Below are 144,179 nucleotides of genomic sequence, written 5' to 3' on the forward strand. Positions count from 1 at the left end.
AGGGCAGGAGTTTCATGCTTTTACCAAAAATAAAAAGAGGTGTAGAGGTCAGTCTGAATGTATCGTGTGGGGTTAATATCAGTTGCTTTCTCTTCAGCATGTTCAAAAAGTGACTTTTATGAGGCTTTACATTTTATTAAATAAAAGAATTACTCTACTAGCTTGTCTAATGAATCACATCTGTGAGAAATGTGCTTAGCTGCATCACCAATGAATATGATACAGGCAATGCAGCTACAGAGTTCTCCCTGCCCAGTTCAGTGGATTAAGCCAGTGAGGTTGTCCTCTACAAATATTACTAGTTTTATAAGTCTGATATGTTTTTGCCATATAATCTTGTTAAAGTTGTCTGCATTGCATTTCCTGTGGTTATAGAGATCAGTGTATTTGCGGCACCATTTGCATATTTTTGCAGAAGCTTTTTGTTTTAAGAAACATTCCATTAAAATCAATATTTTCTGTAACTGCTGCTGTACTTCTACAGATGAGCATTACTGTGATTGATCTTTAAACAGAGAAGTGTCTTTAGAGCTCATGCGTCAGGTCTAAACTGGTGTTTCCTTTGGGAGATTAAAAAATGGTAAAAATGTTCTTCATGTTCTAAATTCATTTTGCGAGTTGATATTTAAAATTCATTTTAGCATTGTATTTCATTGTAGGTAATGTGACTTTCTAGCATGGACACTGTTGCTAGCCATAGTTGTCATCTACTCCAGCAGCTACATGAGCAGCGCATTCAGGGTCTTCTCTGTGACTGCATGTTGGTGGTAAAAGGTGTCTGCTTCAAAGCACACAAAAATGTGTTAGCTGCTTTTAGTCAGTATTTCAGGTACGTGGCGGAAATTTCTTCTGTTTTTTTTAAAAAATGAACTAAATGCTGTTGTTTGAGATTTTACCTGAGAAGTGTTTTGGGTTTTTTTTATTATTTTTTTTTCTGGTAGTTGCACACAAAGTAACTATTTGAGTGGAAGGTAAAAAGTTAAACTATTTGTCCAGAGATTAACCTACGTCAAGTATTATACCTAACAAAACAGAGGCCATCCTAATTTAATTTCTGGATATGCATCATTAACTACTACAGAGTTTGAGTTTGGAATTTCCTTGTTCTTATTTGCTTACAGTGCTTCATACAATGGATTCTAGCATGAAATACTGCAATCTCTATTTTAGTATGCAAAGATAACTATTTTCATGAAGTGTAGTACTGAATATGACCTGAGCCAGCCAGAGGGTATCATGGATGAAACAATTCATGTTGTCCATTTCTGTTCAGTGGTGTACAAAACAAAATTTGATCACATAGGTAATATTGAACCTCTGCGTAGAAGAAATTGTCGGAGAGACAGTATGTGTTTTTAAGAATACAAGTAGCTCATGAAGCAACATTAGTGTTTTTCTCCACTCGCTATATATAGCCCACCCACCCTTGATCTCCCAGAGGAGATCCGTTCAGAGGATTCTGGATCACTGATCATGGTGTTTACCTTAGTTTATGAATAAGCTGTTGGTAGATGTGGCAGTTTTTTTGATCTTGCTTCTTGAAACATTTCAAAAGCTTGACTACCAATTTGTATGTAAGAAAATGGTTTTCATGTTACAAACAGGGAGAAAAGAAGAGAGGTGTTTTTTTTCTCCTGTAATGTTATAATCCTAATGATGAAGTGGAATTATGCTCAAAGATTGAATTTTTGAAGTTGTTAAAAGGGGCTAGGCACTCGATTCTTGCTTGAATTCCTTAGAATGTGACTAATTCACTTAGACTCCTCCACTCAGAACAATTTATTATAGTTCTGGTTTTAATTTAGGTAAGATGAGCTGGATTTATGAAAAAAGTAGCTACAGACACTTGCTTCAGAGTAGCATGTAAGTATAAGGATAGGACCAGCTAGACTCAAGGATGCACCCGAAACTGCTTTTCATTAAGCCTCAACTTCCTTTTGCGTAAGGTTCACTGCTCATTGATGTTATGCCCACCTTTCAACAAACCTAATTTGTGAGTTAACCCAAGAAGATGATATGTACATCATTATTTACTGGGGGAGTATCAGTTTAGAGACTGGGGATATTAATGGAAAGGTGTGAAGGTCCTGACTGAGGCAGAGCCTAGCCACTCAGTCTAGGACTTGTTATGCATACAAAGAGCTACAGCTCTGATGCTGTCTTGTGAATTCAGATACTTTGGAGGTACAATTCAGTGTATTGGTTGGACTGCTTGGCTCTCATTCAGTACCTGGTCATTCAGCACCAAACTTTTTTTGGTGTAAGCCAGAAAGGATTTGAAAATAATGAAAAATAATGCTGTTTTGTTTACTATTACCATCCTCTTGTCTACTTGCAGAAAAAGAACTAACGGAACAGTCTTTAATAAGATTCACTGATAATGATTGATAGACAAACTCAATTGCCTGGAGAGAGTAATTTTGCTCACTTTGGGGTCTGTCTTCTCCTTTTTACCAGCAAATTTCTCATGTCCTAATTGCTATAATAGAAGGGGAAACACCATTCTGGGTCCATCGACTGTTGCAAACAGTCCATAAATACATCTTGCACCAAATATTTAAAGATCATTGGATAAGAAATGGCGAGTATAGGATGTGGTTTCAGAATACTAAAGAAAAACAAAAAACCAAAACAACAACAACAACAACAAAAAGAATCTTCTGCTTTAGCTTCTACTTTAAGTGTAATAGTGTAGGGGTAATAGTACAAAACAAGTATTTGAGCAGTTTTGAGAAGTTCATCTGCAAAACCACAACAAATTAGATAAGACCATATAGCACAAGTTTTTTTATTCATACCAAGGCAGTCTGTTTGAGATGTGTGTGTCTATATGTATTTTTTTTTCCTACAAAATTGTTGTAAATTATTTGTGTGTTTGAACATTTGCCTTATTTTATCAGGACCCTTTTTCAGAATTCTTCAGGCCAGAAGAATGATGTCTTTCATTTGGACATTAAAAATGTAGGCGGGATAGGCCAGATCTTGGACTTCATGTATACCTCCCATCTGGATCTTAGTCAGGACAATGTACAAGCTATGTTGGATATCGCGCAATGTCTTCAAGTGCAAAATGTGCTGAATATTTGCCACACCTTTTTAAAATCTTCTACAGCCATAGAGCAAGCTACCGGCATGCCTTGTAATAGTGTATTTTCTCTGCAGAATAGTTTGACTGCGGATACTAGTTGTGCCAATGACAGTTATGGAACAAACCTGTTGCAAGAATGTTCATCTGACACACAGGCTAACAAAGTCTTGGCTGACCACCATTCTCATGCATCGCAGTCTGTTAATCTTCATGCACCCTCAGGTGATTTACAGAAACAGTCACACAGCTCCTTAGATGGCAACTGTGCAGAACATCCATTTAAACAGCCAAGTTACTATTATAAACTGCGCAACTTTTACAGCAAACAGTTCTATAAGCAAAATGCTTGCTCTAATAATGAGAGGGTAGCAGAACAATCCTTTTCTTACAATACGTCTACAGAAGTAAACGCAGTACAGAGTAATTCTTGTCCTGTCAGTCACCCTGAATGTATTCTGGAAACCTCTGAACATTTACCATCAAACTTTCTGGTTCAGTCCTTGAATGAAGCCGCTCCAGATCAAGATGCAGAAAGCATGCTTTTGCAGCCCACCAAACAGATGAGGCTGAAAAAGGCAGTACACCTCAAAAAGTTGAATTTTCTGAGATCTCAGAAATCTGCAGAGCAGCCCCCCGAGCCTAAAAGAGATGACAGCAGAATAACAAGAGTAAATGAATCCGTAAATGAAAGTAGCACTCCTGTGACAAATGTCAGAGTTGCTGAAGAAAAAGAAGCTGAAGACTTGGTAAATTCTGAGAATTTTGAGCAAACTGTTGAAATTGAAAGATCTCAGGGTCCTTTGGAACAAGAAGGACAGTCACAGACTCTTCAGTCACAGAAGCAATATACTTGTGAATTGTGTGGGAAGGCTTTCAAACATCCAAGCAATTTGGAGCTCCATAAAAGGTCCCATACAGGTACAGTTACCAATAACTTGGTCTGCAGACCAAAAATTTGGATTGAGGAGAATGTCTTGTATCTCTTGATTCAGAAATGTTGGTTAAGGGTATGCTTTCAAAGGTGTTTTTGTGTTTTTTTTAATTATTTTTAATGAATAATCATGTAGTAATAAAGACTGTAAGACTAAGTCTAGTTTAGTCTAGAGTTTTAATTGTATTAAAGATTCCTACCTCATATTTGTTTCTGGGGTTCTTTTTCAAGGATGTTGTGTGTTATTTCAATGAAATGTAATTTTTTCCATGCATTTCAAAGGGTCAGGTTGTCCAGAAGTCTTTAAGGCAGATAACAACAAAAGTGCAAATGAGTAGAAGAAAACATTTTAAGAGTTCTAGGCAACTGCGGTTCTTTCTAACCATATATTCATTGTAAAACTGAACTGATCAGAGCTTGGTAGTCAATTCTTTTTAACCTGTAAAATATATTCTTTTATGATATTTATCTACAAAGTAATACTCCTGTAAACAAGTAAGCTACAGAACGAATAGAAATTTTGAACTTGCTTTGTTCTAAATACTTACAGGTAATATTATTTTTAAACCTAACAGATTTAAGTACCTTCTCATTTTAGTGAAAAGCAAGACTGTCTAATTTTGAATTAACGAATTTGTCTTTTCAGTTTAAATAGCATATTCAATTTTATTTCTACAACTAGGAATGCTTTGTAAAAGAGATTTTAAAAGATATTGTAGTTAGTCAAGTAACGCCATTGATTCCATGTCCTTGAGATGGCATTGTTCTTGGTCAGTACTGTAGAATGCTTTTTGCCTTTCTCTTTCCTATGTTAAATACACAAATGTGTCTGCCTAGATCTTGTCGGATAAACATCTCTTTACAAATGAACATAGAATACCATAGCTTGATGGTAAATGAGTCCTTAGCAAACACTAATTGCTTTTATTAATTGATCCTGAGTACTAAGAATTTATTCATCCATGTGATTAATAGAAAAAAAAAGCAGAACCTGAAAATAAGAACAATTTCCATTGGTCTTTTGAACTTTTTATTCAGTGTCTTTGAGTGCATCTGTATGTGTATATTACTAATACTTTTCTAATTTGTTCTCCTGTTAAACAGTTGCATGTGTTTTAACTCCATCTTCTCTTTCTTCGTTGTGTATTGTTTTGAATCTGTTGTTGAATTTAAACTGACGTTACCGAGTATATTTTAAAATCTTATAAATTTCAGGAGAGTAGGTGGTCAGATAAAAGATAGAGCATCTAGAGAAGTCCCAGCTGAGGGAGAGACTCTGAAGTTGGTAAAATGTGAGTTTTTGCTAGGGAATAAATGCGGGAGAGAGAATCCAACTGTGAGAAACCTGTTCTAATTTGCCCTTAGATATCTTAGTCACTGGGAGGAATCTACACTTCATGAATTCTGGTGCCCATTAGACTTCTTGATTGTTTTAAGAGTGCATTGCTTGTATAATGGACTTGTGTTATTGTATGCTTCTGAGTCTGGTAAACCATATAAAATAATTTTAGAAGGTGTAAGGTTAACTTTGAACCTTGTGTAATGCATTGTAACTTAAAGGTTAAGTAAATGGACTGGGTACTAAACTTTATATAGGAATCACTTTAGGGCTCGTGATAGAAGTGTTTCAAAATTTTCATTTCTGTAGATGCAGCTGCGTATCAGTGAAGGAAATGGAAATATGAAGAAAAGGGTTGCAGTAGCTTTCCAAGGTTATTTTGTTGCTGTTCATTTCTTCTTTTTTGACCTCTGTGTATTTTGTGCACCCTTAGACTTCATTTGAGCTCTGACGGATATTTTATGTTCCACAAATCATGGAATGAAACATTGTATGCCATATAAGAAAAGTGATCCTAGAGTTGGTTTTGTTGTTGCTGTCCTCTCTACTAGTCTGGGTTTATGCCAGATTCAGGAATTCCATGCTGGTTCTCATATACTATGTTCTTCCAACAGCTTTCCAGAAGTTTCAAACTTGAATGTCACTTAACATGGCATTAACATTCTTCTGTATGTGTGATAAACTCTCAGAGTTTGAGAACATGGATTTAACAAATAAAAATGATATCCAAGAAGGATGAAAAAATCATTGCAAGAATATAACTGGATATGCCTGTTTGCTCGCCTGTAACTTTTTGGTCATGTTAATTTGTTTTTTTTAAATGCCAACTTGTGTGAAAAGAGTATTTGGAAAATTGAGGTGTGGTATTGGAAGTCCTTCAAATGTGGCTTTGGTGAACAGATAATGGAAGCAAGTTACTAAAAATGACCTTTTACATTAGGAAACCGGGTTTGAACTCATAAGTGGCCATTCCAGTGTAAGTGACAGGCTGTGATGGCCTGCTTATCGAGAAAGCACATGAAATTCTCTGTCCCTGAATGCTAGAGCTAATAAAGAATTCACAGATTAATGTGGTTTCATTGATGAGCTGTCTGTGTGAAGCACAGGCATAATTTGTTTCCAATAGAATGACTTATGTTGTTGTGTAGCTGTTTTAAATGTATTGCTAACAGCTGTTTAAAGGAATCTCTAAATAGAGTTTATTGGATTTGACTTGATTGAATCTTGTGTTCTATTTTAATTAGTATGACTTCTGTAGTAGAACCTGTCTGGTTCCCTCTTACATGTTCCTTACTTACCTAGTAAAAAACCAGTTACTTAAAAAAAAAAAAAAAAAACCAACAACAACAACAAAAAAAACATTTTTCATTTTTAAAAAGTGGAAAGAACTCATAATGGGCTTGAAGAAACCAGAAACATTTACCCTGTCATGGAATATCATATTGATCCTCAACCTTTTCATTCTGAGCTTTGCTTGAGCAAGTTGCCAGTATTCCATGCCTAGTGGGTTATGTTCCTCACCTGTACGTTCTGTTCAGGAACACTGTTTCTGCCTTTCTCCTCTGGAGCTCTGATCTCACTATTGTGCACTTTTGTGCACATCATTTCTTCTTGCAGTGTTGAACAGGAAGGATATAACAGATGATAAAAAGCAGAAAGCAGTCCAAGGGTTAAGAAGTCTCCTGGATGTTTGTTTAAGCATTGTCACAGCTGTAGTTCAGTTTCTTTCCTCGCTCCCCCCAAATTTCTCTGCTGCTGTTGATCCATCAGTGGTCCTTGAGGAGATGAGTGTTGATCTCAGATAAGGTTTTCAGTTTGGAATTTAATGACAGACATAGAATCATAGAATAGTTTAGCTTAGACGAATCCTCCTGGAGGTCATCTAGGCCAAATGCTGTGCTTAAAGCAGGTGAAACTAGGTTAGGTTGTTTAGCTCAAGACCTTGTCTAGTCAAGTTTATAGCATCTTTGGGGGCAGATTCCACAGCCTTCCAGAAAAGCAGTGCCAGTGTTGACCACTCTTACGGAGTAAAGAGTCTTTACCTATATCTGATAATCTAACTCGTCTCTGTTGCCCCGTGTCTTATCACTTCAGGTACCTTCAAGAAGAATCTGGTTTCATCAGTCCTCCTATTAAATGATTGTAGACAGCACTAAGATTTCCTGTTTGCCTTTTTAAGGCTTCAGGTATGGTCTCACCAGTGACAAGCAGAGGAGAATCATCTTCAGCTTCCTAGCTCAGTTACTCTTAGTAACTGAGCCTAGGAAGTAGTTATCCATGCATTACCTGAGGGATGCTACAGCACTCAGTAGTCCAGCATTTCTGCTAGAATTTGTTCTTGCAATAGGCTGCTTAATATGCCTGGTTGTTTGGTGTTTTATGCAGATGTAGAAATGATCTCTGAAAACTGGTTGGATGTTTCTTTTACAAACCAAACCTTTTTGTTCTGTCTTTATCATGGGACAAAGAAAACTCTTAAATTCTTTGAAGCAAAGAGAATGTGCATCAGTACAGTTCTAAGGAAATTGCATACAGACTACAACAATTGTTTTGAGGAATTTGAGCCTTTGACTTCTACCTTTTCCCTTCCAGTTTTTTTTTCAGGGTGGATTTCTGTTCAGGTAATAATCTTTGAGTCAACAGTAACTTTTTTTGTGTAGGTCATTTCTGCAGGAATCGCCACTAATGTTTTTTGTGTTCCATTCCAAATTACCTCAGTGCTTTTATGGTTGTCAGAAACCTCCCGAGCTGCCAGAGTTCTGATACCCTGTTGGTTTCATTTGTATTTGCTTTTTCAGTATCAGAATTTCTAGCGTTCTGCATATTTAGAACCATAATAAAGTCAAGCCCCTCTGCTATTTATTGTTGAGTTATTGGTTTATTTTTATCTTATCTTTGGATAAAAGCTCTCTTGAAACTTTTTCCATTCTTCAGTAAGTAGAAAAGATAGATTTAGGCTTAAGTTTTTTTGCATAACCTGAAGACTGCTGCCTGTCTGTGAGCTCGTATAACTGTGTTCGCTCTGTGATTTAAAATCTGAGGCAATTGCTCAGGTCCTTGATGCTGAAATGATATCACATATATTTGGCAGCAGTGATGGAAAATGGAACCTCCACACCTGGATATTGCAGATGGTACTCGTAACACTTCCAAGGATGGAGGAAGAATCACAGTGCAGAGAATACTTGCTGGAAGATAATGCTACAAATGGCCAAGAGGTGTTCTGGAAAAATCTGGAGAGTGTATATTAGAATACATAAATACAAATTGTTAGACCAACTTTTTGATTCATCATCAGGAAGTAGAAATACTTAAAGTTTTGTACTGTCACTTTCTAGGTGGAACATCAAGTTATTTTCAAATACTGGAGGGGGCAGTTTCAAGAATAAAAGTTTTAGATACACAATTTCAGAAATATTATGGTTAATTATCAGATACTCGTACACAGGCTGAAAGGCAGATATACATTTGAGGTCAGTGAATGGCTGTACGCTGATTGGAGATGTATGGTACTCACTGAGCAGAGAAAACTGAATCCTTCCAAATTAGCTTCTCTGTATTCCGTATTCTTTTTTTAAGCAAGGGCATTTGCGTGTACGAATGGAAGGACTGGTGCACTATCTATAGCTTTTGTTGTTGTAGTAGGAGCCTGTCATCTATTCTGTTCCTGAAGGTATGGTACTCCTTTCATCTGGAAAAAAAAAGTATTAAAAAAAAAAATACAAAGCACTCCTCTTCGTACCAAAACTCTTCTATTTATTTTGAAATGTAAATTCTGTTTCTGAGAAGCCTGCTGTGAAAAGCTTCATGGTAAATGCTGTACTTCCTTCTTAAATTTCCCCTTAAATATATGGGTAAGTGTCCTTTGGGGGATTATTATTTTTTTTTTTTTTTACATTAAATGCATTAAAAGGAAGTGTACAAATTTGAAGTATTTGTATTCTGCTGCAGCTATTAGAAGTTCTATGTTCTGTTTCTTCTTTTAGGTGAAAAACCTTTTGAATGTAACATTTGTGGGAAACACTTCTCACAGGTGGGAATATTTTATATTATAGTACTTACACTTGAAAATTAAATGCATCCGTGTACTGATTCTAAAAATAAACTTGGTTTTGTGTCTGTAGATTAGATACCTTTTGCTCAGACAGACTTGACTTTAGAGATAAAGTATTTAAATATCTTATCTGAAAATAACATGTTAAGTGCTTTGGATGTCTTTGATGCGTTTTGTACCTTTGATTCTGTCTGCTCTCAGTAGATGCCTGTTATGTATTTTATCTTCAAATGAATATTTATCTGTATGGAGCCACAGCCTGTTTGAAATAGAACTTCTGTTCTCAGACTGTGCTTTTGCCTTATGTTTAGGCATAAACATAAGCTCTGAATAGCATTTTTACATAGATGTCCAAAAAACATTAAAATTCCATATAATACATTGTATTCACAATGTAATTTAATCTTCCTAAATGACGTATATTAAGCAGATTTTTTTTGAATCGTCTAAAGAAAAAGTGTGTCTATATAATTGGGCTCCATTTTCTTCTATAAATGAGTACAGCATCGTCTGTCTAAAGTTACAAAACTCAGAATTTTTAAGAAAATTCTCATGAAATTCCCTATTTACACACAGGGCCTACACTGTAATTGTCTTAACTTGCCCTTGTGTGCTCGTTTGCTATTCTGAGTACAGCTCATTTGTACTTCTAGAAATTAGGTGCCTAGTTGTCTTGTGCTTCCAAAATTTCCATTTCTTTTCTGTTTTCTTATTTGGAATATTTACGCTGAACTATGGGAGTCAGTAGTATGTTTTTATACTAAGATTGCATCATAATTAGCAAATAACTTTGATCTTTCCTATGGGTCCTGGTTTAAGGATTAGACTTGTGGGGTCTTTGGCTTACCACCCACTAGTGCTTTGCTTCTCTGGCCCTAGATTTGCAGCCGACCAGGGGGTTCTTTGATCCCTGTACGTGATGCAGTTGCACAATCTGGTCCAGAACTAAATATATACTGCAAGTGAGCAAGCTATTATCAAGCTATTTTGAGCAAATCTGGGTCTGCTTGTTAGCCAGAAAAAGTTACCTTTTCATTCATTTTGATGGCTGAACAGTCACTCATTAAAAGAAGTGGGTATTCACAAATTCCTTTAAAAGCACTTCTGGCAAACACGGTGCTTTCCTGTGCTGTAGATCTTTACCTTGGGAGAAGAGGGAATGAAAACTTCACATATGCAGTGTATATGACAGACTCTAGTGCAACATGCATTTTTCCTCTTTAATTTAAAATGAAAAAAAACACAGAAATTTCTGCCTTTTGATTAAATGCTGTTAGTGAGCTTCCCTCCCCTTTCCGCTACTGTTCTTGTCTGAAGGTATACTCTGGAATCTGTAAACTTCCAGAGTATGAACCACAGCATTCAATTTGTGTATTACACTTCTTGTCACAAATAGGAACTTGCATACTTCCGAGGTGCTTGCTTCTGAATCATGCAAATAAGCAACACCAAAATAAGATTTGAGGATAATTATTGTCTATTTTTTTGCTGAAAAGGCCATCTCTGATCTTGTTCTCTGTTAAACTTCTCAGCCTGCAGACAGAGAAATAGTAATGCTTTTCTTATTTAAGCTTTCATGTTCTGGGCTTTGGAGACAATGCAGTTGTACTTAATTAAACAGGAGCTGGCATACTAAGCTGGAACAGTGTTCCATTTGATGGAATGTGAAACAGAAACTGAAGAAAGCAGGGAAAATTGAAACAGCAACTCATAGTCTGTAACAAATAACTATACATGATTTTTTGAGATAAAGGATTCTTCTGAACTTCCAAACCCGCGTCTTTCCCTACTAGTAAGCAATGTGTAGCAGCGTGGTCCTTCTCTTCCTCGTGATCCAGGTTACCCTGTCTTACTTCCTCACTGCCTTCTGCAGAGCTCCTTTTGGGAGCTGATAGGCATTAGTTCCTTCTCTTTAAAAGCATGCCACTTGCAAATAGAGCAAGTCTAGTGTATCTCCAGTCTCTGAACTTGTGAGGAATAGTATGCAACCAAGATCAGTAAGAATATTATTCTAAACATTTTCTTCTACTGAAATCCTCTCAAAAGTTCCCTTGCACCTTTTCATTTGGATGGCATATTGTGCTTTAGCCAAGGTTGTGTGCCATCTTACAGGTTTAGGAAAGAGACAAGGTACAAAATTTTTTACTTTTTGAATTGTCTTGGAGCAGTTAATAACAAGCTTGTGCCCTCATTAGGAAGAACTGATACAGCATTACAATTAAGAAATAGAGCTGCTTGCTGCTATCTGTTAAATACTTTTATTCTGGACCAAAAATGCCTGAACTGGAGGCATTTCAGAAAAAATCATTGCACTTCATATTCAGACTCTCTCCTAATCCAGAATAAAACATGCATTTGTCATATTTTGTTTTGTGGCATGGATAAAGGTTAAGGTTCTGTCTCTTGCGTGCTGCTCTCAGAAGCACCTCTGCAAAAAATCCTCAGTCTTTGCAGAGCATAAATTACTTCTTGGAGAAGTCACTTCATCCCATTATCTCCTACAGAAGTAGGTAACCAATGCCTCTCTGTTTCCATTTCATTGTCTGCCTGAAAAACCGTACAGGGTTAAAGAAAGTTCTCTCAGGGTGCACACTCATCCTTTTAGTATTGTCTTGCATGCGTGTCTACAGTATTTCTGTTCTGTATATCGTAAGCTGTGATTACAGTGATTGATTGTTAAAGGTAATTTATATCTGAAGGAGTAGGAAGAAATTATTGAGGTTTGCATTTTTGCTGACTTGCTGTGACTGAGGAGGATGTGTTAATCTTTGCATTCCCGTTTTTCTTTCTGATAGAAATATCGCTTTAATGTACTTGGATAAAACTAAGCAATTATCCATCAAAGAGAACAGAAGTGTTAGAAACGGACCCTGCAAGAATTCACGCATTTTTTTCTGAAACATCTGCAGCTCTTCTATGAAGATTAGTTGTATCTTGTTCTTTGAGTACTGGACTCTTGGTGGATTAACCACTCATAAGCACTAAAAAAATAAGTTGGCATTAGTGACATGGTTTTGTCTAATTGTCATTAGCTGGCTTGCTGGCAGACTGGCATGATTTTTACAGGACTGGGAGAGGAAAGATATATAATGAAAATTAGTTACCAGTAATCCTATTTGTTCATTTCTATACATCCTGCTCTATTTTCTTCTGCTGTGGGTAAATACTTATGGCTTTGGAGCACTTAGCTCTAAGTCTTTTGTGGATAGAAAAGTGTTTTTTCTTTTCTTTTTAACCTGCTAGGTGAATTCAGGCATCCTGTTATAACAGTGCTTTGTTTGTAGGTCAGGGAAGATGAGACAAACATAAGCCATATTGCTAATAAGTTTTCTTCTTGACTGCAATGTAGTTAGTGTCATTTCTATTTATGGTTGGATCTGTTTTCCTGAATGTTAGATTCCAGACTCTTTTTCTCTGTTCATGTCAATATATAATTGCATACATATGCAATTTGGACTAGAAGTACATGGTAGTCTTAATTCGCTGCTGGAGTTTCTACATGCCTTGTAGTCTTAACTGCCTCAGAGTTAGAAATAAAAAGCTTGTCTCATAGGTAACGTAATTGTCTGTTTATCTGAATACAGCAACAGGATAGTTGAGTTTAAATGTTCAAATTGCTGTCCCTTCAGGCAGGTAATCTCCAGACGCATTTACGTCGACATTCTGGTGAGAAGCCGTACATTTGCGAGATCTGTGGGAAAAGGTGAGTGGAATTGTTCATTCCAGTGAAGCTACCGTGTTAAAACTTGTTTGTGTTTTCTTTAGTCATCATGATAAAGTAAGGGTCAAGAGCTAAGGCAGCGTGCTGCTAAATTTTGTTTAGGAGACATTGGGTTTAAATACTAAAACATGTAAGCCTTTTGTTGCAGGTCTCATTAATAAGATAATATTCACTGCATATAGTCTGTGGCCTTACATAATTTTTTTACATTGGCATCTTTAGTTAAGGATATATATATGTATACTGTTGTGTATATTTTGAACAGTCTGAGGCACAATAAATCATGCCTTTCTGTACCTTAACCTCAAATTCTGTTTTCATTACTTGATCATATCATTTCAATTTTTGTTCCATTATATGAGACTTACACAGTATGGGACCTTGACAGATTTAAGCAAAGTATTAAATATTTGTTCCTTCTGCTAACAGGTGAAAAAGAACACTAATTTAGGAATGTTATTGGTACTTTAGACTATGTTAAGTGGAGAAAATTAATAACATTTATGGTGAAGAGGTTTGGGTTTTTTTCTTCTTTTTTCTAGCATACATTTAATTAAATAGCCATTGCCAACTTCAAAATGTTTGTTTTAAATGTATTAATTTGGGTATGTGTGGTTTAGACCTTTTTCTTTGGAACATCAGATGTTCATTATATTTGATTTCCATATGATACTCAGTTTAGGAGAAGAAAGGGTCTCGTAAACCCAGTTACACAATTTATATATTCTGTTACAGATTTGCTGCTTCTGGTGATGTTCAGCGTCACATTATTATTCATTCTGGAGAAAAGCCTCATCTGTGTGATATCTGTGGCAGAGGTAGGTAAGAACCAAAGCTTCTGCCTCTGAAGGTCTTTTGATTGAAACATGAGAAGTCATAGACTGTCTCTGTCATATTTTTCTAGGATTCAGTAACTTCAGTAATTTAAAGGAGCACAAGAAGACTCATACAGCAGATAAAGTATTCACCTGTGATGAATGTGGGAAGTCATTCAACATGCAACGAAAATTAGTAAAGCACAGGATTAGACATACTGGAGAGAGACCATACAGCTGTTCAGCATGTGGTAAGATTTACTGTGCATAGGCTTGCTATATCTTAGTTTTTTGAAATAAGTAAAGTTTACAGTGTCAGCAGAATAGCAATGAAAATGATTTTAAATTGAAGTACCACATTGCAAAGATTTCTTACAAGATCTTCTAGTGTATTAAACTGTTGCAATTACCGTAAGTTCACAAGTGAATTTCAGTTGAAGAATACAGAAGAGAAATAGGGAATCAGCATGCATACGTTTGCCATAGAAATACTGATACTGGCTGCTTCAAAAATATGTTTGTTTTCTAATTGAAAGCTAGATTTGACAGCACTTGGCTATCGGTGGCATCTTTCTTCCTTCCTTTCTTTTTTTTTGCCAGTTGAATGCTGTTGAGATTTAACTGGAGTCAATCATAGAGTTGATAGTAACATTTTGCTACTTTGCTTCAACTTCTGGAATAAAATCAGAACTTGATCAAAGCCTCATAGCAGAGAACATCCATTTTCAAAATCTGCTGGGTAGATTTTACTTCCAAATGGTTTGAAAATTGCTCTTTAATCGGTGATTCATCCTAGTATAACATGGTTCTGAGAAATTGCAGCCTATCCGTATCTCATATATTACTTAGCATCCTGCAGGCTACTTACTTTTCTGCCCTTAAGTGCTATATTGATATAATTTCTTTCATGTTCTGAGGAATCAGCTTTGGAGGAAGGTACTTACCATATGATGTCTAACTGTGGTATGTTTTATTGGTAATGTCCTGAGGCAGCAACAAAAGCTATAACTGTTAGATCTTGCATCAGTGGGAGGAAATACAGACATGCAGGATGTGAAAGAATAAACAAACCTTTGCTTTGCTATTATTTAAGTGGATTTATTTTCCTCTTGTCTTCTAGTGGTCTTTTGATCATTTTTCTGTTTTAGCCAGGTAGTCTTCTGAGAGTAAGAAATGCACAAAGAAGTTCTGATCAAGTGTTACGAAATCATTTGCATAAGCAAAAAGTCCATATGCACTATTCCAGTAATTTGTAATCTTAACTTTTACTGTTTAATGGCTTTTCTGAAAAAAAGAAAAGCAGAGTGAAAAGTATGCTAAAATCAGACTGCAGTTGCACTGGGCTTTCAGATAATATGATTGATTTTAGTTGGTATCTGTCCATACGAAACAAAATAATCTTCAACCTAGGTGAAATGAGAAAATCATAAAGAGGTACCAAGTTATTTTTATTCTTCCGAAGAACGTGAGATGTCTGAATCATATTCTGGAAATTAATGTTTCCTCATTTTATTGTGCTTCTATACTTTGCCTTGGTTCACCCTTGGTCATTGTTTTTTTATTATAATGTGGTAATTGAGTTATTTGAGCCCGTGGTTCTTAAAAAAGCAAACAGTTGGTTATTTTATTGTACTTTAATATTTACAGCCATTAAAAATAGCTTTGATGCATTCTTTGTGTAAAAAATGGACTGCTGCATTATGTTAGCTCACAGTTAACAAAAAAGCTAACTTTATGAGCACTGTAAGAATAGTTGCTCTCTAATGAACAAATCATTACTTTCTATGATGTAGTTCTAGCTGGAAGAATATAATTAGAAGCATGCTGCTTTACCAGGCAGAGGAATCCTACTGATCTTCATTTTACGCTTTTTTTTCCTACCACAAAGATTGAAACAAATTGAGAGTGCTCACAGTTTTCAAATATTAATGGATATTCCTGTCTCTGGAGGCAAAACTAAAGCACTGGAAACACAAGACAGAACATCAGTTCAAGGAGAAGAAACAAGTAATTGTTTTGTAGAAACAGAAGGAACCCTATAATAAAAGTACCACAACCACAACTGGGATGTACCACAGCTCGTCACTTGATACTTTCTCTAATTAGAACTTGTTTATGTGCTTGTATTAAGAACAAAATCATAATGTTATCACTTCTGTCTTGTAGGGAAATGTTTTGCAGGCTCTGGTGACCTGCGTAGACATGTGCGGACGCATACAGGAGAAAAACCCTATACCTGTGAAACTTGTAACAAATGCTTCACTCGCTCTGCTGTTTTACGACGGCACAAGAAAATGCATTGCAAAGCCACTGATGAAGGTCCAAACACACTAGATGAGTTTACTCAAGGGATTGAAACTTCTGATCTCGACAAATCTCAGAGCTCTGACTCTTTTGGCCAAGAAATGTCTGTCACTTTGTTACCAGTGTCAGTTAAATTTCCCATTCGTCCAACTGCAAATTCAACTGAATTTGGTAATTCTGCGGATTCTTACTGTAAGCTGCGATCAACGATTCAACACCATGACTCAGCAAACCAACAGAAATTGAATGTGGATTCAGCTAAACTCCCAAAAGCTCAGACACAGCAACCTCCGCCACCACCATATGCTTATGCAGATGTAGATGGATCTTCTGCAGAAGAAACGTTGGAGTCTGATAATATTTCCATGATTCGTTCCTCTATGGTTAGTTTGGACAGTCATTGTAATGAGCCACTAGGCAGTCGAACATCATCTGTTGCATACAAGAATAGTGAAGGACCATTCTTCTCTAGCATGACCCTCTGGGGTTTAGCTATGAAGACTTTGCAGAATGAAAGTGAATTGGAACAGTAAAGGCGCAAGTTACTAAATCAGAATTTCTTAGAGGCATTTCATGCAATAGATATGTCTGTCTTGTGATTACACTGCAGTGTAAAGAGGTCTGAGCTAGTTTTTAAACCCCTAGCTTGAGTACTGGTAGAAATCAAGGTACATGCCCAGAATCCAATGTAGGCTGCCTTTACACTGCTGCTCAGCCAAGTTCAATTCTGGTTTTGAGGATCTTTGTTCTTCTGTGACTACACTGTGTAGCTGATGTACTAAAACTAACCATTTAACTATTTCTTTAAATCTGATAATAGAGGAAAGGAGGGGCCAATGTCTGATTTCATTATATGAGTGCAATTCAACTGCGGGCCATCAGAATGATGTGAGGATATACACAGGTTACTCCCAAAGTGATGTCTCCTATTTGTTTCCATAGAAACTTCAACAGATAAAAAGAGCACAAGAACACTGTATGATAGAGCAAGCAAATTCTCAGTTACCTTAGACTTTTTTTTTTAGCATTAGCTATGCATTTTTTGCAAGCAATGGACAGAGCCTGCATGTCACACTCGTAAAAAGTCTGCACGGATGTCCAGAACGTGGGCTGTCTTTCATATCACTGTTGCCACTGCTGAAATGCACCACCCACTGCTTCACTGTGCTCACATCCACTGTTTGGTCTCCATGTATGTTTAGCAAGTATCAATGAATGCAAATGGGCTTAATTTTTTTCCTCGCGGAGGAAGTCATTGACACATCTTCGCTTCATACACACTTCTTTGTTAAACACCATTTTGTCAGACTGTACCTCTACTGCCATACCATCAACATCTGACATCATAGGCTGATATCATAAAGTAGGAGGCATTACTTTTGGAGCAACCCTCAGAGATGTGACAAGTGGAAAATATTGAACAAATCCCTGGTGAACTTGGGTTTGAAAAGTGGTTTTCTTACCAGTAGGACCATTGGTTTACATGACTTGAGTATTGTGATATTAAAATTAAATGTTAAATACTGGATAATATTTGTGATAGTGCAAAGTAACTGTATATCTAGAAACTTTATTTTTTTTACAATAAAATCTTTTTTAGTATTTTATAAACTATTTTGCATAGAAGATTATTTGTACAATGAAGATCAAGATCAGGAAATGCTAACTTAATTTGAATAAAGGGAAGATGTTTTACGTTGTATCTTAATTGCTCAGTGTGTTTCATCTTTTATGAAAGCTTTTCAATAACATAATTCCATCTATTCTAAGTACCTTTACAATGCTGATGGGAATATAAAATAAGTGCAGTCAATGCGCCAGTAAATTGCCTTGCATTTCATTGAATTTGTGTAAAACATCTGCTAATTAATTGAATGAATAGCTTGAATGAAAGATAAAAACTTTGCTTACAGGCCTTTTCTGCTTTGGTGCTTTGAATGGTTGTATTCATTTTCAGTACTGATCTGCTGCTGCTTTTTTTGACTGCTTGTCTCTGCTAGTCTTTTTCCAACCTGTCAAAAAGTTTTAGCAGCGTGCTGTCAGGCTTTACAGTAAAACATTATTTAGATACTGCAGTTTCTGAAAAGAGAACATCCCTGTACTAACCTTCCATTTTCTGAAGTTCATTCATAGGCTGGAAAGTCTGTTGGAAGTACATACCTGTCGTTTCCTATAAGGAGTCTCAGTGTTCACCCCTAGCAAGACAGCTGTAAGTACTGGATCTCTAGTATTATGTGGTAGCACTGCAAGACTTCAGAGTTGCACTTGCATGAAAAATAGTCCAACGTTTATTGGGACTACGTAATCACACAAATCCCAAACAGCTGGTTAAAAAATTTTTCCTTGTGAAAGGAAGCAGTTTGTAGGCTGAAAAGTCGATTTCAGTGTTTGTGTGACAGCTAACAAGGTCTGATATTGCCACTAACTTAAGAACATCGCAGTTCCCCTGCTGGAAAAAAAAAAAGTGTTGTAAAACTAATAGCTGGAATATTCTAGTAGGTAATATGTGATGTGTCATTTTTCTGCTGTTAGAAAAGATGTTGTCAGTGGTCTGCCAGTAAAATGTAAAGATTCAAATCTATTATAATGAAATAGTTCTTGGGAGAGCAAAAATTAGTTCTGCTAGAACAGGATTGTAGGCCATCGATGACTTACAGTCTACTGCTTTTTAGAGCCAGGTAAATACGATATTTTTCAAAATTTTAAAGGTCTTGCTACTTTTTATTCAGGAATACCAAACTAGCTGCTCAATTTCCTGTTAACTTTATGCAATACAATTTATGCCTTTGCTTCCTTTACTTGTGCTTCCTTTTCAATACATGCTTTCAACCTGAATTGAAGTAAGAAAGATGATACTGTTGGCCAGAGATAGCAGCCTTAAAAGGGGACAGAACATTATACTTTGTATGCTTGTCTTAAAAAATAATAATTTATTTCAGTAATCATATCATGTTCTGAAAAACCTTTAACTGCATTAACAGACCAGTTAAATTACACACAGCTGCGGTGGAGGGCATATTAGGAATTCTTGGTTTACCTTTCTTTTCCTGTAGTGCATGTATACTAGGAAACTAAAATACCTACATCTTTCCAGCCAGCAAAGTCAAAACAAAGAGGCATTTTCAATGCCAAATTTTAAAAATAGCAGGCTAAGTTCTGCTTAGGATTATCCTAAGTAGGGAACATTTTATGTATTTGAACCTTTAATGTTTCTCTCATTCTTTTTCTTTTACGTTATTTCCTGGTGAACACTGTGGATCTTCGTGGAAATTTTTAGCACGCTGCTCAAAAATCCATGTATTACGATGACCAAATGTACTCATGCATGCTCTCACTCTTTTCCTTGCACTAGCGCCAGAGGCAAAATGTGGATATCTGCCAGTCACTAGACCTCTAGTTCTCCCCTTGTCAGAAATTGTTTTTAGATTTACGTATCCCCATAGAAATTAAAAATTTGATTCTGTTCCCACATGGGTTCTGTTGCTTGGCAAGGACTGATCTAGAATTTGTGAACCCTTTTGCTTTCTCTGTTGTATTTTGGCGGAGTCAGTACAGAAGAGGAGATTTCAAAAGAGACTGTGTCACAACCTTTGTGCTCTTCTAGCAGTGTACTACTAGGGGTCAGCACACTTCACTTTTGGAGGAACATGTTACTGCTGAAGACTGAACGTCATAAAGGGAAAATGGTATCTACAGTGCTGCTGGAAATGTATAGATGAGACTGCTAGCTGTCACGTACTTATGGCTGAAAGGACAGTCATGTATGGAGGATAATTTCTCTGCTTGGCAGCATTTCTTTCTGTGAGTGCTTCACACCAAAAACATGAACGTTCTCAAACTTGCTGCTGGGTTGTGAATACTGTTTGCGATTTGGGGTGTTTGATAAAACACCTGTTTTCAATGTGGCTTACCTACCTGAGAAGGAAGTAGAGAAAACACTGGTAGGAGAAAGCAGTGTGTGGTGAGTCTGCACAGCTGGGACTGGAAAAAGCAGGAGTTGTGGTGACAGACAGGAGATAATGCAGGAGCAATTCTTACTACTTTGCTGTTGCTGATTGGCTTGAAGGAAGGGCTATGCAAGAGAGAGATTTCAAGAGATGATTAGTTGATGGGGTCAGATGGAAGAGAATGAATATTTATGTATGGAGTAAGAAGTTTTGGATTAAGACAGCCTTTCCCTGCAGCTGCAGAGAGACTATTGCTGCCTGACTTGTAAGAGGTATTTTGTATCCACAATCAGGTATAGCACGTCATGCCAATTTAGTATCATCTAGTGCTTCTCTCAGTGAAACTTCTGTAGGACGTGACCTTGAAAGAGGAGCTGTCTCTATATCCAAACAATTTTCCTGCCAGCCTGTAGGTAAGCAGTGAAGAGGATGCTTGGGAATAGCAAATGTGGTCTGATAGGCCTGATGCTGCCGTAAAACCAGCACAGTTGGAAAACAGCAGCTACCCCGTGACTTTGAAGAACAGGTGGAAACTGTGGCACCGTTAGTGAGCCAATAGTATTCTTCCACCAGCAGATGCTCAGCCATAGCTATTGCTCATAAATATCTATAGCCAGCACGCTGAGGGGTATGAATAAGCATCACTCAATTGGCTAGTTGCAGGCACAGCTGAAGTGCCATTATTAGCAATGTAAAAGGCATGCTACTTAAAAAAAATAAAAAAAAAAATCATTTTTTGGAAAGAGGATGTTAGCCAACATGGTGTAGTATAATTGAACAACTGCTAATTATTTATTAGAGTAGCTGTCCTGCAGTTTAGAGCTGCCATTCAATTCGTCTTGTGAATTCGAATCTTGGTGTTGGTGGGTTTTTGTTGTTGCTGTTGTTGTTTTTGTAGTTCAGGTTTGTTCAGTGCAGAGCTCTCTCTGTCATTTGACACTTGTGCAATATTTTAAAAAAAATGATAGTAGTGTTTAGAATTCAAAGGTACTGTTGTGTTCTTTGGACAATTTAATTACATTCAAATCTCTTTAAAGCTTAACCTGTTTCTTATATGTGGATATATTTTCAGTATGGACTTAGGAAAATGTTACATCGTATAATCAGGTGCCTGTTTAAGTAACTCTTCCTCCAAAAAAAGAAAAACCATCCTCTACTGCTTGCATTGAAACTTATCATCTAGGTTAGCTAAAACTGAAAATAAAAAAAATGTATAAGGAATGAGAACTTCACTAGGAAGGACTTAGCATTTGTTTATGACCTGTTGCCATTGACCACAGGTAACGTTCCTGGTCTGAGACTTTATCTACATTCTCTCATGCCCGTTTAAATCTGGCTTTCCTGGGTCTTTTTTTCAAAATGTAAGGCTGTTAGTTTCCTGAATTCAGACAGAGCTTTAGAACTGAGCACTTGTGCTTTGTTTCCATGGCTTCTTCAGCAAGTCCAAGTGGGCTTAAACTCCTGTTGATAATTTTATAGGTACATAATTGCTACACATGAAGTCTTCCCAAAACAGCTAAGTGCCATATACAAGAGCAAGCCAAATTTAAGGCAAAATAAGTGTGAAGCAAGGGGAACTGGCCTCATAGGCCATTTACTTCTGGAATCCACAATTTGCTTTGCTTTCATTGTGTTCCCCACTGTGGGTAGCTTCATTCGTATGTGGACAGCTGTATTCAATTCCTGCTGCTCACTTCATGCCCACTTACCCACCCCTCATAATCCAGAGCAGAGGTTAATATATTCAAGCTCAGTGAGGGAAAATGGACAAATGTATAGGTAAACAGAGTCCCACTAAAAATCTGAAAAAAATTCTCCAGTGTCTGTGTTCCGGAGTATGTGCTAGAATTTTGGATACTTAGCTTTCTTACTAAAGGACTCTCTTAGTAAAGAACTTGCTGGAGAGGTGAAACAAACACCACAAGAAGCCTAGATGGTCCTGCTTGTACAGAAGGCTTAATACAGTGTGAGCAAAAGTGAGCTTTACAGGCAGACTTGGAGGAGGGAAACATGGTAGCATGGGAAATGTGCTAGTGACAACTGGAAGGACTCAGATGCAGCTATTTTGTAACTTGGTATGCTAATAGCTTCAAAGTGACCCGTGTTCCACTGCACTGCAAATGGATGGCTTTGTATTGGTACACATGGGCTTGTGCTTTCTGGTCCTTGGCCTTATTCATTAATCCTTACTGACATCTATTATTGAATTTGCCTTCTCTGAACAGTTGGTTTCTATCTCTGTTATTAAATATCCATCCTTGCAAACAGATAATTTTTATCTTTAAAACACAGCCTAGTGAAAAAGCGAGCTATTGACAACTCAGACATTCTTTTCTGTAAAGACAGTACCTCTACTGTTTAAATATAGATTTAATTTTTTTTTTCGTAGTTGATATTCACATGTGTGTCCAGATCTAACAACAGTTTTGTTCTCTTGGTGAGGGAATTTTTCCTGGAAGGTTACAAAAGCCCATTAATACAAGCACACAATGCAGTGCTGAGGAGCGTGCATGCATGAACTACAAGTCTGCCAGCTTTTTGTTAGGCTCTGCAGGGGGCAGTATAGTGAAATAAAGCCTTTCAGGCCCCTTTAATGTAGTTCTGACCTTCCACGCTATAATAAACAGATGACTGGAACCAGAAAGATAGGTCATTGTGATCGCGGTTAATATTTGTAAGGACCAAAGCAGCTCTCAGCCTTTGAGGTAGAAGGGAATCATCTTAAGTGTGAAAATGTATCATCACAAGAATGGAGAGGATCAAAGGAAGGCCAGCTGGTGCTCGGACATCTTTTCATAACGTTTATTACAATGCTAGAATACACTAACCTCAATGGGAAGTCCATTCAGTTCATGTATTTTAAATAGATAATCTGTATTCTGGTGAAACAAAGAAAGCTAAAAAAAAAAAAGCCCGTTCTCAAAAGGGGGTGGTCGACACAAATTTGCCTATGATTTAATCATACTGGTTTTCTAAAATCAGCTTAGCTTTTTCAGTGCAAACACATGAATGTATGATATGCTTATTTGAGAAGTGGCTGAAAAATTGTAAATTTAGGTATAGAATTTTAGCTGATTTCACTGTGTTTAACTTCCACTTCAGAATTTCTTTGAAAGTTCTTTGAAAGTTCAGTTGCCGCACATAAAAGTAATATGCAGTAACTCAGGGAAAAACTGTGCAATAACTGGGATTATATCAGCCAGGAGACACGCACATGTTGAGTCCTGAAAAGGCCAAGATTGAGACTGGCTAGTTTTGGAAAAATACAAAAGTTCAGGCCTCCGGGCAACACCATAGTACTGTAAGCATATAGGAAATTAGCAATGTCAAAGTGGAAAATCAATGAAGGTTGCAGTTTAGAGTTAGACTTTTACAGTAAATTGTTCACCATCTGGGGCTGTGCTCCCAGGTCTGAGTTGAATGGATAGGGGAAAGCAGAGGGTCTGGAGGTGAGCACTTCTGCCACAATATTTTTCAGACATGGAACAGTGGAGATGACTAGAACATTAAAGTTCAAACTCAAGTGTTAAATGATTTTGTCATTACTTTGAGATTTGGATTTCAGTCACTTTCTGAATTTGTTCCATCGATCCACAGTGAGGAAAGGATCCCTCCTTTCTGAGCAGGGATGTGCTTTAAACGAACTTCAACGTTTTGTCTGAAGATTGACACTTGTGTAAGAGTTGCATTATTTATGAAGCAAAAGCCTTTGACGAGAATTTCAACAGTCAGTCTCTTAATGTTGAAAAACAGAAAATGGACAAAAGAATATTGCCTTTTCCTACCCAGAAGAAAGGCAATTGTAGACAGTCACCACATCAGCTGAGTAATGACTGAAGTGTGAAAAGGGTCTGAGGGGTGCTACAGTTCTGACAGTTTCAGGAGATGCAACAACTTAGTTTCAATTCAAAAGTCATTAAAATCATTCCTAAATTCTAAAGCTCAGAGGAAAAAAAAAAAAAAAAGCATTTCATTTCTTTTTCTCCAAGTAATTTGCATGTCAAATCTCTCTCTCTCCTCTCCCTCTCTTGCACACCCTCTCGCTCCTGTCAGTGATGTCTCTCTCAGCAGCTGTCTCGTAATGAATCACTCCTGTCATCTGAAGCATATTTTTAACACTTGTGAACGTGCTCTAAAAGCAAATGCTGTTAAGCAAACAATTTGCGCTGTTTCTCTGTACGCTCTCTTCTCATCCCCAAACCTTTCTTAATCACAATTTTCGAAGCGGGGTCGCAGGGGAATTATGTACTGGTAAATACATCCTTTTGTATTTGTGAGAGTATCATAATGTTACATCAAGTTCTCGTGTAGCGCAGATCTGTCTGACTTGCAGAAGAAGTGGAGTTGCCTGAAGCTTGAGACCTTCCCTTCATTAAGATTCATGAATGTTGCTTTGGTTTCGCTCATTGTAGTCTGTACCCTCTCAAGATCAAACTTCAGTTTGAGTTTAGGAATTGAGTATGCAAAAGTGAAATCACTGTCAAAGCTTAGTTTGGCTGCTGTTACAGTAAAGTAGATTAGATTATGCCATGTTTGTTTCAGTGCAGTTATTTTGCAGCCTGAAACGGACAAGAACATACTAATGGAACCTTCTGATAAATTGTAATTATGATGTTCAGAGTTAACAAAAAACAGGACGTTGACCAAAAGCTTTTGCTTTTCTCATGTCTTCTTTGGGGAAGGATTCGCACTGGGCCCTTAGGGCACCAAAGATCTTCACCAGGTGCCCTTGGATTCATCCAGTTAGAACCAAATAGGAACAAAAGTGTAATTTTTTCTTTGCCTGATGGCTAGTAAGTGACTAGTGTGATACTTCTAATATTTGTCAGGAATACGACGTTTTAAACTCTGGTTGCAAATGATTAATTACATCAGGACATGAAGAAAATAGGAATCCTAATAGCTCCTAACTGGAAAGAATTTTATCTGTCCATTTAAAATGTAGCTTTTAAATACCTAAGGCCAAGTTAGCTTTGATTTTTCTAAAACTCGAGGCAATAACCCTGAAGAATGCTTTTGACTGAAGTCCTAGTGCAAGCCTTATACAGACAGTATTTATAAGCCATGCGCTTCCACTTTGTCTTCTCATCTGGAACATGTTTTTCTTTCTTGTTGCTTTATGTCACACTTAAAAAAAAAAAAAGTTATTAAAAGAACTCTATTATGACAAAATACTAAATAATCTCAAAGTCTAGAACTGTACTGTGTAATGTATTTCCAATAAGGAGGGCTCCGATGTGGTCTGCAATATGGATGAGTGTTTTGAGTGATCTGACTATCCTACATATGTTGTCTTTAGTAGTAACCCGGTTGCAGTGGAATCATCAAAGTTCTGTTCTTTTAAGCAAGTTCTGTCAACCAGTATCAATATTGGCACCATTCAGTAGCTTAATTGTAATATTTTTGCTGTTTGCCCTTCTCCAAAGTTCTGCCCTCTGATAAGACGATTGGGTAAAACTACTGATAAAAAGAGTACTGCAAGAAAAGCCTGAAATACCTAGAAATCAGAATATAAGAAGGGTTTGAAAGTATTTGTATCCATTATTTGTAAGGCACAGTTGTGAGACTTTCAGATATGCTCGTTTGGTTTTTCAGTGTGTGGTTTGTACGAAGAATTAGAGTGCTCTCTCTTTCCTTTCTCCATGATCTTAAGTTAAGCAATTTATTTTCCCCTGTCAATCTCCTGGGCCAAATTCCAAGGCATGACTAGTGAAGTCTGATTCAGATTAATTCAAAGGTGTAAGTCAGTTTGACCACCAGGTGGCAGTGAGAGCCCGAGTTAATAACGGTGAGTGAGCCCTGTGCTCCAACCGGGCTAGTGCAGCTCTTCCATGGTGAGCTGGTCAGCCTAGAGTTTATTACCTTCTCATTACACATCATAGGTGCACAGGCAGTGGCTTTATCAGTTGTGATAAAACTCCTTTCTTTATTAGGAAGGAGTAATTTGGTTGGCTGATTTGCTGTCTTTAACAAACTAAGGAAATCATTTCTCAGCTAAGGCTTTTGAACGTATCTGGAGATAGCATTCTGACAGCCAGAACGTGTCAGCGCTTCACTCTCGTGGCTGTGGTGTTGTGTGATGTAAATGAACTTTACAGCATGCTTTTTCACCATATATTCAGTGTGCACAAGGACAAGGATCACAGGAACCATTCAAAGTGTAATCAGTGAGTTGTTTGTGTTCAGAATCATTGAAGTGTTTGAAAAATGCAAGATTGAAGCTTCTTAGCTTCAGTGTCCCCCAAATGGGAGGGAGGTGGGTCAAAAATCAAGAACTTTTCTGGCAAGTTGTGTCTGAAAACGGTTCTTACAAGAGTTAGCAAATATTACCTTGAAAAAATGAACAAAAAATAAAGTTTAATACTAAAGTGAAAACTAAGGATCTGGGTCCTTACATGTAATTTTCAAGGATGTCTTGATATGGAGTTGCAGTATTTGGCTTTGTGATTATTGGCTTTGCAGGTTAGAATTAGGTACATGAAACATTACAGTGGGTTTTAAACCTATTTACAGCTCTGGCAGCAGTAAAGGTATCTATAAAGAATTATGAGTCAAATAGTACGACTTTGCCTTACCATTCGCTGTAAGGGCTGCTATCCCTGTAACAGGTATTACTTTGTTGTTACTCCCTGTGTCATTGCCAGAAAAACAGCAGATTGCCCAAGCTGAAACAGGATGTGCACTTCCCTCTTGCTTCAGCCACGCTTTTACTGCTATACCATTTTCAACTCTGTTCAGTAGTATTCTTCCCACTGAGTCTTAAGTAACTGTAAAAGTGTTCATTTAGGTGTAATTATTTGAAAATGTATTGCTTTCTCTCTTTCCCGAGTGCACAGCATCTGATAAGCATAAGTACTATGAGTAATTTTTCCCAAATAAGAGGGAAAATAAGCTTTATCAGCATGAGATGTCTTTAATAGAACTGCCATTGCCCTATTGTGTTCTGTGTGCTTCATGATACTTACTTGGAAAAAAAAATCATATCCAAACTGACATAGTTGTGGCATGAGCAAAAATTACGTCTCAAGCACGTCTAAGCTTTTCTGACATCCCATGAAACAATATGCAGATCCTTTAGAGAAATGTCTTGAGTAAGAAAGTAATTAAAAGCCTCTACAAATTAAGATCATAACTCTTCCCCAAAAGCAATATGTTGCAGATGTACTGAAGCTGGTTATGATCTAACTGGAGAAAAAAAATTATACATGGATTAAAAGTCATCCCTGTGCAGTGGACAAGGAGCAACAGGCCTTGCTGCTGCTATTTCTAGAATGTTTTTATGATCTCCAGAGCTGTTCAGTAGTTTGGCAGAATGGGCAGCTTAACTCCTTAATGGCTGATACCCTTCATTAGTAGAAACGATGCATACTTCCTTGGCTGCAGAAATTTCTCCATGCAGCACTTGCTTTTGACTTTAGTGGTTGACATCCTTATGCGGTAACTGGAGATAGAAGAAAAGAGGAACCAACTTCTGGAAAACTACAAAAAATGTCCATCTACTCCTCCCTTTGTCCAGTGGGCTCTGTGCTCTTATGGCTATCCACAAATTATTTTGTTGTTAAGAGCCAATCGGCTCGAGTTGCACAAGATGTATGTAGGTGATTTGGAAAGTATTAAACTACACCACTTTGGACTTCTTTGTAGAGATTATAACCTGGAGATTGTCACTGAATTACTACAGCTGGTTAGCGCGGCCATCAAAAAAATTGTCCTTTTCTGTCTCTCAAGCCTCAGGACTGGTTTGTTTCTCTTTTGGAATTCAGCCTTATCTATAATGGGAAATGGGGCAGGAAATTGTTAGTTCATCTTTGCCCAGTGCTTTGTAAATGTAAAGTATTTTTGGAAGCTGCTCGGTACAGTTGCTCATACTCTCCTCGGGCAAAGGAGTCTTAACATTTGTTCTCCACAGCCTGCCCATAGCCTCGCATTCAAGGAGCTCTTGCTCCCATTCTGTTTGCAGAAGGCAACTGGATGCCTTTAGTGCCAGTTCTGATTGAAGGTACTGATTCAAGGACTCGATTTATGGAGAGTTCTGAATGAGTTTGGCCGAGTTGCTGTGCTTTAATGCACAGTGGGAACCCTGTCTTTATGGAATTGTTCCTTGCTTGCCATGTTCATTTTGTATTTTTCACTGTTTTCAATTTGACTTATTCCTTTCTTTTTTTAACATGCACCACTTCTAGAGATTTGATTGATATAAAGTTTCACAGATTAGAATTCTTAGTATCTAGGATGCTTAGTGCCTTAAATTTCAGTGATCTAGGATAACATGAAATAATTCAAGTACTGCGGTAACCTTGCAGCATAATTTACAGACTACAAGTAGGTGGGTTTTTTTTTTTTTGTTTTCTGTTTTTTGGTTTTTTTAAGTTCTTAGATCTCTTGCTGTGCAATATCAGTAATCTTGTGCCGGTCAGCACCCATGCTGTCTGCATGGTGCTGGTCTTGGTTTTCATTTTTTCAGCTATTAGAGCAGGAATTATTCATGTGGCAAGCAGATCCTGAAGGGTTAATACTACTTCCCAGAAATTTCTACTGATATTGCTTGCTGTGTCTTTTTGTTGTAATTTTTCAAAGTATACTCTCTGACTTGGATTGTCACTTTAAAGGAATGCAAAATGGGTTACCAGGATCGGAAAAACTCTCCTGTTTTAGAGAAGTGACAAAGCTCTAATCTTACAAATGAGTGTGATATGCAGTGATTCTATGCTATGAATGAGGTTTTGCTTTTATAGTTCTTAATACCTGGCCAGATTTACACCTGTAAAACTCTGTCCACCCAGAATACAGAACTGGATTATTATGTGTTAGTAGAACTTCATTTTAAGCTAAGGCAGTTTCACTTCATTCTTTGAATTGCTCCGTTTCATTTCTCTCCATTCTCAAAAATACTAATATAGTAGTAAGCACCGTACCTTTCTGTTTTGTAACATCTTAGTTCTCTTTTTCAGTACAGTATTTAAAGCTTTAAGATGGAAAAGTTTATTTACAGTGGAGAGTTGCTGCAGTCTAGGCAACTAATTCCAATAATTCATTACATCCAAAAAGGAACAATTTGTCCTTTCAGTGAAGGTAGCTGGCTCATTCATTACTTGTTTTGCAGGACCCCTCTTATTTTTCTTCATAATTGCAATTGTTTTAGTCATTTGATGTGAGTAGATATTTTCTCTCTCTTCTATCTGTAGTCATTTAAATATCTTTTTGCATAAGAAACATATTTAGGAGCTGCAAAACAACACGTGTGAAAACTGCCATACGCAATAGTCAAAGTTGTTATGAATTTAGGCTCCTCTGTTATTTCGCTGTTTTTTAAAACTTTCCCCATTATCCTGCATCCTTTTCCATTCATTTTGGAATTTCTTCTCGTTATTTATATAAATATCGAACAACTTTCCTGAAGTACTGATCTAAGTCATCAAAAGCAAGCTTTAATTCCCCATGCCTCAGATTCTAAGTGTTAAAATGCAGAGCTGATCTTGACAAGCTGTGGCTCCCTTGCCTCTGCTTTCCTGAAGCCTTTCAGTTTCCCCTGTAAAGACCAAAATACCCCAGAATCATTTGCTGCTTTTGGAAATTCCAGTTGATGGTGATAGAAGTGAAAATGAAATCCTCTTGGAATTCTGTCACAACTGCAAATTGCATGAAAGAGCATAGACACCAAGACACAGACATTTGAATTTTCATGTACATTCCAAAAAGCCTGAATGTGTTGTGTTTTTTTTGGTTTTTTTTTTTTGTTGTTGTTGTTCTGGACAAGTTCTATTTGCAAACTGAAATACAGTAATCTCAATGCCATATGCAAAAACTTAAATGGCAGCTTTTGAAAAGTTGCCTCATTAACCTGAGGAGTTTCTAATTACAGTGAGATGTAAAAGCTTTTTTCCTGCGCTATGTAGAATTTTGCCCTAGCATTTTTTTTAAAGATACCCTGCTGTTAAAATAATTTAACTGCAGTGCTTGAGTATAATTTGTCCTATATTTCTTTTGCTTTCTCTGAGGAGTTACGTAACTTCTTCACTTCTAATGACTTTTCCTAAATATACACTGTGATGTTATGTTACGCACCTCCTTTGGCTCCAAACCAATTAATCTGAAGTGGTTCAAGGCCAAAGAGAAGGCTAGGATTGCATCCTGGCGTTCCTGGTGAAAGGTTTGTTTATGCACTTTTTGTTTTAAATAAATGGTTTGGCGGTTAAGTCAATCTGCTGTTGAAATTGATCTTATCTTTTAAATTCATGTAATACTCTAGATTAATAGAGGATCATTTGGGTATCTGTGTGGCCTTGCGTAACTTAGATGCTGTTTAAAATCCATTTGTATAATAGCCAAAACATTATTTTGCTTTCTGAAATCAGATAACTTTAGCCATTTAAATAACTGTTTAAATCATAAGTGGGATTAACCCGGGAAGAGATCAATCTGAAGGGGCCACAAGATTTCTCTGTTGCTGAAGGTTTCATATAATTTTTGAAGACTATTACTTTGTTAAAGTGGACGAGTGGTTTGTCAGCTTGTAAATACCAAAGAAGAGTAACATTCTTATATACAAGAAACCTCAGATGCTGAAGAGATAGACCACTTGATGCTTCAACTTAAATAAACCGATAGGACACCTGACAAACAACAATAGGTAGCACTTCTTTCTTCCAGCAGAGTTTGTCCCTTTTCATGAATGCTTATGTTGCACAAGCAATTGCTGCATTGCACTGCATCAGCACTGTTCTTAATCCTGATTTGGAAACATTAACTGATAACTTGACAAAGCGTGACACATGGTATGTTGAAGTGTTTTCAGCTGCGCTAACACAATACATTGTAATGGCTCCAAAAGAGCCATTTCGGTTGATTGTGTCAATAAACTACAGCCCACAGGAAAAAAAAAAGAAAAAGAAAAAAAAAAAAAGTGGCCAACCTGAATAAAGTACTGTCTAATCACAAAGAATACGTTAACGGTCAGAATTTTTTTTTCCCCCTTCTTAGAAAAAAATATTTTGCAGAAAAAGCCCTGTAATTTCTAGAGCTTTTGCCTCTGATAAATCAGAAGCTTGGTCCTATGGTACTTAACCAATTGACATTTCCTTCATTTTTGTATGTATGAAACTCCATGGTTCATACTTCTGCTACTGAAGGAAAACTTGGCACGTTTTCTCAGTGTGGATCAATACACAGGCTGTCTCACGCACTTCATCTTTCTCCTGCTTTTGTGGGACATATGCCTACTGTTTATAAAGACCTCCGCATCATTTCCTGGACCAAGTGCCAGCAGACACGAGGTTAGCATTACTTCCTGTTTTTTATTCCACATTTTTTTCATTAGGAAGAACTACATCTTCTTGATGGTAATGCAAAAAAGCCTGCTTTCTTAGGAGGGCTGATGATACATGCTGAATCCTTACCTCCCTGAGCCCATTAAGGTCTCAGACTAAGTAAATCAGGGTACAGTTGGACTTAATGAGACTAGCCTCTAGGTCATCAATTCTGTGTGCTGGCTGCTTTTTCCATTGCCTATATACCAGTCAAAACCCATGTGGTGCTATCTTGTATCCTCAGAGATCACTAACATAGATAAAGATTGCAGTCCACGACTCTTAAGTGCCTCAGCAAGGATGTGCTTTATTTGTTAAGCACCTGGAACTTCCTGAGTTATTCTTAGAAAGTAGAGATAGGAGGACAGTCCTTTCCCAGAATTATAGCTCACTGATAACCACAGCAAAATGACCTACAGGAGGAGCCCTGGAGGAAAGAGTTGTACTAGTTTTGAAGATACGTTACTTTCCAAATATTTTTTACATTAATATTTAGTTTTCTGCATCCTTAAGGCAGCAACTTCTGTCTGGGAAACATGGTAGTTTTCCTAGAAGAAAAAAAATGAGAACTTACTAAAACACTGGTAGCAAAACTGTGGTTGGTTATTTGCTTTCAGAAATGGAATCTTCTTGACTGCTTATTTCACATACCCAGTGAGTGGAGATGCTAAGCACAGATATTTGTGTGGCATGCACAACTTCTGCCTTATTATCATATAGAGGGTGGATTGCACTTAAAAGGAAAGACAGTAAGCTGTTCAGAGAAGTATCAAGTGGCAACAGTGCAGTATGGAGCTGTGTAATAGGAAATGCTATGTAAGGATTTCTCCATAAAACTAGGGAACTGGTTAAGTGGCAGCTAGTTAGTTCCTAAAAGCCAGGTTGCCATTTCAGAAATGCACAGCACCAAAGAGAGGAACAACTTGCACCATTGATGCTCTGTCCAAAATTTTCCTTTTCTAAATGAGCACCTTGTGAGTATGCTCAAATTACTGATGAGGCATTTTTGTCAGTAAAGGGAGGAATTTACCTCCATTCATCTTAACCTGATAGTGATAGTTTCTCAGGCACACGCTTAATACCCAGTGGCCCATTGCTTTGGATGATCTTCAGCCAGCAGAAGTGCCCAACAATAAAATCATGACAGCTTAAGATGAAAGGACCCAGTCAGCCAACTTGCTAAAACATTTGCTGTGTTTTACTCCCTATAGTACGCTGTCAAATGTACTTCTGATCATCATTTGAACTTTTGATGTCGTTTGGATTCTGAATGACTTTGGCTTCATACACAACTGAATAGATCACACTCACCCATCCGCTGGTTATTCATCTGGTCGCTTCAAGAACATTTATTTGTAAGACAAGGGTACTGCCAAAATTAAATGAATTGCTTCTTGTTTTTGAAAAACCCCTTCAATTCCACTTAGAGGTGTAATTTTCTATATAAAATGAGTAACATTTTTTCCTACTTAACATATCCGAGTATGATTTATGAATTGTTCCTCAAGTAAGACAAGCTTGTTTTACACTTTATTTACTCCAAACAGAATACTGATGGGAGAAATAAATGAGACAGACAAGAAGATCCATAGTCAGGGACGCTTTATTCCCCAGCTAGCAACAGAATCTGGGCCTCTTGCATCACAGGCTGCTAACCTCAGGGTAAAAAATAGAAAAAAAATTAAAAAGATGGAATGCATTTTTGATGTGATAACTGGAACAAACATAAGAAATCTGTGTGTATTGAAAGCTAACATGCTGGCTGTATCTGCCAGACACATGGGTCAAGGTGCTCTGAATAATCAAGACTGCAAAAATAAGGCACAGAGGGGGATGTAATTGCTGCTACGCTTATCATGATTGGGTAAATGCTCTATTTCAGAGTCCTTTTCTTCTCAGTGTCATATGATCAAGAATAAAACGGTACTGCTTGCTCAGTAATTAAAGAGGCAAAACAATCAATTTCTACCTTAAAAATGTTTTGCTTGGGTTTGGTAGTATTCAGTTATACATTTGAAGTGTGGTATTCCATTGAGGACATTTTAATGAATGGTGAGCTGTTAGCCATTTTTCTCATCTTCCAATAGGTTTATTTCTCTGCTGCAAAAGCATTTCTCCAGCCAGCAGGTTAACCAATCAGATGTACTTCCCAGACCTGTGCTGATGACACTAGCATTATCCATGATGTTTATGACAAAAAAAAACAAATCCAGTGAAGAAAAATCCATTTGTTTTGTGCCCTCTGAAAAAGAAAGGAGAAAAAAATAATTAAGTATTTGCCAAATAAAAAAAAAAAAAGGAAAAGATATTACGGGAACCAGAGCATCTTTAAGAGAGGGAAAAAAAGAAAAAAGAATTCAAATGTTGAAATTAAGATTTATTTTGGTAGCAATGGGATGTTGAACACATTTTTTTCATTAACTCTACACCAAATTCACTGAAACTGAATTCAAGTTTCATTGGTATGCTTAATACCCACTGAAGAGTCTGCAAGAGAGCCAAAAAAGAGTGGAGATTCCTAACGTGATTTTCAGACAAAATACAATTCTTACATTAAAAACAATACTCATAAAATGATACTTTTTTTTTGAAACAAACAAGGAAACATGACAGTTTTGCTATGCTCTGCATAGAAAATCCCAAATTCCCATTAAATACATGAAATTCTGACTCTGAGGCAGAAGGGCTTACTCTGGCATTCCCCATCTCTGTGGACACCACATGAAGAAAAAGTTGCACTGATGGGGCCTAGACACCTTCTGTTCCACTGGCATGGAGCTGCTGCTGCCAATCATGGATCTGCCTGTGTAAAAAGTTGGTTTCCCTGCTGTTTATAAGCTCCCCTAAAGTACTAGAAGGGCATAACGAGGTGTCCCCGGAGCCTCCTCTTCTCCACAGTGAACAAGCCCAGCTCCCTCAGTCTTTCTTCATAGGAGAAGGGCTCCAGCCCTCAGATTATCTTCACGTCCTCTGGACCCACTCCCACAGCTCCATGTCCTTCACATGCTGGTGGCCCCAGGCCTGGACGCAGTGACAGCTTGCTCCAGGCAGCAAAACAAAGAACAAATCTCTGAAAACACACAAAATTAAAGGGCTGTATGAAACCCATATGGTTTTTATTCACAGCACCCTACCAACTGGTGTGACAATTTCCTCACTGGGGAGTCAAGTCGGGCAGAGGCAGCTCTGCGCAGCGCAGCCCGGCTCTGGGCCCTGCACCTGTTGCACCACCCACAGCCCTTCTCCCTCTGTGTGCTGAATGGATGCACCTGGAGCTGCAAGACGAACGTGCTGGTTGCCCTGGGTTATGGGAGGCAGGAGAACAGAGAACGTGAATCACTTTTTATTTATTTATTAGCTCATAAGATGTCCTCTTCGCCGGGGCTGAAAAGCTCTGCAATGTGCCTCTGCCCTGAGGCCAACGTCCATTCCTCTGTTAGAATTTTCCCCCTCCTTCGGAGAGACGAAAACCCGTCTCATGCTCCCGAAAAGCACATTTGTCCTTCCCCTGCAAGCCTTGCTGGAGTACAAGAAACAAAAGGCGACAGCCTAAGGACAAAGCCAGCGACCGGCGACAAACAGCCGGGGCCCCGCTACGCGCGGCTTCTCCTCCCCAGGGCCGCCCCGCAGCCGCACCCAAGGGCCGCCGCACCGCGCGGCTCCGCCAGGGGAGGGGCGCGGAGGGCGGTGCAGAGCCGTCCCCCACCGCCCGCTCCACCTGCTGCCGCTGCGCCAGTAGCCGGCTGGGGGGAGCGCCTGCCCGCCTCATCCCCGCGGGGCCCCTTTGTGCTGCTCCAGAGCTGCCCTGAGCCACGCGGCGGCTGCGTCACGGCGCTGAATCTCTCTGCCCGCCGAGGGACAGCCGCCGCCTCGCCGCCCGCTCCGCCATTGCTGCGCGGGCCGCGGCGGAACGACGCCTCGCCGCCCCCCGAGGAAGGGCCGGGAGCCGCGGCGGTGAGTGGCGGGGCGCTGCCTCGCCGCCCCCGGGGGGGGGTCTGGAGGAGCGGTGCCGTGTGCGGGGCCGCCATGGCGGGGGGCGCCGGGCGGGGCCGGGGCTGGGGCTGAGGGTGATGCCGCACCGCGGTCGCTGGGATCGTGGTAACGCGCGGCGGTGGCTGTGTGCTTTTTTTCTTTCTTTCTTTCTTTCTTTCTTTTTTTTTTTTAAGCGGTGGTCGTAATTCTCATTTACTGAGACGTGTTCAGGTCGTAGAGACCAGCCCGTCTGTGCGTGTATGCGTGTATCGCGATGTGTGTATCGCGGTGTGTGTCGGCGGCTCTGAAAGGGGCTGGTGCACTCCGGCTCTCTGACACACCGCTGTGCTGTGCGTTTTTCTCTGTGTGTGTGTATGTCTGCTTGCAGAAAACCCCTCTTTCCTGGAAGAATGGTGAAACTGGGGAATAATTTCAGCGAGAAGAGCACAAAGCAGCCCCTTCTGGAGGATGGCTTCGACACCATCCCCCTGATCACACCCCTGGACGTCAATCAGCTCCAGTTCCCACCTCCTGACAAGGTACAGTGCCTTCAGCTTCCACCCCGGAGAATCACACCCAAATCTCGGGCAAACAACAAAGAATGGGTTATGTGTGGCAAGTGGCTCGGGAACACCGGGCAGTACACCATGTTCTGAGCAGCGTCAGCCTCTCTGGGGAGCAGCGGAGCTAACTGCAACCCAGCGGTGGAGATTTACATTGAAAAGTAGTGGGGAATGTGAGCATTTGTGAGGTATTTGGACTTCTGTATGAAATACAGGAGCAGACAAATGCAAACTGTTCCGTGCTGTATTGTCACAGCCCTTCTCACTGTCTGTCTCGTTAGTGTCTGGAAGGTGCTGTGCACTCTGTGAATGAAGGGAATTTTCCCTTCCCAGAAAAGCCCCCCAGCTGGGCTATAAACACGGCTTTGTCTGCAAGATGCGCATAGGCAGACTGGTCCCAGAGAACTTCCATGTTCCCTTTGCTTTGGTAGAATTTCCACCAGCCCCATGCAGCCTGAAGCACTGGGATGAGAACAGATCACTGAGCTTCCTGTTAGAATCATGGAATGGCTTGGGTTGGGAGGGACCTCATAGACCATCTGGTTCCAATCCCTCCACTTGGGCAGGGTTAGATCAAGTACTAGATCAGGTTGGCAACTTATTTGGCCCTAAACTTCCAAATTATGCAGGTGCTCCGTGGCTGGAAGGGACAGCTCCAGGTGCTGCTTGCAGGTTGGAAGGGAAGCATGTATCCCACGTTACTCATCTCATGGCTTGAGTGCTAGGGATTCAGGAGGATGACAGTAGTCCATAAATATATTCGTTTCACTCAGATGTTTCAGTAAGGGTTATTATGGGTGGGGCATACAGTGGTAGGATGCTTTTTCAGATATTTCAGTATCCTATTTCAGTAAGATACTTACTGAGGTGTTTTTCACATGCATCTGGCAAAAAAAAATCTTTGTGTTTTTTGTTTTAAAATCCAAGGTTTAACTGGAAAATGATTGGGAATATGTTCCTTCTGGTTTTTGGTTTTAGCATTGTGTCCTCCAAGAGCTCAGTTCTCCTTTTGGATAAACTGATGGATATGTGTTCCTCATAGTTAAAAAATAAAAAAATCGCGTAATCCTACCTCAGGGTAAACCATTTCAGCTTTTCAAGTCTGCCTCAGTATACTGAGTGTTACTTGTAGGCACTACAAACACATTTATGACCTCCATTTTAATTCCTATCAGCATCGTTGTGCTGCGTGTGGTGACCAGTTGGCAGGCATAAATACAATAAGCCATAACAGCTGTTACAGAGCCTTAGGGCCCATTTTCTGTCCTTGGTTACATGGGTGTAAATCTTGTAACCGAGGACAAAATTGCACCCTAAGGCTTTCAAACAAGTTAAGTCTGACTGTGTCTGATACGCCTGCCAACTGGTGACTGTATAGAACCGATTACCGAGAGCAGCATCCAGAGGAATCTGTTGTGTTACCGTGCCGTTAAGCGGAAGGCTGCATTAGGGCCTTGTGGGATAATAGGTTTACCTTGAGTGGAGCGATGGTAAATACAGGAGGCTCTGTGCCTCCCAGCTGCACCTGCTGGGAGCAGGTGGAGCTCCTCCTGCCTCCACAAGATTTGCCTTCAACATCAGCAAATGTACACCTTGGCTTGAAACTTAAATAAAGGGACATTCGATTGGCTCCTCTGCGCTTTCCACTGTCTGTTGGTATGGTAGCTTTCCTTTGGTTTTGCAAACGAGGAAAAAAATAGAAGCATGCACTTAGTGGTCTTATTGGCTTCCTTCTGTGAGATGGTTAGTTGTGTCACTGTGTCCTTCCTGGTTGCTACAAACACAAAGGCAGTAGTAGAGTAGCTGATGTGACAAACAGCAGAAGTGTTGTCAAGATTGACAAATGGATCAAATTCTGAAGTATGAAGACTCTCATGTATAACAAATAGGAGTACGTCCTTCATACATCTATGCTTATTATTCACTTACAAGGCTCTGGTATGGCAGCGAAGCATAACTTCTTGGGTAGTAGTGACTGTAGTGCCAAGGATTTGATGGATTTGACAGCTTCTAAATTAAACGGATGAACTGATTTAAATTCATATTTAGGTATGTTAAACAAAAGAAGACATTACATAACCAAGCAGATAGAACTCTGTGTTCAGTGTCAGCTGAAAGTGATTTGAGTTGCCTGGGAATTATGCAACGTAAAGAGGGAAGAAGTATAATGTTAAAAAGACGTTCCAGACCGTTTGCTTCCATGAAGCTGTTGGGTAATTGAAAAGTAACATAGTTATCTTATTAATTATAGCCCAAAATAATTTAGAAGCTACTTTCCCTATGTTCTATGTCTGTGTGCTGTTATAAAAGTATCCAATAGGCTTTGTGCTACAGTCACACATTGTAGATGCCATCTCAGAGAACTGAGGAGAAGAGAACCCAAAGGTTTAATTTCAGTAGCTGGCTACCTTTAAGCATATCTTAATTTATCACAACTTATTACAGTCTTCATTTATGAATAGTTGCCACTGATACCATTGGTTGCTCCCAAGACAGCATCTGGTTCTGAAAATTTGAAAGCGTGAGGTCTTGATATTTGTTCTTTTCAGCAACAGAGAAAATTGGCCAAACCTTAATAGTGCTGCAAGTACAATAAACTGCACCCTGTTTTGTCTGAGGTACTTTGAAAAACAGATCTGAAAAATTGTAGAAGAAAAAAAAATGAGGCAAATAGGTTAGGTATGTGAAAATTCCGTACGATGAGAATGCCTAGGAGAGTATTCGAGGCACGACTGGCACCATGAGTATTTTTGGAATACAGGTAAGATGCTAAATGATAGTTTGGGGAAGTAGCTCATAGCGAGGAATAATCTGAAATTAAAGAGCCTTGGGCATTTTGAGAAATCTCATTATCACATCAGGTTTTGTGTGTACCTTGCTGCTAATAACTCAGAGGTTAACTGAGATGTTAAAAATTACAGTGCTAAAAGCTTTTGTCTGGCATGTACCAAATTGCATCTAGCTAGGTCATTCCACTTTTCTGAAGTTCAGAATCCTGCTGTTGGAGAACGTGGTTATGGAATATGCTTCTCCTGGAACAAACGGAGATGGCTTTTTCCCACTTTGGACAGTCTGAAAGTTTTGTGATTTGAACTAAATAGGTGCTTGCAGCACAATAACAGAACAGCTGAAAAAATGGAACGTTCCTGGAAGTGCTGCATAGCAAGTCCTCCTTTAGGTCCGTCAGAAACTCTGAGAGAATTTTGTTGATTGCTCTGAAGAAAGTAGACAGAAATAGCTAATAGCTTGAAGCCTCCATGGGAGAATTGCACAAAATGGGGGAGAAAAAAAACAGCGTTAAGCAAAATGTGCTTGTAGGCAAATAAAAGAGTAAAATAAGGTTCCCGTGGTTTGTTTCATGCTATTCCAAACATGGCAGGTGCACCTGAGGATGTGCTAATAAGGTACTGACAGCTTTTTGATTTTTTTTTTTAACTTGTTTTAAAGGTTGTGGTCAAAACGAAAACAGAATATGAACCTGATCGCAAGAAAGGAAAATTCCGTACTCCAAAAATAGCTGAATTCACAATCAGCATCACCGAAGGGGTTTCAGAAAGATTTAAGGTAAGCAATGCAAGTTAAGTATGTTAGTGACTCAGCTCTGCTCCAAGAAATGCTTAAAATCAGTTGCTGATTGTAGTCAAGACTGGTTGTAACAGAGTGGCTGTTCGGGGCATAACTGGAAAACAGAAGAAGGAATTTAGTGTTAAAATACATTATTATGTATGCCTATATCCAATGGGTATTTAACACTTGGAAGCAAAAGGAAGCCCTATTATATTATTGGTTCTAACCCTTCCTAGAAGCCAGTCTTGGGGGCAGTGCCATCAGCGTGTGCATTTCACAGCAGGGCTGACTGGGGCCTGTTGAGGGGCACACAGGCACTGCTTACGGCATGGACGAAGCTCCTGTTGAAGGACAAGAACCACAAGAGTGTATGCTTAATTGTTGGCTTACTGTTTTTCTCTGTAGCCAAACCATTCCCTTAAAAGCATTGCCATTGTCCATTAAGTATTTTTTATAGTGAGATATATGACTTGGCAACTTACGGATGCATACAGAGCCCTTCGCTATCGATGTTGTGGTCCAGTTGCATCATACAGGTTGATGATGACTGTTACTGGGAGATGGCAGAGCAGCGAGAATCTGACTCACATTTACTCGTTTGTGTCCACACTCTTCTTATTCCCTTGGATAGTTCCAGAGGAAAGCTGAGAGCTCAACTGATGCAAGGATTGAATTGCCAATCCTACTTCCCACTGGAGGTCAGGTTTTCTTGCGCTGCACAAGTAGAACGAAGCAGGAAAGTTAGCCCTTCAACTCATACTTTACTGACAGTTTTCTTAATGAAAGAAGACTAGTTTTCCAGTGCTGTTAATTTGGCATCTTACCCAAGGACACCAAAGCATTTTGAAACAGCAGGCAACCACACTATTCAGTGGACAGGTACAGATATGCTTGGAAAGCGTTACATTTAGTCTGAGGAAAAACAGAAGGTTTCAGTAAAGATGTCAGTTCTCTTGGTATTCCTAGAATCACAGAATGGCTTGGGTTGGAAGGGACTTTAAAGATTGTCTAGATCCAACCCCCTCTGCTGCGGGCAGGGATGCCCCCCAACCAGATCATGCTGCCCTGGGCCCCATCCAGCCTGGCCTTGAACGTCTCCAGAGATGAAGCACCCACAGCTTCTCCAGGCAGCCCGTGCTAGGGCCTCACCACCAGTCACTAAGAGTAATCCCTGTCCTGCTAGGGGATGATGCATGCAGTATGGTTGGGTAAGGTGCAGATGGGCAGCTCAGAACAAACAGGACATGTTTGTCTGTCTTTAGTATGTGTCCTGGTCAGACTAATGTGATCTGGAAAGGCTACCACTTTGTAGCAGAGGAAAGGAGAATGTGTTGGATTTGAGTGTCCTGCTAGGACTTCAGTTCCAAGCAACTGAGCAGAACCACTGTCTGCAGAATTCTTCACTTCTCCACTAGCTGCAGGGACTGAGGGTTTTCATCTCTCAAGCATTAAATTGTAGATAAGGAAGGATTCTGAATATCTGAGCTGCATCTAAACGTTGTACATGTTTCTCTGTAGATCTGGGTTCTTTCTGTCTTTGTTGGGAGTGCTGAGCAAGTAAGACCTTGCTGAACAACAAATAGATAGCTTGTCATGCTGTTGGGTAGTCTTTTCTAATTTGTATATCTGAAGAGTCAGAAGCCTAAGCGTTTTTATGTTGTGCTTTTATATACCTTTGGATGGCATACTTAAAGGAAAATGTCTCTTAGATACTACTTTATGATGATCACTCTGGGATTAATCTCATACTACAGGGTTGCTAGGCTTCGCTGCTAGGTAACTACTGCATCAGAGAAAGGTTTCAGTAAGATTTTGTATCTCTTGGGAATTGCAGGATGATTCACGCCGGCTGTAAGTCGGCTTTTAAAGGAGGGTGAGGGGGCTGACCGATTAGGAAAATTGAGGCTCAGGTAGCTGAAAACAATAGTTTCACGCGGAACATTCAGGACCTAAAAATGTCCCTCAATCTCTACATAACATTTTTAGAATTGAATCGTGCTGCCTGCATCATTTTAAAGAGGACTGACTAGTTCTCTTCCAGGGACAGTTGTCGTTTTCACCACTCCCAGTAGTAAATATTTCATGAATAATTGATGCAGTTTTATAAATATGTAGATGGAAAGTGCTGATTGTGTGAGGTTTTCTCCTGGGTCCTTATTAATTGTGAGCTGTCGTGTTAACTGCTGCTGTTGATTCTGAGAGAGCAAAAGGATATTTGTTTGAAAATTAAATATTTGCTATAATTATGAAATGCATTATTTAACTGGTAGGATATTGACTTTGGCTTGTGTTCCTGAAAAAAGCTTCAGATGCTGTTTTAATGACTTTAATATTGTGCATCGCTGATGCATGTTTGCCACAAGACACAGGGCAAATGTGCTAAAATAAAGCCAGTCGGTTGTCTTTGCTAATATTTCACGTGTATTCCAAGATGTAGTTCTTAAGTAAGGACAAAGCAGATTGCGTTGTTGGGATTCAGCAGTGCAGATCATCTAAAGCTGCGCTGCTTGAGAAATTACACATTGTAACAAATGAAGCCACTCCAGCACGTACATATGTCACATAGATCGTTTGTTGTTTTAGCAGCTGGGGGAATATGCAATTATAAAATGTATTTTCTGCATTCAATCCACATTACCACAGTTATTACAACAGAGCTGAGAATGTTTACAAAGAAAACTGCAAGTATAATTTTCCTGTATGAAGCCACATTCTGAATTCAAATCAGAATCTGTCATAGGAGTGGGAAGGCTTCCTGATTCTGAGGTCGCTGTAATTCAGTTTTATGGCAGTAACCACACCAAGGGAGATGGCACTTTGTACTGGAGATTTTATTTTTCCTTGAGAAATAAGTCCCTCTCCTGGTCTTCTGAACAGTGTAGAGAAATGGGGGGAGCTGGTCCTTCACTTTGAACAAGGCAGATTTTCCTCTCCTGTAAATTGTCTGCTGTACAGAATAGAACATGGCTGGAAATGTCATTTCAAAGGAGCCTTATGAATCAGCGTGTAGGAGAAAGCTGTTTCAGGCACAGATGGATGGTGTCAGTTGACCAAGGCCAAGCCTTTGCCTCCACTGAATGGAGCCACGTTCTTCCAAACTCCCGTTGAGTTTTGCAGCGCGATGCGTGCCCTGTTGTTGGGAACTGACAACTGATGGCTGCACACAAGCACACCAATTTCAAAAATTGTCCATTGTATTGAACATTCAGAAGTATTTCCAAAGCAAGCATTTCTGTTTCCTAAGAAATTTAAAGCCCTTAAACAAATGCAAGCTGCAGTGTGCTTTAAGCCATGTGATTTGTACAGAGGCAAATCAGTTCTTCAGACTTTATTACTAGCATCTGTATGTGTATGTAGCTGCAGAACCAAAGCCTAGAGCTTACTTCTGAGGCAGGACCACACAGGGCAAGCCATGTACTGTCAAGTAGCAAGCATGAGGTTATGGAAGAGGAATCAAGACATTCAAAATTAGTGTTCTCAGTTTTACCTGGTTATTTTAATTAGGAAAAAAAAGTGTACGTAACTTGAATTTAAATCTTCCATGATTGGTCTTACTCAAAGGGACATCTTTTAAAACATGCTTCTTCTGCCTCAAGACTTAGTGACTTGTTTTTCTTAGTAATAATTCTTACTGCAAAAATAATTGGACACATAGAGAATACTCCTTTGTCAGTTTGTGTGATTACTCTGTGTTGAGTGGCTCTTTGCTTCCACTTAAAAAGCTGTTAAATGCACGAGATGTCGGCCCATTCCTGTGCAGGAGCGCTTCCTTCAGCAGTGCTGCGTCTGTCACCCAGTGCTGGAAGGATGACAGGTGCTTACTGCCTGGCGTAGTGCTCTTTTCTTCTCTAGAGCTGCTCGCAGGATTGAAGAGTTGCTCACTGCTATAACAATTTGGCAGGCTTTGAATTTTTCCTTTTATTGCTTTAGGCAAGACAAAAAAAAAAAAAAAAAGGAGATTCTTCTTTCAGTGTAACTGTTATTTTTTTAAATGATGTAAATAAAGGCAATGTATTGCAACTGTCTTTATTCCATTTTTGTAGTTTCTGATAATTCCATGATAAGACATTGACAATGCTGCTAATGTATTGCCTGAAAGGATTTCATTTTTACAGTCAGAGCTGGCAGACTTAAGTGGGTAACGCCCAACAGCAGCTCCCCTGTTCTGAGCCAGGTGTCCTGTGCCATTGTATCCCATTAGAAATCCTTTTCTTGGAGCAGAACTGGTGACAGAAGATCCTTTGGGTCTCTCTAGACGATAATACTTGCTGCAGGTAAGGAAAGGCTGTGCAACCTTTTCCAGCCTTTCTCTTGGCCCCGGTAACCCATTCCATGTCTGTACTGGAAAGTAACAAGGCTCCAACTTCAGGAACACAGGATGTCTTGGACTGCTTCCTCAAATCTCCATAGTTATCAAACTAATACACTATGTCTGCATGATGGAGGGTGATGGGATGTTGCCATGAGCAGTAATGTTAAGCCACAATGTTGCTTAGACTCTGGAGGCCACTGCTTTGTTATCTGGTTCTGTCTAACAGCATCTCCCTCAGGTTTCATTAATCAGCTCCATTGCACACTGGCACTGTCACTGCTAAGAAGCACTGGGTTGGAATTAGATGATCTTTGAGATCCCTTCCAACCCAAGTCATTCTGTGTTTCTATGTGTGTAGTTTCTTTTCAGTTACTTCCCTTCCTGAATATATTTGCCTTTCTTGCTGCTTCTCTCAGTCATCTCCAGGTAAGCATCCACACCAGTTCCTTTCCTCCTTGAGGAGTCTTTTGATATCTCCGTTTTCTGTTGCAGTCTGTCCCAAGGCTGTCATCCTTTCTGAGATAGATCCAAGTCGTGCAGCTAAACATGACATGTTGTGTTAGAAATATCCTTCTGAAAGCAGGCACCTGGCTGCCTTTTGTGTCACCAGCCATATTGTATATGAATGTATAGTCCTGTAGGGGGAATGGGAAGTTGTACCAAGTAGTTCTGTACAATCTGGACTGCTCCATATCTGAATGTGAATCAAATAAATGTTGCATGCAGATATGTCTCTCTTTTTTTTTTTTTTTTCATATTGCCATTTTTCTCAAACTTCATGATTCTTATTCCTTACGTGTATTGTTTCAAACATCTTTCATGTAAACTTCTAGGGACAGGCCTAGGTAATAGCAAAGAAAATCATTTTGGAAAAGCAAAAATGTTAGGGGAAATGGAGAGCTGCCTTCAGTATTCTCTCACATGCTGGTAGAGTGCATTGTATGCTGGAGAGGCAGGATTTAGTGGAGAGAGGTGAAATGGAGGTCACAGCCATTTGCAGGGAAGTAAGCATGATGTTTTACAGAATTTTAGTCTGTGGGATGTAGTCAGACATAATCTATTGTAATTACAGTCTACCTACCTAAAATTCTCTTGTAGTTTAAATTGGATAGCAATAATCTTAATTTCCTGCCCTAAACGGTTGCACAGAGTTGCTGTATTTCATCCCAGAGGGCTCTGTATTTCACTGGTGAGCAGAGCATGAATTGGTTCTAAATCACTTGAGATGAAAGGTGCTCTATAGATGCATGTCCTCACTCGTTGCGTTTGGTGCTAGCACCGAGTGCGTGCCTAGGGACAAACCAGCCTCCCAGGAGGCTGCAGGTGGAATAGGCAGAGTATAGATGTAGAACAAAGATGAGGTGTGACTGGGTTCCAGAGGCTGAGCAGTGAAGATGACGGCACGTGTTGTTAGTTCCACTTTAGTTCCACTTGTCATAGTAATGGCAGTGCTCCTAGCTGGGTTTGTGTGCTTCCTGAAAGGTGCCTGGTGGAAAAGAAGGCAGTGAAGATAAGCACAGTGAGAGTGAATTAATGACAAAAATTCAAGCAAGAAGAGGAGACATGCAGAGGTGTGTGGAGGTTACAGCACAGGATAAGAGTTGGCATCAAGAGGAGACGGGGGGGTACAGGCAGAACAGAAGGAGAGAGAGAGGGAGCTAAGAGGAGCAAAACAGGCAGAATTGTACATGCCTTGAAGTTTGCAAGTTCAGAAAGGGCCAGGAGTCAGGAGAGGGTCTGAGGCAAACCAGCACAGTTGGTGCAGCTGATGCATTTTGCTGTAACGTTCTGGCTTGATGAAAAAGGGAGCACGAAAAACGCTGGAGGAACGAGGGACGAGACTGCAGCAGCCAAGCGGAGAAGGAAATACAGCTTGCAGTGTTACACAGCTGCAGCAGAGCAGGATGGGCTGGTTGGGAAGACCTAGCAGACCCTGATGGTAAGGCCTTAGCGGGAGCTGTGCGTATGTTGGTGTAGTTGTTGGATCTGGTGAACTTCATTTGTTGGGCTAAATGCTTACAGAGTCAGAAGATAGGGAGTTTTGGTGTTTGCTTTTTTTTTTTTTTTTGCTGTAGGTACACTTAGTTCATTCATTAGTCATCTCTCATTTCGATTACTGTAATGGCTCCTGGCTAGACGTTGTCCTTCTTCTGCTCTTCACTTACAATCTATTCAAAAATCTGCCACGTACATAATATCTTGTCATCTGTTGTGCTCACTTGGTTCTGCTGCCAGATCCCCTCACAACTAACCTTAAAGGGCACTCTCGAGATGAAAACAAGGCTACGCTTTGCATTACTGGTTGAAAGAAAACTTCTTTCTGCTCCCTTCTAGTTATTTTAAAAGCCTGTCACCCGTGTAGTGTGGCAGAGACCTTGGTGTTCAGCAGAGTGTATGTAGCAGTGAAGGATCACAGTAATTTGGAGGACTTCTGCTTCCACTGTATAGGTCCTGCTCTCTGCCAGCCGGCTGCCTCAGGTGGAAGAGATGCAATGTTCCCCTGTAAGAAACAGGGAGCGGGGCTGTGTGGATGGCTTCCTCTCCACCCTGGAACAGAAGGTGAGGGTGGGTTGCTGCTAGTGCCCCTGCAGGAGGAAGGAAATAATTGTGTGCTAGGTTGTGGCAAGTAGACAGATTTGCTGTGGAAGAAAGCAGTAAGTGTAGGTTTGGTCAGGCTTGTGGTCGGAAGAGCAGCTTGTTACCTTCTCTCTTTCTGTGCTTTCACTTGTGAAAGGGAACTGGAAGGTGGGCTTTGCTGGGTGAGTGGCAGGAAAAAGCAGCAGCCTGGCTGGGGTATGGACCATCAGCTGTGGGCTATGAGAGTGAAGGAAAACACCTAGTAGGAGGAAGAGAAGGATTTTATAAGAGAGAAGTGAACTGGATAAACAGGTGATTGGGATCACCTTGGAATCCACTGATGGATTTCTTTCATATCATGGGCACGCGTTACTTGTATCCTTAAGGGTGGTTGGAGAGGAGAGCTTCTGTTAGGAAGGAGACAAGAGCTTACTTGATTAGGGATTTGCAAATGGAGTGTGATTGCAAATTATTGGGGATAATGAGAGAAAAAATTTACATGCTAATACCAAAATTAATAACATTAGGAAACTGTTTACTCCTGTCTGTGGAGGAGATGGGTGGGAGCTGAACCAGTCTGTATTGCAGCAATTGTTTGTTTGGTGTTCATGTCACAGAGCTGTTCTCCTGCATAGAGCAGACTTTCTTGAAGGCCGTGTGGAATACATCGTGGAGGGCATGGAGGCCTTGGCAATAATCCCATTGGAATTTTGTTTTCTCTTTAGTACCTCTTTTCCCTTTCTTCTCTGTGTCATTTTCTAAGGGAAAGAGCAGTGGTCATCAGAGTGAGTGGGACAGTGCAACATGTACTTGGAGTCAGAGGGTTGTAGGTTGGGAAGTGAGCGATCCCAAACCTGCAGCTCAGACTGGGCCATGTGGGTGTTTGTTGGTGGGATGGCTGGGAGGCACAGGAAGGGGCTGCAAACAGCTGTAGGAAAAAAAGGGAGAGGCATGATGAAACACGTGAGAAGGGCCAAGCTAGGGCATGGCTTGGCAGGGCTGGCAGGTGTGGGGGAGGAGGGATGTTGGGTGCTACTGAACTGGGCCACAGAAGATGATCAGAAAGGAAGATGTGCTTCGTTTGGACTCAGGCGTGACATCCTGAGCCATGGCTGGCAACGCGAGGTTGGCAAGGCAGAGTTGTCTATCCATGAGTAACAAACTTGGAGAAGGCTAATTGGATTTGAAAACTGATGTCAGTTGGCGGTTTTCAGAGGGTGATTAAGAATATGATTTTTCTTTTAATCCAGCGTCTGTTCTGAGAAACTGAAGATGTTATTATTAACCAGGAAGGTCACTTGGTCTGTGTCTCATTTAGATTGGCATTGTTACATTAATATTTACATTTATTCTGCTAATTTACTTTTTGATCTGCGGTTCTCCCTGCCCTCTCCTCTGGCCCTCTTTTTATTACATTTTTTTTCTTTACTTTCTATCAAAAATCCTTAGCTTTAGCAGCACACTACTTCCCAGCCTTGTTTCAGCCAGGAAATGTTGCTCTCCCTATTGTCTACGTATGGTGAAGTTACCTTTCTCAGCAGGACAAGTCCCTAAAAGTTCATCTCAGTCCTTCAGTGTCCCAGACCCACTGCCACACACACAGTTTGTGGTGCTGCAGATGATACCAGTTCGGGGTTTTATCAGAAAGGGAAGGTGTGGTTGGTTTCTATCTTTATTTTTTCACCAAGAGACAGAGCTGCAATTTTTTGGTGGCTTTCTGAAGTAGCAGGTTATTACTTTTCTGAGGTTTTTAAAATTTAGATACCACTGTACGTTGTTTTGATTCATTAATCACATAAGTTTGTTTCTGTTTATTATTTTCTTATGCTGTGGCCCACCTTGGCTTCTTTCTACATTGCAAAAACAAAGAAACAACAAAAAAAAACCCACAACAAAACACTCAACCACTTTCTTATTCTGCTCTTCTGTAATTTCCAGAAGTTACTCATTTCTGTGTCGGTAGAAGTTTTAGAATAATAAAGGCAGACATCTGGGACAGTCCCCCAGGTAACCAGTGCTCTTGGCTCAGCTTACACCCCCTCAGGTTGTGTCTCCCATCTCACCTAAAAGGCTGCCTGCTCTCCAGCTGCTCAGAGCTTAATCCTGGGAAATGTCAGCTTGGCAGCGATGCTGATTTCACATTCAGTTTAAGGTATCTCCTGTTTTTGCTCCAACACAAATTCAGGACAAGAGAGGTACTTAAGGACACGGTGAAGTCAATGCCACACACGCAATGCAATCTGCGATGCATCGATTTGTAGAACAGATGTACCTGAACTTGTCAGGGCTAGCCCCGTGCTGAACACGCTGTATTCTGTGCAGATCTGGCAGTGACTCCTGTGCAGTCATTGTGTGGTGAAGCAGTACTGGTTCAAACAAGATGTCTGAAGGAATATTGATTGGTTTACGTGTGGGCTACTGGTGTATCCATACATTCATAGCAGGTGTAACAAACTCTTAACTAACAACAGTGGGCAGACATTGCTTTTTCCTTGCCCTGCTAGAAGCCCTGTATTATTAGGATGCCACCTGTGTTAACTTTTTGGCATCTGACTCCATTCTTAGATACAAGGAAAACCAACGTGCTTATCAGCTGACAAAAACTAGATATACACTTCCATCATCCAAGTACTGAAAAAGCAGCACACCCAAACCACCTCGATGTGTCTTTCTGGCCTCATGCGTGCCCTGAAAAGAAAAGCAACCAAAAAAGCCTGGCAGCACAGAGGCAGTGGGCCACTGACCATTATCATCTGCCTTCATCTGTGCAAAGTAGGAGGTGGAAGCACTCATGCTCCTTCCCTGTTCTCCCTCCATGATTAAGTAGCCATTTTTAGCCTTTGCTCGATTTTCCTGTAGACTGCTTTCATAGCTGGCTTTTGCTGCCTACAGTAACAGCAATATAATAAGCAGTGCATTACTAACATGAGCATGTTGTCTTTCTCTTTACAGGTAACTGTGCTGGTCCTTTTCGCCCTTGCGTTCTTAACATGTGTTGTATTTCTGGTAGTCTACAAGGTTTACAAGTACGATCATACCTGTCCAGAAGGATTTGTTTTCAAGGTAAATTGTGCACGCATTGTAGAAAAATAGGAGAGCATGTAATATTCCCTGTGCTGTTTTCTGCATAGCCTTTGTGAAGTTATGCTGCATTGCATGGAAATTCATAGCTGTTTTCAAAGCTTAGAGTGCTTTTAGCTATGTTTCTTTCTGCTTAATTTGTAACGGAGGTTGTGACTACCAGGCAAATTTCACACTCTCGTAATTTTAGTAATGTAAACATTGCAAAAACATCAGCACTGGTGTCCTTCAGTCCTCCTTCACCCAAAGCTGTTTGAGCACAGCATTCTTTCATTGGGTCGTGCAATTAAATGTTGCATGTTTCTCCAGATTCGTTTGTCATAGGAAAGGAGAGTGATAAATCTAAAGACCTGGAAACTCTGGAATATATATCAAAGAAAGTCTGAAGTGATGGTCTCATTAAGAGTAGAAGAGTTACCTTATTTTTATAGAAAGAACTCCTTGTTCTAGAACAGCGACCTCTGAGCCCTGCTGCCACAGGCCAAAAGGGATGCCAAAAAAGGGAAAACGCATTTATTGGAAAAAATACTTCTGCTAAGTGAAAGGGGGGCTGGGGCTCACTTAATTCTTACAAGGTGGTAGTGCTGGCTTCTCAGCTGTGATCTGAGCCGGAAGTCCAAAAGGCAGTATTGATTCTCTCTGCTGAGAGATGTAGCAGGGTTGAACTCGGGTGTCATGAGTTAAGAAAAGCAGCAGTGATTATGGCGTTCTTCCCTCTAATTAAGATTTTTTAGTCACCTAATGAACAAGATAGGTACCCAGAATGATTTTCAAAATGATTTAAGAAAGAATGGCTGCTTCAGTACTTGTGACAGGTCCCATCCAGGAGTTTTGATTCAGTTTTCCCTTGGCTCAAAGACAAGAGGTAGGTGGTTAGGACATCTGGCTGTAACTTGGGACACACAGGTCTTGGTTCTGCTGTATTTCTTGTGTTGCTGCAGACAAGTTCTGAAACCTCTCTTTGCCCCTGTCTCAAGGGATGGCAGCCTTTTGTTCAAAGCTTTCTCTTTAGATATATGGACTGTTTGTTCCCCCAGAGCCTACCTCGACGTGATCCCGACTTGACAGGAATGGCCAGTTATGTGCTCCCGTCATCATTCTAGTGCTGGTCTGCTGCTGCTTTGTCCTTTCTCACCATGTCTTCCCGTCCTTTGAATTGTTACATTCTGCCTTCTTCAGCCTTTTCCTTCTAGCATCACAAACATTTAAGAGGAGAACAGTTTTCTGAGCTGTGTTTCAGTTGCGTGGTGTGTGAAGAACCATTTGATCAGGTGTCTCAGGATCCTGTCTGAAACCCAAGTTAGGGAGAACTCCCCACAGCTGGTGCTTTATGGTGCAGCACATACACAGGGCTGCATTGCTATTGCTCTTCCAGTGCTGGGTGTTGTGAAGGCTGCTTCCTGGATGCTTGACAGCAGAACGCCAGGAGGCATGGCTTCTTTGGTCATGTAATTCTTGAGAGTTTTTTACAGCATAAACATGTTACCAAATGACACGAGGCCCAGAACAGCAGTGCTGACATGAATTTGTATTTGTTGCCTGCATGTCTTTTTTTGAGAGAGTCTGTAACATCAGCTGGCATGGCTTGGCACAGATATCCTAGGATAGATGAAGCAGAAGCCTGTGGCTAGCTGCGATCACCTTGTGACCAGCCTCTCTGTGGACAGACTTTGTGCTTCAGGTGCACTTAGCGATACTCTCTGGCCTGGCATCACCAGGCTTTTGACACTGATGTTGCTTGTTAAGGGTAGATGTGTCCTGCCTCAGGAAGCCTGGTACCATGGCAGTCTCTGAATATAGGCCGAGCTACTGCAGCCATGAGTCAGATTTGCACTTCTCTGCCTTGATGCTGTCATAAACACAACAGTTCCAAAGGTTTCAGTGTCTTCAACCTTTTTGCTGTCCTACACATACAGGGCTTGTAAGTGTAATTAAAAAGAAGCTTGTTTTCCTCTGTATAACATGCTTAAACTGCCTGAGCTGCAAATTTGTGCTTGCTGAAGCTGACGCAGACATAGTACTGTCATGGCGTGGGTCCCTCTGCAGTGCTCTTTCTGGCTCATGGTGCGACTCCATGGAGCTGTCCTCAAGGACCTGAGCACACTCAGATCCTGGGGAAACTCCTCCAGAGCTTCAGAGTGCTCCATGCTGCATCTCTTACTCTTCCCTTTCATTGCAGAGGCACTTGCCTTCTGTCAGACCAATGGACAGTACAGCAGAATCACTTCCATGCATTAGAGATAACACCATCATCTGTTAAGTTTGGAATTACTGACCCAGCAAATACGAGAGAAGATACTATTGTGGTGTACTGATACCACTGGGCTCTTTATGTCAGGTGGGACAAAAGGAGTCATCTTAATACAGCCAAATCTAAATTGGCAACCAGGACTTTCTCTGCCATCAGAGGCCTTAACTCACAACTAACTTCTGAAATAGAAGGGCGAGGAAAGAAACAGGAGACTGACAACTCACTCTGGAGCATCCCAGTTTCTCCTCACAGCCTTTGTTGTTACTTCTCACACTTGGAAACCAGTGTTGAGGGGGGGGGGGGGGGGGGACAAAAAAACAAAAACAAAAAAAACCAAAGCTTAAGCTGAAGGCTAGAGATGAGAATCAGCACCAGCTCTTTCAGCTCAGTAACTCCTGAGTGTTGCATTGCTTGCCTTGATCAGATGTTAAGGAAAGGAGTTGTCCTTGGGCAGCACAGAAGGAGCAGAGAGTGAAAGGGGAGGCTTTGCTCGTCTTTTCTAGAAGCATAAAATCCTGGGAGCAGAAAATTTAGTCAAGGTGGGAACTCTGCTGTGTACTTCTTCAGGTTCTTCTGTCAGCTGTTGTGGAGTTTTGACTACAAAAAATAACATTACTGAGTCATTTTGCCCGTTAAAAAGCAAATTGCTTCTTTTAAGTAACAAAAGATTGTGGCTTTTTTTTTTTTTTTAGACTGGCAGTAATCTTGGCTTGTCTTCAGCACTAACAATTATATTCCATTTGCTTGAATTTCCTTGGCAGATTTAATTAGATCAATGGATTGTGTTCCTTCTCCCATTTTAAATATTTAGAGTTGTGACTACATCCTCTGACTGGGTGAAATAATCACTACAAAGAGGTCTGCGTCTAAGTGCTTCTTAGTCATTTTATCACATCAGGAGCCGTGTCAGTTATCCCAGATGAAGCACGGATAATGCTAACAGAAGATGGCACGGTGAAGTAGGTGAATGTGCACACCACGTAGCACTGTGCCAGAGTTGTCCTCTGTGTTCTTGAAACTTAGGCTTGCAGCTGACACGCATGGATGTGGTCGATGATGATGAGCGTAGGGAAGCCTCTGTGCCTTACAGAGTGCGGAACAGCCACAAGTCTTTGCTTCTCCGGGGTTAAATCCTGCCTGCTTTGTATCTCCAGTTCAAATAAAACTTCGGGCAAGTGTTGCCATGGCTGCTATGTTAGGAAAAAAAGACGGTAAGCTGAACCTGGTTGGAAGTGGTAACTTTGAATGCTGGTGCCAGTGTGACGCGCATCTAAGCTTCTGTCACACAAGCAGGTGTGGGCTGATGAGTTGTTAACTGCTGGGAGGACTGTTCATCTTGTGACAGCCAGCCTTCCTTCCACTTTGCCATACGACTGTATTGTATTCAGCAGACAAGCAGGTTTGTAAGACTACCCACAGGCTGATAGTTTTGGCAATGTTCTTTTATACTATTCACCTCAGTGTTTTTAGGATGCAAAATTTATTTTATCTAAGACTGTTTGCTTGATCTTTTGCCCACTCATTCAGTGCTAGATGACTTAAAACATCTGAAACAGTTGTTATTGGTGTACATTCATAGTAAATGTGTACACATATGAGATAGATAGCATCTGGTCATAAAAACCATGACAATTTTGTGTTTTTGTGCCCAGAAATTTCCAATATTAAGATTTCCTTGCCAAGTTCTCTGAGAACAGCAGCAGTCCTGTGTCCAACACCAAAGACTAAAATTAGTAATACTGCAGAAGATCACTTGTTCTGAAATGATTCAGCGAAGAAACAATTACAGTCGTTGCTTTTCCTTGAGCTGGTATGAGCTGCAGGTGCTCACTGTGGATCTCAGAGTGGTGCAGCACTCTGAGGTCTCAGGCAAGAGTGCTTGGCCTGGCAGATGTGGCAGAAGAGCCACATGCCCTTCTGGAGCAAAACTTAGGGGGTCAGCAGGATCTGTCTAAATCATTATTGCCTTCAGTGCGATTTGCTGCTTCGTAGGCTTTCACTGCATCGTCACAGGAAGGGATGCTCAATGCTGCCCACTGTACGGACACGTTCACTTGGTTTTCAAGATGACATCAGAGTTTGGCTCCTACTTTGTATTTAACTGTCTAAATTGGGTAGTTCATTTTCAGAAGCTCTGAGCATCGGAGTTTCTGAGTAGTGCTCTTAAACTTCTGGGAAATTAAATAATGTAGTACCACAGCTAAAGATAGATTTTTAAAAGCCTGATCCTGGCTTCATCTTTCTGAAAATCAACAGTGAAGTATTGTGTTTGTGTGTGTATACACAGCCGCTGGGCTGCCCACAGTGTTTTCCTGATATGTCTTATTTACTAGGCTGTAATATATATGTCTTATTTATTAGGCTGGCCCTACCTTGGCACCAGTGTATTTGTATGAATTTCTACCCCACAGACTGACAACTCTGTATCAAAGTGCATGAAGATAATCTAATGCTAGAATGCAGAATCTGTATTTGTACACTGACCACTTGGAACTAAGTGGGAAGGAAAAAGGAAGAAAAAAGTAAAATAAATCTGGAACAAGAGGCTGAGTACTTACTCCTACAAATTAATTTGGGGCATGCAAGTCTCTTGTCTGTTAATTGTTCTGGAATACAGACAGAGTGGCCTTTCTGGCAAATGCTCTGTGAGCTCTAAGGATTACAGGGAAGAACAGTTTGAACGCATTAGGACAACACTGCAGTAATTGCTGGAAGTTGCATCTCGAGTCACAAAGTGAACGTTTGCGTAGACTAAAAGGAAAAGAGAAAACGTATGGATTGTGCATGGGACTGCATTTCTAATCTAAGTGATGGATTTTCTTTTCAGAATAATCAATGCATTCCAGCTGGGTTGGAAAACTACTACTCTGAACAAGACTCCAATGCTCGAGGGAAATTTTACACAGTCATAAACCACTACAATCTGGCCAAGCAAACCATCACGCGCTCAGTGTCCCCGTGGATGACAGTACTGTCAGAAGAGAAACTGTCTGAGCAGGAGACTGAAGCCGCTGAGAAATCGGCTTAGTAGGATAAGCTAATTATTAACACTATGTCATTTGAAGGTAACTAAGGGACTTTAAGAAACTTTTCATTGAATATAATTATGGATAATTTAGAGGTTACTCATGTTTATGGTGCAATTGCTTCTGTTTGCTGATACTGCTTTGCAAAAACAAAACAAAAACATGCTGCAGAACATTCATGGGCGCAAAACAAGATGCGTATCAGCATTGCTTTAGAGCTTTGACACCGTTTTCAATGTTTAAAAAAAAAACAGATATGTTCTTGCAGTTTATTGGATACTGACAGATTTATTCTCTGGATTTTCAGGGCTTAGACCTTAAAACGTGTTCTGTTGTCTGAACTGATATTTTATTTATTAATTTTTTTATTGTTAGTCATTTTGCAAACTGAAACACCACAGCCATAACTAGAGTGATCTCTTGTTTAGCTGAGAGCTGTATTTACTATTTAGTTTTGGCTCAAGCAAAAATGATAATCAGCACTGATGCCAAGGGCATAAAGTAATGACTTGTATGGAGAAAGGAAAAGAAGTGTCAGGTAGCATTTTTCTTACGTTTTCTTTACTGTTATTTATTTGTAAGTGATAATGAAGTTCTCTGCAAGAAGGCATGCTCAATGTTTTATTATTGCTGTCAGCAGGATTTAACTGCATTTCCACTGTGGCTTTAGCATCTTGGTAAGGATGTGCACTGAAACACAAACTAGATAGACACTATGGAAAAACACAGACAATTCTAGTGATGGATGTTGAGGATAGCATAAGAATATACCCTTAAGGATGTTTGAAAGAGAATGCCATTTTTTGATCGTACTTCGAGGCAGAAAGCCTATTCACAGTAGATGTAGCCCGCTACGTAATTTGTTGGATGCAGCAGAGAGAGCGATGTATCTGAATTTTCTCTTTAATTACATTGACATTTACCCTTTTTATAAATGAGAGCTTTCAGTTCATGTATGGTTTGTGGTTTGATACTTTTTAAACACAAAGCATCAAAGCAGTAGCATCTCCGTAACACAAGTGGCTGTTTGAAAGGTCCATGTGAAACTGAGTGAAGAGTAGAACTGTTTGTGTATGGCTCGGGATGGGAAAAGATGTAGAAGAACATAGTATTGTGGATGCACGTTAAAGTTCCATTGTAATTACAAACTTACCTATTCTTTGTGTGAAACCATGTTTTCATTTTTATTATAAATCTTAAATGCATTACAAAAGAAGGCATCATTAATTTAACAGACAAGGGCGTGAAGTATCTGAGCAAGCAGGTACCCTTTCTTTTTTCATTTTACATAAATGCAACAACTTCTAGAGGACATGTCAAAAGTTCCCTTAGTCGTAGAGACTATACAAAGGAAACACATCGGTCTGTAGTGGAACAAACGTTGTCAGCTGCACTTTTATTTTTCTCCAGTAGAATCGCATTATCAACAGCCTTTCTTTCAGCAGTACAGCAAAAATAACCATTGTTACTTAATTCTCCAGGTTTGATCTGAAGTGTGCATTACACAGTAATACCCATAAAAGGTTTTGTAAGTCACTGTAGGTGGAATGCATAAAAAGCAGTAAGTTATATGCCAAATTTTACTTTGCATTTTAAAACTACAGACTTGTGTTCAGATTTTCAAATTACCATGTTTGCATTTTCTGGCAGGCTTATGCTTCAGTGAATGTAACTTTTGACATTTTCACTCTGTAAAGAATGATTTTCTTGTTGCATATAACTTACAGGCATACACATGTCAGAAGAGAGGTAACAAAACATTTCTTGATCACAGTAGTTACAGAGGCCATTCAGATGTTAAGAGATGGACAATTCTCTTCCCCAGGACTGTGCTACGTAGAAATGATCCACAATACATCCTCCTCCCTTTAAATTTAGCACACTGAGAACAGCTTTAATGCACAAGTAAATACTGATGAGAAACCATTCTTCTCTCATGACAACAAACATGGAGCTGTGTGATCTAGGAGACACCGGCTGTTCTGCATTCAAGAGCCAAAGGAGCTTTTCTTCTGATTTGAGGACAAAGATCCTCTGATCTGAGGACAAAGTTTACTGATTCTTATCTACAGTTGGTTTGAGGACTTTCTTTAGTTAACAAATTGCTCCCGATTTTAGTACTTTGAATGGTTTGGCTTTAATAGCGTCTGTCCTTTGGCTTTGTTCTGACCCCTCAGACCATCTGTTTCTGCAGTCTCGTTGGCTGCGTTGCATTATCTCTTCGCACCCCAAAGTAAAGCTCTGTAGCTGACTTCTTAAATTATTACTAAATGAAGATGACCGCTGATGAAATAGTTTTCAAGGATTAGAAGTAGAGGTCATAATACATCTGCAAAATGATCACTGTGTACTGAAGTGGTATGATTAAATAAAAGCCTGAGACAGTGTAGATGCTTTTGCACAGCAACAATTCTCTCTTCATCTGTTCTGCGCACTGGGAGCTGGTCTTTAAGCATCAGAGCCGTGGCTGACTGACAATGGTAAAACTTCTTTCTAAATTTTCCCTCCAGCTGCGCTCCAGCTTGCAGCTTTCTTAGGAGCTCTTTCAGAGGTTTAAGTGTGCAGGATTAAGTGTGGTTTCCGATCTGATAAAGGGATTTAAAATGAATGCTACCATCTCTCTCTGCCTTAAGGGCCATATGGATGTGCTTAGCTGTTGGAAAATATTTCCATCATAGCAGTATGAAACAAATGCATGAAATCTACAGGTATGCCAGATACCCCATTGAAAAGAAGAAAAAAAAGCCGTAAGATTTTACCCAGCATGTAGGAAACGTGGTATTTTTAATTAATTATCATACCAGTCCAGGAAAAGCAAGGAAAATGAACACATCACCAGGAAAAAAAGGATCCATACTCTAAATCCAGCGTTGTTTTTGATTGCCTGTGAGGAAAAGGTTATCTTGGTTACCAGCACCAGTAAAGGTACAGTACATACTTTCACAAAGACAACCCAAAATGACTGTTGGTGGTTTCAGTACGTACTTCAAGAACAAAGCTTGCCATTAATTTCAGGTGGGTAACAGGTTGGTTATACTTCTCTAGATTGATCACATTATTGATTCTCTCAAAGTCTTAAAGGTGGTGATTTAAAAAGGAAAAAAAACAACGTCCAGATTGTACACAATAGAAATACAGCCAAAACAAAGAATACATCAAAATGTACATGCTGAAAGGTGAATTTTAAAGTTCTGAAATTCTGTGTGATTAGGAATAATCAGTCTTCATTACTCTAATAAATGTCTCCCATTGAAAAACAAACAAAAATACCTAACCACCAAAGTCTGACAGCAGCCATTTCTAGAGGTTGGGTTAGCGTTAAGTGGTTCAGCCTCAAAGCAAGCAGAGCAAGGATCAACTACAGCAAGATTGAGCAAATTTTTCCTAGAATTTCCTTTCTGAAAATTTAGACTGGCAAATCACAGGGAACCTGTTTTCTCTCATTTTTCAGTTTGTTTGCATGAAAAGTTCTGTTCCACGTGACAAAAGCAGTAATATGAGTGTTTTGTGTATGACCTTTCTCTACTGTTTCTCAGAGTGGTTTGAGAAACTTGGTTCTGCCCACAAAAGTAAATTCATGCCATGCTGTGAATAGCAATCTTTGACCATAAAGGCTGGGACAATCCATTGCCATTCAAGTGCCCTATATAAAGTCAAGTAGTTAAGAATCGCAATTTAATGGCACAGTAACTATATGCTAAGTATTAGTAAATCTATTGATTTTAGTCCTAAAAAAAAGAAAAAACACGACCACAACTGAGAAATCCCTCCCATCTTCCCCACCACGTGCCGTACCACCACGCCTCCTGGACAGCCACTGAAAGGACACTTGAGATCTTTCCGACTCCGAGAAATGTGGAAACAAGTTCCCAAGTCAGAAGTTTTAAGTAGCTAAGTCATGCTTGATAAGGTATGTTAGATGCACATTTCACACCAGCTGAGCGGTAGGCAGCGCATCCTTTAACTACATATTCTGTGTGCTTTCATGAGAGAGGAAAGAAAAAAAAAAAAAGAGGGGAGGGGAAACTGAGCCATTTACTCCAGAGCCTAATTGAGGAATTGTTTCTGCTGAAGTCTCAGTTCCTGAATAAAGCATCACCTCACTCTAATTAGTAGGACAATGGGACAGAGTTGTTTACTAGGCACATGTGAGATGTGTTCAGCATGGTAAAGAGACTTCTCTGATCATGCTTAATGTTTAACTCCAGTTTCAACAATGGCAGCATTGTCTTCTAGGTGCAAATTTTATTTTTTTTTTTTAAGCTAAAGGAACTAAAAAAACAAAACCAACAAAAGAACCCACGAACTCCAAAGGTGCTTAAATGCAGAAGGGGAGACCTTTGTGTTTCAAAACAGGGTAAGCCAAGCAGGTTTCTGCAGCCCCATTCAGTTACTCAGTCATGGTTTGCAAGGCAAGCAGCGCAAACTCTAAGCTCAGTTTCTTCACAGCTTTTCAGAAATCACATCCCAGTACCACAATGCACACTAAACCTGCGTTGTGTGTACAGCTTGTACATGCTGCTTAGAGTAATGCCTGAGCAAAACTGAAATGCAGGAGAAAGAAGCCAATTTAAAAACACGACTTAGATACATCACCTCTCTTATGTCTTCATTGCCTTCCTTGATATTCTCTGTCGCGCCCACAACTAATTGATGGATATTGTCAATGTCAGTTTCCTGTTAAAAAATAAGAAACGCTGACAAAGTTTAGGAGAAAAACACCTGTAAGGATCTGGGAAGAAGAACTTACATGTAAAATAAAATCTGATCTTATTAACATCGTAGCTTCATTTATGCTGCCTTCAACTATGCAAGGCCACAGAAGTAATTAAACTGTAATTTTTTAATCATTGTGCCTTTATGAGCCTGAACTGAGGCCACCAAGATCAATAGGACGTCCCCTGCTTACCTAGAATCAAATCTGAGCTGTCTGTTTTTTGACAGCTCTTCCGGAATTGTCAAAAACTTGCTGTTCTATGACACTCAACTTTCATTTTCAGACAGGGGGATCAGTCTAACACACTGCATTTTCCATTTCCACTATACACCAGTATATAACGGCAATAGTTACCATTCCAGATTATGGTTTAAAAAGACAACTCTAAAAAAACTTTTCCTTCACATTTATGTCAAAAAATGATTAATCCTATGTTTAAATCTTGTGTAGAACCAAGACCAAAATATGCCCAGGAAAACCTTTAAACAGTGTTTGCTACAGTAACATTAAATTTTACTAACCTGTTGCAAGACTTTCTCAGTGAATATCTCTTGTAATCTGGAAATTTCCACCACTTTTCCTTCAATTTGTCTTGGCAAAGAAAAGAAATACTCTGTTAGAAGCTCACGCAAGCATTTTCACTGCCACAGGTTCAGATTCTCCAGGTGGATAAGCACCTCCCCTCGCACCGTATCTACGACAGCTCACTCTGATTGGAGAACTTCATCTTCTACAACTTAACCGAAATAGAATGTAAACCTTCCGCATTTAACCAGTACTATTTTGGATAACTTTAGTGTATATTTAGGAACCTGTCTTGACACTGTGAGAGAGCAGGACATGTAAACTCCTACAGCTCATTAGCAGACCACACAGAAGCGGACATTTCCATTTTTCCCCTCCCTCCCCGCACCGTTACAATCCCTGCAGCACGGTGTCCCACAGCAAAGTCACAGCGTGGGGATGTTACCCTGGTTACAGCAGCTCAAGTAACAGAAAATCATACCTGACTTCATCAAACAGATTATTCATTTCACCAACCAGCCTCTGGTTCTCCTGCTCAAACTGGAAGAGAGGAAACAATCAGTCTCATTGGAGTTCCGTTCTTCACGAAACTCTTCAAGAATTACCACCATCAGCCTAAGAGAACAATATGAACCTGCCACATAGAGTGGCACCAACTACTCTAACTCTTGTCACTGTCCTCCTGTTATGAACCAGGCCCACAATTAACCTGCAGTTGGCTCAAGAGTTCTGCACTAAGGAAAATGTACGGGCTTAAATTTGTCCTATTTTATTTTAGACATTTGAGTGGGGAAAGCTTTCATAGCACGCAGTACTTGATCTTTACACTGGTCATCACCGTACTTGTGTCCTACCCACGGCATGAAGTTGCAGCTTTTAGATGTCACTGTACTAGGAAGCACTTTGCTGTCTGGTACTTCATACTTTACAAATGCATTGTAAATGGCCTCGCTTCAGTTATCCCAGCCGACCTCTCTCATTTAAAACTCCCAACTAATCAATGAAACACTTAAATACATTCTCAGCACAGCATTTTTCAAATACACAAGCATAAACAGACTTTATGTAGGAAAACAAGCTTTGATTTTCTCCATGTATTTCAGTGTCAGATCAATTGGGATTCATTATGGAACAAGTACGGTGACATGATCTGCTGAAACAAAATACAGCTAGAATACAGCTGAGACACATACCATGTGTCACAGTGGAGTTAGTTGGAAACAGCATCGTAAGGACAGTGCTTTTAGGACAGGGCACTGTGAGGTGGAGTTCTCCAGGTGCCTGCACGAGCCTGGTCCTGCAGCGTTGCCAGCAGACACAGCTGTGCAAGCCACAGAGGAGCTGCGCCGCTGCCTCTTCTGCAGGCACGGGATACAGCAGCACGCCTTCAGAGCTTCCTGCAGCCTGCTCCTGCCACAGGTTCCTGCCGTCAGGAACAGCAGAATGCCTCCAATGGAAGGGGGCACCAGTCTCATTTGGGGGGAGGGAGATGAATTGAGGTGTTCTGCCAATTCACCTACATGGCCAGAACCTCAGGAACAGCGGGAACTCCGAGGTCCTTGCACATTTCTCACAAACTAGGACAGCCCTGTCTCTGTGGTTACACAGAAGTAGCACCCAGGATGCATCTACCCTGAAATTCTTGCCTACTATGTGCTCTAACAAGCTTCATTTCCAAATCCTGAGTGATATATGCAGCAGCCCGAATACCAGAAAACAGGATTAAAATCCCAAAGAATTTGACATCGGAGCTGTGCAAGACAGCAAGCCCTATTCTACTACGGTTAATCTACTTATTTTGAACTAGCTTGGGGATTCTGGTGTAATTCAATCAAGTTACAATTTCATTAACAGAATCAGTGCAGCAAGCTGTAACCGTTTTTCTGATTTCTGTAAGAAATAAGTATTTCTGCACACATATTCAGCATCAGAATATCCCCGTGCTGCTATCTGATCAAAACTGAGATAACAACTAATTCAGAGGACAAATTTTAAAGAAAGAAAGAGTGAATGCTTTTAATCCCTTACAAACAGCACAAATCCAATTAAGAAAGTTCTATTAAAAAAAAAAAATCTTTGATAAAATCTTCCCCTAGCGTGAATTGCTTTTTGAACTGCCCAATAGTCTTTGCAATTTGAAATCATGGCTGGCAAACAGAATGGCTCAGTAGCAGGACCTGATAGAACAGGCAAGCGAACAAAAGAGCACAGAACACAGCCCCTACCAGTGTGTCCCCAGGGGCGTTATGTGATGGGGACTTAAAACAAACTCCATCAATCACAGCTCCGTGACTTACAGCTTATCAAAGTAGCCTCCTTGATGACAGTGAAATATTCTGTTGCCATAGTATAGCAGGAAGTGACAAACTGCTTCAGATATTTCTTAAAATCTGATGTGTGGCAGAAATAACTACAGTTCTTTTTGTTTTCCCTTGAAATAAATCATTGAATGTGCTATACCTGAACTCAGGACAACCAAACAAGATAAGAAGTCAGATATCTGTACTCAGTTATAAATTGAAACTTACTGTGCAAATCATACAACAGCTTGCCACTGCTTTGAATGATGTAGGGATCTCTGCTCAGGTTAAAATAATGACAAATTGCTGCTGTAACCACCCAGTAGGGCTTTAATTCATTCTTTTACCCACAGGAAGGATCATGGAGCCATAACTGAGATTTTTTTTGGTATAATTTGACACAACGTGTTCCAATTTGAAACCAATACAGCAGGTTCTACACTGTAACATGCCCCCACCTGAGGACTGCTAGGTTTTGGGTTTTTTTTGGTAACTGGAATTGGCCCACGATTCACAAATCAAACATTAGAAAGTAGAAATTTCACTTCTCTACAATAGCAAACGTAATGCAGAGGAGAGAGAATTGACCGTCCTTCCAGTGGCACAAATTCCTGAAGCTGTGAGGGTTCATTAAGTGTTTGGAAAGACCTTTTAATTCCTGCACTAAAAGCCCAATAAGGTCATTAGGCTTTGCATGTTACTTTGAAGTACTTAAATTATTTCCACGTTATACCAATATTTACATCTTGGACCCAAATTGACATGAAAATTAGAATAATGGCTCCAGTGACATTGAAGTCCATTACACAGTACCCAGCTTCCAGTAATGAAGTCCAGCTCTCAGCTCTAACCTTCCTTGGAAAGACAGTGAAGGCAGTGCTACTGTCAAACATTCACTGCACACATCCATAGCCTTTGTCAATAACAATGTTCCCGAACCCTAAAAAACATTTTAAATATTTTTTTTTAAAAAAATCACAAAACACTGTAGGTCCACAGAACCACCCAAGGGCTTGCTCAGCTCTGAGCATCAACATACGAGTAGCAAAGTTTACCTTGGAAAACCCATCCAGGAGTCCAGAAATCCTTCGAAGTATTAAACTACTAAACACGGTTTTTTGTCTTACTTCAGACTGGAATCATTGCACTTCACAAGTCAATAAAGAGAACTTATTCCAGGGGGAAAAACAGAATTCCTAGGTGGCCAAAAATCAACGTTTGAAGATGCTTAATTTTTCTGCATGGGATAACAGAACAAACTCACAGGTTCAGGCAACTCTCATAAGTCACAAAGTATTGAGGCCTTACTCTAAAATGTATAAAAGGATTCCATAAAAAAGAAACGCATTCATTCCTGTAGAACCATGGCAAGAGTTGTAACACATTTAAAACTTACTACAGAGAAGCCTAAAAAAAGGCAATCCAGCACTTAGTATCAGGTTTTGTAAGCCCTTTCAGAGCTGGTGCCTCTGATGCTGCTTCCTCCTGATCCTCTGGAGGGTTACACCAAGGGGGCTAATAACACTGCGCACAAGCACAGAACAACAACTCTATCCAACAAATCCTGTTTAAAGAGAAAACAGAAAGCAGGACAAAGCCTTCTGATTTCAAACTTGTATTCAGGAACAATGCGATAGCATCAAGAGCAGCCTGCTCTCTTTGATAAACCATACCATAATTTCATGTGGCTTACTCATCTGTGATGGGAAGTGATGCACATTCTGCTTGGGAACACCTTAATCATTGCCAAGGAAGCTTCAAGTTTTCATACTGCAGCAGCCCTGCACTGCAGCTCACCATTTTGAGAACTGTTCCCCCACTGGCTACTCATAAAGAAGTTTTTATCTACATAAGAAACAATGCAACGTGTGCAAATGTAGAGAGAGAGTTTTGAGCCATGCTCAAAATCATAAATTGTAGGAATGTTAAAAAGTAACGGACAGGCTGCCAGTAATCATTTGTATGTTGAATGTTGTACCCTGTCACTTCAATCACAAACAGAACTGGATTAAACCTATACATAAGGTTGAGCATATAAACAGTAGGGGGAACAATTGTTCACAAGGGTGGATAGCGATAGAACAAGGGGGAATGGTTTTAAGCTGAGACAGGGGAGATGTAGGTTAGATATTAGGAGGAAGTTTTTCACTCAGAGGGTGGTGACGCACTGGAACAGGTTGCCCAGGGAGGCTGTGGATGCCCCGTCCCTGGAGGCATTCAAGTCCAGGCTGGACGTGGCTCTGGGCAGCCTGGTCTAGTGGTTGGCGACCCTGCACTTGGCAGGGGGGTTGAAACTCGATGATCTTTGAGGTCCTTTTCAACCCAGGCCATTCTATGATTCTATAAAACAGCTGATAATGGGAGAAATGCAGAAGAGGTAAAATTGATGAGACTGTTGCAATGGAAAGCTCATAGCTATTCCTTCTAATAAAATCACTCTGATTTTGATCAACCTAACAAAGAGGAATAAAATGCAAAATAGCTATTTGTCTTCTAGGAGTAGTCCAAGTCAAAAAGGGCTAGTCACAAAATCTTTACTGTTCATTCCTGATGTTGCTTTGACTTCTACTGTTTCCTAACAAAATAAATGAAACTTTTAATTTCAAAATCACTTTTAATTTAAAGGACACTTCTAATCAGGTCTGGGAGGTGATCATCCCAATGTATTCAGCTCTGGTGAGGCCTTACCTTGAGTTATATGTTCATTTTTGGGCTCCTCGCTACAAGAAAGACATTGAGGCCCTGGAGCGTGTTCAGAGAAGGGCAATGAAGCTGTGAGGGGTCTGGAGCACAGGCCTTATGAGGAGCGGCTGAGGGAGCTGGAATTGTTCAGTCTGGAGAAGAGGAGACTCAGGGGAGACCTGATTGCTCTCTGTAACTACCTGAAGGGAGGTTGTGGAGAGGTTGGGGTTGGCCTCTTCTCCCACGTAACTAGCAATAGAACTAGAGGGAATGGCTTCACGATGCACCAGAGAAGGTTCAGGTTGGATATTAGGAAAATCATCTTCTCTAAAAGAATGGTTTGGCGCTGGAATGAGCTGCCCAGGGAGCAGCAGGAAGCACAACAAAATGGACAATAAGACTAAATGGATACTTGCCATTTGTATTTCTTCAGGTGACAGCTCATCTTCACCTTTACCATCCCCCCATAACCCAAGGTTAGACTGAGCGTCAGGCAGATTCCTGTCTGTAACAGAACAACCAGAGTTTGAGACAATGCAGGACAGCGAGCAGTGAAGCAATAGGCATTCTTCATTATTTCTGAGCTCTGATAAAATTATTAGATATCATTTCTCATTAACTGAGATTGAACCTACACTTACAGCACAAAATTACAACAATAGCCTTTAACTTCTAAACCAGGACAGAGGTGTACGCGTACACTAAGATTTGCGGACTATGAGGAGTTGGATTAAATACTGACAGTAAAACATGTAAAACAACTCACAACTGAGACCTGATAGAGCAGAATACACTATAGCAACTGAATTTAGCAGAACAAAAATGGGGGGTGCCTGCCCACGGCAGGGCATTGGAATCTTTCAGGTCCCCTCCAACCTAAGCCATTCTGTGATTCTAAAATAATTTTCAAAATGACAGTCTATACAAAGAGCTACGATCTCCCAATGAGATTTGACAGAACCACCAGCTCCTCATTCCTCAAATGTAAAAACAGATTCTCAAAGACATTTTGAGCTAAGCTGACAGGACAAATCTGGCTTCCACACACTGCTCACACTGCGTATTACAGGGCAATGCCCACAGCACTCTGGGCAAGGGGTCTTCCTGAATATAACGGGAGTCAGTTCTGTACCCACAAAATAACCCCTACACATCAGAGCTGCTCCACTGATTTCACCAGCATTTTCCCTTTGATTAAAGCTAATCATTTGCATAAATCTTAGCAGGAGTTGGGCATAAAACATCTTCAATGGCTATTTCTAGGATATTCTCTTCTAGAAGATTTATTTTTAGGCTTAATTATATACCTCTAATTATAGACAAGGAAGTTAGAATGGGAACAAAAAGGAACTTTACAACAGGAACCTACTGTTCTGAAGCTGTTCTAACACTGGTTTAAACTCCCAACAGTAACACTGCAACCTTGAGAAGGCCTCATTCCCCCACAGGCATTTTGACAAAACTCAAAACAGATTTGCACCAACCCCAAAAGAATTCTAAGTTGAACTTGCTCTGACTTACCAGATGCAAGTTGCAAATTAACATACAGTAAGATTTAGTTTTTACTTCATAGCATTCAGGCTTTCTATTTATCCCAGTTGTTTTGTTGTTTTTTTTTTTGGGGGGGGTTGGTTGGTTGGTTTTCCTGGGCTTTGTTTCTTTTTAAGGCATTAACAAGTATTTTCATTTGCTTCGCCAAGTGTTTTTAAACCTTTAATACATTTTTCTATTGCATAAGCAGTATTGATGCATGATTATTCAGATCATTAGTTCTCTTGAGTAGCCCCTGAATGGAGCAGTCCAATTTATGAAAAAACATAGGAAAAGTATTATAAGAAGAAATTTCAATCCTTCATTAGAAGTGAAAACTTTTGAAAAATAAATATTGTAAGAGAGCACTGCTGTACATTCTGATTCCCCAAAATCAAACCAGGATGTACAAACAGTGAGAATGTTACGCATGAAGGATACGGGTAAGGAATACAGCCTCTATAAAGTGTCTGTTCTTTCTTACAAGTAATAAGGAAGAAAAACAAGAGCATTTCTAAAGATTGTTTAGAAAGGATTCAACCCAATGTTTTCCACTGGGCATCATCAGTATTCGCAATCTATTTCACAGAGACACAAAACTTGTTTACCTAATCAATATATTTAAATTATATCAAAATTTATCGGCTTTGAAGAAGAGAAGATAATTAGTTTACAAAGCTAAGAAATAAGTTATATTCCTATTTTATCCCCGAGGAACCAATTACTTCCAGGCACTGTCAGCACTGTTAAAAAACAGCACCTGTATCCAATATGATTGCTAATAAGTAAATACTCAAGTAAGAGGTAAGTGAGCAACACACATCTCCCCAGCGCTGCATTCTGTCACCATGGTACATTTCTGATCACTTTGAAAGTTGTTCTGCAGCTTTCGTGGAGCTGACATCAATGCTTTTCTACAATTCATCCAGCAAAGCCCAGACAGAAAAAACAGCTAACTGCGTTTCACTTGCAAAAACAGATGCAGTTAATGAATGATGGAGATACAAAGTGAAGATCAAATAATAATAAAGATCAACCCTTTTCCATGCTGAGAGGAGACAGCTGCTAAGCTAGTGGACCAGTTCAAAAGCTACTCATTATTTACATTTATTTCCATAAATGAAACGTCAGATTTGTAATATGCAAATAATCACTGCCAGCAGAGCATGTCTACAGAGAGACGATTCTCCTGCCACAAAGGCACGTCCAGCATAATCCCAGTGTCAGTAGGTGCTCTGTCTCCAAAGTAATCACATTTTGGTTCGATACCTGCCAAAACACAAGACAAAACCCAAGTCGTGCCCTGGCTCTCCAAGGAGGATGCTCAGCTTTTCATCATAATGTTAAAATTAAGGACAGGACCACGACCTCTCTCAGAAGAGCCATCTTTCCAGCTGGGACATTCAAGCAAGGAACCCAAGCACTCTGATGACTAACATTTCATAGATGCAAATGATCATAACAGTTCTAAACCACCAATATCCTGAGGATGAAGCAGCTTATTTCTGAACACAAACATTTCCCCAATGTAGTTACTTGTTAAAAAGTTACCACCTTTGGTTTTCTAGATTTCAACAGAGCTGTTTGTCCATTTGTCACTTCATTCATGTTATTGCCACGCTTCAACAAGCACCTAGCAGTGAAGTCACAAGGCTAACTTCCATGAACAGGAGCTACAAAATGCACATTGTGTGCATTTCCAGTCCATTTCAGACAGATTTATGTTGATGTACAACTTTCCTAGTTTTCTCTAAGACTGGTCAGCATCCCCTTGGAAGTTCTACATCAACACCGCTACTGTAACCAGACCCCTACATCCAGCTGCGTTCTCATACAAAACTATGGCATAAACTAGTAAGAGTGAAAACTGGAGTAAACAAAATACGCAATAAACCAAGCTTCATTTCTGTTTATTGCAGTGGTTTGCTGTGTCCAAAGCAACCAGAGAACTGTGTTTCCCACGGTGTGGCACAGATTTCTCAGCTAAATAAAGCATCTCTGCAATCTATGGTGCTTTCAGAGACTGTGGAGACGTTCAACAACAAGGAAAGAGCACTGAGCTCTGCAGATGTTACTGTGCTGCCCCTTTTCTGCTGGTACGAACTCACAGCTGCGACATACTGATAATGTGTTACAGTGGAACTCATCAATGTGCCTGTGTGCTGCATCTCTTAAGACACATTATAAAAATGTACTAAGCACTAGAAACGACACCTCATCAAAACCCTTACTTCTTACAGTAAATTCAGCCTCCAGAGAGGAGGAAAAAACCCAACACGTATCAACAGGGCTGCACTACAAAACTGGTTGGGAAGATAAGCAATACCACGTCAGAAATGAAACAGTTTGTATGGTGTGAGGTAATTCAGTTTTAGAGTCTTCATTCAGAAATGGTAGTATCCCCTCCACATGAACCCACCCTTTGTATGACCTACAAGTCACTCTCCAGAGAAACTTCACTCTTTTAATAAAAACCAGAAAAAAAACAACAGATCAGCAGACAAATACGGCCATTTGGTGCACTTTTTCCTATCCTGACGAAGCAATGTCTCATTTGCCACAGTTTCTGTTTCCCTCCAAAAATAATTTTCAAGCTGTAATCACACACAGACTCCTCTAGACAGTACCAGCAGGACAAATCAAGCCAGGGAAAACAGCTCCGGGATTGTGGAAACAAGATTTCTCTTTAGGTATGAAACCTGAAATTATCTGCACAGCAGTAGCTCTCAGAAAGGCACTCTGCCATGAAGTTCTGTAAGCGCGCACTCCCCAGAACAGACCAAGGCGCCATCTTGGGAAGCGGCTGAGAGGAGACTTACACACACAGCCTCAGAAGCAGCCGCTAAGCAATTAGCGAGTTCTGTCAATACTTAAATACAATGCCAGCTGCAATGACCGCGAGGTCAGAGATGCTGCTTTAGACTTGAGGCTATTTCCTACCTACTGATAGAGAAGGTGCAACCGTTCCAGCAAGGAAATTCAAGGCTGTGCCTGGCCAGCCACTAAAATTCCCTCTATGAGCATATTCTACCCTTGTGTTGCTACTGTAGATGTGTCTAATTCAAGGTCTCTGTGCTTAAAATCTAGAAAACCTTTCTAAAAACAACTGCGAAGACATTGAGCTATTTTCCAATTCCCTGCCATCAGTCAAAGGGATCTGTAAAAATCAGGCAGATCTCAGAACTGAAAGGATAGTGAAAAAGTAAAAAGGAGAGTTCACACAGAGTTTATTGAGGGAATGAGAAAATCCAGCAAGACATAAGACTTTTTTAGCTGGTTGGAAGAAGCACGTCAAAAAGCTTAAGACTGCTTCCTCACTCCCAGTGTGCTTCTCAAAAGCCCAGTCAACTCAGGGAAGAAGAAAAAAGCGCAAACTACAGGAACAGGCCTGTAACTGTTTTATTCTTACCTTTACTTTCCTCTGCAGAAAGTTTTTCTTCAGTCTCATCTAAAGAATTCTGTGAAATTTTTTCAGGAGAAAGAGATGATTTGGACACATTGCTCTTCTCAGGTTCAAGTCTGGACCTACAAGCACAAGAGACTGCAATTTAATTGAATGCAACTGCATTTCTGTAAACTAAGAAAAACCTCAGATTACTTAAATTCATCACACTGTAACCTGCTCTTGCAGACTTCACAATGAAGATTTCCCAATCTAGATACAAAATGTACTTAGCAGCCTTCACTGAAATACTATTAGAAAAGCAAAGAAAGCATGAACGGTAATCCTGGAAAATACACATCACGTATTCAGAGTTGAGAAGAATTTTGAAGGCAACAGCATGAAAATTGGACATTTTGTTAAACTTCCTTTCAAAAAATCTAGCATATTAGAATATGTTTTTGTCACACTGAAATTTTTTACTAGAAATAGCCAACTCACCTAGTTAATTTTTTCAAACAAAGTAGTATTTAACAGTTTACTTTACATATTTGTATGTATTACCAAAAGAGAAAAGTACAAATATATAACAGAAATAGCTCTTTCCTGAAACAAGTTTATTTTGTTTAACTAGCTATAAGGAATAGTTTAACCAGGATGAGAGTGATCCTTACCTTGTCTGCCAAGGGACACAATAAACCATTTAGAAGCAAAGCAAAGCAAAGAAAAACTGTATGTAATGGTTGGATACATATTCTATCTAAGTCCCTGCTATGTAATTTTAATACAAAACCAACACAAAAAATGAGACGCATATTCAGTGCTTACATCAGTACTTCTGAACTTGTCAAAGATCTTTCACTATGGCACCATGAAGTCTAATGTTAGTGACTAAATATTGTTTTTTCTAGTAAACTTTCGTGGTTTACTGTTGTCTACAATGAATTCTGTAACCACTACCTAGTAGATGGTTAAATGCTTAGCAATTATGCTGATAGAGAAGCCAAAGAACAACAACAATAGAAAACCACCAAGAAATAATGTGCTGCATCACCCGCTGTGCCACCTTCATCACTTCCTCCCCTCTCAAATATAATCAACAGTTAATCTCATTATGATCTGCAATCTTCTCCTGCTGCTCAACAGAAGGTGTTGCATTTTGTGTCCTTCCTTTGTTGTATTGCGTCTAAATTCTAACTCATAATTAGAAAATTCTGAGAAAAACAGAAAATAACGTATTAGTCATCGCTGACTGACTACGTTATTTAAACAAGGAGAAAATAACAGGAAGCATTCATTAGTTCTAAAAACTCTGCAAGTCTGATTTCTGGTAATTTCACACAGAAGAATTTCTCATCTCTCCTCACTCAAGTTTCAAATTTGCTGAATACCAAGAAAAAAAAAAAACAAAAAAAACCTTATCTGGATGTCCATTCCATTCAAATTACAGTTCTGATACTGCAAAAACATTAATTCAAAAAATAATCAAGCTGATTTTTAATAACTCCATATATAATCCTCAAGAAATTATAATGGAAAAAAATTGAAATGAAATATAAATTTGAATACCAAAACTGAAAATCCTAACCGAGTACCTTTATAGTAAAAGCTCACTGTGTTTCTATTTCACAACAATTAATTGCTGGGGAACCATCCCTAAGTAATTGGCAGAACTTTTTAATAAAAAAATATAAGACCATAGACAAGGGCAACTTAACGTAAGAAAACTGGCAATTTGTTGAAGAGCTTAGGGTGTTCAGCTATGTAAAAGTACACATGATAAAGTATTTTTACTGCAAGCCCCTCAGAATTGTCTAATAAGCACATCTTCTATGCTGACTAAATTGCAGGAAAGAAGATCTGCACAAGGATTAATTTTCTTCTAAATAAACGTATTCCTTAGTTATTTGTTGTCCTTACTTTCCACAGTATAATAATCTACAAAGTTTTCAATTAAAAATGAACAAAAAGTCTGGAAAGCACTTCTTAAAGTAGTTTAAGTGATGGAAGATATTATCACATAAAATGTCTGCTGAAATCCTAGGGGAAATTACAAATCAACTAGTACAAAACACATTAAAAAAAAGGAGTTTTTCTTCAAGTCATCAAAAAGATTAGTTTATGCCCTGTGATTTATTTAAATTGAATTTTAATTTAAATGACAATTTAGCCATTATATCACATCTGCAATGCACACAGACCCCCACTTGGCCAACATCTGGTTTTTAATTCTTATGCTCATACAGAAGAGGCAAGGAGGTGTTCCCCAGCATTACAGAAAAGGGCTGCATCTTCTGGGCTATTTTTTAATGCCTTATTGCTCTATTAATTAAACGTTATCCTAACTTCTGGCATAGCTCTTTTTCACTGTACACATCAGATTGACTTGTTTTCCCTGGTTAGTCACCTGAGAAATCCTGAACCTTGGATTTGACATGGAAGCAATAATAAGAATAGAACAGAGTAGTTGGTATTTGTTATACTAATATATATATAATATTATACTAATATATATAATATTATACTAATATACTAACTAGCTAGTTATACATAGGAGGATCCACCCTTTCTTTGAAGTTCCTTACTATGAAGAATACCAGTAAGGTTAGGTGTTTTTGCACACTAAGAATATCACATAGTTTCTGTATGGTTTTTTCCCCACAAAGTTACAGGAATTACAAAAATGCTGAGGGCCTACCTTACTCTTCTCTCCTTACTACCTACCAGATTTCAGAACTGGTCTGGGGTATTTTGTTTGCTTGTTTTTGATTTGTACTTCTATTTCTGTCTCAGGAAGACACATATAAGAGAATCCAATCGCGTTTAATCATGCTGAATCACTCTGAGGAAAATGTACTTATGGACTTTTGAAAACATCTCTCTAATTTCAACATAGTAGCTGATTGAACAAGTATGCAAAAAAACGAACTCCCTTAAAGGTATGTTTTTTTGATACTTGGGGTGGAGAGCCTGCAAGCACATCATCTTTAGCTACCTCTCCCATACATTCGTACCTCTAGGTTAGCAGTCTGAGGCATGACAACAAAAGCAGAAGCAATTTGGTTCAACTCAGAAGTTACACACAAGAGTCTGACTTTGAGCAATTTTCTATCTGCCATGAAACCTTGGTATCTCAAGGAGAATTCATTCACAACATAATCCCTTGTTTTAGCAGAAAGACAGTGGTCTGAGGAAGGGATTAAAAAAAGGAAGAATGGGAGAGAGAAGTAGAGAAATGAGTATTTCTTGCACCAAAGCAGACAGTATCCTAAATAATGTAAGACATTAGCAACATGCAGAAATTCACTCTAAACTATTTTACATAAAATATTGCTCAATAGGACATCTACAAATAAAACATTTTTAAAGGTGTGATAGGTTTATTCTCCCACTTTCTACTAACTTGGTACTTTAATCATTTACAAATAAGAATAGTACACAACCTTGCATTGGCATTCTGCCATTTACAAAATTAACATTATACATGAGAAGTATAAGAGAGCCCTGGAATGCATCTGCTGATAGTAAAAGTTTCTCATCCAGCTGCAGATTTCCATCTAAAACAATCTCCTTAGAATCTAAACATGAATAGCGGTTTTGTTGAATGTCATACAAATTGAAAGGCACAGGTTAATCTGTTTTGTTTATGTTTTGACAATGAGAGCACATTACTCACAGTCTCTTCTTATCTATCACTCGCTTAACTCGGATGGCTCTTTGTTCGGAATACAGCTTACACACTCCTGTTTGAGAGATCAGTAAACAAAATTTCAGGTTAGCATGATTTCTTTCTTGGAAAATACAGTCGTTCATTTTTAACCAATCGCTACTGCAGAAGAAATACTACACACTTTTTAAGTAATCTTCAATGAAGTCTAAGACAGCTGTTCTGTGCTCCTTCACCTGAGCAGACTGGACATCCTTGTGTGCTGAAATGCAAAAGAAAGATACAACATGATCTTTTACCTGGTGATCGGATTACACAAAAGTCTGCATTTTCATTTCGTACACAACTTATATCCAAGACCCTATTAACATTTTATATATTTTAGATATAACTATTTTCAACATCACTATATTTAAGTGTAGGTTCTGTAAATCAGTAAATTATTACAAGAAAGTAAAACCTCAAACCAACTTGTGTCACATAACATTTGTTATTCTTTTTTATATGCCGCTGAGTCATATTATCTTCATTAAGTTTCTGAACAAGAACAGACGTCATCAAGCTAAGCACTGCAGAACAGATCTAGAGACTTCACTCACTTAACACGTTGAACTTCTAACACTTTAAATTCTCCAGAGTACAGACTATGCGGAAATCTTTGAGATTGTGTCAAGCATTCTTTCCATTTAAATATTTGTTATTTTGACAGAATAAAATTTCCATGACTGACTCTGACTTTCAGTGATTCTGAATAACGTTGTAAGACGGCATTCCAAAGTTGATGAAAATCTTTAGTATACTGCTAAAACGCATACACATAGAAACCTGAAAATGGCAAAACAGAACTTCTTTCCTCAACTTTCATGAAGGAGTGTTGTAAAAGCACTATTTCATACACAAATTGCCAACCTGATGTTACGTTACCAGGACTCTGTTCCATGCCATTCAGAAAAGTAAAATTGTTAATACTTTTCATAATGAAAATGATGCCTTTTGATATACTTGTAAATTTTCTGTAAATGTATATATAATATTTTTATTGTAAAATATTGTGTATATTAAGAATGATCGATTAGTTTTGGTTTTTCTGTTTCTTTTTTTTTTGCTCAAGTTCAAAATTTTAAGAGCTACATTCAACAACTCAAAAAAACATCGATAGTTGATGAAAATTTTTGAAGAGTTAATGTAATGATATAGATTTTATTCCTTTTCATACATAGTGACTTAATTATCTCAAACTTGGAAAGAGTAAGCCTGTGAAATGTTACAGGCGGACACCACAGAAAGAGACAGTCACTGAGCTCTGGCTCAGTCTTCTACGCCACAGCGCTAAATTACAACTAAACAGTAAATATGTAAGACTATCATTTTCATTAAAAAAAACAAACAAAAAATCATTTTTATTAAAACAAACAAAAACCACTGCACTTGTTAATCAGTGCATATGAACAAGCAAAATTCTATGCTCTGGCTTATCCTTTCACTTACATGAAAGAATCAGGCATGCTTCTACTCAGTCAATGGGATTATGACGATGAAACAAAAGAGGAATGAGACTTCACCAGTCTCTACAAATGCATTTCAGAACTCACAATGCCATGCAATATTCATTCTTATATTAGCCTTAACTGATAACTAAGAAAGAACATTTAGAAGTTGCTCAGTTTACCTTCTGTTCTCAGCTGATGAATGGCATCTGCACACGTCCTCATAAATATCTGAGCATCTTGATCTATCTGATCACGCTCTGTATCTGTCATCCTCCCATATTCAGACATAATATGGCTGAGAAACAAGGCAAACTGTCACTTAACGAAATCCTCAACGTAACACCTACAAGTATACATTTGGGATCTTCTTCCCACTCACCATCTCCACAAAAGCCTTTTTGCAACACTAATTTTCACAGAACAAGGAGATATAAATTATTTGTAAGAATAAAAAGTACCAAATCCATCAATTTTATAGAGCTGAAAGGTTTTTTAGAACATTTTTTTGGAGCGGTAAAAGATGCAGAAAGAACAATATATCCTATCATCTCCTATATTATCAAATACTGAGCATGTAAGGAGAAAATACAACCAGAAAATAGTCACCCACAACACTTACCTAACTGTGCATACTTCACTTCTAAATATAAGAGAACAAGTAGAATAAAGGAATAGCTCAAATACTGAAGGAAGTACAACAGTTTGTAACTTATTTCACTTATATGTATGTTCTTATTTCCTAAATGCCGTTTCATTTTTAAAGTAGTTGTATTATGAAATCTGTGGATTCAAACCATAGTACAGAAGAACATCCGAAAATAATATACTTTTTTATATCAAGTAGATTACAAGACTTATTAAAAACTGTCCACACTGCTTATTTCCATTTTAGTTGATCCATTATACATTAAATATTTTCTAGTAGGCTAAATATATTCTTATGCTACTAAGTTAGTAGAAATGGAGGCCAATTTCAAAAGGCCAAATACCACCAGTGAGATTGAGATAGAGCTTTCCACTGAAATGTTATCTGGTTCCGGAATATTTGGAGGTTTACTTCAGTAAATTTGAAAGACTTTTTGTTCTTTCCTGTCAGTAAAATATTAATACACTGTAGATAAACACCAGAAAACCATACTGTATAGAGGCACTTAAATGCACAGCCACAGCTGATAGGATGGTAAGACTGTGCTACATACAGCACATTACCCAATGTTTATCTTGGGCCTCTTGATCACTCAGTCACCACTGCCTTTCGTATTTGTCTTTAAACAGGCAAGAAAATGTAAACAAATAAATCTACTTTAACTTAGATTTTTACTCATATGTGAAAATTTTCCTACTTGTTAAAGTTATGAATAATGTATCTATATAATTCAATTAAACAAGTGAAAAGAAGGGATTTTCACTTTCCAAAGTTCACCTGATACCCAACAGATGTCTCAAGCTTCACCGCAACAATGCCAGGTCTGCTGCAATTCCTGCCACAGAAATGCTTCCAACCAACTCACATCCCCCCACCTCTCTCCACTATCCTCTCCCATTACATGCCATACCATTTCTTACAGTATGTCAGCGTACTAACAGTGCACTTCTCCCACATCTCCTCCATAAATTTTTTTGCTTCCCCCAATGTCCCTGAGTGTTACATCAAAATATCTTCATCCTCATCCTGCATGATCAGTTGCATATGAAAAAGGCAACATGTAGTCCATCTGGCTTGGAAAATCAGTAGCTGCTGACTAGCAGCTAGTACATAAGCACAAATCAGCCAGCAAACAGAAAGGCAAACTAATTAGAGGTAATATTCATTGTTTTCCTCTTGTTTGTTTCCAACACTATCACCTATTTGTCAGATAAATCCTGGCAATTTTCCCTTCTGATTAAAACTACTCCAAATACTCTGTAACCTTCAGAAAACTTACAGAAATGTTTTCAATTTGTATTTTAATAGCTGTATTGCTCTTTTCTGGTTGGGTAATAACAGCGAGTCTGCACATACAGTAAATCCATCCCATCACTACCTGTAGCCTTACTGCAGAAAGAACCATTACTTTAAAAAGAACAGGCCAAAGAGGAAAACAACACCACCATCACCAAAAAGAACAACCAACCAAACAAGAAAACCTCCTGTGTCCCACAGGTCACAGATGAAGAGACTTGCTTAGAAGTACTATCAGTGATGTTATCATAACAATGAGCCGCTGCATCACTAAATCAGGAGAGATCCTGATTCCTGAGTCCAGATGAACCAGAAGCAAACACAAGAACTAGCCAGAGCACAAGATAAGCACTGGCTAATGTATACAGATAAAGAAGAGGAAGGGAGTGCAGAATTCTTCTAGACATTTATCCTAATCAACTGGAGAAAGCTTCATGGGAAATGCGGACCAGAAAGCCACTTGGGTTATTTACAATTCTTAAAAAGGGAGTAAGGTAAAGACAGTGGCTATCAAGTACGCAGACTCCAATAGTCTAAAAATAAAAATAAATAAATTAGGAAGTTGAACTGCACAGAAAAAAAGGAAACTTAAGACAGAACAGAAAAGAGTCCGGTGCACTTGTGGCCTTCTTATAGAAATGACATTGGGATACCGTGCAATTCTGTCCTTGATGGAAGGGAAGAACAGGCAATGCAGTAAGAGATCAACTATGCTATTTCAAGAGCTCTTCATTGAGTTCAAACACAATAAAGCAGAATACAGAAAGTGCAAATTAGGTCTAATTGCTACTGACAACTCTAAAGGAACATTGCACATAGGGATGCAATCAGAAAAGGGTCAAGTCCAGGATGAGACACAACTGGCAAGGGATGCCAATGATAACAAGAAGTTACTCTGCAAACGCTAATAAAAGAAAAACCAAAGAAAGCGTTGGCTTGCTACTCAGTAGAGAAATAAAACTATATGCAGAGAACGAAGAAAACCTACATGTTCCTGGCTTTTTCTACATTAACTTCCATCACTAAGTTAAATTTTAAGCTGCTAATACTATTCAAATCGTTGCTTTTGTCTGAATCATCTGGGCCCAATTTAGCACCTTTGACCTTCAGAAAAAGTCACACAATTTTTAATTGATACTTTAATCAGTAACAGCAAGCATGAAATGCTATTTTAATAACAGGATGTTGAGTGAGTGAGCATCTGAGGAAAAGTACTGGGCAATCCAGGTCATTGCACAAGTTTATCTCAGGGTGCAGTGCCTCTGGGCTAATGCTGAAGGTAAAACTGATGGAGGATATATTCCTCCTATTCATCTATAAATGGTGTACTCTGAGAGGAAACTGACTTAAAAAAAATATCTCATGTGAACATATTTCCATATAGTATGCAGAAATAGAAGACAAGGCCCTGGAATAAAATAGGAAATGCATCAAATTAAAGGATTTATCCTCACTGCCAGGAATTACCTCACTGCCAGGTGAGTTCTACGTGGATGAAAGTGTAGCATCTGTATTTTAAAAAAGCAAATAATTTACAGATCCCTTGGTCTTAAAAAAAAATACAGGAACGGATAATCAATTTTAAGTGCTTGGAAGACAACAAAAAAATAACCAACAGCCATGATGTATCAAGAATAAGTGCAGTCTACTTCTGGGATGCAGAACCAGGTCTTATGGAGGGATGTATACCGCTAATCATCTTTAGTCAGGCTTTTGCTACTATCTCACACGAGATTCTCTTAAGCTGCCAGCAATAAATGCATTAGAAGAAACAGGCACTGTACAGATGTGAAATGGGTTGGAAAGCTGAACTCAGAGTAGTTATAAATCAAACCAGAAGGACATACTGAGTTGTGCTCTACAGAGGTCTATGCTGGATCTGACCCTGCTGAAGTCTTGCACGGAAACTCAGATAGTGAAATGGAGTGTACATTTACTACATTTGCAGGGGCGGGCACAGAGCTAAGCAAATTAAAACTGCATTAAGAAAACAAGACTTCAATACAAAACAATATTGCCAACTTGGAGAAATGGTAGGAAGAATTTGAATGAGGAATGGACAAAGGCTCTTTGCTGCAGCAGGACTAGTTACCTGATCACACAGAATGGGGAACAAGCAATTAGTAAATGGTACTTCAGAAAGACATCTGGAATCACGCTGGATCATGAACTGAACAAAACAACAAGATGTTGCAGAAAAAAGTGATAATTTCTATGGAATGCATGAATGCAGCACAACCCATTGCAGATAAAAAGCAATCTTTCTGCAGTGCTTAGCTTAGGGCAGAGGCTCAGCTGAAGCATTGTTTCAGTTCTGCACCTCACTGCAACACCAGCTGGGATAGTGTCCAAAGGAGAGGAAAAACCATGATCAAAGAGAGTATGTGTGAAAATCTAAATACGCTGTAGTCACTGATTCCAGAAAAGACTGAAAACAAAATAAGTTAATGGGGAAAAAATAAATTTTGAAAAAAATCTAGTAGCATGGATAAGGAAACAGGAAAAGCAGAGGGAAGACAAAGAATCTCCACTGAAGGACATATCTAAAAGCAAACAAGACAAGGTGTTAGGAATGACCTGTTTGTTCCCTTTTTTGAATAAGTGTCAGCTATGTTCATTCCAACGCATCATTTATGTGATCTTATTTTGCTGGAAAAGCATTGGGAACAGTCTACGGAGGCATTACATCAGCTTTTGGAATTAGTAACTCTTTCTGCTGGTGCATGAAGTATTTTCTGCTTACTCATTCAACGAAGACACTAAACTAAGCAGAAAAACTTGGTTTTCTTCCAATAATGCATTACAAAATAGAGAAGTAAGGTAAAAACTTCTCAAATGCCAGAACATCTCACAACAACCAGTGTGGAAGATTCAGGTACTAGAGCAGGCAGTACAGGCACATCTGAATTAGTATTTTCAGTTTTGTAAAATACTGCTGAGAAATTCCAGAACACTGTTAAGAACAATTACTATTTCTAAAATGTGATATATGAACCTAGTAAACTAAAAAAAAAAAAAAAAAATCATTTGAAATTAGACCCCTAGAGAACAGAAAAATGCTGTATATTCACCCATGAAGTCGATGATAGACTTTCTCTTGAAGTCCTTACGGGTCACCTACACATTTCACTGCTTCTTATAAAAACATAATTAAGTTATCGTAATAAAGCAGGCTGGCATTGTAGGGGAGACCATCAGAGACTATTTTTAGAATCTTAATGGTTACTTATTTCCTCTTATTGGTTACATCAAGGGAATACTCTCCAGAAAACACAGGGCATGTGCTCAACTATCTCCTATTAGCTGACAAACATGTAATTGATTTATTGTTGTTTTTTTTTTTTTTTTCCAGCTTTAGTAGGTAGATAAATGTTTGTGCCAGAGGAAGAATTACTGAGCTCCGACACCATTTATGACAAAAATAATTCTTTAACATTTTTTTCAAAGCACATTAACTGATGTAAACAACACAAAAAAAAAAAAAAACGTTCAAGCCCTGAACTGTACATACGGTCCAAAGAAGGATGTTATGAAGATCAGAAGCCATACATCCCACTTTTCCCATGGAAATAAAATTAATAAATAAATTCTACGTAGAACCAACCTGCAGAACACTGATGTACTCTACAGTTGCAAAAGTCAGTAAATTAGATGTCAAATTATCCCTGAAAGAAAGATCTCCTCTCAGAGATTTCCCTTTCAAGTATGAGGTGTTCTACCATCAAAATCCAGAACTCTCAATTCATTTCCAAAGTCCAGTTAAATTAAAACAGTAAGGATAACTGCTGGTCTTTGAACTATCTCAGCCCAGAAAGATCCTTTAAAGAAACTGGAGACTTAGACCACTCCACCACTTGTTTAAGGTTTGCCTCTCATATGTTACAGGTGATGGTCAAATCAAGAAGAAAAGAAGTGAATAAGCAAGCTCAAATTCTTGAGCTTTTTAGAGTCAGTTTAGGCATTCCAGCTGAAAACTTACAGCTTGACAAACTGGGTCTGGACCTTAGTTTCAATTAATCCTTCTTCCAGTTGTCTTTCTCATTTCTAGAAATATTCTTCTAAAAATGAACTAAAGATCTCCCCTTTGCAGAACACTTTATATGTGCCCCCTCAAAAAAATAAATATTACTAAGGAATTCATTCTGCAAATGTAATAATCAAATTTCATTGCCAGAATTAAGCCTCCTACATAAATTTCAGCATTGCCTTTTTGTATTAAATTGTTGTAAAATGTTCCCTGCAGTTTAAGCATGTTATTAAAACTGTCATCTTGAATGAGTGAGGCATTTGTTAAGACCGTGAGACTGACAGCATGGATGCCATGGTCCTCTTTATATTCACAAAAACAAAATTTGACAGTGCTATTTAAACTTGACCTTTAAGTACAGGATCAACTGCAATCAGATGAGATTCAGTTTATTATTTTATTGTTTAATAAAGCAAATGACACTTTTTTTTCCCTCTCCTTAGCTAATACCTACGGCAGCGAGGGGAAAAAGTCACTGAGACTTCCATGATGACTGGCTAAAAGCTCACAAAAAGAAACCAAAATAGCTTGGACAAAATCTTTACTCCTTGTTCTCACCTCTATTTTATTCACGCTATTGTTAATAAAACCTAGAACTGTTTGTTCTTTCTGCAGTTATTTGCAGTTTCTTAACTTAGACATTCACATGAAGCTTTCACACAAGAAGTTATTTCAGTACTCAGTTGATAGCTCCACCTAGTGTTATTCATTATCTATTCCAAAAGAAACTGAAAAGCACAGAGCTGGACATAATACATAAATATCCGCTACTTTTGCTTGCTGCTTGGAAATGCAGTTCCTCACATGCCTTCCATATAGAATTTATTTTCACTAATACTATGAATAGCTCTCATTGACTTACATTTCTAAAGCACGTAAAAATCTTCACTTTTGAGGTTTTGTTTTTTTGCAACAGCAAAAAACTGCTTTTAAAACCACAGGTAAGGTGCCAGAAGAGTCCCAAGGACACCTTTTGATGCCACTGACTGTACAGCATTGCCATTACAGTTACTGAGTCTTTCAAGACTTAAGGAGTTGTTTCTTAGAAAGACTGCTCTTCTAATACAGACAGAGCCTAAGGAATAGCAGAGGGCTCAGCTGCTCCTACTCCTTTCCCATGTGGGATGAGTATATGTTCAGATAATGCTCCTATCTTGTGTCTATGAAGCCTTTTGGATAGACATTAAATCAATATGGGACTCTGTGTTTTCAACAGATAGATGCCTTTAAACTACGCTTTCTCAACCTGGATTGCTGCAACAGTTTCGTTACAGTCAGGGCTACGGAGAATCAGAATGCAGACAGGGCTGATTCAATCCATGCAATATTGCCACTATGCTGATGGACTGGAGAAATACAACAAATGGTGAAGTTTACAGAAGAATCTTCAAATGGGAAAGTTCACCCATGCTGTTTCAATTGGATATACAAAAATAATGAACCAAAGCAAAACAACATGCATGGGTTCCTTCTCAGATGGCTGTAAAAAAAAAAAAATGTTTAGCTGCTTGAAGGTTTTTTTTCCCCCCTCTCAAGGAAGGTCATTGCCACAATGCTCCACTTTTGTCACTTCAAGAATAGCTTGTTGACATTTTCTTTAAAATGGCTACACCCGGCAATCTGGAAATTTAAATTCTTAGAAATTCACTGGCTTCTTTCTAAAGGGTATTTCCCAGTTCTTCAATGAACCACAGTTAGGATTCTATATTCTGCCTATTTTACATCTGATTGGGATCTGTTAAATAAAAATGAAGTCCCAGAACCCTGGAGAACACTTCCTTCCCTGTGTATAATTAGGGTGGGCAGATCATCTTGCTTTAAAGGATAAGGAATTGGATGGTCACAGCCAGAGGGCTACAGAGAGCTGGAGTCAATGGCTCCATGTCTGGGTGGAAGCCTATCACAACTAGCGTCCCACAGGGATCTGTCTTGAGACTGGGGCTCCTCAACATCTTTATCAATAACCTAACCAGTGGGACTGACTGCACCCTCAGCAAATTTGCTGATGACAAGCTGAGGAGTGCAGTTGATGCAATAGAAGAAAGGAACGTCATCCAAAGGGACCTGGACAAGCTTGAAAAGTGTGGCCAGGGGAACCTAATGGGGATCAAGAAGGTCAACTGCAAGGTGTTGCCCTTGGGTTGGGGCAACCGAAACTAGTCTTCTTCTGTCTCAGGAACCACTTCAGAAACTTACTCTGCAGCCCTTAGGAAGTGCTGGGCTCAGAACACCAGTCTCCTTCATTTCAGAACATACCCTAAAAGCCAGAGATCTTATTCAAATTCATAGCTTCCTTTTATTCAGGGACATTTTCTTCCTCTTAGAGCTTACAAATAAGCCAATTAATAAGCAACCTACATTTTTGTTTTTAGTTATTATGCCTATAGGTTTTGGGGCAGTCTACTTTATAAAATCAGAAAATATATTTTTAGAAAAATCAAAACCATTTAAACACACTACACACTTACCTGTATGCATTAATGTAATCCTTTCTGTGTTGAAGAAGAAAATCTTTCAGCTTCCCAATATTGGAAATCTAAAAAAACAGAAATCATATTTAAACTCTGTAGTTACGGATATTAATATTTGTATACATTTAAAGTTCAGTACTTCCACTCTTCAAACATACATCAGTAAAATTCACTGTGTAATTAAGCGGCAACATAACATTTATTCTTTTGTAATAGATTTTCACATTTTTCAAGCAGTCAGTACATACAAATCACCTAAAGATCTGTTTGTTGTATGAAAGCAGAATTTTGAAAGAAGTAGTAAAAATGTATGTCTCATACAAAAAGCATAAACTAAACATTAAATACTACCAAATGCTAAACATAAATACAATATAAAACATTAAAGCAGTAAACATAACTCCAAGCATTACTAAACATTAAAAATGGTATCAACTGGCAATTCAGAATCCAACATATATTTCAGAAAATAAATTCATTTGAGTTCATACGAGAAATTTTAAAAGACCTTACTGATAAAGAATGATATAAATACTCAATTTCCTTTACGAGAACTTGTAGAGCAAAATGCTGCCCCTCTACTTTCTATTTCTGCAGCAATGCAGTGACCAGTTTGTGCCTGAGGTACTATATGTATCATCTGGGAATTTTTGCCAGGAGATACATCCACTGCAGAATCCTCTTTCTGGATTTCTGTTTCCATTTCTGGATTTTCCATTCACCATGGATATATTTTTGCTGTAAAACCATTTGATTTTCTTCATAAAAGTCTTTACAGAGATCTTCTGAAAAACCTCCTAAGCTCTGAAAGAACTCTTGCAAACTTTGGTTGATTTTAAAAGATGTGATGTGGCATAAGGTCCTACTTTGTCTTACAGAATAGATGAACTACAGCTTTCATCTGCCACAGAAACATGATGGCTACCTTAACAGGTCTGGAAGGAGACACCATGGAGTGAGGAGGGAAGAGATTATATTACTGGTAGATATTTTCACCTGGGCAGGGCGTTGGGTGAATCTTTCTAAAGCACATTCTCAAATATTCACTAATAATTCTGTGTAAAAAAAGCACACAAAGAATTTTACAACGCAATAGTTGTTTTAGTTTACAAATACAATAAATGTGGTTTATTCCATGTATCTGGGAAAAAGCATTAAAAGCTGTTCAAGACTCCCTTTTTCATGCAAATGTTCCCTGTAATTAAACAAACAAAAAACCACAGAGACAGAACACAGAATAGTTTGCATAAATAGAAGATTAATACACCCAATTATTTTTTCACGAGATCAGTAGGCCTTTGAAAAAAGAGGAAAAAACAAATTTGGTAAGGCCACAGTGATCTGTTAAAACTAAAAATGTGTTTTCCTGCACAAATACATGGACATACATTTCCCTGTTTTCATCTGCTGATTCCTTTTTACTACAATTCGTCATAATAGAGAAGAATTTTCCCTGTTTCCGTGTTTTAAGTCTTCCATACGATGAACAGCATGTGAAATCTCATCCCATTCACAGCACACAGATCAGTAACTCCAGTAGATACCAAGTTCCCTAAAGTGTGTTAGCGCTGTCAGAAGCATTAAGAAGAGAAATACTGAAAACATTACTCAGGATCAATTGGACACAAACAGTCAATTTAAATTATTCTACAGATGATTCTTCTGGAACTTACTTTTGTATTTTAATCTCTTTCTCAGCATTAGTACGTAATGAACTTTGCTTAATAGGCAAACTAAGCTTGACTATAAAAGCAGAATCTTCAGAATAGCCATACAGTGTTTCAGTAGAACAGTAATAAGCAGAAAGTACTACAGAGAACAAAGAGTAGAACTGTAAAATGAGACACATTTGAAAACATTTACATTAATACGTGAACAAAGACTAAACTAGAGAAGAGATTAGCAAAATTTTATAAGTAATAAATCTTAATATTATTGCAATAGCTACAATTTAGGAGTGATTAACAAGCAGAAAGAATCAGAATGACAAGCAGGAACACTGTCTTACAGTAATTAATTCATCTAGTCACAAAGAGCATTCTATTTAGGCTAAAATTGTCATCGTGTGTTTGAATTGCACTGACCCCACTTTGCCTCTCTTCATTTGTAAAGCTATTTTCATGAATTTAGAATGACACTATTATGCCCATACTCGCATCAAGCTTCTTAGTTCCCAAGATTTGCATCAGAAGTGAGACTTCTTGTTCTACTTTCCCTCAAATTCTAACAGCATCTCCTGTGATCTTGCACTAAGGCTATTTCTCTTTGGCCTTTTCTTACCATGTAAAACTGGCATCGTTTTGAATTCAATTTGTCATTATCACATACAATTAAGCATTTTTAAAATGAAAAAAAATATTCTCAGTGGGATTAAATAAAGGGAATGTGAATTTTATCCAAAAATACTCTCAATTCTATTTACTCATTCTAAGATTCTTAATCTTCTACAGACACAAAACATCCACTATTCTACGAATATAAATCTTGAAGATATCTCCAGGGTCATCAAATGGCATTTGGTTTGGGGTTATCAGAAGCACACCATACACTCTTCACAGACTTATCACACTCCATTCTAAAGGTAATAAAGCATCTTCCTAATCCATCTGACTGCCCTTATTAGAATCTTACTGCTCTTACTAGGAGTAAGAACAGTCCAGTTTTCAGGTTTCCTAATTAACATCTTCCATCCATCTGCTCTTGTTTCAAAACAGTCCTTAACCATAAAAGCTCTTCTTCCCTGCATGTGTGCTTATCAGTTTACTGTAAATAGTCCTATCTGCCCATAACCCCAGACAAAAGACCCCAAGCTTTTAGTTTCTTCTCATAGTGTAGTTCTGACATTGCTTAATTTGGGACTTTTCTTGTTGTTTGCTCCAGTTTGTATCCATCCTCTTCCAAAACAAAGAACCAGAAGGGCATGCACTGTTGTTTGTACTTTGCAATTCAGCTGGAAATATCTTTCTGTCCACCATTTTCATTTCTTTGCTTTATTTTTTTGATTTGATCTCAAACTTCATATTCTACTGTTGGATTTCTTTCTTTTCTTCACAACTACAAACCTTGGAATCATTCATCACTTTCTGTAACAGAACACGCTCCTCCCTCTCCTTCCTCTCATCATGCCACTTTAACAGCACATCCTTCTTCATTCCCCAAAATAAGAACATTATTAAATTTGATTATTTTTAGAATCCAAACCCAGAGTAATTCAACTATTAACCTCCCACCAGTGCAGTACTTCTTTCAATACAGCAGTATTGCTTCTGCTACAGCCACATCTTACTCAGGAAATATTTTCTTCACCAGTCTTCTATGGACTTTCCATTAGCACCTTATCAGACCCTTTACCATCAGACACCAGATCTGCATAACAAAGGAAACACAATTTTCTTAAAGCATCAGATTGGTTGGGCATATTCTATTTTTAGTATGATAGCAAATCATACTCCATTGTATCTTCTCATTTCTCTTTTTCCACTTACTTAAAGTCTTTTCTGAAGCCTAGAACACTTCTGCATCAGAATAAAAGCCCTGATGATGCCATAATCAGTTTCCCTCTGCTGACTTAACTAGAGGCATTAAACTTGCTACCCTCTGATCAAATGAGACCATCACAAACTGAATGTATTTTCATGAAAAAAAAGGTGCTATCAGATTCGTGATTTCTCAAATGCACTGTGTTTGAACTCAACCCACAGGTTATCTGACAGCCATGGCTTGACTTCATTAACATTTCCAATTCCACATCCCCGTTCCCAGTACCTACCTTGTTTGGGTTTTTTTTGCCCTGGTCACCTGTGCCTTTTCCTCATTAACTCAATTTGGACACCATACCTAAACTATTCTTAATCTATGCTAGAGACGCATGAAAAATCCACTTTTTCTCTAGTTCTCTTTTTATTTATAAGTTGAAATATTCTTTAGCCATATAGGTTTTTAATAGTACTGGTTAAGTCATTGAAATTTTCAGTTGTCAACTTAATCCTCACAAAGTCTTTCCCTTCTGCAACAACTTTCTTGGCCAGCCAGGTTCTCTCTATCCCCAAGGTCCCCTGCTCCTTATTGCCTCTGGGCTATTTTTTTTTTCTTACCTTGTATCTTCTCTAACTAATCCTTCAAGTAGACATGGAACGATTTTAAACCCCCCTTGCATTTTAGTGTAGCCATTTTTTTCCACTCTATTTATCCATCCATCATAATCGCAACTTCCTATTTGTTGTATACACCTGTTTTGAAAAAAAGTGTACCACAAGTCTACACAGCCTTCAGAAGGATAGATGAAAGCAGTCTGAAGACAAAACACAAACATAACTGAGCGCTGGCCTCCACCACAGTTCCTGGAAATTAGTTTTCTTCCCTCTGGAAGTTTGGACTAGAGAGATAACTCTCTCGTTCAAATAAAGGAATGGTTTCCTTAGTTGCCCAGAAGAGACAGGAGGGCATAGAGAAATGCCCTTTATAGTTACAGCACACTTACACTACATTAAAAGTTATCTTATGAGGAAGAATATTACTAAATTGCTAAATTTAAATGACACTTTTTTGGGAATTGTAGGAATTCCTCCCAATATTGCCAACATCAGTTACCCTAATGCATTAACAGCGTGTTCCCAAGCTGCTGCTCACCGCCAGAATGCTGAGGGTGTTTTATTTTTGACTAGACTGACTGCTTATGCAATTCCAGACTTTGCCAGCCCCCTTTTCCACCTGCCCAGTGCACTCTAGCTCTCCCTTGAGGGTTAGCACCACACAGCAAAACACGGGAATGATTTTTCTTAAATTAATCTTCTGGGAATGGGGCTAATGGTGTTTAAGATTAACTAAAATAAATCTGTTGCACTCATTTGGGCCCTCAAGTACCTTTTTCATTAAAAGGAAGAACAGAAGCTGGGTAGCACCAGTAGGGAATTTCCTCAAAGACATCTGCCAAGAAAGGACGTACATTCAGTTACAGCTTAAGAAATTTACAACGGTAACCCCATAAGCTGATATACAGAAATCAGAGACTCCAGGTGTTTCTTAAACCCCTCCCAAGCATATCTTTGGCAGTGGAAACCCCAACGGCTCTCAGCAGTGAAGCAGAAGCAATTATCCACTGGGTGGCAACATGAGTGTCAACACTGTGCAAGTGAAAAGCACCCCATAAATTCACATTAAAGCCTGTAATGCAACTTTTTAAACTTACTTTAGGTTCCAGTTTGGACTTCATTTCAGAGTTTATCTTCATTGCACATTACCTCTTTAACACATGCAGCTGTATTTTGTTGCCACTGTAGATTTTTCAAATAATTTTTATTAAAACATAAAGGCAACTACTGCATATAATGCAGGTTCAGCACAAAAAAAAAAAAAGCTGAGAATGGCTGCCATCTGCTACCACAGGTGGCATGCACAGCTCTATTTGTACTCAGGGCCTTCACTAGAAATGGTGGATGTTCTTCTGTTTAGAGATTTTTCTTATTATTTCAGAGCAGGTTACATTTCTAAGTAAAAAGATAAACAGGAAAATATTCCCTAAAAAAGAACACCTTCGAAAGATGCATATACTTTGAACAAAGATGCTGGGTATGTTTCCTGCAGTATCTTAGCAATACGTACACCATTTCTTGCCACTCGCAACAAAGAATTGATCACTCATGAAACAGTAGGTTCCAATTTGCATACGTTTAACCCACTGCAAGAAGCAGCAGCATTGTTTACGATTAAAATGATTGGAGTAGGTTCCCGTGACATATTGTAGAGGGAAGCCGACAGCGCTGAATAGTCATTTCCATTGAACAAACAGCGCTTTAGCCCATTTACTCTGCCATCAGAACAATACACAGTTATTTGGGACCATAAAAAACTGTTACACTTTGTACTGCTTCTATGCTGAATTTTTATGAGATGTATTTGCTAAAAAACACTTTAAAAATACCTAAAACTAAAACACAACAGAAAGACTCTGCAGAAGCTGTTAGAGATGCTGTGCCTAGTGTTAGGCTCAGCAGCACTGAAAAGCACAATGGACAGAAGGACCTCCTTTAGCACTGAAACAAACCACCAAAAACTCCCACCACCACCACCACACAAGTTTTACATTTAATTTTTTCAGTATGCTTAAAAATACTCAACTTCAAATGTCTTATCTAAGTAGATTTCATTTACAGATTCACAAAAAGGTGGCAACATTTTGCAGTTTTCCTCCGCAAAAAGCTAAAAATTTACAAGTTACATTCTTAATTACGCTTTCAGTTCTAAACATACAGGCAACCCAAACATACTCACTGTCCATTTCAAAAGAAATTAAGAGTTTCTGTGAGACATTAGGTGATGTGCAGAGACAAAGTACAGACTCAGTACTATTAGGAGATATAGCAATGGGCAGAAGAACATAAACTTGCCTTTAGCACATATACACACAACACACACAAAAATTGTTTAAGTGTCTAAAACATTTTAAAAAAAAGGAAGTTCTCCATGGCTAGTGTAAACTATTTCTAAAATCTGGAATGAAACCCAATCAACAGAACAGAAACAGAAAACCAATTCATATTAAATAAAATTTAAAATGAAGAGTTTGGGTTCTTACCTATACTATTACCATTGAGAAAGACTAACCAGAAAAGCTTTGATACAGAAATTACTCCTATGGATGCTTTTTCCAGTACAACCTACCTTTGATTACACAGAGGGATAAACTTTTTATTATTGTTTTTTAATTGCACATGAAAGACCAGATTTCACTGTGTGTTCACTACATTGTAATATTTTAAGCCTTGTAAGCCCGCTGAATTCACATGGGTTTCTGCAGGACTGTTGCCTAACTCAAACTCCAGTGACCAAGCGGTGCAATTCCCTGCCACAATGCCACGCAGCAAGATTCAAACAAAACTGTTCAGCTTCGGCATCTCCCTGGTAGCGTGAACACTTGTTTAGAAGCATTTTCTGACTCCTGATTTCCAAGCTTTTGCTGCTTCCATTTGCTAGTCCATTAGGTGGTGCTGTCCCACCGGCATGCACAGCACAGGAGCATGCACTGCCCCAAAATCGCCAACGTTTGCTGATGATTTGTCTCTGGAGGGTATACATTTGGTTTAGGTTTCCACAGCCAACGTTATAGTTTCTAAAACAGGTCACGCAGATCAATTGCTCCTGTAATCCGAAACCCAAAAGAGCAACTAATATCTAAACAACATAGGGGTGGCCATACGCTCCAATGGGGCAGGGGAAAGGAGACAGTCAGCCTGGCTACCTCTAATCTCATGGAAATTGGGCCCTGGTTCAGTTCCTGCTTTCCATCAGCATATATGTTACAGCAGCAGCAATGGGCAGAGGAAAATCGTAACTGCGTTTTATTAGTAGTCTTTCGTACACAACACAGTAATGAACATAACCAAGAACGGGCATGTGTCTTATTAAAAAAAAGTATGATACACAGGGTAAAAATGTTCAAAATTAAACTGAGTGAATTAAAAGCCATTAAAATGAAGACTGAGTCATTATAATCCTTCAAAGGTAAATGTATTTTAAAAAATAAACAAAAAACCTTAGGCAGATCAAATGTGTAATATTATCAGTATTTTTGTAATTAAAAATAACTGTTAATTTTTCAGAGGGGGAGAGAGATAGTAAAAATAAAATAAAATTTAAAAGAATCATTAAAAAAAAAATGTATCAGCCACTGTGGGATATTCAAAGATAAAGTCTAGTTGCAGAATACAACAGACAGTATTCGGTGATCATTAAGAAACTGATTAAGAAGCCTCTCCATAGCAGTAAAAGGAGAAGTCCATTTTGCAACATCTGGGCTGCAGCAGAAAATGCTTTGGTTTGCTTAGTAGCAACTCGACAAAAATGGCTGAGTGCTGTCTTGCACAGTAAAGGGGAAAAAAAAAGCTCTCTTTTAAGGAAAATGTTTTTCATTTTGTAATACCTGCTTTGCTTAGGATACATTTGAACATCCTGCCCAGGGTCCAAAAAATCTCTCATGCTGATTTTTGCTACTGACAGTTCTCTGAATGCCCAGCCTCTCATTACACCCTGGATGCGCATTTAATCATTTTAAGGTTTTAATTCACTGTTTATTACAAGTGGAAAATTTGGTAATAACTCACTCGCTCTCAGTCTAAAAGCTTCAAATCGTATCTTCCCATGCTTTCCTTAAAGCATAATCCATTTACAGAGAGTGTAAGAGTTGGTCAAGTAAAAGATGGATAGTCTATTTGTTGTTAAGAATTTTTCCAGTAAGAGTTAAATAAAATTAGAAGCTAAGAGCATGAAAGCTCCAGTTTCCCATTAAACACAATAAAGACTGAAAGGACCCAGTATTACCACTGGATTTAGATTTTACCGGGCTGTTATTTGGGGGTGAGGTTCCTGCATTTTTTAAGAAACATGTATAGTACCTACAGCACATTCCCACTGAACAGAAGAATTATTCTGAAGCTTTTGTTTTTTTTTAAATGATTGAAATTATGATAATGCATATTATGTGTTCTAACAAAGCATTACAACTGTTTTACTCCAGGGATTTATAAATAGAGGAAAAGTCTTATTTTACAGATAATTACTTAAAAGTTAGGTTTTAATCCTGAATCGGAGAACTGCAATACACGTAGAATTTAGATAAGGATGCCTGTGTTCAGTTTGTCACTGCTTTCTTTCATCTTGTCAGAGTACACAGTTCCAACATCCATGTGGACAGAAGTACATCTAAATACTTCAAAGAAGATCTGCAGAGGGTCAACAGGAACATGAGGTGACCCTGAGAAAAAATTAACAGTAGACTTTAAAATGTACAGTCATGCTAAATATTTTTATTTAACTAGTCTTCATTTACTCTCTCTGTGGCAATAAATACCTTCAATAAAAAAAAAGGAACATCTGATTTTACTTAAACTATTTCCCTCTTTCTTGTTTATAGTCCAACTCTAATCATAACTTTCTTGAATTTATTTATTTTTTTTTTTAAAGAAAACACAACCATCCCAAACCTCATTGACTAAAATATAAATTCCACAACAATTGTGGGGAATGTTTTGGTTGAGAGATAAAAGTAAACTGGTCAAAATACATATTTGCAATAATTGGCCTTTACCATCGCTGTTCGAAGCGCTCCACTTACAGCACCACAGTGACTGCATTCCGCTTGAGTCTGCATGAGATATTTTTCTCATCCCCGTTCTCACAGGCTAAACTCATGTAGTATTATGTATTCTTGCTTGAATATACTGCACGACATAAAAAGATTTCCAGTCTCATTTAATGCACATGGCAGTAATGAAAGGTTACTCTGAGTATCCATATGAAATTCAGGATCCAGAATTTTACAGTGCAATTCACAGGGAGTTACACGTGCATGAGCTTAATTCTGGGACCAAACTTCAGCAGAAGTTATTCCAGGGCACAAAAGCAGGTGGGCATGTGGCACCAGCTGGGCAGGCTCCTCTCCGCTGAAGCTGTGGCCAAACGGGAGCCTCCCACAGCAGGTCCCCTGTTCTGCTCTCAGGCCATCTTCACTTTACATTCTGTGTTTCCTGTTTATTTGCACCCTACACCTATACACTTATACACAAATGCTGTACAAACCAACACAGTACTCACCATGCCTCAAATTCCTAACACTATCAAGTATCATTCAAATGGACAAGCTCCCTTTTGTTTCCACGTTCAAGGATTATTCATGGATTTTCATCATGAGCACAATTCTGTTGAGAGTACAAAAATCCTTTCATTACATTTCAATACCTTTATTTTTATTATGCTGATGCAAGATCACTTCAGTAGTTGCTTTAGTGCTTGTTTCAATTATTCAGTTTCTTCCCCTTGAAAACACAAAAAGGACTGGACCAAGCATCTAGCCTGCACAGAGAAGATCATTACTGCTTACCTACAGAAGGCATAGATCAGGCACAGTCACAAATAAATATCTGCAAAGTAGCTATTTCTGAGCACATCAGCTAATAGTATCCTGTTCCCTCCAGCCACATCCTTTTTATAGAATTATCTTATAAAACAGCAATTAAGGCAAACCGTGGCAGCTTTTCAACACCACAGCATGGGCCAGAAGTTGAAGCCAAGCTCAAGCTGGCCTGAAGCAGTGCTACAAATTGCAGAACCTTCCTTAGGGCCCACCCGACAGTCTCCTACCTGAGTCAGTCAAAGGCCAGCAGCAATGTCCGCGCAAAATCTCCTGTAGGCAACACCAATGCCACACATCGCTACCAGTGTCATCCACCAGCTGAGTAAGGTACCACACAGTGTGGGATGACAAGCCATCTCCAGAACCCTTCATTTGGTTGCCACAAAATGCTCTTCATATCAGTTTTGATCTACCTAGGATGTACTGGCTGGTTTGGCCTGTGAAGAAATGGGGGTGGGAGGATGGGGGAAACGAATTTCTACCTGGAAAATTTACAGTAGATGGTCACGTAGAAATTTTTCCCAAGAAACTGCTTTCAGAACTAAGGAGCAGAATGCTTTAGCTGTAGTTCAAAGAGAAATCAATGCCATTCTTTCACGTGTGAGTAATGCTGACAATTCCAATGTATATTTTTTTAAAACAATTAAAAGTAGGAGCTCCTGACAAGAATTTTAGTTGTGAAGTACGACACCTTTTCTCTCCCCTCACAGCTATGAACCTTATTAAGATTTCTTAAATGTCCATTTCCTGTAATTTTAATAATTTTAGACTATAATTATTTATATATGTTTATGATACCTTTGGGGTATCATTACAATTATTATTTTAAGCATTTATACTTAGGAAAATAAAATTAAGTAATAGCTTCTCTTGAGAAGAGACTGTCAGCCCTGTTCTGAATAAACAATCGCCTTTACAAGTAAACTCATGATTTATATCCCCTGTAACCACAGAAATTTAGCTTGAGTTTATACAAAATAGAGTAGAACAATCTATTTAATGAAAATCAGAATACTACTATTGCAAATGAAAGTTAATGTTCTGTTTTTTTTGTGTTGTTTTTGCGTTTTAGGTGTTTTTTTGTTTGCTTTAATTCTGCTTTGTATGCAGTCATAAGATTTTACTTGATGGGCTTCCTCTAACATCGTAATCATACTTAACTAATTTGAATAAGGCATTCAGATATCTGTGTATTTTAGTTTTACTCAAGATGTGTGTCAAACAGTAAGATAAAAGTGAAAGACTTTTAGATGTAAGAAGCTGTAGTTAAATGTAAGAAACACTTTTAAATGGTAAATGCAGTCTTGAGAAACTGTTATGACACTGCGAGACTGACAAGAAAACAGCACTAGAATTTTTAGTTTTACTCTGGAAGAGAACTGGCCAGGTTCACACAGGTGTATTTCACCAAGACAACAAATCCTAGCCCCAAACCCAGAAAATTATTCCACGGTGCAATAGATTGAAATACTCTCCTGGAGGAACACCCTGCCACACAAATCTAACAAAACAGCCAATAGAATGAATCTTCTTCAAAAGAAATACAACCTAACAGATTGCTTCTCTTGTACCTGTACATACTATGAAAAACTATTCTAACTGTTCAGTTATCCTCGTGTACTAGCTGTTATGAGCCAACTTCAATCATATCAATGGGAAATTATCAGACCATATGAGAAATCATTTCAGCCTTATTTACAACTAGAATGTTAAACTCTATAATCTAAACACAGTTATTCTCTCATCTATTATACAACAAGCTGATATATAACTGAAGAAAGAAAAAATTAAGCAGCTTAAAAGATGGAAGTTTCTATAAATACAGCAGCTTCATGAGCCATAGGAACAATTCTGAAGACATCAGAACTCCTTAACATGGGGTTACTCACAGTGTAGGTTGGCTATCTGAAAACCACACTAGGTTGTTTCCTGTTTAAAAACACAGCAGCATTACCCGTAACTTAAAAACTGGATTTCAACTTCTCTTTTTGCCTGTGACAAAGAAGCAAGTTTCCAGAATATCCTTACTCCTTGCCGGAGGGCTCTTTAAAGGAGGTGGTGAACAACTGAACATGAGTGAGCAACAGTTACATAAGTGCTGATTTCAAAGAGTATTTTTTGGTTACCAATACATAAAATTATGCTATTCTCTACCAAAACATGTGACTGGGTCTTGAACGCACCTATCAATCTGACCAGACCATAAGCTGTAGCATTACTGGTTTCCTCCAAATGCTTGCACCCATACATCCCCCCTACAGAACCTCATTTGAGCAAAACTGGCAGCTGGCTTTTAACTCACAGCCAAAAACTGGAAGTTACTCAAAGCAGCTTTAACTTTTATATTCAAGAAAACAAAGGTGATGCAAATGACACACTGCCAATATTTTAACAAGAGCTCCCTTCAAAGCTCTCTCTGTCTCTCAAACAAAGAACGTACAGGACTTTTCCTGGCAAAGTAACTTCCTCCTGTCCTGCACAGAAGAGTAAATGACAGGCTCTTACTGCCCCAGACCCCACCCCTTCACACATGTGCACCCTCCAGGAAAAGCTTTGCATTCTTCCAGCTGCACGCAACACCCAATGACTCTTGACTCACTAACACGTTCTTCTTACCAGCACCTCAGAGGTTTTCATAAATCTCTCTTTATCTAGCAAAACCCCTTAGCTACATTGACAGTAACACATTTAAACAGTTAGGGCCCAAGCTGATGCCTGCTCTTGTAAAACCACTTTTATTTGTCACCTTGGAAGTGATTGGATTGGGGCAAGCTGAGCAGCCATGTAACATGACGCACAAATACGCACCATCCTGACCCACACTAACTTGGCAGATACTGCTTCTGGCCCCCTAAACAATTAAACATCACAACATTCTTGCATCAAGTTTATTGCTCATTGGAACATTATGGCTTATTCACTAAGCGCTCACTAAGTGCTAACTTGAAGTCACTGCAAACAGCATCCCTAGTAAATTAAGCCAACTGCTACAAGATACTGATTACTATTAAGAATCATTAAGTTAAACTAATCATTATGCTAAACTAAATGTATCAATTGGCCTTCACTTGCCAAGACATGCCATCCCAGCAAAAGCATAGCCCAACTGGAAGACACTGCATTTATTGTCCTTATTGTTGCCTCTGAACGGCTACCAGAGACAAAGCAAACACGGTCGTAGCAAAAAGTTTGGCTGTGGATGATTTCTGCACAGCTTAACAACTTCCTCTGCAAACTACACACACCTTTATCACAAAGAGCACTCTCCATGCGAAGGCTACGTATAACACGTAAAGAATGACAACATCAAGTTGGCAGCATCCTCACACAGGTCAATGAGCGCAGCAGAGCACTTCTCAATGACAGGTATGCTGCAGGGTGGGCTGCACAGTTTGTGGGGTAATATCGAGATGCCTGACCTCTGACTCGGCAATCAAAAGGATAACTTACATGAGCTGGTACAACTGTGCATGTATTCTTTAACACTAGCTGAACTGAGAGACTTTGCCCTAACAGAAATAAATTAATAAAATAGCCCAAAGCATATTTTCATCATTGTTTCTAATCAGTGTCATTTGCTGGCACAATCACAGCCAGGTAGGACTGGGATTCAATTATCGTAGAGAACAAAAAACAACAAGGTTGCATTTGTGTCTTTAATCTGGACATCAAATATATTGATGTGAGCACAGAGTATAAATTCTGAAAAGTTGTTCAGATTCTTTCACAATCTCATTGTAGCAACATTAAAGACACAGGAGATGGTTAGCCCAGTTTTCATTACATTTTAAACAATCTATCCAGTAAACTCTTAGGACTAATTTTATAAAGTTCACTAGGATAAAAATGTAGCCATAAATACATGGTCAAGTTAAATAAATAAATAATCACGATCTAGCATCTAGACAGCAAAATAAATCCTTTAAAAACTATCAAGTGAAGCTAGAAATAAAATGAGATATAAATTCAAGTTTTAGACTGTGGTCAATTGAGGTCTAGACAAAACCCTATGTTTGTTCACTGCCTAGTCTCCAGTCTGCTCCAAGTTTGAAAAGGTAATTGAACTCAGCCTGTAATTACTGGATTAGATACAGATGGGCTCTGTACATTTCAGGGGAGGAAAGAACTGTTTTGATTCATTTTATGATTGCCTGTAAGGTCAAACTTTTCAAAATGTACTTTCATCTGCTAAATGGTTTCTCAAAGTCCCAGGGGGACATCTTCAATAACTGATGTTTTAAGCAATTTGGGTCTATCAGATCCAGTCTTTGAATGTAATACGCCATCCATTTTCTAGAATTATAAATGTGCATGTAGGTTAATTGCTACAACTCTTATTTCCAAAACTGAACTTTCTCGAAAAACTGCAAGTTGTACCTAATAATTGTTATGCATAAATATTCATATACTTATTTCTTTTCTTAGAGTAAAGAACATCTTTGAAGCAGGAATAAGTAACACAAATTAGAAATGTCCTTATTCACAAGTCATTCCCATTTGTCAGAAGTTTGAGAACACTCTCTTATCCAATAAGGCATAAATAGCCCCAGTGAATTCAGTTCACTTGTTACAAACAAAAAAAAAATCAAAGTATATACCTGACTGGAGAGGCCTAAAAGGACTTTAGTAGACTTCTCTTTTAGTACTATCTTATAAACATTAAGAATTTTTTGCAAAATCTTTCCTTCAATTAAATTGACCGCAACTCTGCAACATGTTTCAATGCAAGCAGGTTTTCATCCTACATCTACTCCTACCCCTTTAAATGTCTTGCTTAGTTAAAAGTTCAAAAGCTCTGCAAAGGATACCTAGCTCTGCTCCCAGTTATGGGCTCTGCCAGCTACTGTAACAGCAATTTAAAGCAGAACATGCAACATGCAATTAGAAGGCAATATAGTCATTCCAGTTCAGAGTCTCAAAAGACAGAGGAAATGTTTGGAATAATAAAAATAAACAAGTTCACCATTCAAAATGTTGAGTTTCAGTTTATTTACATTACAACAATCTTACTATAATTTTATAAGCAAGAAGAAAGTATTATGTGTTACAACATAAATTTGTTTTTAGATTAGTAACACTATCACACTGGGAACGTCCTCGGTCAGACAGGTATCTTCGCAGGATCAGGCACCAGTCATGTTATTCTTTCAGAGTGCTGGAATGATCCTCAGCACCATCACTTACACAATATATACGTTAAGGCAATCTCCCTCTGTCAACAGGTGTGCTAATGAAAGAGATTAGGAGCATGGCAAACTATCTCACATCATTTCTATGATTAACATTTTATTCATTTTATTTCAAAGTCTTCCATGTAAGGGACAAATCCTGATGCCAGACCCAACCACAAGAAACCCAGAAGAAAGATGCTCCATAACATTAGAACAGCTCTCAGCACACCTGCTCTGGCAGCAGCTTTTTTTGGAATAAAAACGTCAGTATCAACCACTTAGGAGCAAATCAAGGAACAATCTTTGAAGTAAACTTTTGATTCTTGTTAGTGTCAAAGATGAGTGTGCAAACAAGCATTACTCAAAAGACAGAATTAATATAAGACTTAGACTATCTTTCTTCCCATACCTCCAGTGGTTGCATCTGAATGTATTTCTTTAAAATTGGAATAATATTCAGAATAACGTTTACATAGTGCTTAATTCAATAGATTCTTATTTTAAGAGCTCTGTAGGAAGGCCTTCTTGTCATTTATTCTAAGCAAAAAAAAGCTTCCTTCTGGAAAAATTCACATGCTTTAATTTTCCCTACAAAATAAAATTATATCATGTATTTCAAGTGTATTGAGTGAACCCACAAACCACTCCTAAAACTACTGCAAATTTCAGTACAGGGACAATAAATTGTGATGCACTGTATGGTAAAATGGTGAAGTCACAGCCAGACCACAGCACTGTGCTTTCTATATGCCACAGAGAAAAATAAATATAGAACTCGGTCGCATTTTAGACAAACTGATTAACTCCTTGATTTTTTCCATTTTTCCTTCACATTAGGATTCCCTCTCAGATGCATTTTTCCTTATTATCTATAGGCACCTTTACTGCATTTTATGTTTTTGAATTGATGTATCTGAGTTCTTGTAGGCATTTCCCATCTACACTACAATAGATTCAATAATGAACTAAGAATCTCTGGAATTGGAAATAACATCATTAATTGAAATAAAGTATATTCTTACAATAACCTAGTCTCACTCACTTTGTGACATATCATATTGTATTAATGTGTATTAAAGAGATAGGAAAATTTACAGGACAAAGAAAGGAGATATCCAGCTCCTGAGTTGGTATGCAGACTACAGTATTATTTCATCAATTAAGATCTCACTTGGGTTAATGCATTGTTCATTTCTTGATGAAAACAAACAAAACCACATTTAACTGTCTTTATACATTCATATATACTCTGGAATTTGTGAGGAAGTAGTCAGAAAAAAAAATATCATGAATAAGAGGTCACTTGCTTTGCAGTAGGCAGCACCTCTGGTAGATAATTACATGAAGCACCCTGTGAAGTCTAATAAAGCTATTTTAGTTTAGAAAAACTTAAACACATTGTTGCCTGTAATTTCATTTATTATTTAAAAAAATGAAGACAGAACATTCATACATTTTCACAGTCTAAGGTCAGACCGAGCAGAGTCATAGGTCACTGGAGGAGAAGTAGGCTGAGATTTGGGAAACCAGTATCCAATTCTTTGCTTTGGAAAGAAGCAATGTCCCACACGTAAAAAGGAATTCCTCAGCCACCCCTCTGTATTAACTCCTGCATTACTTGTTGAGTACCGTTTGGATTTTACAATACTTGCACTTGACTTCACATGGTGCTGGATCAACTAAATCAAAGGGCAGCTGAATCATATCACAAGAACACGCTTTTTCCAGCATTGTATCTCAGTTTTGGTTTTCTGTAAAATCCATAAACAGTCAGACTTACTTTTTTTGCAGCTATGTCCCCTAACAAAATAGAAGATTTCCCACCACAACACAGATTTTCCAAACTTAAGATCATTTTTGTAGCTCTTTTCTATTAAAAAAAATAAAACACTAGTTTTGAAAAAGGTTGACTGACAAGTGAACTAGACACAATATACTGATATTTTAAGAGTGCTATACTCTTCTTTTTAACTGATTATTCCCTCCATATTTCATTAAACTTCTCTCTTTTAAAAGCTTAATTTTCTTTACTTTTGCATCATCTCAAGCATAATATTTACTATGAACCTATCCATCCAAACTATGTCCTACGATACCCATGACCAGAATCAGCAAGTGCCCTGCTCACACATGCAAGGGTAATGTCTGGCCAAAGGATCTTTCTATACGTGTAGTTTATTATTATCATTTTTTAAACAGAGCTGGATGAACTCTGTTTCAGTCTAAGCCTAGATAAAGGAGCTCTCTCCTTGGATAACACAACAGAAACTACAGTATGCATCATAGTCCAGTTGATCTGACCTAAAGAAAATTATATATATCAAAGCAACTGAAGAAAAGAGAATTTTAAATTAATCAAAAATTTGTAGCTGTCACTTGAAAATGAGTATGAAACAAAGTTCTAAATGAAGAATATCCCAAGAACATGAACATCTGTTTAATATTACAAGCTAACTGTCAACATCCTAAGTGAAGTTTTAATTTAATATTTTTTCTTTCTTGATGTTTTACCTTTAGTGAATGCCTCATGAGAGTATCAGCTTTCTATAAGAAACTGTTAAATATAAAGAAATGTTATTGTAGCATGTTTGTAAAATCATAGTTCGAGAACTTTTTATTTTTCTAAAGCCTGACCACAACTTAATTATCTGCAGGACATTCCAAGCACACAATTGCAAGCTCCAGTTCCCAAGCAATTTTAAACAATATCTACTGTACAGGACACATGGTATTGCAAATACCGCTACATGGTGATGTTTCCAAAAGTCAGCATTAGAGCCTTTAGACATGGTTTTATTTTCAATAAATATTTGTTTCTCCACTAATCATTAAATGGTTTTCATCACCATTATATGTTTGCCTTTCACATGTCTGTTTGCAATCATCATTTATTTTTAATAAAAGTTATCTAGTTATGAAGACAGATATCATGTATAGGATGCCTTATGTATAAAAGCGTCCTAAGACTAAGCAATTTGTTTTGTGTGTGTTTTGTGCTCTTTCCTGGAAAAGGGGAAAAAAAAATTAAAAAAGGCTGAAGAAGAATTAAAAGAGATAAGGGAGAAGGGGGGGGAGACCATTAACTCAGCCAAAAACTCTTAAAGAAATTACAGCTTTCTTTTCAGAAAGAGAAATACCAAAAAGCCTGGGAAGTTGAAATTATTTTACTTTGTAAAAACATCCACACCATCTGAAAATAGGCAAGGAAAAAGAAAAAAAGAAATCTAATGCAATCATGTCTTTATTCAACCCACGTCAATCTGAAAAAACAGCAGATGATACAACGCTTCTAGAACTACTCAAAAGACAACCATCCAGAATATGCTTTTCCTGATCTAAATATGAATTACTGACAATCTCCCTTCTTCCTGCTGCTGGAACCTACTTTCCTCTTCTCCCGTCACTATTTGTGGGCTCCAGGATCCATGCAGCTCTCTGGGCTATCACACAGACAGGGCTCGCTTCAAAGCGCCTCTTCTTCACACCAGGCCTCCAGTGTGCATTTATTCCAGAAATCCCCCAAATGTTCAGCAGCAAGTGTATTTCTGGTTTTCTAAATTAAAATATTGCTGCATTCCATATGTGCTAGATGCTTGAGGACTTCATTTTTTTTTTCCCCTGTCCAAGGCTTTTCCATTAAAATAATAATTTAGGTTGGATATCAGGGGGAAGTTCTTTACTATGAGAGTGGTGAGGTGCTGGAACAGGCTGCCCAGAGAGGTTGTGGATGCCCGGTCCCTGGAGGTGTTCAAGGCCAGGTTGGATGGGTCCCTGGGCAGCCTGGTCTAGTATTAGACATGGAGGTTGGCACACCTGCCTGCAGCAGCGGGTTGATGATCCCTGAAGTCCCTTCCAACCTAAGCCATCCTATGATTCCATGATTAAATGACCTTGTTAAAAAAAAAAATCTACTTAGAATATTACTCTGTATTAGAAATCCAGTAAGTGTAGTGAGATTTCATTTTTAACAAGTCCTAAAACGAGTCCCTTCTCGTATTTTCAGTCTCAGACCAACAAAATGGTAAGGAGTCCTTGGTTATCCTCACAGAACCTCTGCTGATGTTCGCCTGAAACCTGTTTCTCGCTTTCCAGCTGAGTCATGGAGAAGTGGGAAACTGTTCCAGCTTGTACTACAGAAATTCATCTTACTGATTCTGAATGAATATTTAATTACATATTAAAAGTTTAAAAGTAAACATACATATATATATATGTATATATATATTTGGATTACACTCATAGAACCATAGAATCATTAAGGTTGGAAAAGACCTCTAAGATCATCTAGTCCAACCATCCACCTACCACCAATATTGCCCACTAAACCATGTAGCTAAGTACTACATCTACCCTTTCCTTGAACGCCTCCAGGCACAGTGAGCCCATCACCTCCCTGGGCAGCCTGTGCCAATGTCTCACCACTCTTGTGAGAAGAAATTCTTCCTCCTATCCAACCTGAATACATTTAACTGCATGTGAGTTTTGTTTATTTGTCTCAAATGCTGGACAACACCTACAGAAATTGAACAGTTTTACATTTCAGCAGATGCAATACATCCACTTTTCCATTGCTCTCACGCTCCTTAGTAAAAAGGGTTTGAGTCAATGAAAGGATAAAGACAAGCACACGCCTCAAAGCTGGCACTCAGTTGCTAGAAATTGTCATTTTTGGCAGACAAAAAGCTTTGCCATACCGCTCTGAAGCCAGGAAGTTTATGTTTTCAATAAAGTATTTGTAATTTAAAATCCTAAACAGTTACACTAAATTGGAATATTTTTGACATTAAAGAACATTTTCCCCAAAACCGCTGCCAACAGTTCATATCTCCAGTTTTCACCCTTTAATTGCTTTCACTGAAGCTGTCACACCAGGGTTTAATATTTGCCAGCTTGATAAATACTTTCAAGCATAGTGGTCTGACATTTCAAAGACAGAGCATGTAATTTCAGAATATTTTACTCACAATTATACCCTTTTGTCTATGGTGGAACAGAAAAACTTGATTCCTTCATCATCAAAAAATCACAAGGAATCAGCTCAACATTACAGCAGTAAATAATCTTGTTAACCACTACTGGCAAAAAAAAAACCAAACAAACAAGAGTCTCAGTACACCTGGTTGAAGGCAATAATTAGCTATTAATTTGCTTGATGCTGCAAACTCTAAGCTTTGAAATACCCATTCCCTAAAAGAGTTTAAACTTCTTTTTTTTTTGTCGAAGCATGGCATCCTAAGTCATCTCTCTCATTTACTACTACTTCAACACATCTGAGAGCTCAAAGCAATTACTAGCTGAGATGGCTCAGAAATACTGTTTGCTAATCATCATAGAGGAGAAAGCTGCTTAATCCAATTCTAAGTTTTTTTGAAGTTAACAGAATTAGTGCCCTTCAACAGTCAAAGAAGCATCCCTCTCTATGCAACTTTACAAGCATACAGTATGCACAGTGAAAACAAGTGCAGGATGTTGTAAAAAGTCACGTATAAGCTTGGACAGGCTTTGAGCAACCTGATTGAGCTGTAGGTGTCCCTCTTCGTTGCAGGGGAGCTGGACTACATGACCCTTAAAGGTCCCTTCCAACTCAAACAATTCTATGATTCTAAGTTCTTCTCTGGGCTACTATCTCCCAAATCTGTCCTGTTTTGAAAGAGAAGAGAATCAAAACCAGAAAGTTACTTAATTCCAGAGAAATGAACTTTATTTTGGCCTCACTGCTGTTGTCTGGAAAAATAAGTCTCAGCAGTTCCATCACTAGCAAATCACTCTGGTACTCCTTCTTTGCTCATATGTAAGCTCATTTCTGTCACAAGCAAGATTCTAGGTTAAAAATATATAAAGATAAAAGTTTATAGCAATTTCAGTGTACCTAGATAGTGAAAACAGTGAACTGTTCTTTCTTCAAGGAGTTTGATAAAGAACTCAAAGAGACAGTAAGCTGAGGCACAACTGCAAGTTTCATTCTTGCTGTTTCTTCTTCCTTTTCCTTTCTTGCTTTTTCTAACCCTATTTAGTTATATTCTGACATTCTCTATATCAGTTCCTGTTTTTCCTTCCTTTCTTTGCATCCCTGTTGCTATCCTCTCAGAGCTGACTCTCCCTTCTCCCAGCTGTACCAGACTGCTTTCCTCCTGCTCAGCCTGCTCACCCTGTAGTCATCCCATTGCATCACTCCGGCTTTTCCCACCCCATAGCACCAGCCACCCTGCCCCAGTCCACCTTTTTCCTTCTTCAGATGTCACACAAATTTAAGCTGTATTTGAAAAAATGAAGGAAGCCACATATATTAAACCTCAGGTTTCTTCCCATTCCATATGTACAACTATCTTCCAGTAGGTCTATCCTTATTTTTCAGCAAGATGACAACATCAACTAAATGGAAGACTGTAGGCTCGTAAGAGATCATAGTAACCACCTACAATTAATAATTCCTCCAACAACTGCATGCTAGGAAAGAACATCCCACAGCCAAGCTGGCCCTGGAAGGAGGCGAGGAAAGGACAAGGAGAGGGGACCCTCTGCCCTCAAACCCACACTGCAGCACCACGTGATGCCCAGCTAACCAAAACAACCTCAGTGGGCAGCTAGGGAAGCTGTTTCCCAAGCCAGCGTTCAATCCAGCTGCTCAGCCTATGCTCAGAAATAATTCCCATGGAGTTAAGAATGTGCTGAAAAGCAAACAAACAAAGGGAAGGGAGGACAACAGACATTTGTACAGACATTTCAGATCTTCCCAAAACACAAGGGTTTACAGCTCCTCCCCCAGGGCCAACCTGTATCCTCACCACTGTTACTGATGGAAGTTTTACTAAAACCAGAAACATCACATGGGGAACATTTGTGATTTGGCTTTTAATCCCACTGCATTAAACAAGGCTAGCATTTCATTCCTCTCCAAAAGTCTTTTTAAAATCCTTCCCCTGCTGTTTCCTTAACCTGCTTTTTAAAGTTTCTACCCTCCTAATTTAAATTATTGACTTCGCCTTCCATCCCTTAGCCTGAGTTGCTTTCTAACAAGGATGAAGGAAATGAGAGGCAAAAAACAATTTGCAGTGAGGAAGAGATAAATCTGAAATAATATAATGCAGTACGCTGTACCTTTCCATTTGAAAAAGTATAATTTAGAATTCAGTTTTCTGCCTAGAAAATAGGAGAGGCAATCCCAGGTGCATGCAAATGACTACAACATGCAGCCCCCGGTGAACTCAGAGGGGAGAAGTGAGTGTTCAGCACGGTACGAGGGAGACGTCAGCATGAGTTCCAATGACCTCAGCTGTGGGCCCAATTTATTAGAGTTTACCTCTCATTAAGAGAGAAAAAGTGAACTGAAATATCACTTGCTGTCCAAAATTTGGCACAGTCATTAATTTCTAATAAACTCTGTAATTGGCTGTACCGTAAGCAGTATATATTTCCTTGGCATCCAAATATTCTCTCATGGGAGTTACTCTTGTGTAGTGGTTAGAGCCAGAATGATCGTATAAACTAACCTGAGTAAAGCAGGTTGGAGTTTTTCAGTCTGCTTGAGTATAAAACAGAAGAAGTTAAAGCATTCAATTTTAACCAGTTTTGGCTGTTCCCTTCCTAGCGCTATCAGAGTCAGCCACTCAGCTATGTGTGAAGCAATTCACTCATGGCCATGCAGACTGACTCACCAGTTGTGTTCTGCCACACACTTTAATTTAGTTCCCAGATACAGAGGTTTTGGAGATTATGTCTCATTCAGGCCTATTCTAGACCTGGCAAATGCACGTCCCATCCCAAAAGAAGTTAATACAGTAAGCAGGTTATTTTATTTTTAAACTGACATTTTCAACTTGAAAAAAAATTGGAATACTTTATATAGTAAATAACTGGAAGTTGGCAGGTGGTCTTGATAAATACAATATTGTTGGGCTATTAAAGATGTTTGTATAACTGAAAAAAGCTTGAGTGCTAATATTGACATTCTGGTTTCCCTGGCAAAAGAACAAAGTAGAGCTAATTTTCACTCAGCAGTCTCCTTTTTCATATGTAAAGGCAAATTAAATAGTACTATAGCTGGGGCTGCCTGTGCATTAGTTGCTCTGTCTCAGGCTAGTAGGCATCATATTTTTCTCCTCTGTTTTTAGTATTTTGAATATTTCTTGGTCTTCTAAAGACTCAGATTTTATTCACTATGTTCTGAAACCGCTAACTGGAACATGGGGATTTTTCCTTCTCATTACAGAGGATGAAACAGAGCAACTAAACATATTCTTGATGAGAATATCAACTAAAAAAAAAAAAAAACTGATCATTCTGTAGAATACATACAAAGAACTTATATGAAGAACAGATGTTGTAGTCCCATGAATCTGGCATTCTCATGCATTCAACAGCTTCAATCACAGACATTCGATCATTCTGAAATTTCACATTTAAGGGCTCAGAAACAATAAACCGTTCAAATTTTCCATTCTAAAGGACATGTTTTCAGATACGTCTGGTATTGCTTTTGAAGAATTTACATTGTAGCACTTAATTTTTTAGCTTTTTGCAAGGACATTAAAGAAGCAGATAATCTCCTTAGCAAAACAAAACAAAGTAATAATTTACAGTTGGAATCAAGCCCACTAATTTTATTTCTGTTAATAAGCTGTATCAACCCTAATTCCATTTCTGTAACACATACTGAACAGTCAGCCTTTATTGATGGGTTGAGAACATTTAATCTTTTCAAATAAGTAAGTATAATTAATAGATGATCTTTCTAACAGCTTCTACTTGCCATAAAAAGTAAAGGAGAAGGCTTAAATTGTAAGATTTCCTAAGACAGAAAGAAGTTCAAGTGCCAGACACCTTCCAAAACTGACAATCATTTAAAAATACCCAAACCAGTCGGATTAAGGCTACGGTAAAGCTGAGAACAAGTGACACATAAACTGGGCACCTATGCGATATCCGTACTGGTTACATATCGGTATCAAATTGGATACCAAAACCAAGTTATTACGCAAGTCCGTAAAAGCGTGATTAAAACAATCTTTAATATCCATAAATACTGAAATTAAAATACTTATGTCAAAGTCCAAGGACAAAAAAAATAATTGCTTTTGTTTTCATTGACCAAAAAGCACTAATACACACACAGTAAATTCTAACAGCATTCTATAAATGTGAAGCAATGGAAAGTCCATCACTGTATCACTGCCCTCTTCAGTGCCACAGGTTCCCCATCATCCTTTCCCGAGCCCTACACTTGCATGTGTCTTCTGGAAGTCTGTCTCCTTATACAGCACACTGAGCAGGCTGTTTCTTCGAGCTTTTCCAAATCACAGAACAGCTTAGGCAAGAAGGGACCTTAAAGATCACCCAGCTCCAACCCCCTGCCATGGGCAGGGCTGCCACCCACTAGATCAGGCTGCCCAGGGCCCCAGCCAGCCTGGTCTGGAATACTTCCAAGGTGTGCTCCAGTGCCCGATTAAGGGTGTTATTCAAACTGTGCTCTGACACCACTTCTTTCCCCCCCATATCTTTTGCTTAGTATGGAGGCAAAGAATCTGCAACAAGTTTACAGAACTACACAGGAATATCATTAACGTTGGTCAGCCTCCAGCCCTGCAATTCCTTATCTTCTCAGTGCTTGTCTTTTCAAGTTGCATAAAGTCCCAGTTATCTGTTTACTGGCAGTTTATACGGACCCGGCACTTGACAGCCATACCGTGTGACACAAGAAACAAATCAGCAATAAGTACGGACCCAGCACCACAAAGACTCGCCCATTTGTTCCGGAGGCGACCTACGTGGCAGCCCGCAGCAGGGCCCGGCGGCAGCAAGCCCCAGCCCGGCAGGCAAGGACGCGGCCAGGGGAGCGCCAGAGCTCCAGCCCGGAGGAACGGGACTCGGAGTGGAGGGGGTGCTGGGAGCCCTCCAGCCGCCAGATCAGCGCCGGCTCCCGGCCCACATCCGCCCGGGGGCAGCGCTGCCCAGGGGCGGTCTGCGGCACTTCAGGAGCCACCCGCTCGCCCCGGCTCCCCGGGGAGGGCTGCCGCCCGCCGCCGCCGCCGCCCCCCCTCCCCGGCCGCCCGCCCGGACTCACCACCTCCCGTGCGCGACCGGTGAAGTCGCTCCTCGAGCGGGCAGCGCTGCGCTTGAGCAGCTCATCACGGGCGCTGTCGCCGGCCGCCACCCCCAGCGCCTTGTTGCGGGTCTTCACCGTCTTAACGCTGGCTTTGAAGAGCAAGGTGATGTCCACCGCCATGGCGGCTCGCCCGGCCCCGTCCGCCGGTGCCTCCGCGCAGCCTTCCCCGAGCAACGCGGCCCCGCGCAGCGCGTTCCGCTCGTCCCACGGCAGCGGCGTGTGCGCCGGGTTGAGAACCTCGGGGTGTTGCTGTGCGGGACTCCTGCTCTGCTGCCTCCGATCGCACAGCGAAAGCTTGCGGAATAAAATTTATATTCCAGCGAAACTCTGACGCCTGGATCACAGAGCTCTGGTGTCACGGCAGGTGTCACCAGGTGGTGCTGTTAGACAGAGTCATCCACGCCGTTAGTCTGAGAAGTCAGTCTCCGAAAGACGGGTTAATTAGAGCTAATTAATGGGCTTCAGCAGATTTGCACCAGGATCTGGGATTGGTGGTGCTGTGAGATTTCCAGAGGAGGTGGCCATACGTGTATAAATATATTGATTCTTGGTTATTTCATAGAATCATAAAATTATTTGAGTTGGACCCTTGAAGGTCACCTAGTCCAACTCCTCTGAATGAACAGGGACACATACAGCTCGATCAGGTTGCTCAGAGCCCCGTCCAGCCTGGCACTGAGAGTCTCCAGGGACTGCGCAGCCACTACATCTCTGGGCAACCTGCGCATCAGTGCCTCACCACCCTCACTATAAAATACTCTTTCCTTATATCCAACCTAAATCTCCCCTCTTTTAGTTTGAAATCATTTTCCCTTGTTCTATCACAACAGACATTGCTGAAGAGTCTGTCCTCTTGTTTCTTACAGCCCCGCTTTAGATACTGAAAGGCCACTCTCAGGTCTCCCTGGAGCCTTCTCTTCTCCAGGTTGAACAGCCCCAGCTCTCTCAGCCTGTCCTCACAGGAGAGGTGTTCCATCCCTTGGAACATTTTTCTCTGGATGCACTCCAACAGGTCCATGTCTCTCCTGTACTGAGGACTCCACATCAGGATGCAGTACTCCAGGTGAGGTCTCACCAGTGCAGAGCAGAGGGGCAGGATCACCTCCCTCGCCCTGCTGGCCACGCTTCTTTTGATGCAGCCCAGAATACAGTTGGCTTTCTGTGCTGCAAGGGCACATTGCTGGCTCATGTCAAGCATCCCATCCACCAGCCCCTCCAGGTCTTTTTTGGCAGGGCTGTGCTCCATCCTTACATCCTCCAGCCTGTTGATAGCAGGGTTGCCATGACCCAGGTGCAAGACCCTGTGCTTGGATTTTTTGAACCTGGGCCAACTACTCCAGTCTGTCTAGGTCTCTCTGGAGAGCTGTGTTTCTTTTTTAATACAATAGTTAGAATGACTTCAATACACCTACAATATGTAACAGTGATTTCTGTGCCAGGATGCCGCCTGTTAAGGCCCTTGAGATCTGCTGCCATCCCACAGTTGGTCAGCATCACTGTTACCCCAAGGACATACCCTGCAGGGAGCTAGAATGCACAGCTATTGTTAATTTAATTGAATCAGAAAAAAGCTTTCTGAAATACCCTTTGCTATTATTTTTATTGTGTCAATTTCATTACCATGTTCTGTGCAGGAAACAAGTGACCAGAAAGGAAATTGTGTGGCACAGTGGTGAAAACTTCTTACCAAATAACTAGTGGTGGTGGTGTATGTATGCCATATAATGCTCTGGGATCCTGCAGACACTATGTGATTTTAACTGTGCCCTCACTGATTGAAAGTGAGTTCCCTGAGGCAGTCTCCAAAGAAAAAAATTCAAAATCCTGCCTTTCCCCATCAATCTGGAACTTAACCAGCTACTGCTGTTTTCATATCTGCTCCAGAGTATCAGGACCTCTTCTATTGATAATTACTACTTTGCTTTCAGTTCACTTCAATCTTAGCAATAGATTATAAGTTCCTTCATAGCTGTATTGTGATTAGTATTCATTCATACTCTTATTGTTATTCTATTCTAAATCATGTTTTATTGCGCTATGGACATGTATTTCTAATTAAACATACAGTTGTTAAGACACTATCCTCAGTGCTGGTTTTAGCATGAAATATATTTAAGTATTAGCAAGTGTATAGCCAAAGAGGCTAGGGTTTTCATTCCAGGAAAGCCAGTAGTATTTGACTGGACATGCAGCCAGATGCCTTTGCGCTTTCAAGATTAAGTATAAAAATCCAATAACTAAAGATATTTAATAAAGCTAAAATCTACACAAAATAAGTCAGATATTCAGGTATATTTCCAGAAATTGGTTTTCTCCTTTCCTTTGTGTTAGACAAAACAAATTAAGCACACAAAAGAAAATTCCAGGAACATCACATTGATTGCACTGACACCCACAGTCTGTAAGTCACTGGTGACATTTCTACACATTTGCTAATGCTATTTAGAGCAGAACAAACCAGGATAGAATAGAATAGAGTAGTTCAGTTGAAAAGGACCTTCAGAAGATCATCAGATCCAACTGCCTGACTGCGTCAGGGCTAACTGAAAGTTAACGCATGCAGTAGTCAAGATAAGGCCACACCAACACTAAATATAGTGGGAGGATCACTTCTTGACCAGCTGGCTACATTGTGTTTAATGCAGCCCAAAATGCAGCTCGCCCTGCTGGTTGGTCGGGCACACTGCTGGCTCATGAAGGGCTCTTCCTGCTGAGCTGCTCTCCTGCCATTTGTCTCCCATTTGTACCTGTGCCTGGCATTGCACAGTCCCAGGTGCAGAACTTGGCACTTAACTCAGCTGAACTTCACGCTGTTGATCAATACGTGTTACAGCAGTTTTCATATGCTGTGATTCTGCCATCCTTAGAGTAACTATGCCTCCTTCCACAAATGTTACTTTACCCACTCAGGTAAATCTGTGCCTATAGAAATAATCCATTCACAACTTGGGCCAGAGTAATATGTTCCAGAAAATGCAGGGGATGGAATTAACTTCTCTGGTTTTGTGTATATACAGCTTGTTCTTACATCTAATGAAGTTAACATTTACACTCATCTGAACTATTCCCATGTAAGTGGACACTGGATAAGAATCTATAAATTTTGCCGTTTCACATTTAAACTGTAGGGAAATAAGTGTTGTTTTGAAATTCTAAACTTCATCTTACCTTCCTGGTTCTAGAAACAACAGCTTACCGGTGTCTGTTTTACTTATTCTCTAAAGAAATTTAGGATATTAAAAATAACTGAAATACTCCATGCAATTTTGGATGGGAAAAAAAAAAACAAACCCAAAAAATAACCTTCAGTACATTAGTTTACCTCCCAGTTTTGCAAAGATTTGTACACACACTGAACCACGATGAATACTATGAATAGTCCCACTGAGGTCAATGGAACCACTCATGGTACGTACATTTAAGCACATAATGCTTTTATCAGATCAGGACCTTGGCTCTAAATTCTTTGGAAACATGATTGTGTCTTTATTTCTAGTTTTACTTATTTATTTGTGCTTTATGTCCAGAAATGCTTGGTACATGTGTGACCAGTAGTTACTGAAAGCCACCCCAAAACAATAGTAGGAGTATTACACAACCAATTTTGATACTGGGTACTTTTAAAGCTTCCATTCGGGTGCAAGGAAATAAGCAGAGACACATTTTATAAGAAACACAGTGTTAAAATTCCATATAGCTGATCTCATCTCTCTGAAATGGACTGACCAGTTGATCTAGGAAAGGAAAAGGTTTGGAATACCTTTTCAATGTGAAAGAAGCTTGCTCTGAAATGGTGTAACTCATTAGGTATATAATACCCAGACCTCTGCTGTAGAGATAAATAGATAGCTTTGAAGATTGCAATTACTTTAAAATCAGTTGCTAAGAAGTGGTGCCCACAGCTTTTATTTGAACTTGATCCTTGCTTCCTGTATACAGTAACTACATCTACTCAGTAGTTATTTGCACTTCCACAACCACCTTGTTTTGAAAGTTTAAATCTTGCTTTGGAGCAGATAGATTTCAGTAGTGCATACTAGAGCTTCCTGTAGTTGCTAAAAGGCTAACTTTGAAATTTAAGATTTTAAGATTGGAGTAAAATTCCAAAGCACACACAAAGGGCTACAGTGGCACCTCAAGCAGTGCAGGAAAATCAGTAAGAGCACATGCTCTGTGCACCCACTCATGCCTCAGCAGAAGTATGTCTGGAAGAGGAAGAATTAGGAGCATACAAATTACAAGAGTTATTTGCAGTGTGAGGACAGCACGCTGATCATCAGTGTACCTTCTTAACTGCTATGTCCAGTAAAATGTCCTGGCAAACCTGCCAGTGAAAAGCAGGCCAAAGCTCCCCTGTGGTTATTGATGAATATGCCTATTAAACAGGACCTAGTGGGGTTCATCTGTGCTCAGAGACAGGTAACTCCTCTGGGCATAAGTTCTATCTGTGTGAGAGGTAAATAAAAGGGATAAAGCTCCTGAACTTCTTCCCTTCCGATGCACTCTGGTTACAGAGTCCTAATTTGGCACTGACAACAGAAAGCTCTATGCTGTCCGTTTTATACATTTTATATTTTTTCTGGCATAATAACAGTAACTTTTTTTTTTGTGATGGCAATATTACAAACTAAACAAATTATCAAAAGGAAGGCAATTTGCTTACAGTGCGTGTTTGCAATTGAGACAAATCAAGAAGGGACAAACTGTATTTGATGGTTGTATAAGCTTTCAAGTCAGTAGCATGCATGCTATTGGCTGAAACTCAAAGTAAATATAACAAATTTGTGGATATGTGAAGAAATCTTTTGTGTTTAAAAGAAGGTCTGGAAGACAGTACAACCTGCCCAAGGAAAGTATGCCAACTGTATAAAATGGTGAAAAGTTCTGTGGAAACAACAGTTATAAACTGCCAGGCTATACAACAGTATTACTGTCTGTGGCAACAAATATTGACTGACCCCAGCCTGGCTCAATTGGCAGTAACATGAAGGTTCTGTTACTCCTCTTGAAACCAAACCATCACATCAAAATTCACAGACACACACAAACAAACAAAACCACTCACATCATTTAAAATATTTTTTTTTCTTCAAAATATATTGGCATATATGAAGTCTAACAATTCAAATGCCTAGTGGATCTTACACAATGATAGCTAAAAAGAAATCTAGAACAAAGGAAATAGGTCAGGTTCACCAAAGGTAATAAGGAGCTTAACTCCTAATGAGATCTAAATCTGATTCTAATTATTCACGGGTCTCTAAATTTTAGTAAGTTTTGAGTATCAGGTCTCAATAACAGCCCTGCTTGCCCCTGTCCAGCCTTCTCTGGGGCTTTCCCCAACCCTGCCCATGTCCCAGAGTCCTATTTCATGCCCACAGGGTTGTCAGTCATCAGTCCCTGCCCCAGTGACTCTGAAGGATGCCTGTCTATGGACTCCATCAAGCCAGGCCCAAAACATGGACTCATCCCAACCTGGCCTCAGATTTTCCCTGACCCTAGGGATGTGTCTGATGAGCTGGGGGTGCCCCAGCCACCCTACTCCCCTCGCCCTGGGGCAGTAGGACAGGCTTCAGCTGGCCAGGCCCTGCCCTGCAGGCTATGGTGTCCATCAGTCTCCCCATCCCTCAGGAAGCAGCTGGACCCCACTCTGCCCTGACATTATATGATATTATATCATATATCATATATCATATATCATATATGTTATACATGGCATCATTATATATGGTGCCATATATAATAGGGCATCTCAATCTCATCATTAGGGCTGTCATAATTGGAACAGATAAAGCCAGTAATATCTATGGCAATTATTTCCCACAATCAACACATATACTTGGAAAAAGTCAATAGAGACACTGCATTCCTTGTCTTTTGCTGTAGAGATTTCAGCTTGTTCAAAGCCTCTGGGAGCTATACACTTGTAGAGGAATATATGGCCGATCTCCTTTGAGAACTTTTCATAACCTCACAGATTCTTGCAACCTGCGTGGTTTCTGCAAAGCTCTGCAGGAAAATAATAAAGCTGGCACTTACACAAAGTTCAGTCTGCTGAATTCTGTATGATACTACTGCAGAGATTCACAAAGTCACACTGTTCTTACTTAGTTCTTCAACATCAGTCAACAATTGTCTAAGAAGTTGAAAAAAGCTTGGCCTCTACATCTAGGAATGAGGCAATGTGTTGTCTACCAGGCAAAAAGGAAGAATGATAAAAACTGAGATTTTTTTTTTAACAACAACAAATACACATATAATAACAACAAGCATTGTTTCCCATGTGCTTAAATAATCATAAAAGATGATGAAACAGCTGGATTACTGTTTAATTTCCTTCAGTGAACTGAACTTTGAGAGCAATCACTAAAATATTAGCAAGATAATACAGGGAGGTTTGCATTGTCACTATCTCAAGCTGTTGTTTTTATGTGCCTTGAAAATGTTATATTTTGGAAAAATTATGGCACTTGGAAGAATAGGAATTTAAGTATATGAACTATACCAAGTTTAGAGGTCAAATGAAAAATGAAAGTGATGTAGATAAACTTTATGCTAGTCAAAACAAATATTCCAATAAATACAAGCTGTGAGCAAAATATAATGAAAAAATAGGAGATTGTAAAACAAAAGAGGGACTGGAAGGTTCTAGACCAGGCACAGATAACAGCATGTGGCTGGAGAGACAATTTTAAGAACTGTGAAAATACACATGACGATAACACACTTAACATTGACTGAGCCCTTTGAACACTCTCTGTATGGCACTGATGAATGTAAGAGGCAGCTTTGGTTAAGCACGGGAGTATCCAAATGTTTTATAGAATCATATAGAATCATAGAATGGCCTGGGTTGAAAAGGACCTCAAAGATCATCAAGTTTCAACCCCCCTGCTGAGTGCAGGGTCGCCAACCACTAGACCAGGCTGCTCAGAGCCACATCCAGCCTGGCCTTGAATACCTCCAGGGACAGGGCATATACAACCTCCTTGGGCAACCTGTTCCAGTGCATCACCACCCTCTGAGTGAAAACCTTCCTCCAAATATCTAACCTAAATCTCCCCTGTCTTAGTTTAAAACCATTCCCTCTTGTCCTACTGCTGTCCACCCATCTGTTTCAGGCAGAGCTTGGTTTGGTGTCTAGTACTTTCACAAATCAGTTTGATATCATAGTCTCCCCTGCGTAGACAAGCCCTTATAAACTGATCAGCAGCCAACACAGACGAATTTCAGCACAGGGTTCTTACAAGCGAAATTTAATGTAGGTAGGGAAGAGAATGAATATCCCCAACAACTGCAGACTCTGTGTTTGTCAACCTATGTGGCCTCAGAAATTGGATACCATGAATACACAACAGATTTTCTACACCACTGCCCACCATATTGGACTCAAGAGGATTTGGCTTGAAAATATATATGCAATCAACATTGTATATGTTGGAGGCTCATGTTGTCCCACAGGCTCAGAGATGTTGGCAGTGAGCAGAGCTAGACGTATATATGCAAGAGATCCATTAGAAATTCTCCAAGAAAAGTAATGTTGATAAGCCCTTGATGTCAGAGAGAGGATGAAAATATACAAGTTTCAGGAACCATCCTACAGTGAAGGCTAAAAAGGAGCACAAACACAGCAGCTCCAAATGATATGGTATGAAATTATATGATATGACAAGACATGACATAACATTATATATATATAATATATAGACCAAATTCAATTTCTCAAGATTCATGGGTTTAGGAGTTAGACCAACCTAGCTATTTCCTAGAATTCCAACCCCATAATAAAAATGGAGAAGAAAAAAATATGTTATAAAATATTAAGATGAACTTCAGCCATGAAACAAAGTACAGTTCTTCTACTGATTTCATACTAGTAACCCATAGGTGTGTTGGTGAGGTGGCCCTTACAAGAGGATGGGTAGAAAAAAAACATAAAAAGAGCTTGTTTGAATAATTATTTTAAAGGATGAGAGAAGAGGAAAAGGAAAGACTGAAGTTATTTACAGATTATGGCATGAGAAAGAATTATGAAATATAGTCAATATTTGTAAAATTTTCTCATAAGAAACTCAAATCCTGATGCATACATAACAAGCTGAAATGATGGGGTTTATACTGTTGCGAGCGCTCTAAATGAAAAAGAGGAAAAATGAAACTGGGAGTTTTATTTGATGTCAGCTCCACCAACTATCTGATATGCCAGAGAAACAACGCTTTTGCCTGAGTGGTCCCCATGTTTATGGGGTCAGAAGTAACAATAAGACAAATCAAAGACACTTTCGTCTATGGGATTTGAATCAGGCCCAGCATACGTCACTAGAGATCCTACAAAGTCTTTGCCAGAACCACAAAGAACTGGAGTAATTCCATAGCTCTCTGTTCTGACATTTCTGAGGTTAAGCAATGCCTCACTATCTGCTAAATATCATACAGATTAGCAGTACAGTGGCTTGTCATCCTGGCTTTCGCAATAAGTAAAGCACCAGTAATGATACCAACTGAATTGGCATTGTAGTACTCAAAACAAAGTTCTGTTTAATTCTATTGCTTATGATTTTAAAATTATCTATGTTCTCATAATAGTTGTTGAGTTTTATAACAGCTAAACTCCCTGAACTTTTCATGGCCCAGTTACACACAGCGCTAGTTAGCACAAGGGAAGAGTAAGAACAGTTTAAGGAGAAAGAGACTGCAAAGCCCCAGTATTTTGCTAGTTTATTCATCAGTAAATAGACTGCAAATTAAACCAGCATAATTAAACTAGGCAGATTAACTCTATGACAAATAATTTTACTCTCATGTATATCAGCTCAATTTAGCAACACCACAAAGCCAGAGCAAAGGCATAGAAAATGTGATATCTAACTCTATTCTTGCTTATCGTGGTAGAAACAGGAATTAATCTGGATGTAAATGGGTGATAGGGCATCATGACATGTTTACAGCCTTCACAGCAGCACTGTATAGATCTCCCTAAGCTGGCTCCAAGCAGACTGCTACATCCACAGTGTACTGGATTCAGTACTGTGAATGTTTTCTGCCGGAATGTAATCATATCCCCTTAGCCTTTCAGCTTAGGCTTGTACAAAGGCATTATTATTACTATACAGAATGTATCTTACCTGATAAGGTTTTAGAGCCAACTTGTTCTTTTTGTGCTGATGACTGAGAGGCAGTGTCAGTGCTTTCCTGGTTGTCTGTCTTTTCTGAATGATTAATGTCCAGTTTATAGCAGCATTTTTTCTTGAGAGCTCCAAAGTGGAAGAGAAGGAGAGAATTAAAACCCCATGACACTGATTATTTAAAGCTGATGCAGAGTCTCAACTCATTCTGTGGGCACCACTAGAGCCCACAGTCTTCTGGCAATGTGGGCTGTTCATTGCAAAGGACATCTGTGGTGGGCGAGGTGCAGCTTCTTCTTGCAGCTCACAGTCTAGTTTGGGTGAGACTTTCAGCTTAGATGAGGCATCTAGTTTTGAAGCTGCTGATTTTGGGTGGTATGAATGTTACCTTTCTGGTCATAGTACTTTGTGTGATAAGAATGGAATATGCCAAAATACACTGATACAATACTTACTTGAGAACACTGGAGGGAGCTCACAGAAAGAGACAGGAAGAAAAAAGGTGGTAAGAAAGAAAAGTTGTTCTAGTTATGTGAAAATTTATGCGAATAGTTACAACTATTGGTTGTCTGTCACTTCAACTGGTGTACAAATGTAGTAAAGAGGTATTTGTGTTTATATTAAATGCTAGTTACACTTCTTATTTGTATCCTGGCATCATTGTAACTTTCTATTTTGAACACGCATATTTAGAAAACACCCATAATGGGCATTTTCATTTTCATTTAAATTGATGCTTATTTGAGTTCTCTTGTTTCTGTTCACTTGGCCTCATTCTCTGCAGCCAGCTATTTAATCTAAAATGGGTGAGAGGGACTTTGGCAAACTGTAGTTATACATCCCCTAGGAAAATACCATCATCTTCAGTGAACGCAATTTAATGAGGAGGTGTCCTATTACATAATTGAGGAGGCATTGTCTTTTATATGCTTTCTGGTTCACTTTTCACACTAAATTAATCTTAATAAGCATCTGCTTTGAGTAAAGAGAGTTTTGTGATATTTCAACCATGACCTCTCTGGAAGTCCAAATGATTTCATTTTACATTTCAGACTGGAGTATTCTTTTGAAACATTTCCCTTTACTGTATGATAATCAGTGCGTTAACATGAGCTGATTAATCCCATCAGTCTAACGCTGATACCATGGCTCTTGTGCCCTTTCTCCAGTAACCTCGTGGCTGCAAAGTCACTGGCTTCTTAAGTAAATTCAGGGCAATCCTATAGATTATGTTATATGGGAGGTCAAACTTGATGATCACAGTGGTCCCCTCTGGCTCTGTAATCTAGAAATCTGTAACTCCAACTAAAAGAAATACAAATAACTGCACAATAGGAGTAACTGAAGAAATAAAAGTTGATAGTTTTGAGATAGAGCTTGAAAAACTTATGAAAAGGATTGCATGAGCTGGCTTCCTGCAATAGCTGGAGCATGGACTTGGTGGCCCCGCAGCCACTTCCACAGCTATTTTACTGTGTTTCTATTGCTCATCAGCTTGCTCTCATTTTTTATATTTGTTTTAAAACAGTTGTGATACAGTTACTAGGATAACAAATTAAAGATGGATTTTAGCCTTTTAAAGAAAGGCTTTCTTTCATTTCAGATGACAGACTGAATTGAGGCCTATGAATAATGCTTGTGTTGACCTGCCAGAATATGTCTTAGCGGCAATGAATTCTCAAATACCCAGGCTGTGCTTATTCATTTTGAATTCAATGAGAGGAAAGGCAATACAGCCCAGTGCTTAATCAGGCTGCATTTTAACATATCAGTGGCCATGTACTGCACTTTCTTTTAAAAAATAAAAAGACTTTGCAAAAGCTGCAATTGATTTTGTGTGACTTTTTATAGTTATCTGCTTGCAATTACGCTATCCTACTGCAGGTATTAAAGAAAATGTTCAAAATTTGCTGCAGAGTTCTGCAGTTACAGTTCTCTTCTGCCCCAGTCATTTGTAAGACTGGGGAGAGCTACAGCTCAGAGAAGAGCTGGACTGGCTGAATATGGAAAATGGAGACATTTCCAAGAAAAGTAGGAAGTGGGTTTAATAATTTATTCGGAAGCTCACTGAGAATTTGGACAAATTAAAATAGTTAGTGAAATCTAGGCTGGCTTGGAGGGAGTAGAGGTCTAACCGTTTTGAAAACAAGCTTCTTTCTTGCTCTGAAAATACATTTCTAATGAGACAGAGAGATTCCAGCTCCTATTTGTCATTACCAATTTCATGGCACTTTTAAATACGGAAGGCTGAGATTGGGAAAAGGGTTGGCCAAATTCCATCTCCAGTGACTGTATTTAACCACCTTCATTTTTTCCTGTGGTGTCCATTAGTAATGGTGTTGTGAGGCTTTGCTACCCCTGCTGTGTTTTCTTCCAGATGCACCTGCCTTTCACTGGCAGGTCACTACTTCCTGATAAACTTTAGCTGCCTCATGGAAAACTTCATGGGATTCCGTAGCTATTTGTGAAACACTTGGAGAACGCTTGAGAAAGAGCCACATCTCTGTAAGGTGTCAAACTGAGCTCATCCAAAATTAAAAGTATTTTTGGAAATCATAGTTCCCTTTCTTAGGGCTTTATATGCAGGAAAATCTTTCAGACATGGATTATTTGACTGGTGTCTGTGCAGAGCTGAGCATCATAAAACTTTTACAAAGGTACAATAATACAAATAGAAGGTATCAGAAAAATAGTAAATATCCTAAGATTAGTATCAGTTGGGTGGATTTCAAAGATACATTAAAATCCATGATTGTTTTATTCTAAAAGCAGTTAGTTATTTCCCTGCAGTGTATCATGTCACATGGTTTTTAACATCCCTACCTGCAATCCAAATTGGGAATCACTATTACTTGAGTGGACATCAGCTGTCATGAGTCACCAAAACCTTTTACTCAATTCATTGTCCCCATTCATTTCACACTCATAGCTGCCCACAGTGTACATGCTTAAACTCACTGCTGTAATTCATATGTCAACACTTTCCCATTAACTAATCACAAATTACCAACTTCATTTCTATAGCTCTGAGCACAGGTAGGTTTTCCCTTTGTTCAACACACTTTGGAGTTCAGACGAAGTTTTGAACTATGATTATAAGTGATAAGATATGCAATGGTAGTGATATTTTGTGCTTGAAAGGGCATATTAAAAATTGCATACTTGTAATTATGTGTGTTTAAATTAGCATGAACTTGTGTGCATATACTCCTACAAATATGTGTATGGAGTTATCTGGTGATATTTTAAAAATGTTTAGTAACTTTATTACCTAAAAATTAATCTGAAACATATGAGCTATAAATGTGTAAGTTAAGAAGATTTTAAAAGAATATTAAACTGTAGGAGAAATATAACTGTTATAATTCTAACTGTGGGTTCGAATTTCCCTTGGAGAAGAATATTACATTAGAATGGCTGAGATTGTCTTCTCTACTGATTTTCCAGGTAGGAAGGAAGGCGAAGTGTCTCTACAGTTCAAAATTACCTCCCCAAAATGGTAGCACTGTGACTTCTCAGTAGAGTTTTGTGGGCAGATATGAGGGAGCGGGGACTCTGGTGGGAACAAGCCCAGATCCTGGTTGCATGGAAATCTCTGCACTCTTCACAGCTGCCAAGGAGGAGCTGCAGCGCTATGGCAGGGCTGAGAGCACAGCACAAGGGGACAGTCCCATGGGTTTCCAGCTTTGTGAGTTTAGGGACCTTAGGTGTCCTGGCTGATGGCTGATAGCCTGTGACCACTGGCAGACATGAGGCTCTGGAGCCCACCAATGAATTAGAGTATCTATATTTTCATATATATATATATATATATATATATATATTTAAACCAAATAACCAGACTAACTTCTTATTGTGAATTCAGTGTTAGGTTGGGCTAATTGCTAATATTAATTATAGCACAGGGCTTGAAGATATAGCTCTACATGAACACAAAGAAAGAATTACTAGGCATCGCATATTAAAGAACACTACCTCAAAATGAAAGGAAAAAGACCATCAGACAACTCTAAAGCCTTTCCAGTTGTACCTCTGCTACAGTCATATATGAGCTACAAAAAAGTAAAAATAAAAGATAAATCTTTTCTGTCCATTCATATCTAAAAGATTGCACTTTTCTCACTGATTTGAAGATAGGAAGCAAAGCAGATGTAAAGCTGCTAATAATATGTAAATACAAGACTGGTTTTATCTTAAAGGAGTACAGTTCTGGGGTGATTTGTTGTTAGTGTTGTTTATTATGTTTGTTTGTTTTAAGGCAGAAATAATCTTACTTTTTATTTCAGAGGGTTTGTTTGATTTTAGCACAACTTCTGTTTCTCATGTGTTTTCTTTCAGTAATTTCATATTTGTCTGACAGGTTTCACAAGCAAAATAGTTGGCTGCAAAATATGCAAGACCTCTGACAGCTTCTTATTAAAGCTGAGTCAAATCCTGAAGTCCTTGGTCAGCTTCCTCACTACCTTTCTCTTCCTAGGTCAGTGACTCAGGAAAAACAAGTGCTAAGAAAAAAAATATGAATTTTAGCATTTGGTCTACAAATAGTTTGTAAATTGCGAGGTCTGAATTGCTAAAGATGCTAGCCAGCCCATTTATACGTATTTCTATGTTTCGTTTCTGTTTTGAGAACAAAATGGTGTAATCCTACAGATTGTGGCTGATTTTTAAACCATGCCTATGGTGAATTCTTGTCAAAATTTGGCTAAATTAGTAACGAATTATTAAATGAGGACAGCCTTTTTCTAGAGAGCCAGTCATATTAACACGAACAAGATCACAGCTCGTTTGTTCACTTGACTGATGTATGACAGTAAAGCTACTTGGAAAATAAATGTCCTCATGATGATGTAACAGCATCCAGAGCGAGGGATCCTAACAACTGAATTCGTTTGTTTGTTTGTTTGTTTGTTTGCTGCTGCTTTTTTCAACTTATCGATTCGGTCACATCGCTGGGTGCAGAACCCGAGTGTAGATCGGGCCTCGGATCGTGCTCCTATTAGCAAACCAAACACCCGTTTTGTTTTTGTTGCTGACGTTGTTTGTTTTCATTGCCGTCTGAATGAGCCTTTTATGGCCCCTGCCTTGCCTGGCTGACTGCACCCGATTGTATTTAATTACATTTACTCGGCAGTTTCGGCCGGGATCCCCGGCCGTTACCCATCAAGTCCAATCACTATTCTTTAAATCCAATGGCTCAGAATCGGAGAATTTATCTTTTGCACAGCTATTGCCCAAACATCCAGCGTAAACAGGCGGGGCTCCCCGGCCTTGCTCCGGCTGCGCTGATTAAAGGCCGGCAGCAAGATGGATGGAGGCGGTGCGGGCAGCAGGCTCAGCGCCCCGCTGCGCCCCAGTCTCTGCCATTGTGCCGGCCTCTGGGTACCAGACTCGCCGTGGTCCTCCCAGCTCCAAAAGGAAAGCTGGCTTTGTTTGCCCGTAAGCATCTGCAAACTGTTCTGACACATGATCTACCCTCTCAGCAAGGCCACTCATTAGGCTGATTATCACTTCAAAGTTTGTATTATCATCCATCTCTAAAGGCAATTAGGAATGGGTGGCTTTGAGTATCAGACACTGGGTGACACTAAGTGACTCATCTTTATTGATTCTTTTGTGTGCGGAGACAGTGATTGAGATGATAGGATTGCAGCCTACCTGCCCCTTTGACTGGTAAATACTGAAGAAAAACGGTGTGTAATTAACTGACAGTTAATATAGGTTCTGTTTAGTGTTCAGAAAGCACAATAGTGGAAGCTGCCCAAAAGGAACAAAGTAATGAAACTCCTTTGACAAGTTAAACTCTAAAGCCAACTGTGTAATTATCTGACGGTTAACGGGGGGAGGGGAGGACTCGGATTCGTGTTTATGAGACCAAAGGAATTCTTGCCCCTGAACAATGGGGACAGTTACTGACAATAATCATAACAGCTACAGCAGATATTTGTTTGTGCAAGCCTGGTTTGCAGGCAAGCGCAGCCCGGTACCCAACCCCGCTCCCGGTCTGTGGGTCAGGGACACCGAGCCCAGGAGTCCACAGACTGTTCCTCAAGAGGAATCAGTGGCAAAAGTTAAGTGTCCTGGCTGGCGTTTACGTGTTATGCTGCTCTATGTACAAAGCCTTCCCTTTTTAAGCACAGTTATAAATACTCCTTTTAAAGCATCAGCATCAGCCTTCCGCTTAAGTTAGCCAACAGCAACCTTAAGGTGGTCAACACCAGCCTTAGGCTGGTCAACACTGGCCTTAAGTTGGTCAACAGCAACCTAAAATTGGTCAATGCAGAGGCATGCCTATGTCCTCCACTTTAACACGATGGCTGTTCTCCACCTCTACGTAATCCCACAGCACGATATTCCCTGGAGTTTACCTAGCACCACCTTGAAATCCTCTGTGTGGGGATCACAGTAAACCAGGAAGAAAAAGTCACAGTCATGTCCTGATGTGAACCATAGCATTTTGAAAAAGGGCATACACACCTGCTTTCTCCTGGAAGGCACTAAGGAGGGAACTGCTGACTTTAAAAGTTTTCAAAGAAGGAGTCTAATCATTGGAATGAGCCTTCTGGGGTGCTGAAGCCTAAAACAGATGATCAGGTCAGGTCATGCTATAGGAAATAGCAAACCATGAACATCATGGAGCTTCCAAGAAGGCCCTCCCAGAGCCTTTGGGATGGCATTTTGTGGTCTGAGGTATGCTATACTTTTGATTTCATCATGCTGGGAGAGAGGAGGGGTTCCTTTTTAATTTTGTATGAATTGAGACTAAGTAACTCTTTACAGTTCTTGTGAACTGAGGATCTCAAGGCACAGGTGAAACCAAATAATCCTGAAAATGTCTCCATAAGATGGGTAAAGAAAAGGGAGTATATCAGCACTGCAGATTTTAAAAAGTATGTGTACACATAGAATATAAAAATAGTCTAGGTAGTCAGCTGAAAGAACACTACTGCATGTTTACTTTCCTCTCCTCTTCTACTGATGTCCCATTGACCTTTTTACATACAGCAGAGAAAGACTTTGGGGACAAGTAGAAATAGTGGTTAGGGCTTTTTATTTTGAACTGTCTCTGGCATCAATCATTTCCCTTCTGCTGTCACTGATCACTTCTTGTGATGTGAAGGAAAGTAATGTGAATGAATGAATGAACTGTAGTGTAATGAAAATTTATCTGTGGAGTTTGTGGAGCTCAGTGAAGAGCTAAGTAAGGGAGAATCAGGATGACTTAGGGAGCTGGGACGTTTGGCGTGGGAGGAAACATAACCTGATAGAAGACTCAGATAAATTGGGTCATTAAATCATCAAGGAATGAGTGTCTTGTGGCAGTGGAAAACTGGCAAGACTGTGTACAGAGGTCACATACAAGTCATCCTGGGACATAATGAACTGAATGTGACACTGTGAGAAGGTCTTTAGATTTGTCAGCAGAGCACTGGCCAAAGAGAAAGCAAGGGCTACAACTATGCATGGTCTTTCTGAAGCTGCTGTAGGAGCAGAACATTGCAGCAAGCATGGATACTCACTTCACCAAAATAAAATACTGACAAGGTAGAAGTAGAGAAAAGAGCTACAAAGCTTTTTGTGGAAGGCTGAAGATCTTTATTTATTTAATTTATCTAAAAGAAGCTCATGACCATTCAAAACCATCCATTTTGTTAGGAGATTTTATCTATCAAGCAAACATACAGCAAGGCTCAGCATCTGGAAACTGAAATGTGAAAAATTCAAAGTAAAAATAAATGATGCTTTTTAAAAAATTGGTGCAATCAATCACTGAAGGAGGTTATGTAAGGATGCAGTGCTACACAGAAGTATTGTAGCTTCCTTTTCAGGTTTAAATCAGCAAATCTGTCTTTTAAATTAGGCCAGAGGAAGGACCCCTTACAAAGTTATCCAGCTTGTGGAATGAAGAGATGTCAAATAAATTACGGTATTTTTCTTCTGATTGTATATCTGAGAGGGTGAAGTAAAGAGGAACTGGAGAGAGTGAGAAGTGTGAGTGATGCCTCTACTAGGAGCTTGCAGATGCTGCTGAAGAACAACAGAACTCCAGTCCTGGCTCTGCTGCTGCTGGCATGCTGCGTCTTTGGCAAGTTAAGATGTCCTGCAAGGTTTGTAATTCCCCAGGCATTCTTTGATTACCTTATCTACTTGAAGTAAAGTCATAAGATAGTACTGCTTCTGAACAAAACAGAGTCCAAATCTCAGACACAGGTATTATTGCATACAAAAACAGAACACCAACAAAAGACTTTAACATGGCTAGTTTCTCCCTTCCAAATGACATCCCAGGCCTCAGGCTTCTGGAGTTGCAATGCAGGATTGATTTCAAAGACTTGCACTGTTACAACAGTAAAATGAATCAGTATGAGAAATGTATGGTAGAACAGAAAGTAATAGCAGCCACTGGAAGAATTGTCAGCAGGCAACAGTGTGACAAAAGGAGCTGACTATGCTAGCGGTAATTGTGTTAGATTCTTTCATTCTTCCCATGACATTTTCTTACGTTACAATAATAAGAGACATTTCAAATTCGCATGAGCTAAAGAATTTCCTTTGGACGTGCTATTATAGCTACCCTCTACCAGAAACTACTCTGAAAAGTCAGACAGAAGGAAAACTTCAAACATAATGTTTGCTAATTCATTTTGACCTCTGCAGCTCATTCGTAACAACCATTCTACTTTCTCTGTCTTTCACTTTTACCTTCTTTCCAATTTAATCTGATCCAAACAAATTATACTTGAAAAGTCATTTTCATTTAGGTCTTGTTCACTGAGATACTTAGCAAACAATCAACTGACGAACAAGATAAGAACAGTAAAAGAAAGATAAGCTTTTGTTTAGATAGTGCAATCACAGATAAAGACCTAGGTTGGCCTGCACACCCTCAATAGCCAGCGATGCTATCTTTTAAGCCGTTACACTGTGGTTGCTTCCAATGTATTTATTTGCAATATGTACTCATAAAGGCTAATTTACATTAGGATTACTTTATAAATTAATTTTAAACGTACACAATCCAAATTGCTTTTTCTCTTCTCATTTTAGCTGAAATCGAACGAAGAAGTCTGCAAAATAAATTATTTGCTTTTGAACCTTTGTATTTTTAGTTTGGAAAAAAGAAAAAAGATCACTTGAATTTACAGAAAATAAATGAAATAGGGAAGAAGAAAAAATGTGGAAGTTACAATATTGGAACCCCTTTTATCATTATGACTTGGTTTTATTAGTGGTGTTGGGAGACCTTGTATCATGACTAAATGTTAAGTACTGGTCTTATGGATAAAAACATTTCCACAAGAGTTGTACTGTACTTTTAAGTCAAATATTTCAAAACACTTTATGAACATTAGCAAAATAAGCCTCATAGCTTTCCTACAGAGTAGGAGGAAAGATTAAGCCCTCCTTATGGATGGCCAAACTGAGTTACAAAGTGATCTGGTGACTCGCCTGCAGTTAAGCAGCAGGTCCAGCAGGGTGGGTAATGGAAACCTGAACTCTTGACACATACCTCTATTCCCTATCCACAGGACCTATACTTCTTCCATAATACTCAATGTAAAGTAATAGGCTCTGGATGAGGCCCATAGAAAATTGCAGTCTCTCAAGGTATTTATTTGGCACCTTTCACCACCACGTTAGCCACACCATTATTTTTGAAAAGCACGCTTCCACTTAAAGTACGCTGAAAAGTACAGTGATTTATTCCTTCTCTATGTGAGAAAATATGTACGTACACTAAGAACATAATCAAATATTTACTTTTGTGAATGTGAACTTTTCTAGCAAGTTTTGCTGAGAAGATACATTTAAATGTTGTTCTACTGAACACATTTACAATACAGATCAGCATAAAATATTGGAATTTGTGTATTGCTATAAATACGGCCTCAAATGATATGTAAATATGGGGCAAAAGATTATTATTTTTTTAAATATAAGTGATTGAGAACTTGAACCTACAGTTTCTCCGTGTCAGAGAAAGGAGCCTCTTCTTGGGATGTCTTTGTGTATCCGAGGAGATGTTTATTTCCTTTAGTTTATGTCATACTAAGCTTTAAACCACCATTTATACAATCATCACTGTGCTATGACAATACTGAAATTTCCTACAGTCAATCTAACGAGTAGATAGATACACATGCCAAGAGCTGTACTGATTGAAGCCTTATGCTGACTGCTGACAATTCACAATTACTGGGACACTCCTAGCCAATGTACTGTCTGTGGGCAAAGGAGTTTTAAAGACATGTTTTAAGGAACTATGGAGAGAGATGTTACTCTTACACCTGTCCAGAAGATCAAAGCAGAAGGAGGCATAAAAACTTCCCAGTGTCTCATACAATAAAACTCAAGGACAGTAACGTGCAATTTGGCAGTGCTGAGCAGCAGATGTGTGTAACTGATCAGTGTAACTGGAGGAACTGCGAAGCAGGAAGGTTCAGTATAACATAGGAACTGAGAAGCAACGGAAAGGAGAGGTTCCTGGAATCCTAAGGGGAAAAAGGTGTGAATTTTATTCCCTAGAATAAGTAATGAAAGGATTCAAGGTGTCTGTGGTGGACACTGTGGTCATTGTGGTGGATAATGATTACTACAACTATGTTTTGAATGGGCAGGAGGTCTGCAGAGCAAATTGTCATAGCTGGGACTGCAAGTAGGAGAATCAGGGGCAAATGGGTGAATATTAGAAAGGCAAAACATCAAGCAAAGAGGTGAGGGGAAGCGTGAGCCATCAGAAAAAGTCATGCTGTAGAAATACTAGGGAGCAAGCAGTAATGAGCTCAGCTTGGAATGAAGGATAGTGATGAACTGAGGAAGAAATGAAATTTGAAAGGAAAGAAAATAATTCTTAAATCAGATCTCGATTCGACTCCAGGTTTCAAACATCCTTTATGCTGGAGCTTCAGCTCAGCTTACAAAGGGTGGAGTCACTCAAGACTGGGTTCAGATTTCAGTCACACTAAAGATGCAAGGTTTTGGTTTGACACCGTCTTAAAATAAAACCCCATATAAAACAGCTCGGAGTTAGATCTACATAGAGGCCAAAATATAGAGTATTATGGTGATTGATATTTGTTTGTGAGTCAAATTTGTTCTGCATGAAAAAGCCAGGGAAAGGGTTCCTCTTCTCTGATTCACTGAACAGAAGGTAATTGAAAGATCTCTTTATGGCAGGATTTACGACCCCTGAGCCTCAGTCGTTTTGAGCTAAATAATAATGCATTTGCATCGTAAGTGTATCTAATTTGAATTTCGCTTCCTGCCTAAACACTTTGAAAAGATGCATGCCTTGAGGTGTCTGCCTGAATAAAATTCCTGTGGAATTGAGGCTAACAAATAAAGTATGTCGTGGTGCGTTAGAATCTGCTCTGCCCTGGAGAATAGCTCCCCTGATAAACTGTCTGATTTATAATGACAACTGCTCCCACTGTTATATACAAGTATACCTTACAGTAATGGGGAATTAAAGAGGCTTTCATGTGAACCAAATATTTAGCTTTGAAGTCAGTGGGAGCTGAGGGAGCTCAGCACCTCACAAGATTAGTCCCTTGGGAATTAACCTTTTCACCTTACTATAGAGGAAGTATGACATTTTGAAGAGGATTTTTAATAGCGTGAGTGTGTAAGTGCACCGAATAACAGGAAGGATGAGAATGCGTAGCAGTGAGTGACCGTCTACTTTAATGAACACTGAGATTATCTTATAAGACTACGTAACTTTCTCAGCACCTTTAACACTTAGAATCAATTTCCAGAGAACGTAACCTGTGGTATTTTGTCATAATCTTGGTCGTAGAATCTTGGTCTCAGAAAGGGACTTCATGTTTTGAGTTGCTGTGTTAACTAATCCATCAGCACCATGTTATCTGCTCAGAAGCAATATCAACGTTCTGTTTTCGTGTGAGAGACTTTCCATCTGCTTTTCACCTTCTGTTCACTGCAACCATGAAAATCCGAATCATTCTATAGTTTCCTGGCCAAACAAGAAGGGGAATATTTTTTTTCCAGGTATTCTTTTGTTGATGATGATATTACAAGTGACTTAAATTGGCTGTTGTGAAACAAACAGAATCTGCTATTGAGGGAAAAGACAAACTGTTTATAATTAGTTCTGGCAGCTGGAGGATGGCACTCCTGCTGTTTCTGCTGCTGGCACTGTAAAGTACATCATGTCACAATGCCTGAATTGTCTGAGGTCAGCTCTTCCAACACACCCGAATTGCTACCAATTATTAATTAATTAGTATCATTATGGGACTGCCTTAAGGGCCCTATCAGTCCCTTGAAGCAAATAAAGTGACTGAGAGATAAAAGGAAGTAGAATGGGTTAGCGATGAGTAAAAAAGGTAATTCTAAGGACAACCTCATATGGGTCTAATCTTGTAAGATACCTAATGATTCCCAGCTGATCTCAAATGCTCTCATGATTTCCAAGCGCATTGGAGTTCCAAGGAAATATAAATCAATGGTTGCAGGAGAAATATCAGCCCCTTATAAGTTGTTTCCTTTCTGAGGAGTTTAACAATAAACAGCATATTCAGAGAAGAGATACTGGGCAATGTTTTTAAGCAATTGGACTTACACTTTGAAGGAAACTTTGGCAAACTATGCGTATTTCAATGGATTTAATGAGGACTTTGATTTCAGTAACAACTTTGGATACTGAACTTGGCCAAAATGCATATTTCTAACATGAAAGGAAACGCAGGTACTAGAAGAGCAGGTACTGCAAGTAGCTATAGTAATCTGTTGTTCCTTCAGGAGACTATTTTATTAGTGTTATGACATATTTTACATTCATTATGCTGGTTTCCCCTCGGAGATATGGACTAACGCTTGTAATTCAAATGTTTGTGAGAATTCTATGTTAAAAATTCAAGGACAAAAAAATTCAGTTCCACGAGTATTTTAGGTAGACAAGCATTTAAGTAGTACAGATATAAATGAAAGCTGAATAAGACTAATAAACAACTTTTATCTATGGACTACACATGTATGCAAAACTAATATTCCTATTTCCTTCATAAAGTCAAGATGCTGACTTTGTAATATATTGATGACAACAAGATCTCAACCTCTATTTCTTTCACTACATGCGAGGTGAAGTCAGCCAGTACTCTTCTGGTTTTACCTTTGGCAACTATTTCATCTCTCCTGAAAATAATAAGTGCTAATGTATTTTTTTTGATAAAAATTTTCTATTTAAACATTATTTTCCCATTTTGTTATATTTATTACATCTGCCTTCACTTGCTTTTGTTTTGAAGGCTTCATCTACAGTAATTCAGGAGCTGTATCACTGAAGAGATGAAGTCCAAATACTAAATATGTTTATAGCTAACATTTTGTCATTTGTCTTCTGAAATAAAATCAAGAACTCAGTACTGCAAAGCCTCCCATGCAATTCGAGAGTTAAATTTCTTAAAAAAGTGTTTAAAAGAACAAATGTAACTAGAGGGGAAGAAAGATGTAGTTCATTAACTGGAAACACAAAGGTGATTACAGGTTAAGAATGAGGGAGACAGGGAGTCTGTAATTCCACCAAAGTACTACTTTAGGAGCCTAAGTCCATATTCATGGAAAAACATCACCATCAACACATGCTGCACACTTTGCAAATGTTCACAAATAAATATGAATCTAATGTGCCTGCCTATTGCTGTGAGGTATGTTTGGGCAGAATAAAGGATGTGCAAGGTGTGTCAAACTGCAATAACTTTTTTTTTCCCCAGAATTTTTTTTAGAAGTCTCTAGTCATTGTAAAGTGTTAATTATAAAATGTCTAAAAATATGGGTCTGGAGAAAACTCTGTGGCTGTTACAATATGTTGATCATACGTTCCCTCTATATAGAAAAGTGTTCCTGATAAAAACATCTATCTGTTGATGTAGAATGAAGCAGAGGATAACTGCCTTGATATGCATTTATAAATAATAACTAAACAGTTCTTCAGCTCAAATAAAAGGCACGTCTATTTTTAAGGGATAAACAACCTGGATTTTATCCTGAAGGTATTTTGTATTCTTGGCCACAAGAAGCAGATGTTTGTAACTCTTATGTTTTTCTGCAAAATTCATTACTTGAATATCATGGGACCGGAGTTCCAGAAAAGTTCACCACTCAGACAGGTAAGAGAGATTTATAGATTTATAGTTCCAAAGTGCTTGGGACATACCATATCCCAGGGGATCCAGTTTACAGGGAGGGTTTTTCTTCCATCAAAAGTTGCTGGTGTCTTGAAAATCAATGACTTATTTTGGCACAAGAAGAGTTCATGTCTTCTGAAAACGCTTCTTGAGGACTGCAATGCTATGTGTGGGAATACGGAATTAAGAAGTCAAAGCAATTCAGTAGGTGACTGTAATTTCTGTGTTGAACTCTGCTTCTTGCATGTTTTGCCACAAAACCTCAATGGTAAGTCTATGCTGTTCCGCCTCAAATATTTTCCAGAAACACTTCTCAGAAATAGGGGAGCATAAATAAGACAGAAGAGCTAATCTCGAATGTAAGTGATTTAAGCCATGTATGTTCATTATTGTTTCAAAGTAGTTGTCTCAGAGAGGCTTTTAAAAATACATTGCTGCTAGTATATATATAATTGCTGTAATTGTATTTCAAGTCCACAACCAAATGCAGAGGTTTGTCAACATTTTCTCTAAACACATTGCAGTTATGATTGTTATGGTTATAGGCAAAGAAGGCCAAAAGAAGAAGGAAAGGGGAGGATCTGCAGAGAATAAAGATTAAAAAAAAAATCCAGCTGAGAAAAGAGTGTTCACTGTGTGATTTCCACTTCCCTGAAAACTGCCACTTATAAAATGTGGTAACTCTCATGCACTCAATACTGAAAAGTTAATCCTCTTCGTAATTTATTTCCCCCATCCTAAAATCAGTTTCCTCATTGACTCATCATTAATTTATTACTTTTTAACTTTAATGATATTTTTTCTTCAAGAGGAGAATAAGAATTGAGCAAGGACTTCAGGATACTGTTTGCTGAAGACAGCAAATGGAAGGGCCCAATATTTGACTTTGCCATTCTTCCATTCAGATATGCTGTTTTTATTTTGCCAGTTTTCAGTATAATTGCTCTTCAATCATGGTTGCGTTCCTGGATTCCTTTCCATGGAGCCGGACAGACTTGCAAGCACACACTTTGACCTGACTATTTAGAATGATTTCAATATGAAGAGGTGTCCAAGTGGTTTGTAGCTACAGGTTTAAGAAACAGCATCTTTTTGAACAAACTAATTAATTAATGTACAGAACATGCGTTTTCTGTGCCAGATTTTTACTTCTGAAATATATGCGAGGGCAATTCAGAAACTGTATCTTCCCTCAGCAAAATTGCAGCAGCATGTATGTACACACTTGACAAAAAAGATTAGATGTCTGATAAATGGTTACAGCAGGCCTGAAACTGCAATGTCAGCACTGTCTCCCCACATGACCCCCACAACAGGCAAGATTTTATACCCGTGAGCTATGTCTGATCTCCAGTATGCTGTTGCAAATTCAAAGCGACTTTTAAAAATACTTTCAAAATTAAGTGGAAGCAGAAAACATCCTCCTGTGAATTTATCCACCACACAAAGTGGTTTTCTACAAACATCTGCAGTCCAAAACAGTCTGAAGGACAGCTTATGTGTGTTGTGACAAACACCACGAGGGAACGGGTAATTTTTGGTGATTTTTACAGTATTTCAATGCTGAAAATACGCTGTTCAGAATCTGATTATCACCTGTGACTCATGTTCTAGCAACTTGTAATTAGAGTGCAAACAACTCAATTAGTTATTGCTGTGAATTACATGGTTTGTTTACTTGAGGTCTCTGTTATTCAGCGCTGTGAAGAAAACATCTTTTTTGTATGGCTGCTTCTGGGAGATGTTCCCCAAACAGTGTTTAACACTAGTGTTTTGATAGGGACACTGAGGGCGCTGGTATTTATATCCAAATCCTTCAGATCAACATAGACTAAAGCAAAAACCCCATGGCATTCCTGCGGTTTTGATGTGGCTTGTCAGGCATGCTTTATCTTTTCAAGCACTGTGTATGTTGTACCACAAGTAACAGATCCAGACATGAGGGGTAACCTGCTACTGATAAGACCAATATTAGATTACTTTCAGAGGAGACAGAGGAGGAGCCATGGGAGGAAACATACTTCAAGTCCAGATTTTTTTCTGCATCAGAAGTAGTGAACACATTGGCTTTTAGTAGAGTGCAGTAAGATCTGCACTTTTCCCTCAAGAGATGAACTTTCACCACAACCACCCTCAGCTGACTGGAAATGAAAAATATATGGTACCTTTCAGAAATAATAACAGTTTTAGCATAGGTATAAGAACATTAATTTTTTTTTTTTTTTTTTTTACCAGGGGATGTATCATGTGGTTTAGGTCTTCAGATTAGGTTTTATGAAGTTGGTTTTTGGAAGACAGTAGGAATGAAAATATTGACATGATCTGTGCCCATTATAAAGTGAGATATTTTGCTTTTGGTCATTGCCTTCCAGTGCTGTGAGTCCAGCTAATGTTCTATGACTGCCTGAGAAGCAGGACATGAACCTAGTCAGAAAACAACTACAAAAACAAGTAACATGGACTACCTTCATTTTACATTTACCTCAAGTGGAAGGTAATAATTAAAAAAATTGGTTAAGAAGTGTTTTGGACCCAATTCTGTCTGGCACTTGTGCCTCTCTACAGCATACACTAAATCTTACTTTCCCCAAAACTTTCAGAGATACCACAGTGACTCTACAGAAGCTCACAAATCTATTGGCACGCAGCAGACTAGGGATCAGAAACACATACACAGGGGTGTGCAAGCTCCTGTCTGTCACAGCTTTACCTTTCTTTCTTTTTTTATATTAGAGTGATGTGCTCCTGGAAGAAAAAGTCAACACAGAAGGAGCCTGTATATGGCCAGATTACTTAGACCATCATCTTTAAAGCTGCTTTTGTCAACTGTGCCTGATGAGCTTAATGCTCAGGTAAAACCAGCTTAAAATGATACCACTATATCAAGAGCTGTGGTTTCACTTCTCCAAATCTTTTTGTACTCTTTCTTGTTTTTCTAAGGACCATAATATTAATTAAAAGGATCTACAGCTGTGCCACAACTACTGTGTAGAGACTGAAACATCTGTGCTCTTTCCTTCCCTTCACATTAGCAAGGTCAGTTTGGAAGGGTAATAATGGAGCCCAGGGATATCTCACATGAAGGCATGAAGATCACAAGAACTATGAGTAGAATTGGCTCATTTTCTTAGTGTGAGGATTCTTCCTACTAGAAAGTTAGAAGTAGGATTTTGCTGATCAGAGTCCATTTCTTATGATTAAATGATTGATGGATTTTTTTTTTAAACAATAAAAACATGACGGTAATATATTTAATTGCAACATGAAATCAATATTTACATTTCAATTAGAAATGTTTTGTATTTTCTATGAGAAAAAGAAGTAATATTGTTCCCTGAAAAAATAACCAAAGTAAGTCTAATTCCTAGTGATGCAGCGCTTCTTTTTCCCCTCTAAATACAGAAATGCCATGTTGACAGCATCCCTATAAAGATAAATCCTTTTCTTGTCTACAATGGCAAACAAAATTATTAGGGCTGACATCTCTTAAATGTGAAAAGGCCTCAACAGTGCAGTCTCAGATACATTTCTGAAATGCTGAGAAGACAAAATATAACCACATCCTGTTGAATATCTCTGGGTAGTAATGACATCATGAAAATCTCGGAGACGACCTGTCTCAATTAATTAACCTCTTTGACCAGCTTATTTTGTTGCCATATGGAACCTCTAAACTCTTCCCTGACCATAGGTGGAGAATTTGCTGTGTATACTTGCCATTATTATCTCAAAGATAAATCTGTTTCTTTTTCAAAAAGATTCTTTCAGATCCTGCTCATTAATAAAATGCATATTTCAGGCAAACAGGTCAAAATAATTACCAATTCGTAATGAAATGTAGTGCTTTTTACTGATGTGGATGAACCAGAGCAGTCAAAATTAGAATAAATCTGTTTGTTTTTTTCCCCGAAGACCAAACTGGATCAACGCTTCTCCTGAGAAATATAACAGCAGATCCCCACCAGGGTTTTTCTCAGGGTGTTTTTAAATTCCTTGCCAAATTCATCTGTCCCATTTTCTCCTTGACCAAAGATTTGTTTTCAGTGTTTCATCAGTCTTGTCTCCACCTCACCCAAAATGCAAAAAAAATCTTTAAGACACACATGAGAGCAAACCTGTTTGAGCCCTAGGGCCCAATCTCTTCCCTGGTGAAGTCAGTGAGTGTCTGTTAATTGATTTCAAAGGGAGCTGGATGAAGTGCCAGTATCAGATACAACTCTTTGGAGAGATTTTTGGGGATAGAGTCTGGATAAGCAGCTAAATATTTGATTTATTATCTGAACCCAATTGAATTGCTGATGGAGAAGGTTCATCCATCATTTCATTCTGCGTTCCAAATTTAGAACTTGGGGATTTATCTGCTTCTCTTTCATCAGTGAACCACATCACTAACATGATTATTTAAAGCAATGCAGAAGCAGAGCCCTCCCCAGAACTTTTAGCAAAGGTTCTTGCAGTATGGTGGACAAAGGATGCTGCTGATGGAATACTGAGCACATCTGACATAAAAGGATCACTGACTCTTTTCCTCTGGTTTAGCTGAACAGAGTCTGTGCTGTCTAATATCACCTCAGCAGTCTTGGCTGAGTGGTTAAGCAAGGGACTTCAGGCAATCCCCAGCCCTAATCCCTCAGAATCTGGAAAAGTTCAGAACAGAAACTTGTAAGTCTTCACTCCAAGTTTCCCATCATAGCATTCATATGTGAGAGGTATTTTTTTTTTTTTACCAGAGTAAATTCTGGACTCTTTTGTCCTGGTTTTAGTAGCTAGGTGAAGGAAAGACTGTTTTTAAATGATACATCTTCAACTGCATTTTTTTCAGTGAAGTATTTGTAATTTAGATGTGCATCTGTGTTCTGCTAGTGATCCAAGACTTCAAGGTGCTTAATACATTTAAAACACTTTGGATCACCTTTAACCACAATTGCCTGTAACACAAGAGGATGCTGTTTCAACTTCAGAGCTCAGGGGTCTTCAGGGGCTTGGGACCCTGGAGTCATTTGAGCTGGACAAACCAACAATCAAGGGAGGCCGCAGCCTCTGGCACCCTACCTTCAAAGCATCTGAGGGTGCTCACACTGCGATTTCCTCCTCCATAATCTGGCATTGACTGTGAAGCCAGGGGACTTTTCTGTTTTTCTCTTTTCTTTCCCTGTCCTTGCTGCCTATTTTAGCTTTAAGGCTGCTACACAGTTGTCAAAAGTCTGGCTTCAGTGGTCTGAAGGGAGACAGATACTGATAAATTTCCTTTTGATCTCCACTCTGCAAAACCACTCGGTCAGAAAAATAGAAGGGTCTGTGTGCGTAGGGGTTGGAGGATGTGAAAGGCAAAAAGCACCCTCTCATTCCAGAGCGAGTCTAACTCCCACTTCACATTAGATCTGAGAGAGGGACATAAAGAGTTTTGTATACATTTTGCAAATGAAGACAATGCACTGTAAGAAAATGAAGCCAATGAATAAAATGAGGGTAATGATACTGATCTCCTTTCTAAAGTGCTCTGAGATCAGTTGATGAAAAGAACTGTACAAGAGCTAGGTATTATTATAGTTAGCTCACTGCAACTGCTTTTCTCAAAAACCTTACCTTTTTGTTGTATATTCATCAGGATTAGTGTTGAAAGGTTACAGTTTATAACAACTACTTTGTTGCAATAGAAATGAGGCTGAAAAAGAACTTTTGTTTTCATGGGGCTACAGAAATTTGCAGGTATCATTCCAGGATGTACATATACAGCTGTAGCAGGTGACTTCCACTCAACTTTTTCTCTCTGCCCCGATCTAAGATTGAAGGAAGAAAATGTGCCAGTGACCTGCATGCTGTCAGGTGAAGAACATGGTAAATATGGTTAAATAAAGTACAAAATGTTAACCTTGATACACTGGCAAACAGGCAGGAGCTAGATAGGCAGGAGCAGTTCAGGAGCCACACAACTGCATTAGGCATGACCAATCCTAAAATATTATGCCAGCCTCTCAGTGGATCTGACTAGCTGGGATACTGTGCTGCACTAACTCAAAGCATCTCAATGTTGGTAGAACTGACACTAATTTGTCAGCACAAACATAGGTGAAAATAGGGAGAAGGAAAAAACTGAAATGACAGCACTCCAATAGAACTTTTAAATGGGTATCTCAATGTGAATTGAGATTCAAGGAAAATGAATGACCCAAAGTATTTATATAAAACCTCATGTTAGCTTTTACCTCTCAGGAACAAGACTACCACTTTTAACAGCTGGGAGACCGGTTATTGCAAACAGGATGTTTATGGTAGGATATGCAAACAAATTTAGAATTAGAAGAGCAATGAAAAAAAAAATGCAAATGAAAAATATTTTTCCTCACACAAATGTATTATGCGTTCTTTAACATATCATCACTTACTACCCATATAAAATAGCTGGTAGTTACAACATGCTAATAAAAACTGGCAGCAAAATACTAGCTATAGAGCGCATGGGTAAAACTAACATGGTCCCCACACATGGTTTAACAAGGCTTGTACTGTGATGTTCTTTCTATTCATTTCACCACAAAATCAGCATAAAGTAATGTACAGCCACAGCTGAGTCTTCCAAATGCATGGAAACAACAAAGCCTATAGGCATATGCAGAGGTTCTGGTTGGGTTTCTGACAGATTCTGAAACAGCATAGCGAGTGTTACTGAAGAACTTCCTACAGAATTTCTCCATCTTACTGAATAGGATTTTTTTTTCTCATAGCTATAAAATAAAGATATTCTCAAATAAATGTTTTCCATGAAAAATCCTCTGTATTTTTAGCAAAACTGTTTTTCCAGAGCTTTACAAAGCGTAACTGCAAAAACAGTTTTATTCTCTGTTGGGATTTTACATATCATGTTGCAAAATCCACAGTAAATGAATCTGCATAGAGTTTTTAGAAGAAACTTCAGTTTAATATAGCTGCACTATTAGGATATGAATGAACTCAATATTTATTTATGATAGTCATAAGATGTCATTCAGCACTTCCACATACGCAAACAGCAACCTCCAAACTCCAAAATCCAATTAAAAATAATGAGGTAGTTTTGCCTATCATGCAGATGAGTGGATTCAAATTGATTTCAAATTGAGAAGCAGAGCAATGCTCAGAAACGGACTGAAGATACAAAAAGGGCCAGTTCCCTAGAGAAAGTCTACAGGGTGTGTTATCTTTGGCTACTGGTTGGAGGATGTATTACTTCTGATAGCTTGAATCTTGCTGGTTTCAAGAAAGAAGGAATTTGTTTCTTGGAAAGAAACCTTCTTAGAAATAAACACAAATAAACATCAAGGAAAATTTGCTCTGTCAATTTCTCCATCCAGCGGGAGTAAAATGGTATTTCACAATATGTCTAGTTGCTCAGATCAAAAAGGGTAACCATATGTTTCTCACTACCTTTAATTATAAAGAAAAGTAAATTACTGAAAAAGGCCTTAAGTTCAACCAATTCTGATAAAAATAGGAGTCTGGTTTATTGACAATTATGTGCATTTAGATACAGCTGAAATTCAGTTAAGCCTTTAAGGTATGGCTCTTATTATCACTGAAATGAAGTGATGCCTAACTCCTGAACCGAGATATTATCACAGGGAAAGTTATATGAACAATGGATAAAAAGCACAGTCTTGCCTCAAATACAATTTAAATATATGACAAAGGAATAGATTCAGAAAAATGAGTGCAAGGAAACTATAAAATATTAGGTAAGTTTAACAAAAGTAGTGATAAGCAAAGGTCTCGTCAGGCCAGTATTCTTGCAAGTGCTTATCCACAGATATCAAGGAAAGAGAAGACTGTGAAGCTGAGTGTAGATGTTTGTGTGTAGTTTCCACTACGCATAATGGACAAAGTAGGCAAAGGAATTAAGGTACTTGTTAAAAATCTAATACAAACTGCTGAGAGAGACAGTATAGTTATGTTAATAACTTGAGCCACTATACTGAAAATGAACAGGATGAGAATACATAGTCTAAAAGTTCAAAAAGTCTTTGACAATTAGTGTCTGGGCTGCATTAAAAGAGGAGTGGTCAGCAGGGAGAGGGAGGGGGTGGTCCCCCTCTACTCGGCTCTTGTGAGGCCCCATCTGGAGTACTGTGTCCAGGCCTGGGGCCCCCAGCACAAGAAGGACGTGGAGCTCTTGGAAGGAGTGCAGAGGAGGGTGACCAAGATGATCAGAGGGCTGGAGCACCTCTCCTATGAGCAAAGGTTGATGGAACTGGGCTTGTTTAGTTTGGAGAAGAGAAGGCTCTGGGGAGACCTCATTGTGGCCTTCCAATACTTGAAGGGAGCGTATAAACAGGAGGGGGATCGATTGTTTGTGAGGGTAGATAGCGATAGGACAAGGGGGAATGGTTTTAAGCTGAGACAGGGGAGATTTAAGTTAGATATTAGGAGGAAGTTTTTCACACAGAGGGTGGTGACGCACTGGAACAGGTTGCCCAAGGAGGTTGTGGATGCCCCATCCCTGGAGGCATTCAAGGCCAGACTGGACGTGGCTCTGGGCAGCCTGGTCTAGGGGTTGGCGACCCTGCACTTGGCAGGGAGGTTGAGACTCGATGATCTTTGAGGTCCTTTTCAACCCAAGCCATTCTATGATTCTATGATTCTATGAATACAAAAAAAATGTTGTCTGGAAGAGGTTCTGCCATGGAGCCAGAGGAGAGGAACTTAATTTTTCATTCAATGAGCTTATAAACGAAGTGAAAAGTGAATGGGGCAATTGCTGGAGAGATAAGGGTGGACAGGTGACTATAGGAGCAGGATTGCACTGACAGGCAAAAGTGGCAAAAGCTACAGCAAGATTAATGGAGGAAGGTGATTTTAATGGAGGAAGGTGATTGGTAGTAGGATGGAATTGCTAGAGAAAGCTGAGTTTTGAGAGGAAGAGAGCCACTCTAGCATCTCTTCCTTGTGGAAAGAGGAGAGAAAGTTGGGGTGGAGAAGAGAAAGCAAGACAAAGTAGAAGCTTTTGCTAATTTCCTCTCCAAAGTTGTCAGTGGGACGCTATTTGAGGAAAGAGTGGTGGATACAGGAGGATAGAAATCTTAAGAAGTGAGTCAGAGATGTGGAAAAAAGGTTATTGAATTAAGTAGATTTATTCTGTGGAACATTAATGATAGAAATGGCAAAACTGGAGAAGAAAACACAGCCATGGTGAAGGAAATCATCCAGGTTATCGAGTCATACTGAGCTGTGCAAGATGAAGAAGAGAGGAAAGGAGTGATGAGTGTGAGTTAGAGTTCTGCTGTCAGAGAAAGGATTGTAACAAAATAAACTGTGGAGGACAGGGAATCACAGAGGCAGGTATTACTGGATCAGCGAGAGAAAGGAATCACTTTCCTGGGAGTTTGCAAGTCAGGCTTACAGATTGTTCTAGCTTCAGCTCAAGAAGTGGTCAATTTCCCTGAAACTAGCCATATAGTTCTATCATGCAGTCAATCAGAACTTTATCTATTTTAACCTGAACACCAGGTTCTTAGATGTATTTTCTGCAGCACCTTTAAGAGATTGAAGTTAAATAACAATAGTTCTGTAAATGGCCATTTGTCACTGCCTTGCGCAAAAATGTCTCAAGTAATACAGTTAAGCTTAACTTTCCAAGGAAAATTCTTTTATGCATCAAAACTGTACAGAAACTCAGCAGAGAAAACACACTTTAATAGTAAACAGATAATTAAAACCACTTGAAACACATGCATGTGTTTTATTAGAGGTTAAAATCAATGGTATGTTGCAATTTAGTTCTGCGGGCTGATTTAGTATCATGTTATATACCAGTAACACAGACATGTGCTACAGGCTTAGTCATAAAAGTGTGGAATGCACCACTAACAAATTCAATTTTTTGCCCCTAACTACTCACAAAACTCTTCTTCTAAAGGAATACCACACATCATCTCTTACAGAGAGCTCGGTCAAAAAAGAAAGCCAAAATAAAGGCATCCTTATCAGTGGACCCTAAAACTGTATATTTTGGGAAGAAAAAAAAAAAAACAAAGAAAAGTAGTTAGGAATTTTTGACCCCATTCTGAGAGGAAACTTCTGCTCTTAACAGAGTTCAGATATTGCAATCATATTTCCACGTCACCTGGAAAAATGTGTAAGTATCTAAGTAAATGCTGACAGACATACTTTCTATCATTCTGGCTAAACAAATGAAGCACACGGCTGGCTCAGTAGCCCACTGGGGATTTCATTCTTTACCGTTTGTAGGAAATTTGTATTGAAAATTGTATTTTCAACTAACTCATGTATTAAGTCAGACACCCAGAGAAATAATGTTCCTTTGGACCACAAGGTCACTAATGTCAAGAAAGTTAAATCATAGCCATTTCCATCAATAAGTGCCAGAGCAGCTAGCAGGATGAATCCTTCAAATACCATGAGGGAACTGTAGCTCGAGTGACTCAAGCTGGGTTCTCCTGAACTTATAGTGGTTGAACTTCCCATAGAAATGTCCTTGATGCCCTGTGTCAGTTCCAGTATGGCTAGAAAAGGTCTCTTCAGAGACCAAATGCAGTTCCAGCAGCATGTCATATAAAAGAACTGCTAAACTTACTCTGAGGGTTAACAAGTATTTCCACAGGAATTGCTCAGTGGTCACAGGCTCTCCTTTATCCAAGCTATAAGGTTATTAATAGTGTGTGAAAGAATTACCTTATTTTGCTTTAAAATATACTTGTAAATTAGAAACTGCTATGAAAAGGAAGGGCTCATCGTGGAAACTTTTGACTTTTGATTGAAACTAAGTAATCAATAGCTACTGATGTATTTGAAAATCTATGATGTCATCATTTGTAAGTTTACACTGAGATTGGCCGACACACTTCAACTAATCCAGGGCCTCATTGTGCAAAAAAAGGATCCAGTAAATGTCAGACCTAATTTCCTACTTTAAATACGAAAACAAAGCCTAGTTTAGCAAAGATTTGCACCAGTGCAACTGCGTACATGTGTAAACAACGTAAATATATTTAATAGTTTTATTATGTAGGTCAGATCTTTCAGCTACTCAAAGTCACTTACATTCGGATTTCCTCAAATTTATATAGGTCGTATGTGAAGAGGGTTATAAGTCACACTTAATGTGATACGGTCAATACAGACACCATTCCCATTGAGATAACTTCTACAGAGGGATAGTAGCAACAACTAGAGCACAAGGAGCATCAAAGCTTAACTAAATTTAGACTCAATACATACTAGTGCATGAGATGTGCTAACAGAAAAGAGTGAAAAAAAACACATTTAGCTTCTCCCTAGGCAAAATATATGAACTTAATTTCACGAGAAGGCTGTGAAGAAGGTTCAATTTGCAGTATTTATGTGGAAAACAAACAACACGTTGTAAAAATTGCATTATAAACTTGGTATTGCTGGTTTGTTGCTTACTTAGATGAAGGAAGAAATCTCTCTAAACGCTAACAATTTTGGCAATACCTTCTGAAGCAGTTGGAGTAACCTGTGTGGCATTTGCTCCTTTCAAAATGCCAGTATTATTATACTGACAGCTTCAGGTTTGTTTTGTCTTTTGTCATTGACATAATCACATTTCAGGGCATGCCAGCAGCAATACAACAGCGATGACAGAAAAATATCCTAGTCAGTCTGAAACTGTCACTGATTTTAGAACATCCAAAGAAAGAAATATCTTGAGCTTTTCTGAAGTTATTTGCATATAAAATATTTAAAGACATTAAGGACCAAAATCAAACCAGCAAAGACCAAGACATTCAGGGGTAAGATTTTCTGCTCTATTCGTTTATTTTTTTCTTACATTTTTCAAAGGTTTGAATAGAAGTGTTAGTGAAAGCTAGTTTCAAGCGCTTCACAAGCTTATTGAGTTTAGGAGACTAATCAAGTTAGGCTTGTCAATTAATTTGGTGTTTGGATTCTGAAATCGTGGAATCCACTTAGGAGTTTTGATTAGGCAGCTTTTAACCAAACTTCCACTAACAAGCATTTTGTATGGCAGCAGTAGAGTTGAATCCAGGAATATCTTACCTTTCTGCTCCTTAGCGCGTTCACTGCCAGTTTCTGTGACAGAGTGGTTACCAGTAAGAATTACAAGGAATGAGATTTCCTATCTCACAGCAGAAAAATATGAGGCAGCTGGTTGTTAGGATCTGAAC

At 39.0% G+C, this 144,179-nt stretch overlaps 3 protein-coding genes across 4 annotated transcripts in view; 2 read left to right on the top strand and 1 right to left on the bottom strand.

Moving 5' to 3' along the window:
- The window catches only part of ZBTB49 (zinc finger and BTB domain containing 49), an 18,660-nt gene extending 700 nt beyond the window's left edge, over positions 1 to 17,960 (top strand). For both annotated transcript variants that reach the window (XM_021396637.1, XM_021396638.1), the window contains exons 2-8: positions 660 to 829; positions 2,901 to 4,006; positions 9,345 to 9,391; positions 13,042 to 13,115; positions 13,869 to 13,951; positions 14,038 to 14,199; positions 16,115 to 17,960. In XM_021396637.1, coding sequence (XP_021252312.1) covers positions 678 to 829; positions 2,901 to 4,006; positions 9,345 to 9,391; positions 13,042 to 13,115; positions 13,869 to 13,951; positions 14,038 to 14,199; positions 16,115 to 16,785 — 2,295 coding nt within the window. In that variant the 5' untranslated portion in view covers positions 660 to 677 and the 3' untranslated portion in view covers positions 16,786 to 17,960. The remainder of the gene's footprint in view (positions 1 to 659; positions 830 to 2,900; positions 4,007 to 9,344; positions 9,392 to 13,041; positions 13,116 to 13,868; positions 13,952 to 14,037; positions 14,200 to 16,114) is intronic.
- On the top strand, positions 35,319 to 56,067 carry LOC110398729 (neuron-specific protein family member 1). Its single transcript, XM_021396643.1, has 5 exons — positions 35,319 to 35,459; positions 35,866 to 36,016; positions 39,488 to 39,604; positions 49,449 to 49,559; positions 54,656 to 56,067. Exons 2-5 carry the CDS (start codon positions 35,888 to 35,890, stop codon positions 54,854 to 54,856), a joined length of 558 nt encoding a protein of 185 aa, XP_021252318.1. The 5' UTR covers positions 35,319 to 35,459; positions 35,866 to 35,887; the 3' UTR covers positions 54,857 to 56,067.
- On the bottom strand, positions 56,220 to 109,112 carry STX18 (syntaxin 18). The gene is made up of 11 exons (XM_021396641.1): positions 108,726 to 109,112; positions 83,585 to 83,652; positions 75,327 to 75,442; positions 73,842 to 73,919; positions 73,667 to 73,733; positions 70,018 to 70,133; positions 65,495 to 65,583; positions 60,578 to 60,636; positions 60,093 to 60,162; positions 59,451 to 59,531; positions 56,220 to 57,738 (listed from the first exon to the last, which is right to left on the bottom strand). The coding sequence occupies exons 1-11, from the start codon at positions 108,885 to 108,887 to the stop codon at positions 57,643 to 57,645; spliced, it is 1,002 nt and encodes a 333-aa protein (XP_021252316.1). The 5' UTR covers positions 108,888 to 109,112; the 3' UTR covers positions 56,220 to 57,642.

Source organism: Numida meleagris, chromosome 4 (assembly GCF_002078875.1).
Source record: "Numida meleagris isolate 19003 breed g44 Domestic line chromosome 4, NumMel1.0, whole genome shotgun sequence".
Classification (NCBI taxonomy): Eukaryota; Metazoa; Chordata; class Aves; order Galliformes; family Numididae; genus Numida; species Numida meleagris.

Excerpts from the sequence above, each read along its gene's own strand:
- STX18 (XM_021396641.1), bottom strand. The coding sequence starts at position 108,887 with ATGGCGGTGGACATCACCTTGCTCTTCAAAGCCAGCGTTAAGACGGTG. Across the intron at positions 73,734-73,841 it reads CATTGAAGATTACTTAAAAA|GAGTGTGTAAGCTGTATTCC; the intron begins GTGTGTAGTATT and ends TCTCTCAAACAG. Across the intron at positions 60,163-60,577 it reads AATCTGTTTGATGAAGTCAG|ACAAATTGAAGGAAAAGTGG; the intron begins GTATGATTTTCT and ends TTCTTTGCCAAG.
- LOC110398729 (XM_021396643.1), top strand. The coding sequence starts at position 35,888 with ATGGTGAAACTGGGGAATAATTTCAGCGAGAAGAGCACAAAGCAGCCC. Across the intron at positions 39,605-49,448 it reads GGGTTTCAGAAAGATTTAAG|GTAACTGTGCTGGTCCTTTT; the intron begins GTAAGCAATGCA and ends TTCTCTTTACAG. Across the intron at positions 49,560-54,655 it reads CAGAAGGATTTGTTTTCAAG|AATAATCAATGCATTCCAGC; the intron begins GTAAATTGTGCA and ends TTTTCTTTTCAG.